Raw genomic sequence first — 141859 nt, 5'->3', positions numbered from 1 at the left:
TTTTGTGCTAGTCACAAATAACACAGAAGGTAAGCATTGATATGATTTACCCTGTTGTGTGTTTTATTAAGAGTTGGAGTAAAACATAGTTATTAGCAACTTCCACCATCTTTTGTAATACATTTGCATTTTAACAGGGCAGGGTACTTGGAAAGTCAGGGGTGAGCTCTGTAGAAGTAACACTTTGGCATTGCTGTTTCACACAAGCAAATGAGGACTGACAACCACTAAGTGCAATCCAGGCTTTCTGAAGAAAAATATAGGCCATGGTAAACACAAAAATACATTCCAGCCTGCAGGGCCTAATCAAAAAATAAACCTCTTGAGAGGCAAAATCATTGTGCACCACCACAGTACGGTTGCCATCAGCTCTCCTGGCAGTGCTGGAGCCGCTGGATCAGTTTTGATCTCCTGATTTACCTCCGTGTGTCTCGAATCAGGCTGCATTTTTCCTAGGTGCTTTCAGGGAAACCTGATCTGCCCTATAATCTTGCTTAGCTCCTGGGCATTAGAGTATCAGCACTGTGCATAATTCAAGCAGGGTTATGCAGCTCTCTTCTAACATACAGGGACAAGGGGACAGATTACAGTAATTTCTCCTGATTGGCAAATGAAAGGCAAGGGAGATGCAGTTTTGTTAAATTGCTCCCAAGGCAGTCGGTAGCTGCTGTAGGGAGCAGTCCTGTTTTCCCTTCCTTCGTGCTTCATGTTCCTACTCTTTTGTTTTTCAGAGTTAGAGAAGGTATGACTGCACAATTGGGCCAGCCAGCAAAATTCCCCAGAGTTGCGTAATTCAGAGATTTTTGTCCTCCCTAAGGAATAGGGCTGGTGGCAGGTAAAATCTTCCATTTAATTTAATACAAAAAGCTTTTTCCCTGCATCTCAGTATAAGAAGCAAATGTGGACATGTTTCTTGGTTAAGCAGAATATTTATTAGCAAATTGTATGAGTATGAGTTTAAATATATTCAAATAAATAACTCCTGCAATATATTAAAATATATTTAAATATAGATTAAATATCTTTCTTGTTCTAGGAGTTGAATGTTGATTATATTTATATCGCAAATTACATTTGTCATGTAATGACATGGAGTGCTGGCCTGGATGCTTACAAGCTCTTCAGAAGGGATAGGCAAGGTAGGAGAGGTGGAGGGGTGGCTCTATATGTTAGAGACTCTCTTGACTCTGTAGAACTTAAAGTCAGTAATGATAAGGTTGAGTGCCTGTGGATCAGAATCGTTTGTCTTCCCAGTCTGAAATCTCTACTAGAGAGCTTCTTGAAAGTAGTTCAGTTCCAACTAATCTTTCAAAGCACATCTGCACATTTCTATTCCCAGCTGCAGAGACTGGATAAAATAAAGGTTGAATAGCATTGAAAACCTGTAAAACTGGATCTCACAAATCACACTAAGATTTTTTTTTTTTTTACTGTGCACTTTCTTTTGCCTTCAAGTATCTAGGGGCTTAGCTGTGATTTGAAAGCCTTTAGCATTTTTTCAAGTGCTAGTTAAGAAATTGTATGGAAGCTATTGAATTTTCTTAGTTGTTTGCCACAGCACCTGTAATTTATCATGATTATTCTTCAGTATCAATTAACAATCCATGCAAAATTGCTATATGTGTTCAAGAATGGATTTAGAACTGCTGCAAAGCCTTATTCATAACTTTGTGTTAACACTCTTGGTAATGTGGCAGTCATTTTTTAGTACATAACCCTTATCTTTGTTTTATTCATGATAATAATGATGTCTGAGCAAATGTCAGATGGAAGAGATCTCTTAAAGTCAGATTCCAGATTTAATGTTTACCCTGCAATCTCCAGCATAGTTAAAGCAAACAATTTCTGTAGTGTTTGAAATTGCAAATGTTAAAGTTACTCAGCTTCAGTTTTGTCATCTGTAACACACTGTGATGCACAAACCATAACTGCAGGCAACACTTAACTGGTTTTATTTAGCTTGGACTTTATCATAAATACTAATTCATTGAAGTGGAAACTGAGGTAATATATCTTGAATTCTATTTACCTTTCTGTCTGGTGCAAGACATGCCTTTATTTAGCAATGTACTCTTTTCCCCTCCCTACATCCCCTGAAATTAGACTCTTGCCGTAATTGTTCCAAGGAAAAGTTTTGTAAATAATACAGGCCCTTAAAGCTGAATTGAGAGCTCTACTGGTAAGGCAGATGGAGTCAAGAATGTAAAAACACAAGCTGGGAAGCTGTACTGGCCTGTCTCTCTTCTAGTCTCATAGTCAAGAAACTCAGAATAAGACAGCTGAGACCGTAAAATGTGTGATTGTAATTCATAACTTCCACCTAGACCATCCTGATCTGTCTGCTTCTACAGCTTGGCCACAACGTTGTAGATAGGATTTGCCATTTTCTGGAATACTGCACCACCTTCCATTTTTTGGAATGCTTAGCTGCACATCCCTGGAGGAGTGCTTCACCATGCCATCATGAACATGGGCTGAGCTGGGGATGTTCAACCAGGACGAGAAGCTGGGGAGACCTTATAGCACCTTCCAGTACCTAAGGGGGCTACAGGAGAGCTGGAGGGGGACTTTTAACAACGATATGTAATGACAGGACAAGGAGTAATGGCTTCACACTGAAAGAGGGAAGCTTTAGACAATATTAGGAAGAAATTCTTTACTGTGAGGGTGGTGAGACACTGGCACAGGTTGCTCAGAGAAGTTGTGGGTTCCCCATCCCTGGAAGTGTTCAAGGCCAGGTTGGATGGGGCTTTGAGCAACCTGGGATAGTGGAAGGTGTCCCTGCCCATGGCAGAGGGCTGGAACTAGTTGATCTTTAAGGTCCCTTCCAACATAAGCCATTCTAGGACTCTTCATTCACTAGCTGAAAAATAATAATATAAAATAGTTGTTGGGCTTGAGGAAAGGCAACAGATGAAACAGAATGTGTTCCTTCTGCTGGGTTTTATTTCAACCTGAGATGCTACTCCAGATGGTAAGGAAGAACATCCTGGCACAGCCTGACTTCCGTGGCATAGCTGGCAGCATCAGGCTCTTCGCAGAAAGACATGCACTCCCTTCTTGGAGTCAGGAGGATTTGGCACTTCGTGTGATTCTGCATTAAAAGGGGAATTCCACTGTACCAACTTGCAGGTTCTCCATAGTGCACAGGTAAGAACTTAGCATGATTTTGTATCTCCCTTTGTAAAGGCTCTGCTATATTAATGAGGGTTAAAAAAAGTGCATTTCATCCAGTAGAACTCCTTAAAGGAAAAACAAACCTCTCATGAAAAGATTTCTAACTGAATTCGAGGCAAATACTTCAGGGAGTAGCATATTAAAAAAGTGTTATATCAAAGAGCACCTACTTAGATAGGTGAAGACACTTGTGTCAGCTTTTGTATCACACACCATGTAGAAGCTACATACAGTGAGTGTTTCTAAGATCAAGAGTAAACACTCTTTAGCTCTTAAAAGCATCTGATGATCTGGGGGACTGTGCTTTTGACTTCTATACTTTGTCTTTAAATCAAGATGCACTAATTTGTGCTCCTTATCACATAATGCCATGACTTTTACAGCAGTCAGCAGGGATGAGTCTGTGTTTCTGTACAGCAGCTGAAGAAAATGTCAAGTACAAAGACACGCACTGCTCTCCTGATACAAATTAGCTTATCACGTAAATGGGGAAATAGAGAACTCTGACCCTATTATAGCAGAATGTAAGATAGTGGATTAACACTCCAGACTTCTAATTAATCACAGTGTGTCTCATCCTCCTGATTGCAGCTGAGTAGGCCATTCTTCTACGTTAAATCCACAGCTGTCCAGTATTAACATTTATCTGTCAGTACAGCCCCTTGTGCAGCTATTGGCAAAGGTGACAATGTTGCAATCCTGCATGGTTGAAAAATAGGTTTCAGAAATATTCAGAAACATCCTTACATGTGAACTATACCTTTATTGTGTGAATACTTAAAAAAATCCCCATAAATCTTAAATTCTAAGAAGTGAATAACACTCTGCTCTGCTTATGCTATTTTCTCATGCAGGTACAAGTACAGAGCAGTACTGATCATGGTTCCTCTATAACATGCACAAAGTGTTTTATACAAACTACAATATCATCAAAGGTTTACAGGTTTAGTAAAATGGGAATTCCAAAATGTGTTGCATACATACCAAACTTATTTAAGATCACACAGATTAATCTGATTCCACTTCTGAGGTAAACTTGTATATCACTGAACTGCTACAACAAGAAGAGCCATATTTAACTACTTATTTTTATTCCAACTTTCAGACCACGTTTTAAGAGGAATTCTGCAAATGAATTGAAGCCATTGAGTAAACAGACACTGTGCTGACCCCAGAAAATATATCTGTAATAGGATCTCTCTGCTAAGTTTTAAGGTATGTGAAACCAAACTAAACTTTTCTCACCATCAAAAGCCAAACTAAGAATTTCTCTCCACAAAAAGACACGGTATGTTATTTTCAAAAAGAACTATCTTAAGGCAATGTGCCACTACTACAGGCTGCACACAAACCACAGCTATCCTCCCCGACCTGTTTTTTTTCTAAAATCTGACAGAAATCTCAGTGGTGGAACAGAAGGTGTGTACTAGTACATATTCAGACAAAAGGACGAGATAGAAATTTAATCTAAAATCTACAGACTCTAAACAAACTCTGTATAATACGCTTTTATTATTCATAACAGGAATTCCCTTTTTCATTTCACACTACAGAGAAACAGCAACAGACTGATTCTTCAGTTATCTGTAAAACTGTGGAAAAATAAAAAAACTGAAAGCTAACTGAATTTATTACATAGCATTACTGGACTTTCAATCCCCAGGTACATCAGTAGGGATGGTAGCGAGGTCCTGGGTTGTAGGAGTTGTAGCCGTATTGTCCGTAGTGGGATGAGCCGTATTGTCCTTGTCTGTGCTGCTGGTAGTTATTACCCCAACCTCTTTCTGGCCTCTGATTAGACCTGTAGTCACCTTGCCAGTTGTATCTGTCCCCTCTGAAATATCTGCCATCTTGAAACCTGCAATGAAAAGAAATATCAAGTTTTGACATAAATTATGAAGTTTGCATAAGGACCACTTTATGGCCACAGTGTAGATGTAAGAGTTCATGAGTTCAAAGAGCCACAGAGTTTTCTAAGAACATTTCCTTAAACAATCACCTTTTTCTAATTACCTTCTTTTAAACAGAATCTGATTCTGTGTTTAACTTAATTACAAGCTTCTAAGGTGAGAAAAAGTTAAAATGTTGTCCTCCTTTTCTTCAGATAAGGCACAAATCCTATTTAGATATTTAGCTAAAAAGTCTTCCCAATTGTTAGATGGACTGAATTTAACTACTTTATATTAAAGGCTGGTGTTAATATTACCACATGTACTATATGCTGTAATTGTTGTTTTTCAGTCACTCAAATGTCAGATGTAAATGTCCAAAATTCCATAAAAAGCTGTGATTACATCCTGAATAAATAATTCAAAGTATTTTGCTTTGGCAGGTAACATTGCACTTGCTAGACAGATTAGATGATTGATTTTAGTCGTTTTTACTAGATAAAAGAACCACAGGCTAATCTTACAAAGTACAGCAAATATTTAGGTTACAAATTAAATGTTTATCTGTTGCTAGCTGTCCAGAATTCACACTATTAGCTTGTTCCTTTGCACATTTTACTTCCAGTTATCATCCAACAGAAGATAGGCTGCTTAGTTTTGCAGAACTCCCATCTTTCTCCTCTGGAAAAATGTTCCTGGCTGAGCAGTAACAAACCCCAGGGCAGTGGGTTCAGTGGTTCCAGTTCATTCTTTACTGAAAATCAAATTATTTAGTACTTTAATACACAATGCAAAAATTTTGTCTATCAATACACAGAAAATATAAAACCTCAACACTTTTCAGAGAAGATTATTTCTCTTAAGCATAGCTGCCTGTGAAGTAACAAGATACTTCTATTAACAGGACAAATTCCTAGATTTCTTCTGAAATAAATAATCATTTAACTATATACTCGTGAAACTACCAAGATTTTAAAAAAAAAAATCAGTACCGATCTCTGTTTCTCTGGTTGCCACCAGATCTGTTTCTCCATTCTTCAACTATAGGAGGGGGATCTGCAGGGCGTTTCAGGTATTCTTGGTATTCTTTATCTTCTGATGTGAATCGATGAGCAAACATCGTTTCATAATTCGGGGGCATGTCAGCCAAGGAAGTCATTCTGAAAACTTTAAACATGAACACAACAGAAGTGGCTTTAGCAATGTATGATGACTCTCATTGTAATAGCTACCAAAATCCACTTAATGAAAACAAAGGACAGTGAAAAGTTACACTCAGATTAACACAGCTTTTGGGCAGACACCAGATATGATTAATAGAAAAAAGTACTTCTTCAGAACACATTCCACAACCACTCCTAATCCACTTTTGACAGGAAAAACATTACTATGATCAGCTTGAAAAGTTTGCTAAGGTAAGGTATCATGGAAAGCCTACAAACACACATAGAAGATAAGCAAAATAATTAGGTTTGCAATAATTTATGTGTTAATAATTTGATTCTGGGAAAGGACAGCACGTAAGAGGATGCAAAATTACCTCATAATATGCCTCTCTAATGCAATTTGTGTTTAAGGCCTTAGTTTCCTTATTTTTATATATGTGCATTTGCTCTTCGGACATTGGTGCTATCTGGTACTGGCCATCAGAAGAAATCTGGGCTTAATGGCAGACACAGCGTGAGCTCTACGCTCACTGTTTTAACGACCCCAGGTAACTTAGAGTATTTAAAGCCTTTGCCTGTAGACTTCCTGATTAATCTCTTCTGCTGTTTCCCAAAGATTTGCTGGCAGGACCACTATTCACTTTGCAAACTGGAAGGAAAGGAAGGAAGGATGAAACTCTTTTCTCCTAGACCCCGGGAGGTAAAATATATACCCTCACTGATCAAGCCCAGTTTTGGGCTTCTTTCCACTGTACCCATGAGCAGCTCCAGTATAAGGTAAGTGGGGGGTTTACAGGGAATCAGCACCGCACTCCTGCGGCCCGAACTGCCCTCTCGCCAGGACAGGGCAGGGGCTGCTGCCTCCAGACCCATCCGCAGCCCCCCCTCCACCAGTGACGCAGCGCACACCTCTCTGCAGCAGGTGTAGGAGTTGTTCCTGCAGGATGCCCAGTGACTTCATCCTCTCTTCTGCCATGAGCTAACCTCGTTAGTTTTTATTACAAGTCATCTCCGAGGAATTTCGCTCCTCGAGTCTATCCCGGCTCGGGGTGCGGGGGTAGCGCTGCCCTGGGGACCCACCGCTGCAGCTTCTCGCGAGCAGCGGGCGCTGCTCCCCGCACGGTTCGTGCTGTTAAACATCACACCCACCCCTGGGGGCCGGTAACGGGGACACCCGTCACCTTCCTCCCCCTCGGGCCAAGCACCGCGCAAGGGAGCGGACTGGCTCCCTCAGGGGGGCTCCCGCCGGAGCCCCTTCCCCTCACGGCGGGCCGGGCAGAGCTGAGGGGGGCAGCGGGTGCCGGATGCCGCCCCCTCCTTCCCTCGTCCCCCACGGCCGCCCCCGCCATCGCCCCTCACCGCCTCAGCCGCCGGAGCCGCGCCGAGATCCCGCCTCTTCCGGGCCGGGCCCCGCCGCTTCCCCCCCGGCCGGGCCGGGCGGTGCCACGGGGGTGGGACGGGCGAGTCCGCTAAGTCAGGGTTTGATACAAAGCGCGTTGGCGTCAATAGTGTTGAGGTTTGTGCGGCACTTTCCTTCGCTGCCACGCGACACTTGAAATCACAAAATTAACTAGTTTGGAAAAGACCTCTGAGATCATCGAGTCCAACCTTTGACCCAACACCACCTTGTCTACTAGACCATGGCACTAAGTGCCACATCCAGTCTCTTCTTAAACACCTCCGGGGACGGCGGCTCCACCACCTCCCTGGGCAGCCCATTCCACATTCCAATGCCCGATCACTCTCTGTAAAGAACTTCTTCCTGACGTCCGACCTAAACCTTCCCTGGTGTAGCTTAACACTGTGCCCTCTTGTCCTACTGCTGGTTGCCAGGGAGAAATGCCCGACCCCCACGTGGCTACAGCCTCCTTTCAGGGAGTTGTAGAGAGTGATGAAGTCTCCCCGAGCCTCCTTTTCTCCAGGCTGAACAGCCCCAGCTCCCTCAGCCCCTCCTCATAGGACTTGTGCTCCAGACCTTTCACCAGCCTTGTTGCCCTTCTTTGGACACTCTCCAGCACCTGAATGTTTGGATTTTAACCGAAAGGTGTGACTGAAAAGGGTGAAGTGAGCACGGTGCCTGCAGCTGTAAGCCTGTGGCTGTCAATAATGGTATTTAAGTGTGTTTCTGGTATAAAAAAACACCTTAGGGATGTGTTGACTGCTTCGAGGGGAAAGAAAGATGACGTGAAGCCTTTTGGCAGCTAAATAATTCTGCATAAACCAAAATAATTCTGTGTTGGCACTGCTTCAGCAACACATTTACGTTCCCACCTGGTGCTGTAGATAGTGGTCATTCCTGTCACCTTTAGTACAGGTGATGTGTGAGCCTCAAAACTTGGTTGCTAAGCAAGGCCCTGTGCGGGTGAATGGCAAGATGTGAGGAATCACAGAATATGCCGAGTTGGAAGGGACCCACAAAGATCATCAAGTCCAACTCAGCCCTGCATGAGACCATTCCCAAGAGTCACCATGTGCCTGAGAGCATAGTCCAAACACTTCTTGAACTCTGTCAGGGTTGGCACTGTGACCACTTCCAACCACCCTCTGGGTGAAGAACCTCTTTCTAATATCCAACCTAAACCTCTCCCTGACACAACTTCAGGACATTCCTTCGGGTCCTGTCACTGGTCACAACAGGGAAGAGATCAGTATCTGCCCCTCTTCTCCTCCTGCGGAAGTTGTAACTGGAATGAGGTCTCCCCTTAGTCTTCTCTTCTCCAGCTGAACAGACCAAGTGCCCTCAGCTGCTCCTCATCTGGCTTCCCCTCAAAGCCCTTCACCATCTTCGTTGTCCTCCTTTGGACATTCTCTAATGGCTTAATATATTGCAGTGCCCAAAACTGCCCCAATATTCCAGGTGGAGAGCAGAGTGGGACAATCCTCTCCCTTGCCCAGCTGGCGATGCTTTGCCTGATGCTCCCCTGGACAGAGTTGGCCCTCCTGGCTCCCAGGCCACTTCTGACTCATATTCAACTTGCCATCAACCAAGCTGTGCCTCCCCCTGTACTGCTGCCACCCGGGCTGTTACTGCTCATCTGTGAAGTGCCACGGTGGTTAAGAACAGCTCGCAGCCTAAAGGATCTGTGATATTGGGGTGCCGTGTGACTCCCCCCTCGGAACGACTGGTGGCATCAAGACCTTCCTGTAGCAGAAATGGTGTCAATGTCCCTGTCAATGTTTGCCTTTTTTCCACAGCGCTGATGTCTTCGCAGTGCTGGCTAATTTCCACAACACTTAAGCCAATGATTTTTAAATGGTCTCTTGTGCTGTGTATGAGAAATGGATTTTTTATAGGACCCTTTCAGAAAGCAATGGTTTTTTACAAGCTCTGCTAGAGACTCTATCGCTTGCAGGCACTAGCAAAGCATAGAAACTGATAATCAAGTAGATCACTTGAAACAAAATACCCCAGCAACAGCAATAAAGGCATCCAATTCTCCAAAAATATTAGACCAGAATGAGTGCCCTTTGTTTGATATAAACAGCAATAATTACAATCTGCTCTCCTGTGTGACCTACAGCAGGAGTGTATTGTCACTTGCAGAATAGAAATGATGACCTCAATCCAAACAGCCTAATGCAAATATCTTAGCCTAGATAGCTAGTTCTAAGCCAAACCAATTGTCATAGAGGCTGAAAAATATTATATTTTAGCTTAAGTTTTCCCTGTATAATCCTTGTTCTACCAACTGCCCTTTGAAATGGGCAGAATTAAGTAGGATTTTATTTCTTCTCCAGACATGTTTCATTTTGATCACTGGATATTGTAGTTTTGGGTGTGTCTACTGAGGATTTCATGCATAAAATTAATGAGATGATCCTTAATAAAAGGAGACACTTTTTTGTTTTTGAGGCTCTAGTCTGCTGTTTCATGGGTGACATTTTTCATTAAAAGACCAAACTTAATATTAAACTTTTAATTACAGACTCAAGTCATCCATACAGTTAATCATGTGCATAATCTAAGCATATATATAAGTTCTGTTGAAGGCACAGGCCCGCTGTAATGCTGTGAGCAGTGTATTTCACAAATTGCAGTTTTGCTGAGGTGCTCTCATCAGCATATTCTGCATAGAAAAACACTTGCAGGGAATGGCTAAATCAGAATGGCACATAATTATCTAAATAATATACATATACATGATGCTTGTGCTTTGTTTCTTTTTTCATTATGTGTCTTTATGCTTTATATGGGTTGTAACATCAAGAAGGAGATCATGATTCAATATCCTAAGCTTTCTCGCAGATGTTGTACCAAAATTCAAACTGCATTAAAAAAACCAAAGTGACAGATGATTTTTTAGGGAATAAAGACACTCAAAAATTAATATTGTCACGGAGTAGAACTTTCAACACCCCATAAATGCATCGCATAGCACATACCTACAGAGTAAGTGCCCAAATACTTGAAAGGTCGAGCTCCAAGTGCTGTCAAGACTGAGAACTTGATAATCCACTCTTGCAATCTTTCCGCTCACTTCAAGGCTCTCTGGGTAATTAATGTGTTGTTTTTGTATGAAAACGATCTTGTAATCAGCATCTCTGAAGTCTACTGTAGTGTAATAAAGCCTCAAAGGGTTTGCTTTTTTTTTCTGTGGATTTCATTATGTTAAATAACGTGCTGTTAGATGAAGTCTTATCTTCTGAATTTTAAACTAAGAGTTGTTCCTCTTAGCCTATCAGAAATTAATGTATTTTTGTAGAAAAGATCTTCCTGACTGAACAAAGCAATATGTGCTAAAACTAGCAAAGTCTTGCTTGCCTTGAAACAATGGAAAATACCAGTTCTTTTTATAACTGTTTAGCCTTGATAACTCATGCTGTTCTGTCACAGGACTTTGTATTTGATGTTTTACATGAATTCCCAGCTTCTGGACTCATGTGTTTTCATTATACTCAACTTTCATTTGAAAATTAATTTCTAGCCCTTGTTATTACAGACACTTATTGGGAAAAGAAGTAAGTCTGCTCTACAGGATAACCAGCCTGTGCCAAGAAGCAAAAGGAAAATATTATTCAAGTTGTATTTGTTTAAAATCTTTTATCTTTTGCAATTTTCTGTTTCTTTAAGACTAGGTTCATTGCTCTATCTCAGTAGAGCTTGACAGCTGTGACATTTTTAATGAAAAGTCAGCATGTGTCTATCTCAGTAGCAGGAGAAAAGGAGAACTACTTTTTTTTTTTGTGCATTTCTATATCTTTAAACAGGAGGAATCCTTTTTCTTCAGTGTTAATATCTACCTTGAGAAATCAACTAAGGAACTAACATCACTTGTAATTTGGGCCTGTCTGATTGAGGGAATATTTGTCTATAAACGAATAAGCAGAGAAACCTCCATAGATGGTTATGGATGCTCCTGGGGATTTTTAGTAATAAAGTAATATATCAGAAAATATTTTAGTGAAAATTTGTCTTCAAAACTCTGATTTTTTTTTTCTTAGCTTGCTGAAACTGCTCAGTGCTTTCCTGTCAGCCAATTTTCCTCTCCCCCCATTCTTTTCTCAGTGTCTCAGTTACAGTGTAACCGAAAGCCCGGTTTGTTTGTACAATGAAACCTGAATTCCCCAGATAATTTATTCTCGGAAATGGTGATGTCTGGCACAGCTAGGGAGAACAAGACTTTTTGTTCTGGTTGCAGCAGGTACAAAGGGCATGCGTGGCAGCCTTGTTATTGATTCCACATAAAGGGAAGCTGTGTTTCCGTGGGCACGAGAGGCTGTTGTAAGACCACCAGGGGCCATCTGAGCAACTAATGACCGCCAAGTATTTGCTCGATCATTCATTGCACTGAGAGATAGGTAAGCAGAGATCCTTTTCAGCCAACCTGCAGAAATATTAGGGGTTGTGCTCTTTCTCTAGGACCTCCTGTGCTCAGAAGATCAGTTCTCATCATGGGATTTTATTCCTTTGGCTGGAAAGGATTATTGCCTGGATGAAGCTCACTTAAATAACTAGAAAGACGGAGATACAACAGCTGCTATTGACAAATGCCTCTGAAGCCCGTGCAGCTATTCTGTCAGATCTCTGCTTTGCCTTTGCTGTTTTATTGTACAATATCGCTGAGCTTCAGAGTGTCTTTCACACACCTCCATATGGTATTGTAAAGGGAAGTCCATAAAGGAACAGACTGCGCCGTTTCTAACAACTTCACTAAACTCAATGCAAGAAATGTTTCCTTCCCATAACAATGACCTTTAAATGTTAACCAGCTAAAAAAATAACATTGTCCTTTTTTAAAAAGGGGAAAATGCAATTCCTGGTGCTTGATTGTATTACAAAATAACCATTTTTGTGCTGTGGGGCCCAATTCCTTTGCATTAAACTTACAACAGTGTAATGTGTGATTTGAAGGAATTTATTCCTAATTTATACCAGTATGAAAGAAGGCTTTTAATTTCCCCAAGAGCTATTTCTGTTGTCAGTCTTTTAAAACTCATAGTCACATTAAATTATATTTCTAGCGTTTTGTTCTTAAAACCAGTGCATAGGTGGTGTTATCTGACTGCCATTTATACGTATCTATATACATATGTGCAAATTAAAAATCACTACATTCCAGCTGCCTTCTTTTATTTTCACCTTTTAAACTGACTAAGCCAGCTGTGCCCTTTGGGGTCTATAAGAATGAATCATTTTTATTATTTTTGCTCTCTTAGACAGTAATTACAGGGTAGTGTGTTGTCTCTAGTTTTTAATATTATGGTGCCATTTTAATCCATGGTGCAACACCATTAACTTCAGCAGAGTTACACTAGCAATGAATTTGTCCCCAGGAGGCTTTTCCAAATGTTCAGTTCTTTCTTCGTGATTACCCAGAGGAATGGAGAAGAAGGAGGCAAGACAGAGGACCCTTTGATATGAGGTATGTAGTTCAAAGTGAAGTCTTATTTCTGCTGTTCATGGTGCTCCATATGTTCCTCATTTGGGGTGGAGGTGGGTTAGACCCCCCGAGGCACACACGCTGGGGCTGAAGGGCAGGCAGAAGTTTTTACATAGCACATCTGGTGCACAGTTTATGTTCTTTCCCAGACATAGGTACCATACAAGTGGGAGAAAAGAAAAGAAAAGAAAAGAGAAAAAAAGTGGGAGGAATATTCAGACACTTAAATCGTACTTCTGTGGAACTGCTTGAAAGTCAGAAAATGGAGTAGCCAAACGCCAAGATATCAAACCCATCATAATCATCAGGCTGTCTAAACTCCAACTCAGATGCTTTTTAGATGTCAAGTAATCCTGCAAGTGGAGATGTATGAATCAGTGCTATCACGGATTGCCTATTGTTAAGATAGTTGCAAAATATAAAGAAAGTACTTGCAGAAGTTTCTAGCACTAGATTTTATTCATACTCAATTTTCTTTTACAGTTTAATTTTAGTTTGGGCTCATTTCTCATATTCAGATCCAGTCTAAAGCATTCAAGTCTCCTGCAGTGTGGAAACACCAACTTGTAAATTAAATACAAATTAGTAGCACCCAGCTGAGTTTGGAAGGGGAGTTAAGAGAATTTCCTCTTTGCTGTCAGGGAGCAGAGCAGGACAGGAGCCAACAGGTCGGTTGGGGCCCATCCCAGGCCCCCAAGCAGGGCTGCCCACAGTCCGCAGCTGGCAGAGCTCAGAGGAGCAGACAAGTTCATGGGGACTAGACAAGTCCAAGGCAAGTCAGAAATTGAGGTCAGCCCGTGGGTCACTGCCCAGATGAACAGGGTGCGTGGCCAGGCATGAGACAGCTGGGTCTGCAGCGCCGGGCAGGGACCGGGGGCCTCCATGGCTGGGGCAGGGGGGCCAGGGCTGGTCGTGGCAATTAAGGGCTGTCAGTGCATTCATGACATGCACATCTGGTAACAATTGCTGTTGTGTTTAAATCAGAAAGTCAGACCCTTGCAAAACCCAGGATCTAGTGGGAGGAAGTGGTTATGCCTTTCAGCAAAGTCTAGCGTTTCTCCTGGGTTGGGCAGCTGATGCAGTTTGCCCGTTTCAATCCAACTGGTTGCCTCAGATACAGAGTCAAAATTCAACCTCTATAGAGGATACCTAAGTCTCCCGTTTTACTCCCAGAGTCTCCCTTTCCTGAATGGTGACATTCTCTGGGCACTGGAGGCTCCTGGGTTCTCTCTGAGGCCCAGGTTTTAAACATGCCCTTGGTGTCAGCCCCACAGGTAGATGTGCCCTGAGGTCCTGCTCATGCCCATCCTCCTGAGTCTGTGTGCGGTATGTGAGCACGTGTTCAGGTTCTGCTAAAGACAGTGAAACAAAACAGCTCTTCAGTGTTTTGTTCCTTCTTAAGGCTGAGGTCAGTGGAACTGGCTTAGGTAATGCTCTCTCCATTAGATACTAAACATGGCTCTCCCCAAATGGATTTAGCAAGAAGCTATTAGCACAGGAGTTTATCTCCCTTCTTTCCCTTCTCTTTGCATGTAAAGGAGAGTTCCTGAATGTTTTCTGCAGTTTTTCTTAAGGGCCATTAGAGACAGCAAAGGCTGAACTATAGGCCAACTTTTTACTAATTCAGATTTGGAGTGTCTTTTTAATGTGAAGCAACTTTTTTTAAAAGTTGTAGACCAGAATTTTCCAGAGCTGCCAATCTGCAATGAGACCACACTGTGCTACAATGAAATAAGTTGTAAGTGAATTAGCTGAGCTGCAGAGAAGCCTGCAGGATTTTGCAAAGCTGGACTGAGCAGTCTGCTCCCTGTTCTGACATTGGCTTGCCACTGCCGTGCACTCCTCTGTGCATCCCTGTGTTGTGCCTTGCTCTACACAAAACCTGGAAACTCTGTGGACAGGGACTATCTTTTCATTTTATGTCTGTGCTGTGCTGAGGCTGGGTTCTAGTATGGGGGTCTAGGTCACCACTGCTCTGAGTAGTAATAACTCTCCCTCCTGTTACTAAATTAGGACTTGAGATCATTCTTTCCAGCAGATAAGGGTTCCTAATCTTTCAGGAGATTATGTTGTGGCTGCCACCCCTCTGCATCCCCTCCTGCCCTCCCAGGGACCTCTGCCTCGGATGTCGAGGCACACTGTCCTTGCCTGCCTCAGTGTTGCTGTAATTCCTTCTCCATCTTTGCCCTGGACTCCTGCAGCAGTTTCCTTTCCTGGAACCTTTCCACAGTGCCACTGGAACCGTGGCCCTGCTCACCCTCCCAAGTTCAGGTCTCTCTTTGCCACTTCTTGAGTTGTGGCTGCTTCTTCCCCCTCCCCACACCATCTGCAGAGCTGTGCTATAGGGGAAACCAGCTGCTTAGCATGACAGTAGTCAGCTGAACTTTCTGGTGCTGGTTGGGAACCAGTGCAGAAGAACATGCTGACTACTCAATAGTCTAAACTCAAAAAATACAGAGATATTATTAAAGAAAATTCAAAGTTCAATGGAGAGTCATTAAAAGCAAGCTCAGAAAATCTCACATATAAATGAAAACCACATGGTAATTTTTGGTGATACATTGAATATGATTGTTTCTTATTGTGCTATGGCTGCTCATCTTAAAAATAATACACAGTTATTTTCTTGGTCTTAAATGGTGGTGTGGGGATATCACAAACTTCCCAAATAAAAACTTTAATTAAAAAGCAAGTGTTAATCTCCAAGCAGTAGCAACTGCAGCATATTGCAAGATAAGACTTCACCAACCTGAAAAACTAAGCAAGATTCTAATTAAATCAGGGTAAAAAAATGATGAACTAGATATATGCTTTATTTAAGGATGGCAGTTATATAAGATATCAAAGATCTCGCTGTTGCTATCTGATGGGAAATGTTGCTGCCAGATCTCAGAGACGATTTCCAGGGAGAGAAATCCTTGTTCCACGGGTTCCAAGTACTGTTGTGATTTTTCCTTCTGTGGTGTCAGGGCTTTGCAGTGGCTCTCCCTTTGACTCGGAAGTCCTGTTGGTCCTCTTGAAAGCTGCAGATGATCCAGTAATAAAGCAATGTGACCTCATGGTCTGAGGAACCACCGTACTGCGAGTGCTGCCATGTCTCCAGCCAGGAACCAATGCAAAGTCCTGACTATTTATGGTTATTAAAGGTCCCAGAGCACCTTTTGAAAATTAAGACTCTTAATCCCTGTATGAGGGCCAAAATCTATTTTCAGTGATGGCACTCTGGCTATCAGCATTTCCTGTATTGTTCCAGATGGAGATAGTGTTGGCCATTGCATCCTGTTCCAAGCTGCATGCTGGGCTCCTCTCTGGTTTGGAACAGCTGATATTTTCCAGAAACACCATGCTGCACTGATGTGTGAAGGGATCTCTATGTATCCCCCCTTGTCTCACAGGAATGGAATGAGGATTAATCAATTATGACTGAATCATGATTCCAGTGAAGTCGAAAGAAGGAGTTTTTTTCCATTGGCATCATGGGGCCAGGGCTGGCTTCTGTGTGGATATTATTGTTTTGAGATACCTGCATGTAAAAACAACGGAAAATACAAAGCATTAGCTTGTTGAAGGTCTCTGTGTTGTGAGATACTTCTTTAGCTGGAGAGGAAAACGCATTTTAATGGCTGTTTCCTCAAGAGTTTACTTATTTGTCACAACAAGCGTTATTGCGCTGGAGGAAATTCCGGTTCACTGAGTGTGGCTTTAAGCATGTGGTGCTGCTTGGCTGGCATTTGTGGCTTTACATATCCTATGCATTCAAAACATGCTTTGTTATGCTTCCAGGGCTGGCTCCTGCTCTTTTCCCAGAACAGCTTATGCTGAGGAATTGTATCTCAAAAGCCATGTTCTTAAAGCCAGCAACAGTTCAGCTTTGACTACTGGAAGAAAGTTAAATACTGAGTAACAATAGCTGCAGGTTATTCTGTTTGACCAAATATTAATTATTCTGGGCAAACAAACAGAAGCTAAAAAAGAGCAACTCTGGCTAGATTTCTAAGAGACTGCAATATATTTCTTGCTTAGATCTTCTGTCACATGCCACTTATGATGTCACATTTAAAATTGTAAATCAATGTACAAGTTGGACAAATGATATCACTGAAAAACATTTTTGCAGGGTCGCCTAACTTCTCCCATGCAAACATAATAATAGTACATATCTCGTGCAAATATAGGAAAGAGTGGTCATGAACTATTTTGGGAAGAGGTACTCACCAGATGGACACAGAGAGAATATTTAGTCAGCCACAGAGGAGCAGAAGAACAGCAATAAATATTATTAAAGGTGGTATAGATGAAGATTAGCCTATTCCTGCAGGAAAACTATCAAATTAAACTTAGAAAAATGTTGGTATCCTCACAGTATAAATCATGTACACTTCTGCAAAGGAACAATAAATGAAAATTAGAGGATATGTGTCATCCATACTTTATAGTGTTGACTTCATTATCTCAAGTATGTAGAAAAGGTTTTGTATATTAACATTTCTCTGTTGGCTAAAGATTAAATTAAAACAAAACACAGCTCAAAGCTTTTCTGGAAGTTGTAAATGTTCTGGTCCTCTTTCCACTGAGTCCCACGGTGTTAAACTGAATTGTGTAACTGAGTGCTTGGTGTCATCTCCCATGGCAGTGCACAGGGATCCCTGCCCTGGCTCCAAAGCCCAAACTGAGCTTTGGATGAAAAACTTATTATAATATTATGCATGGCTGCTGCTGCCTGCCATCCTTTCAGTGCTTCTTCTAAATTCAGGTAAGGACTCTGGATCTAGAGAACTGTCCTCCAGGTGCTGCAAACATGTCCTTAAAATGTTGGGTTGTTTTTTTCAATATTTGCATTGACTAAAAGTTTTGTGCTGATTTTTCAAATAATGTGGATTTTATACACCCCCTAAGGACTATGAAAATTCCCCAGAAAAGTGGAATCTGTGTTTACCATTAGGTATAAGCACTTTATAGCTTCTGTTAACTATAATTATGCAAGATTGAATTTAAAAGTGTTAACAATAAATACTTTCTGAGAAGTAAAATATGGAGCTGAAAGAGAAAGAAAAAAGATTATGTTTATTCAACTGATTAGTAGTAGTTTTGTATTTTGTTATCCAAGTATTGTTGCAGAACAAAGCTATATTGGGTAGAATTAGGAATGCAGAAGGTCTCTTTGTGCTGCTTTTATCCAGAGAAGACATGCAGCCCATCTTGCCACCCCCTAGATTCCTTCAAAATGCATTTTCTCATCAAAGTATTCCTGGGATCTTTGTTTGTGGCTGCTGTATTCTTGTTGCTCTTTTGTCAAATACTTAGACATAAGGACTGGTATAAGTCAAGGTCTTTAACTTTGTTTGAAAGTGATATAAATTTAGGCCAGTAGGGTTGGGGTTTTTTTGACTGGGGTTTTTTTTGGTGATTTTTTTGTTATGTTTTCTTTTCTAATGCATTTTGGAAGCATGAAAATATTAGCCTACTTCTTAAATACATCTTAATTGCTTTCCATAAGACAGCGAAAGGCGCAAGGTGGAAAACTCAACACTTTTTTCTGAGAATAGTGCAAAATACAGCTTTTGTGGTGACAAACAGTTTCCTTCACAAATCAAAGTTATCCCTGTCTGTGAAAAAACCCCATAGCTGGTGTCCTGGACCCTTCCAACTTCCTATCTCTGAGCCAGGTCTTACTTGTAGGAACTCAAAGTAATTTCTACAATTGCAGGAGAGAAATCTTTTGCTTTGTTGCCACTCATGTCCTTCCAAGCTTTAGTGAGAAGTTTGAGGTGCTCACCACTATACCTCAACCATCAGGTTTCGTAAATAGGTTTGAAATCCCACATGGCTTCATTCCCACTTGGCACTCTGTTGGTACTGCTCAGTCCTCTGAGAATTCATCCAGGCGAAAGATCCAGATGCCTCAGCCCACAGGGAAATACATAAGCCTTTATCTAGGCTTCGGGCATTCATGTAAAGGAATCAGACCTCAGGTGTACTCAGGGAAATGTCCTTCCTTTTCCAGCAGGGCAAGCAAGAAGCTGATTAAGGGGCAAAGTCCGCTGATGGGTAAACTCTGAAAAAGCACAAAGAATGAAGTATTTTGCACCAGCCTGAGGGATGAATTCCTGCAAGCAGCCAAGGCAAGCACTTCTGGAGAACTAAAATGCTCTGAAAATGTCTGGCCCCAGCCTTTCCACCTCCCTCCCGTTTTACATGGGAATCGTGGTTTTTTGGGAGAGAGAGGTTGTGGACACAGTGGGGAGTGACCCTTCAGGGAGGGAGCTGGGGATAGAGACCTGCCTCCTGGGAGAAGGCCAGAGGGGAAGCAGGGTGACTTGGAGGAGGACAAGCTGAAAAAAGAAAAAAATCCCACATTTCTCACTACAGTCTCTAGGAACATCCCACATTGCCTTCTCATTTCCTCCCCTGGCTCCTGCTGATCTGCCCTCCAGAGCAGATGCAATGAGCCTGGGGGTGTCTTTTCCATCTCCTCCCTTCCCTCTCCCCCCAGCAGCACGACCCCCTTGCCCAGCTCTCCAACCCTCACCAGACATTGTTCACGTGCCGCAGAGCCCGACACGGTCAGCGCAGCACAGTGGGCTCATTAAAAAGGCAGCATTTAAAATGCCAGTTGCTTGGAAATGAAATCCAACTTCGGTATTATTTTCGAGCTCAGATTTTTGAATCCAGAATTCCATGTGACGGAAGAGGTGGGTATTTAAACAGATGTCTGCAATTTCTTTAAAAAATAGAGATTGAGTTACAGATGGTAGAAAGGGCCTGAGAATTAAAATCTCTTGAGCTACAAGCAAATTTACATGTGAGAAAAATGTTTTGCTGGAATGTATGGTCATACAATTCTGCATGTTTGAAAATCAAGCTTTTTTTCACCAAAAATGTGAATATCTTTTCCCTTCCTTATTATCTGTTTCCCTGCTAGTAGCCTTGGCTGTCACCACCATTGTGACAGCCAAGTTGCAATATGAGGGTCCTGTTTCTAACAGACAAGACATACACTTCTCTCCCTCTCCTTTCTCTTGTACAATTTGGCCTGCCAGGACCAACAATTTTGATCTGAATTAGTTTAAAAGAAAACCAATCTACCCTATCTACATAATTTGTGCCTGATTGCTGTAACTTCCATTTTATAAATCCCAAATAAATGGAATTTTGTGATACAAGCCTGGAAGGAAACCAGAGTCGTCATCTGTACTTGCGGATGAAATGGAATGGTTTTTTCTTCTTTTGGGACTTAAAATGAAAATCACCAAAATAAACTTCGAGTGAAAAAGCCAATAACTTCTGAAGTGCCATATGAAATGCAAAGCACTGCATATTGGAAGGGAAAAATGAGCACATTTGGTACATTTTTGAGGAGCAATTCAGGATCCAGCTCATCAGCTGGGAGACCTGTGCATGCCTGTGCTTTATGAAGAACTTCACTCATGCATATGTGCTCCAAAAAAAAGCAGTATTTGTGTGCATATGAAACAAGTACATAGACTTAAATACAAGCTGTAAAAGACTTACATGCAGTGCTCCTCACCTACTCTGCAGTCCCAGTCTGTCCACTGCCAAACCAGTTCAAATTGACATGATCTCAGAGCAGAGCAGCAAGACCCACTACCTAGAGAAGAAAGGTGTCAGGTGACCACAATCAAAGTGGAGTGGACATAATCAAAGTGTCTACATCAATGAAAACATTAAGAGGGACAATTTGGATTATCTGTTTGTCTTACCTTGAAAGTACACAGAAATAGGTCTGTTAAGGGAACAAGGTCTGCTCCAAGTGTGGGACAACAATCCCACAAATGTTCAGGGTCAGTGTGCGCTCCTGTGTCCCAGGCTAGGTTTCCAGTAGACCAAAGTACAAAGGGTGCCTGGAGGATCTATCCCAAATTGTGTATTAATGCTGACAGATGTTCCCTGACTACACCAGTACTATTAGAAACTCATCAGCTCTTACAATTTTGTAGCCTTCAACGCTGTGCTGGGTGCTCACATTCAGGGCTGCAGTCCTGTGGTGGCTGTAGGGCATTGTTCTGGTTTTGCTGACTTTCTTCACGTGTCTATGTCTTCTCTCTCTAAAATCTTATTTAATAGTATTTTTGGTTAGCTGTATTTGTCTTCATTGAGACAACAGCATATACCACAGTGTGACAAGACAGTTCTTTGCATTTACAGAAACGTCTGCTTTGAACTGGTACTTGAACATTTCACAGGACAACTCTTTAAAAGTAAGGTAGGAACTGTGTGTGCACCTTCTACGACTCCACTGAGACAGATGCTTCCTGGCACTAAGCAATTATACATATAAGAATAAACTGAAAGAATAATAAGAGAACATTCAACCTACTATTTTAAAGTTGATTGACAAAATGCTTTTAAATTAGTTTCTCCCTTTTTTCCTTTAAAAGATACAGAAAGTAGTCCTATTATTTTGGCTTATTTCTGAAGGAGGCTGGAAAGAAAAACTTTTTTTCCCTAGAAATTATATGACTTGCTGGAGGACTTGTTGAAAGTCTCAGATATTTATTATGAACTCTGACATTTTAAGTGTTGTTTTTTTTAAGCAAATAAATCTTTTGTGCTAATTGTTTATTAGGTTAAGTTAGTTTTAACAACAAATATTGGAAATCAGAGCATTTTGAACAGTCTGATTTTAAATCCTTTCTTTTCTCAGTTGCTCATCTTTAAAATTTTATATCCAGTGATATTATAATTACATTAGTTCTCCATTTGTCAGGAGATTTTGAAAACTAATTTTCTGTTTCAAATGTAAAAATCAAGAGTTTCCCAAAGCTTTTTTTGGGTAAACTCCTGGATAATATTTAAAGCTAGAAAATGGTTGGTTATTTGTCAAAGGGGGAAAAAAGGGAAATGGCACAGTTCTGTTGGAGTAAAAAAATGCAGATTTCACCAATCTACATGGAAAAAGGAGAAAATCACAGTATTGAATATTTCATTTAATACTATCTGCCATGGGAAATAGGGAGAAGACTATCTTGAAGTATAATAGTTGAAAAAAAACTAAACAGCAGGTTTTCTGAAATAAAATTATATCTAAAATAAAATAGAGTGGCAGAAGACAACAATAGTGAAAGCCAAACAAAAGGAGAGAACAGAAACACTGAGAGAGAGGAAAAGCCCAGTGAGCTCTTTGCTTTTCAGAATGCAGGCTGGGTACACACTCCCGATTGTTAGATCAGCTTTCTGAAGAGAATATTCGCCCTATATCTAGGAATCAAAAAATTATAACTTTAGGAGGCCAGTGGGAATAGGAGAAATTTCTCATCTAAAGAAGTTACATCCATTTACAGAGTGTGAATATTTTTATTGCTCAGCTTGAATCCTACCAAGGGATCCTATGCCTTCAGTATTTTGAGTCTTCCTAAGTGTGCCACAGTAATAAAAGCACACTTGTGAATACTAAATGAGGACCGAATTACCATCATGTACACATCCTGCATCTGAGCCAAATCGGAAATGAAATATCATGTCACATATGAAAGCATAGGAACTGATTAATTCTGATAGCATATTTATAGTTCTCATTTACAGAGGACTGAAAATACTTTAAACAACTGGAATGCTAAATTATACAACAATAATGTAAATCAATGGGAACTATACACAAATTAGGACTCTGATGGTGGAGAGGTTAAAGATGGAATTGTCTGTAGAGCAATTGCTTCATTTGATATTAATAATATTAAATGGTTTACGTGAGATCTGGGCCTTACTCAAACCCATGGCTCTTTTACCATTGACTTAAATTGAGGGCAGGACTTCATCCTCTTTTTGGCAGAGAAAAGAGGACAACAGTGGTATGCCACACTTTGGAAAGAGCAATATCTCGTCCATTTGGAAGAATAGATGGAATTTCAGGTGAAGGGAGTGCACTTACAGAAACCCAAATATGAGGAGAAAACTGGGTTAACTTGCTGTCTGCCAGACCAAATGTCTCAGGGTACTTGAGAAATGGGACCATAATTGTATCTCTTCCAGAAGATGGTTGTAGAAAGAGCATAAATGAAATGGGAAGGCCTTAGGAATAATGTACAAAATTTTGCATCATGTGAATTTCACAGCCAATTACGCTTCCATAAGCTTAAGCTTTATTTTTATAATTGGGGATGAAAACACACTCTTGAATACAAGATTGGAAAAGATTAAAAAATTAGAAAATGCTAAGGCATTTTCATCTTAACATGACACATATAATAAGTGTGTTATCCCATTTTGATCCAATTCCATTAGATACTTGTAAGTCACATGCAGCACTGCTTCATAAAACACAGCTTTTGGATACTCACCAAAATGAGCTAATTAATCAGAGAGGACCAAGACAATTCCTCTCTGATGAATGGAGTGTGTAATTTAACAAAATGAGGTAAATGGTGTAAAAACAGTGAGATAAAATGCCCAAATTCATGGTGAGAGTTTTTTCCACAAGATTACTAGTCTGCTATTTTTTCCCTTCAGAGAATACTACCCTGCACTGTTTCTCCTAGAAGAGAGGAATGGTCACATCAAAGCCATATTCAAGGATGCAGGCCATCATGAACACAGAAGGATTGTCACTTTTTCTGTGACTATCCCTGAGGAAAAGGAACCTCACCTTCAGATGGCAGAACAGGACATGGGAAGTCTTTTGACATCAGTGATTAGGTAAGGAGTTAAGTGTCCTTCAACATCCAAAGTAACTATCTGACCGTGGTAAAGAGAGCAGGTATGCTGGAGAGGTGTCATCCCACAGCCTTTTGAAAATGTCTGTGTAATTCACCTTGCTCTTTTTTTCCTCATGACATAAGACTTTTTTTGAGTGTATGGGATTGAAGTTCCATTTTGGTGTTCCAGACTTTGGGAAATAGTTGTCTGTCAGAGTGGGAGACAGTTTCATTGTCCCTAGTAGGAAGGTTTTTTGTTGCTGGCTAAGTTTTCCATTGAGGCTTCCCATGAGGTCCCCAGGTAATACTGAGGACAATCCAAGTTATTGCATACAAAGTTAAAGCAAGTGAACATAAAGTCTTTCCCACAATTTCTATGCTTTCTTGGAAAGAAAGGATAAATCTATGTGAGATTTGAAAAAATAGATGAAAATAATCATTCTTGACGGCAGGGTATTAATTATAACTTTGTGTGGGTGAAGTTAAAATTCTCTCTTATGTGTGAATTGGGCATCTTTTCTCCACGAAAGAATAAGTGTGTCTGTGTAGCATGGTCCCACAAACACCCAAACGAGCAGGTCCATGGCTCTGCTATGGATTTGTGTCCTGTGATTGCCGGTCAGATGTCAGTGTCACCCTCGTAGCTGGGCAGCCATTACACAGCTCTTCCACACTAGTGCAATTTTTCCTTCCATGGACAGGAATCATCCCTCTCTTTATTTTCGTGAAACCTACATGGTTTTGTGACCGTATCTGGCACAGATTTGGGGCGGGGCTGCGGAGGGCCAAAGGAGAGTCAGTCGTCCCGATGGGATTCACCCTTCTGGGCAGAGCAGCAGGGTGCTGGTGGGGTGCGAGACCCAGACCCGGACTGTGGGTCTGGGTCTGCCAAGGCCAGCGCCCAAATGGGGCTGACACGGTCCCGTGGCTTTCAGGCTCCGCACTCACGGCCCCCATGCCCCGCATCGCCCTGGGAACACGGACTCGGAGCGTGAAACAGCCCGGGGAGGGCGTGACAGAGCTAAAGAATCGCCTGCCCGTGTTTCAACGGGCATCCCTCGGCGTGGCATCCCCTCGGGTCGGAGGGACATCCCCGGGACCCGCGCCGTGCCCGGGCCGCGGGGCGGAGGCCGCCTGCGGGGCGCTCCCGGTGCGGGACAGCCCGACCCGCACAGCCGGTCCCGGGCGTGGGGTGACCCCTCTGGCCGCTGGGGCTCCACGGCTGCGGGCGGGGCCGACCGGGGACACCCCCACAACTTCACCCGAAGTTTTCTGGCTGCCCCGTCCCCCTCCGTCAGGTCGCGGCCCCTCCAGCGCCGGCACCGGCGGGACGAGACAGCACAACCTCCTCCCGCGGCTCCTCGCTGCCCGCCGGGGCACAGCCCCGCACCGCCGGGGCGGGGGGCGGAGGGGCCCCGGGGCGCGCCCACCGCCCATCCCCGCCCCGCCGCGCTCCGCCCGCCGCCCCCGCGCTGTGCCTGGCAGGGCGGCGGTGCCGCGGGAGCCGCTCGGTGCCGCCGCCGCCCGGGAGGGAGGTTATGTAAGGGGGGAGGGAGGGAGGCGGCGGCAGGAGGAGGAGGAGGAGGAGCAGGACGGCTCGCTGCCGCCGTGCAGCCGCAGCCAGCCGGGGCCGGGGCGGCCGCATGTGCGAAGTGGGGACGCGGCCGCATGTGCGAAGTGGGGACGCGGCCGCCGCTGGCCGCCGAGCGCGGGGAGCCGCCCGGGGGTGCCGCCGCCGCCGCCGAGAGGTGCCGAGACATGGGGTGAGTCCGCCGGGCCCCGGCCACGCGTGGGCACCGCGTCCCGCCCCGGCCCCGCCGCAGGTGCGCTCGGCGGCCGCGGAGCGTGGGAGAGCCCCGGGAGCGCTCCCCAGAACCGGCGTTTTATAACGTAATTAATCATTGACGCCCGCCCGGGAGCGGGCTCCTGCCCGAGCCGCCGGCGGAGGGAGAGCACCGCCGGCACGTTACCGGCGGCGAAATCCCCGCTGGAGTGAGCGGGGAGGAGCTCGGGATGTCGCGGAACGGGGAGCTGGTCCCGGGGTCCGGGGGGTCCGGTCCATCGCCAGGCAGCTGCGGGATGTGTAGCGAGTTCGTTGTCAGATGCTTCACTCGCGCTGGTTCAGCGAGAGCTCTGGCTGCTGGAGGCACGCGATAAACTTGCCTGAATTGTGCCAGTTGTTCCCTAATTTGCGTAAATATTTCCCCCCTTGTTTATTTTTTTTTTACGTGCCAGAAGTCTCTGATCACATGTGGTGGCCTCTTGGAGAATTCAGCTTGATCTTTCCAGAAATGAGTCCGGCATTTTTCTTATCCTCTAACTTGTATGGGGGGACAAAAGCTAAATGCTGGCATTAGGGCAGATTGTGAACTAAATATCTGGAAACAGAGGTTGAGGTTGTGCTTTTGACTTGAACTATATATAGGTTTGAGATTCTCTCGACCAATATGTCTTGGAGGTTTCCAAACCCACACATTTCATTTACTTTCTTTTTATCCTATTATGTTTTCTCACACCTTTTCCTTGCCTCTTCTCACCCCCCTGTGGCAAGGAATCGTTCTCCAGTTTCTGAGCTTACTCCTGCTACTTCCAACTATCCAAATTCCCACTATAAATGTGTTTATTTTTGTCGAAGGATATAATTCGAGACTATATGGATAAATAATGAATTAAAATGTCATGCACGTGTCTGAATTTGATACCCAGGAATACTGAATAGAAGTACAGGGGCAGAAGGAGAAATAGGATCTAAGAGCATCTCCCTGTGTTTCACTTAAGGATTACTAGGGACTCATCTTCTTAATTATGTAGAGTTTCACTGGAAAATAAAATAGAAACTGTCCTTGGGGTTGGAGAAAGATGCATCAAAACCTGTGTGGAGAAGCGCTGCCCCACTTAGTCCAGGATGGTCAGAAACAGCCATCCATGGGAAACTTGCCCCTGTCACTCTATCTGGGTGTCTCTCAATGCAAATATTTTTGTTGTTGTCATTTTTAACCGTTTCCATACTGGTAGATCAGTTTAGCTGTGGCTTGGAGAGAATTGAGTGAAAGATTGCAGTGGTCCCCCATCCCCTTCTGTCAGGCAGTTGTAGCTCTGGGCTCAGTGTGGTCCTGCTCTGCCTCTAGAGCTGTTCAGGCTGCAAAGGACTTGAAGACTTTTAAGAGCTCTGGTTGTGCTCCTGTCTGTGCTGCTCCATGTTGGGTCATGCAGACTTGTACAGGGAGCAGGCACGTCCACCAGCCTGGTTCAATACCCTGATTTAATGTGTTTCACTTAAAGTAAGTTATTTCAGTCTTACCCTGGTGCTTGTGAGATCAAGCTCCCAGCATCATTCATTCCCTGGGTTTCAGCGTGGGTTGTACACACTCATACACTCTGTACAGAGTGCAGACGAGGTGTTTTTTGAATATACATTTTTTTCAGCGTCTCATGTCGTTGTCTTGCCATTCACCTTTCTGATACTGAGAACTTGGAAGTGTGTTTGTTTTAGCATTACTGCAGCTGTGGCTTAGCACACTTGACACAGGAGCAACCCCCCAGTTTTCCTTCCAGTTCCATCTTTGCTGGTAAATCCTTCACCTCTGCATGCTCTAGCTTTTCCTTCTGTGAAATGGGCACCTCTATACTCACCTGTCTTTGTGAAGCAGGTTGTGGTCAGAGCTCAGTCTTCCTTACTTGAAAGAATTATATTTTGGCCCAGGAGTTCCAGTGGGATTTGCTTCCTGGGCACATTTTGGTGTCATGTGTGGGGCATTTTCTCATAGAAATTGTGACAGCAACTTGATTCTTAGCTCTTAAAATAGTTACAATAACTTGATTCTTAGCTCTTAAAATATTTTTTCTTTTACTTTCCTCTTTTTTTTTTCCTAGGGGTGACCATCGCTAATGATTCATTTAAATGCTGCCTATGGATTTGGCAGTGACTGATGGTGCTATGAAACTTGATATAGCTACTTGAGCTCAGCAAAGCAAAGCTATTTAAATTGCTTATTAGCTGTGAGCTGAGCTATTTAAACTGTTGGTTTAGTTCGACTTACTAGGCAGCAAGCTAGTTTCAAGTTTTACAAAAGTAATTTACATGTTAAAAATACCCCTAATGCCTGTAATACAGGGGATATGAAAACAATGTTGTAAAAAAGTGTCCAGGAAAAAAAAATCTGTTTCAGTGCCCATTAAAGTCAATGTAAAGGTTCCTGCTGACTGAAAACCATTGTATATTGGTCAAGCCACTGTTAAGGGTCTCACTGGACAAATGTTTACTTTAAAGGGAACAAATATTTTCCTAAATCACCACTTTCTTCTACCCAGCATATCTGATAGCTGCTGTTACCTCAATAGTCTCAGAGCTTAAACTTTCGCTATTTGAAAACCACAATGTAACACATTTCCAGCTGTAGAAATCTTTGTCTGAAAATACCACCTGCCTTGTCTCTTGGTGTTGCAAGCCAAAGGCTATCACAGTCAAGAAAGTGGCTCTGATGTTAGTGAGCTGTACCTACTCATCTAATAGTTTGACCTCAATTTAAGCAGTCTAAGCTAAGTATACAGTTATAGAGATGCTTGAGGTTTAGGTCTTAGCTGATTTAAGGAGGTATTGGGTAGCACTTCATCTGTGTTTAAATTCTTTCATTATTTTCATTTCTTTAGTAACTTTGTATTTCCTTATCTGTCCATTACAAAATATTTCTTGTTATGAGGTGTGTGACAAGTATCCACTTTAGATTAGACCTGTAAATCACTTCACTTGTGCTGAAGCTGTTATTTATATTATCTGTTGGATTAAAACTCAAATCAATGTAAATACCCTCTAGCAATAAAATTGAATTTTAGATATGTTTTATAAATCATATAAAACTGAAAATGAGGCCTCTGACTGTTAGAAATTATTGCAGAAAGCTGTACAACCATGTGGAAGTGTGTGCTATACAGGTGATGAACTAGCTCACAGCACACATTTCTTTTGGCTGACATGAGATGGCTTCTCTCTGCTGCTTCCTCGTGGACTAATGTGATAAATTTGTCCCCTCCAGCTGGGATCAGTCCATACCTCTCCCAGGTGGGCTTTGAGCCCACTAGCAGGAAGGTGGGAAAAGATGGGTTTCCAAGCCTAGATCAAGCAACTAAGTAACCTCATCTTAGGGTGACTGGACTCTTGAACAAAACTCTGTTCTCCATGTAATATATTCATGGAAAGGTGCAATTGGGGGCTATATTAATGAGGACATGTTTAATGTTTTTATTATGCAGTGAAATTTAAGAGATAAGGAAAGTCTGCCTTGCACTCTCCCCTTTTGCTGTCAGCAGTAGTAATGTCCATTGGCCAATACGTGGCTTTATTTGGGGAGTAAAAGGCATGATAAGTGAGGGTGAGGGAAGAAGAAAATGAAGGAAGCAGAGGATGTGATGAGGCTCATGTTATAGGAAGATGTTAATTTTGAAGGGTGTTCACTTTCCTGGTACCAGCAGTACTTTAGAAACCATGGTGATAAGCTTTGCCTGAGAAGCTCCGTGGCAGGGAATAGTGTGTTGTAGAGGAAATTCTCCTTGGCTTTCATCCAGCTCCTGCTGAAACCCATGGGAGTCTTGCACCAGCTCCCTTCAAAGTTTGGCCAACCCATCTGTCTGTGAGGAAAGGGGGCATCCTGTGGGACCCTGGGAGTGGCACCTGCCCCTCACTGCAGTCCGGGGTCCCTCAAAGCAGGGCTGGGATGAGCATACGCCCAAACACAACTGAGTTGGTACTGTGAGCTCAGGGACTCTTTTTTTGAGATTTTAAGGTCAGCAGCTTCAGTTCAGTTCCTAGCATAGCTTGGAGGGGCAGATTATATCAGACATCATCCAACTGGTGATGGTGTTGGTGTTGTTCAAGGAAAGGGACTGAGATCTGATAGATGCTGAAGCTGTTTTTTGAAGCAGCTGGCTGGGGGTGCTTGATTCTTCACATCCTTGGCTCCTTATGTAGGTATTCCCATTTTACAGAGTAAATATAAACAACTGCTGTTCTGATTTGGAGGTTTTGGCATCTCTGTGTACAGATACAGATGTCTGTACAAAATCCAGTGGAAAAGTCAGGTCCAGAGAACTCTAGTTCTGGAGCAGTATGTTTGGTTCACTGAAATGCAGGGGAAAGCTCCATTGACCTCAACAGTATGTAGTCCCTTATTTAGGTTGTTTATGTGTATTTAAATAAGGTGAGAGAGGCAGGGAGCTTGGTGGAGTGGGTAGAGGAAAAAAAGACCAAATAGCTAGATCCTTATGATTTGTGTGTGCTTAGGGTTTTGGTGTGGTTGCATTCAAGTGAGTGAACAAACCTCTAGTAGAGTTTCATCCAAGTGACATTGTCTCCTCTCACAATTATGTGAGGAGTTCATAGCAGTGCAGACAGATGCATGTAACTGAATTTAGGCAAAAATCTGTGTGAATAAAACATGGTATTGGGAGAAATTAAGAAACAAGCTAATAAAAGAGTAGCAGAAAGAAATGATGGAGGGATGACTGACATGAAAGTAGATTATACTGGCAGTAGATTATAAAAATGTTGTGGGGTCTGCTAGAGATAAGTTTAGCAAATGACAATAGGAAAAATTTGCCAGTACCACAACTAGTTTGAGTCCTGTGCTGCAAATTTCTCCGACATTTGCTCATATACAGTATGCTGTAGAAAGAGTGAACACAAAGAAAACTCAGTGCTAAGAGTCATCATACTCAAGTTCCTTTCAGCTGCTAACTTAATTACCACTGTTAATTTGATTATCACTTGAGAAAAAATTTATAAATAAAATATTCTCCACAAAGTTGAGATGTCCCTCAAGCCCTACTTTCTATTTGAAAAGAGAATGGTGAGTAGGTCTCCTGATAACAAGGGCATCATATGAAATGTTAAAAAGAATTATTTGATGTTCAGTTCCTTTAAACTGAAAGTTTTTTAACTGATCCAAGATCTGACAAAGTGTCTTAAACTGTTCTTTCAAACATATTCCCAACGTGACTGAAACAGGCAGAGAAGGGCAGTCAGTTTGCCGAGAACCCAAGAGCAAGGGCATCAGCCTGGTTTTGCATCTAGATTTCCTGCAGTGCTGTGTATTCATTTTATTCATTCATTTGGCTCTATTATTGCAGTGCCTAAGATAAATAGCCTCACCATGAACATACACTTAAGGACACACAAGGATTTTGAATCAGCTGTTGGTTTTCCTGTTGACTTTGTGATAGGGTGTGTGCAGAGTGGGAAGGTCCTCACTCCTGAAGGCTGCTACATGTTCAAATCTGTCAGCTTTCACCTTGAATGCTGTCTATTGCCTTTGTGCACTTTGTGCACCACAAATACAGCATGTGACTTGTTTATACTGTGATTTGGCCGTAGCTCTTTAGGATGTTAATGTGCTCAGGGAACCTATTTCAACTATGTTTCTCTGATAATTCAGCAGCACATTGTAAATAGCTGACGATCCTGTTATTAAACCTCAGAATGTGACAAGGGCACTGCCTTCAAACGAAGACAAGAAGTGTGTTTAAGCTTGAGCATTAAAGAAGCACTTTTAATGGCAAGAGCAATTAGGCAGGGAACAGACAATTAGTGTTGGGGAAGGTTGCTGCTGCGCCACAGCCACACATCACCCAGCACAGGTTAGGGACGGTGTGAGTAGGGATTGTGTAATACATACTCATGCAAAATGTGCAAGATGAGATTGGCTGATGCAGTTGATCTCTGATTATATTTTTGGTGACACATCCTAGCTGCTCTCTGCCTGTTTGCAAAAGAAATCTGCCCGCTGCTGCCGGCTTGGATGCTCTGTGCTTAGCTCATGTGTGACACGAGTAGCTGGCTGCTTACTCCTCATTGACGTAGCAACTATTAGAGGCTATTGGATCCTCTTGCATCACTCTGAATTGCTTCGTAATGGGAATTTTGCCACTGGGGTCAGGATTAAAATGAAGATAATATTTTAAATAATTGATGGTCGAGGCGTTTTAGGATTTGTTTTTAAAAAAATGGATGTTGCTGGCTGACATCAGCAAGCGGGACAGCCTGCTTAGTGACTCATAGGGGAGCAGGAGGCTCTGCTGTGTAGGTGTTCTAGGATTTGTGGGCTTCATGTTGAAGGCTGGCAAGACTGGGAGCTTTAGCTGCAAAACAACAGTGGCTTTATCGTGGAGAAAGAGCGAGCAGATTTGAGACAGGGGAAAGAGGGAAAAGGGGGCCTAGTGATAGAGATGTGAGCAGTAGTGTGTGCTGGTTACTGTGCAAAGCCTGTTCCCTTCCGTGGCATTGCATCCTCCTTTCCTGCCTCCTCCACGCACTGATCTGATTTTATTTATTTGACGTGGCTTATCAAAATGCAAGATTGTAAGAATTCCTGAAGGGACAAACTGTTTCCTTTCCATCTGGAAGTTTCACTGCAGCCTACAGGATTTAGAAGCTTGAACCCTGCTGCAATTCAAAAAGAAATTTTCTGTAGAAGTTGCACTTTTCTGCCTACGCATCAAGAAGCCAGGGAGAGCCCTCCAGAGCTGCCAGTGTTGTTCCCTGTTAGCATTTTCATCATCATCATCATCATCATCATAATAATAATAATAATAATAATAATAATCCTGCAACTGCATTCTTATCAGGCAACGTTTAGTACCTCAGTGCAGCAAGATAGCAAAGGCCTCTGTGGAATATGTTTAAAAATATGTAACCAACTTGTACTGAGTTGCTTCTGCTTGTACTGAAGATCCCTCCTTGTGGACTGGGAAATGGTGCTGTACATGTACTTACTGAATAAATACTTGTTGTTTGCCTCTGCTTAACACTTTGCAGTAGATTCTCCTCAGATATGGAACTACTGTATTTTTTTGGGCAGGGGGTGGAAATACAAAATTTTAATTTTGCATGGCGTTGAAGGGAAATGTTAATTTTATATGTGGAGGTGTGACCATCTTTTTTTCAGTATTCATTACTTACTGTTTCACTCCTGGAAGAAGTGCAGGTAGTGTAGCCAGAGCTGGGGAGTATTGAGCAACAATTTTGCTTTTGAAAACGTGGTACTTCAAGATGCATAGTCTCCCCTCATATTAATTGCATTGCAGTGACTGACTCAAGTTCTCCGCTGTTGGTGAGTTGCTCTGTAGTCTGTAACAGCAACACTTTGTTGCCATTGTTTCATTCCCTGCTTTTATCAGGCTTTTGTATTCCAGCTTCCCACTATGAATCTGTTGCACACATCTAAAATGTCTCCCTGCAGTTGTTTAAGTGGGAACATGTGATCTGTTTTGTGGTGTCGAAAATTGTCAATAAGAGCATTTGAAAAAAGCTGGAGAAGTTCTTTGAAATGAGAAGTGCAAAATGTCCCCAGCCAGCTCTCAGGTCTGTGCTGGGGTGCTGAGCTGCTTGGAGGGTGCGTGGGAAATGTGGGGAGAGTCTGACACCTTATTAGCATTTATTTTGGAAATGGTGATGTGTAAAGAAGAGGCAGGATATCTGTTCTGGTGGGTAGTTCAGACAGCGGGACAAACTGTCTGGCAGCAATGTAGTTGTCCCCATGTTGCCCACAGCCCCAAGTCCTACAAATCACATAGATAAAATTTTTGTATGAATTGCAGATGTAAAACTTGGTCCATGCCTCAAAGTGGGACATTTGGCTTGCAGAGAGGTGATGACAATTGCCCTTGGAGGGTCCTACCTTTTGGGATAGAGCAGTTTCTGGCATGCAGGATGATCTGATGCCAATCCTGAAGGGGATGTCGTCAGTCCCTATTAACTTACGTTCTCCCAGAGCTGTCGTTTTGGATTATTCTACTGTGTCTCCATAAGCACACTTCCACTATGTCCTGACTTGGAAGTGGGATTTCTCAACTTGAGAGCCACAAGCAGGTCAATTTAATCTCATTCCACCTTTATGCAAAGGAGGAGGTCTAGCCACTTTACCCTCTCTCTTAAACACCTATTTAGTATATGTGCACTTTCCTTTTTTCACAAAGTGGGTAAACCCCCACAAATCTGATTTTTTTTTTTGGTCTTAATATTACTTATGATGAGTTTGTACCTGGTGTGACCTGTACATAGGTGTACCTATGCACTGCCCCTCCAGGTAAAGCCCTTACTTCTTACACCCTCATGAAGTCCAATCCCCTGATAGCCCCGAAACTGAAATACTCCTTCCTGACCTGCCAGGAGGTTTCTACCTAGACAGGACAGTGCCACAGTGCTCGTGGGCACAATGCACATCAAGGGCCCAAGTGCTGCCCTTGGGTATTCAAGAAGGAGATAAAAGTATCTTTGGACTCTGTTCATGTACATATAAAATTCAGTGATTGTCATAGTAATCCTCTCTCCTCCAGCTGGGATAGGGAGAAATTTATTCTTTTTTGAAATAATAAAGGAGATTCAGTTGCCTAAAACTTAACAGCACACAGATGAACGAGAGCTCTCTCTTTTCATGATTATTTTTTTTGACAGCTGTTTGTTGCTTATGTAGTCCAGTACAGGAGATAGCTAATTTGAAGTTGCCTGTTGTTTATAGTGGTTATAAACTTGTATTTAAAGTATCTTCTAAAAATGCTCATTCATAAAAATCAGTCAAATTTGGTTTATGATCCTTTTCAAGAAGAAAAGAAACTGGCTTGACTGAGAACAGGGATCTGTCACTTCACTACACCCACCCAAATTCAAGGGAGTTGAATTAAAAGCTTGAGTCTCTAATCTCAGTTACAATGAAACACAAAAGCTGTGGAGCAAGGACCAGATCCCACGCTCCAGAGAGGGAGTTGTTGGTTTGGGAGTTATTTGGGGTAGACAGGGAGGCTGCTCATCTCCTCCCAGGCAGATCCAGAAGTGTGTATGTGTCCCTGCTTCCTTGGGGAACTTATCTTTCCCCTCTGGGTCTCTTTCACCTTCCTCTGTGCTTTGGAGCGGGGAAAGGGCTGTTTGTGCACAATGTGAAATTCCACTTTGTCTTTTGAGAGATCCGAAGGACAAATAGTGTCTTTAAAGTTTCTGTGTGATCCTCAAAGACATTCCCCAGACAGAAAGTTCTGAGCATCTGTTTTTTGAGACCTTCAAAATTGCATATTATGGAAGATGCATCAGCTTTCAAGGACGTAGTCATGTGCAGTCTGATACTCCCAGCAATCTCTTTTGCCCTGTTTAGACTTTTCTGGGGAGAAAGGCTGTGGTTTTTTGCAGGGGGCTGTAGGGACAACTTCCTTCATCACCTCAACTGAAGCCTGAGGTAAACACCTCTCCTGTGGTTGTGGTTACCTGCTTTTCCCTCTACAGGGAAGGTCTGATCTGAATTTTTCAGCCTCAAAGTAATTATCCTGCATATGTATTGTTCAGATCTTCGCAAGAACTTTTCTCCATTGAGTTAGAAATTAGCATTTCAAATTCTATGGGGGAGAAGTTGCCAAAGTTTTTTATATTTTAAGCTTAGAATTTGGAATGGAATCAAAATATCTAATCCGCTTTGCATTCCCTGCTTGGTTTTTCCTCCCTGCCTTATGAATTGGCATCCTTGTCCTTAGAAGGGAGGGCAATATTGTGCAACTCTGTACAGCTTCTCTTGTTAAATATCAAGGTAATGTTGCCCTGATTTGCAACACTCTTTCCAATAACTGTTAAATTAGCACAAGTGAATGAGGTTGTACTGGAAAGAGATTGTGCTCGTCAACTGCTATACAGGATGACCTCTGAATTATTGGCCAGAAGAGAAAATAGACACACAACTGCTGGGAACGATTTGGGATGGTTCAGTGCTGTCTGTTATTCCATAAAAGAACAGCTGATTTCCATGAGTTTAACAGGTTGGTCCAAACTTTGCACCTTGCAGTTAAGTTACTTTTCCTCCCTTTCTTTTCTTTTTCCGTCTCCTTTTGGCACTTCTCCTTCCCCTGCGGTGACGTTGGAGCTGCCACTGCTGCCTGGGGGGAGGACAGCCTGGCTGGTGCCCAGGGTGGCAGCAGCTCCAAGCCTGGGTCAAAGCATTGGCTTGGAGGCTCATGGAAAAACACGGGGCAAGTCTGGGTTGTCTAGGGAGAAGTGGGCCACCAAAATGCTCTTTTGCTGCCTTTCAGGGGTGGTAAAGCTTCCTAAAAGAAAACTGTGTTTAGGGAGTCCTGTAATAGAGACCTTACAAATCAAATCGATTTAATTCTTAGGGTGCTAAAGTGTGAATGTGCGAAAAGCATAGTAAGAATTTCTCACCAGTTGGCACCTTATCCTCAGTGGCTGAGTGAGTACTCGATCCATTCTGCATACCAACACCAGGCACTAATTTTAGATCACAGGGACTATGAAGAGTGCAATTTCTGTCTCTTGACTTGCTGTATTTTACATATGGCAAGTAGGGGAAACTGGTGCCGTGAACTTTCTCCTCCATCAAGGGAGGTGGCTGTTTCCACTACCAAGAACTTACCTGCCATGAGCGTGCAAGCAAAACAAATTACTGCAGAATATAAAACATTATTTTTAATCCTATTTTAAAACAAATAAATGTTCAGAATTTTGTTCTGAAAATGAAACAAAAAAGTAATTTAAATTGTGTAATGTAGGTTGTTATTCTAGCATAAACATCTCTCTAGAATTTGAGCTCATTTTGCTCACATTTGTTTGGTATAAATAAGCAGTAACTGAGATCAGAAGCAGATCATGTCTCCTGCATGTATTGTCCCATTGTTAGAAGGGTGAATTCACTGCTGCATATAAATACCATAAAGGTATAAAACCTACATATAAAACCATAAAAAGTTCAAAACCCCGCAGCAAAAGTATCAGTAAAGGATGCAGCCATAAGCATTTTGTGTTGTCTTTGGGATGTGTCAGCGTGATGTGCTTTAGTTGCACTTGGTAAACACGTTGAGCTACCAGCTTTGTGCTGAAGGAGCACTGCAGAACTTAGCAATGGCTCACATAGTTGTCAGTGAGCGGGGTGAGCCTCTTGTCACCATCCATCTGGTTTGATTTGTTTTACAGGATTGCTGGGGTGTAGTTCTGTCCCCTCCCAGCTAATTCCTCTTTTGTGAGCAGACATGGGGATAACTAAATGTATATAGTGCATGTATAGTCATAGAATGGTTTGAGTTGGAAGGGACTTTGAAGATCATCTAGTTTCAACTTTGTCATGGGCAGGAACACCTTTCACTAGACCAGGTTGCTCAAAGCCCCATCCAACCTGGCCTTGAACACTTCCAGGGATGGGGCAGCCACAATCTCTCTAGGTAACCTGTTCACTGCCTCATCACCATCACAGGAAATAATTTCTTCCTATTATCTAATCTAAAGTTGCCCTCTTTCAGCATTTAGTCATTACTCCTTGTTCTGTCACTAGATGTCCATGTAAAAAGTTGCTCTGCAGCTCTCTTGTAGTCTTGTTAGGTACTGGAAGGCAGAAAATCCCAACTCTTTCAGCCTGTCTCCATATGAGAGGTGCTCCAGCCCACTGATTATCTTCGTGGCCTCCTCTGGACTCATTCCAACAGCTCCACATCCTGCCTATGTTGGGGCCCCAGACCAGGATGCAATACTCCAGGTGGGATCTCACGAGAGCAGAGTAGAGGGGGAGAGAATCAATTCCCTTGACCTGTTGGTCACACTTCTTGGGATGCAGCCCAGGATACGACTGGCTTTTTGGGCTGCAGGTGCATGTTGCTCAGTCAGTCCTAGTCCAGAGACCCTGTGTTCAGTTCCTCCAGTGTATTTGTGGTTTCTTTTCAACCAGAGAGAAGAAAAAGAATGAGAAAAAAATACCAGGAAAAGAAAGCGTTTGTATCAGTGCTGCCAGCTGACAGGGCAGCCGGCGTATCAAGCAGCAGATAGTGGCAACTAAATAAGGGCAAGGCTGAAGAGCTAAAATGAGTCCCGCAGTGCCCTGGCGCTCACACAGGCTCTGAGCTCCAGCTGAGGACCCAGCACACAGCCAGTTTCATCAATAACTGCGATACCCGCAGGCCCTGGAGCCTGCGTGGAACGGGAATCCTGGGAGAGAGCCCAGCCCCAGCGTGCCAGCCCATCCAAGCCCATTGTTTTTATCCCAGTTCACGGAAAAATTATTTCAGATCATCTCATCATTTCAAACATTTTGTTAAGTGTTAATATACTTTCAGCTCAGTGGAAATAATCACCATATGGCTGTAAGATTTGCCATCTGTCCAGAGATGCTGGAATACAATTAGTCCATGTAGTCCATTTATCAATCTATAAGTGACAATATTCACAGTCCTGGCAACTTCGGCTGCTGACAGAATCAGCACTTGCATAGGGCCTACCTGTCTGCCCTTATTACATCAATATATAAATGAGATGGAAAAAATCCCATCATTCAGCTGTGCCCTTCACCCTTGACACAAAGAAAAAAGTCTATATTGGTGTAAATGAGACTGAGGAAATGGTATGCCTTAATTTTTGTAGCACTAATTGGATTTCTTTATGTCTAACAGACCTTAATTTGATAAGGAAAAGACAGATTTACTTGCAGTTGTTCAATCAAGAGATACCAGCAGGACAGAGTGTGTCACAGGGGAAAAAAATACTATGTCCTCTCCTGTTGTATTCATTTCCAAGGTACAAAAAGCTAAATATTACAAACACAAGGAATGTCATCATTTGCATCATACAGGTAAGAATTTATTTTCAAGGTTTCTTGTTTGACTTTTTCTGAAGTTGGCTTTTCAGAAGAATGAATGATTTTTTTTTTTATGAAAAGGCCAAGGCCTTTTTGTTTTAAAGCTCCTAATGATCTGACAGTATACAGTTCTGACTTTTGACTACTCCTGCCAATCTCGCCCCGCAGGCATCCTAACATGGCCCCTCAGAACTGCCATATCCTTGAAACTGGAGTTAGATTTGGAATATCCAGAAAATAACTTGAACTCTTTATTGGGTTTTACTTATTACCCAAACTCATCTTGCATAATAAGTTTATAATAGGAATGTGTGTTATGTCTTGTTTATTCTACAAATTTTCAGCCAGCCCACACTAGTTTTTGAGATTCTACTGACAGGAGAACGTAACTTTTTTGCATACTTGCATTATAACACATAGTTATGGAACCTGCATAGCATAAAAAGTGGTGATACTTGAAATTAAATCCTTCCATAGCCCACACCTCATATAACCTGTACCTCATGTAACACACAAAGTTGGAGGCATTGATGTGCAGAAATCAGAAGTGCCAAGGGAGCAGGACTGCAGGGATCAGAAATAGTTGGCTATTGAGGTTCAGGAACTTCTGGGATAAGTTTCTCCCAATATTACCTGCAAATATGCACAGTTTGCAGTGTTAGCAAGCTGTAGGGGTTTGGGTTTGTGGGTTTTGTGGCAAGGGAAGTGGTGTTTGTTTTGTAGATACTGTGTTTCTCATGAATAACCTGTTGGTTATGCTTTTCAAATTAGTAGTTTTTCTCTCTGAAACTCAGGAGATTATCACAGTATCATTGCTTTTGCGCTGGGGCTGCTGACAGCTTTTTATACCAACAAATAATGTACATATCTGAGATCTGTACTGTAAATCTGATGGCAACAGATGGTGTTATATTTTTAAAGATCAAAGTGAATAATGTTAGCTTCTAAATGTTTGAAATTTCCTTTGTGGTTTTAACTGGAAGCAGAAGAAATGTGTCATTCCGTTATTTTACTGGCTGCTGGGAGATACATGAGTTTCAAGAACCGTTTCCCCCAGTTCCAGAGAGAGGTGCTGCCTGCATGTTAGCAGCAACCAACACACTCCGGTTGTTCATACTATTAGTCTATTAAAATCACCAGAAAATTGAAACCTGCTTCTTTTCAGATGGTCTAATTTAAACTGCATTGAGTGGGGAGTGAGGCTGGCTGTAGCCATGCCTCTGTGCCCAGCACCTTGCCCTTGCCTGACTGCAGCTGTGGGGTTCCTGGCTGTGAGCACAAGGGCTGTGCTTGCACTGAACCTCTCTTTGCTGTTTTTAATACACTATCTTTGGTGCTCTTGACTACCTTTGGTGATTTTTGTCTTCTAGATGACTTGCTCTGGTAGCATCAAATCAATTTAAACATGGCAGTGCTGTTGCTGTTGCCAGCCCGGTGCTGTTCTCAGCACAGGCAAGTTGATACACGCACTGAAAACCCCACGTGGGCATTGGATTGCATCTTTCTAATCTCTTACAGAGCAAATTGCTTATCCTTTAATTACTTTTAATTTTACATCCTTAAGTTTCATTAAAGACACGCAGCCTTGTATTAAGCCATCTGTTTGCACCCCTCTTCTTGAAGACTAACGAAGCACTCAGCCCTGAGTGTGTTATTAGCCCAGGTGCTCTGGCAGCAGCTCTGGGGGCAGCATGTCCCAGCACAGGGCACTTGCCCTGCCCTGCCTGTGCTCCAGCATGTGCTGGTGGCCATCAGGACCAGCAAAGCCCTATCGTTCGCTTCTGACGTTATGGCTGGTAGAATTCCTTATTTGATCCTTCAGGCAGTAGATCAAAAAGAGTTATACAACTTGTTCTTTAAACTGAACTGATTGGCTTTTTTTTTTTTCCCTAGTGTAAGTGGAAGAAAAGCCTCAGGGGAGAGCATTTGAATAGGGCATGGGAAAGCATATCGATAATTACATGCATGGATTAGTGCACAAAAGTACTCCCCTCCAAGGATCTGCTTAGTGCTGTGGCGTTTGAAATAATGGAGTCTTTAATCATATTATTTTGGAATAGTGAGGCTTTGATTATGCCACTGATTGAAATCAAGTTTTCAGATTGCTTTGTGCAAAGATAACCTCATCAGCCATGCAAATTCCTATAGCACGGGGGCTGGGGGAGAAAAAGTCCCAAACGTAAAGATGCTGCCCTGGTGGCGTCAGTGGATTTTACATGGACAAACACATTGTGTTTTACTTCAACCTTCTGTTTGCAGATACCTGTGCTTTGGTCATATATCCTTTGACATTTAGTCTCTTCGTTTTGTAAATAAACACCAAATAGCATGTACAGCCTCAAAGTACCCCAAGCCTTCTGCCATGTAGAAGTGCGAAGAGTTAAAAGTAGTAATAAAAGACTCCACTAGCATGTTAAAGGAATTTTCTGCTGATTTACAAATGCACTTCCTTTGAAAGTGTGTTTGCATTATTTCTCTCCAATGCCAACTGTAGATGTGTCTGATGTCTGACAGGGGGTGAGGAAGCCCAGGAGTGACTGGGGCTGCTGGCACTTCATTTCCCTGGCAAGGCCAGTGCTGGGGAGTCCTGGGCAGTGCTGGTGGGATGGGTGAGGGCTCTCAGGAGTACTGCCTCTTTTTGTATTCTCCTTGAGGAGCTTGATGCAGTTCAGGTCTGTACAGTGGCTTCTTATTTCTCCTTTGTAAAACAAACCAGGCAGCCCCCATGGTGTTTCATCTGTGCAGGAGAAGACTGATTGTGGCACAGGGCTGAAGAGCTGTGGTTTTGTCCATTTTCTGTTGGGCTTCTCTGACAGCAGTGGAGGCTGATGTGTGCCTTGTGGGGGTGAGCTGAGTGTTTCCTGCACATGGGGAACCCCTGGGCTGGTTCAGCCCTGTACATCCCACCACAATGAGCTTCTGTGGGGTGCCTCCTGCTCCAGCCACCTTTGTGTTGTAACAGAGCTCACTGAAAGCTTTCCAGAGCAGCCCTGAACATGTAAAATACAAGACCAGTGTGTGCTGGTGCTTCATCCTTCCCAGTGCCGGCTACATGGGGTAGATTTTGGTCTGTGTGTGCGGGTCTGTGATCCAGAGCTGGGGATCAGTGACATCCCCTTGTGCCCTGAGGTGGGGACTACAGACAAAGCACCGGGGAAGAATGTGCTCCTGTTCCTACAGACCTGTGCTCTCCACTCCAGGATTTACACTTTCAATTTACAATGGCATTTCTCACTGAAATATTACAACGCAAACATTGTGCCACATAGGAGGCTGTGCTAAAAGCATTAACTCCACTGAAGCTGGAGTGAACCCAGAGGAGGTGATTTTTAACCAAGCAAGAAAAATAGGATGACTCTGGAGGGCTGTTCATGTGCTGATCCAGACTCTTTTGTCACAAGGGTAGGAGAGGTGCTGGGTGTAAACAGAGTACAAGTATTTTTTCCAAAATACAGAGTTTGAATTTATGCCTATGCAAAGAGGAGACAGTGTAAACGTTACTGAGGGTGCAGATTTATGGATCCTTTTTCAATGCCTTCTCATGAAAAATCTCGAAATGGTCAGAGTTACATGACCAGTTTCATACCCATGTGTCTCAACTTCTTTTTTTTCCAATAAATAACCTTACCTATGGAGGATTAGTTCAGGGTCTTCTCAGTTCCTGTCACTTGTGTATAATTGTTTATTCACAGTGTCTTGAAAGGTTAATAGACCTCTGGAGATAGCCCCAAAATAAAGTGTGAGCTTTCTCACTGCCTGAGTTAAGCCTTTTAATTTGTGTATTGACTTCAGAAAGGCGTAATGGTATTGTGAGACCTCACAGATGTTACAATGATTTTCATGCTGAGAGCTTTTGTCCTCAAGATTTATTCTTTTGGATTTACTTAGCTGCAATTCAAAAATTAGTTTAATTAATGTCTGTGCTTTTAACAGACAATTCCTCTTTAGCTAGCTAGTTGTATTCTGATTTTTTTCTGTCTAAGTAACTGGCACTATTATGTTTCCTACAAATGCAAGAAGCACTTTTGCTCATTATATTCTGTTGAAATAATAATGCCTATAAGAAGGGAGCTAAAAAGATGGATTTTTATCGTGAATTTCATATATTTCTGCAGGTGAGTTGATATCAAATCTAGTATCAAGTGGGCACCAGAGAATCATGACTGGATATTTGAACGAGCTGCATGACCTTGCCCTTGATTAACACTGCTGCCAGATTCAGCACTTCAACCTCATCGTGAGGAGAGTGGTCTGCCTACAAAATAGGCATTTCAGCAGCTGAAAGACTGGAAAGAAGGACTTGGAGTAAATTCTATTTTAAAACTAGCTGTTTTTCTTCCTTATTTTCTCTCTTTTTAGGGGCAGTGTAATTTCTGTCCTAGTAGTCTGGGTTTTCCAGAAGTCATTCCCTGTACCTTCTGTGCACCCCCAATTCCACCCTGTGGCAGGGAATGCCACCTGGGAGGACAGGGCTTGGCTGGCAAGTACCAACCAAGGCACTTTCAGGAGTGCCTGCATGTTTTTTTTTACAGAGAGAATAAAGAAGAGCAAAACCTGGGAGCAGCTGTCCCCTGCTAGCCCAGTCCATCTCTCTGGCCAGTTTTCCCATCCCTGTGTACAACTGATAGCAAAGCCTCCCTCTTTTCTCTTCCCTGTATTGCTCAGGGTTGTGTCTCCATTCTTACAAGTAATTTTTGCCATGGAAATACCTGTGTGAGGAGGAAGGACTGTTTGCACTGCAGGACCAACAGGAGCTGGAGGCAGCTGGTTTACAGGGCTGGCATCCCATCCCACCCTCATCCACAGTGTGGAAGACCAGCTCTTAAAACCACTGATAGTTCCTCTCTGCTCTGTCAGACTGTTAATTCTTATAATCCTCTCTTTTGTTCAGTGGTGAATATTCAGCTGTTGATTTAGCCTTTTAAATTCAGGTAGTCAAAAACTTCCCTGGGTAGATGGGGTATAAAACTGCCCTGCAATGATAATGATAGCTAAGCTACAGAGAGGAAATGAGGTGATTTAATTTTATTTCCAGGCTTGCTAGTGTCTCTGTTATCCTGAGATGCCATCTCGCTCTCCCTGGCTGTTTCTTCAGGTGCAAAATGGAGCCATTACCCACCTGCTCACCTCGTGCTGAGTTTTGCACCCTTGCAAGTTGAAACAGGCTCTTCTTTGCTTCTGCCGGTTGTGTGGGCTGGCAGCCGGCACCAGAACCTGCCTGTGGCAGCTGACGAGATCTGAGTGACCTGGATTAATTAGCATATGGCAATTTGGGAAGGGAGCAAATTGCCTGCTTTTGTAATGCCAGTTTGCTGCTATCGCATCCAAAAAATGTGCAGGTTTAGCGTTCGCCTCTCCCCAGCTCCGCCTGTGCTGAGTGGGCCCAACCTGCTGTCCTGGTGCCTGCCCCCAGCCATGATCTGGGCAGTGATGGACATTGAGGTGACAGTATCTCAGGGATTGGGCTGAGACAGCTGAATTTGCTGTGTTGTGCTGAGTGTAAGGGGGATGCACTTGTCTTGACTGGAGTGTGTGCAGAGAGGTGAGAAGAGATCCTCTGACTTTGTCCTCGGTCATCATTAAGAAGCTAATTTTTGTGGTGTTCTTTTTTCTAAAAAGATTTTATCCAAGATGGCCCAAGTGTCCAATATGTAGAGGTAACAGGCTGGAGGATAATGGACTCTCATTTTTGCTTGGAGCAAACATTAGTGTTGTGCATAAACTGCAAGCGCTGTGCTGATTGCGGTATTGCGGTGCGTGACACCATGAACTGCAACTTCTGCCCGCAGCAGTTATGCCTTCATCAGAGGAATACTTTTACTTGGATTTTGGAGTTTTGGGGAAAGGGGTTGGTTGTCTTTTGAAGTTTGAGATGTGTGTGTATGAACTAGTGAGGAAAGTTATGGGTAGATGAAACAGTATTTTCACAGGTAATTCTTAGGCATCATAACTTGCCTGGGCTTTCATTGAGCTGAGTATTCCAAATAGGAGAAAAATCTCCATCTGTGAGATGCAGCAGTAAAACCTAGAAAGGCAAGGCAGCAGCAGCCTGGCAGGGCAGCTGTGCACCCTGAGGGACCCTGGGGACCCCCAGTGCTGGCACTGCTGTGGCTGAAGGGGGACATTCAGTGACTTCTGGGTTCTTGGAGGAGTGATTGGAGAGCTTGCTGCTTTCAAGGGGCGGGATAGTTACTCAGTTTTGTTTGGGACCAAAGGCATGAGTTTGCCTCTCTCATATGTATTAGCCTTTGAAGCTGTGCATGCCTTTTGGAGAAGTCAGAGGCATTGGTAATGCTGGGTGGCTTTGGGAGCTGGTATCGTGCTGTCCCACTGCCACACAGGAGTTGAGGGCAGCTAGTGTGACAGCCATGCCTGGGCAGGGGTGGTTTGGGAAGAGCACTCTTCTTTTTAGCAACATTGCTTATTTTTGGATGATCACAAATAAATACAAATGGCATTCCAAACTACGAGAAGTGAAGATGTACACAGAGGATTTATTCTTTTTATTGCACTGTCAGGCAGTAGTAGTGATATTCAATCCAAATAACTATTAACAACAAGTTTATCATGTTGTGTTTAGCAAATAGATTTTTTTTGTATCACGACCAGTGATAGGGGATATGTCACAAAGGAGGATTTTGCATTTGTATCTACTCTTTCTTGAAAGATCCTCATTATCTAATACTTGTTACAGCAAATCACTGCAGATTGCTGGAGCTGTCAGGTAGCATAAAGCTCAGTGTGTGCACAGTGCTGGTCTGTAGCAGGAAGCACCACGTTCGAAAATCTCTACACTGATGGGCTGTTTGCAGGCATGGGCATCCTCCACCAAATGGCAGATATATGAGGATGTGTGCTTTCAAAAAATAGTTTTATTTCAATTGATAAATTAGACAGCAAATGCAAGGCTGTCTACTATTAGTGTTGGGAGAGCACAAAAAATCCTGTCCTGTGAACTAGGAATCCTCATGGCAGAAATTTTAAGTGATCCGCTAATGAAATTTTTGGCAAAATGTGCAAATAGTGATTTTGCCTCTGGTGGAGTACCAGAGCTCCTATCACAACTATATTTGATGTTCCAGATCCTACAAAAATCAAAGGAGCTGCTTTGTTCTGTTTATTGTGCAGTCAGCGCATCCACCCGATGTGCACTGGACACACTTTGCGCATTTAAAAGTGTTTGAGTGCTGATCCCGCGGGCACCCACGTGAGTCACTGTGTTGTATTTACTACCAGAAAGGGTTGCTCCAGTACAGAAGTGTTCACATCACCAGTGCCTAGTTCGGAGCTGGAGCTGGTTCCACGTGGCCCCGCGCGTGGCTGGGTCCACGGTCCTGGCTCTCCCAGATGCCGGCTGTCTGCCCAGCCAGGGCTCTCCATGCTGCAGCTCCACCAGCCACCAGCATCCCACAGCCCTTAGGGTGCTGGCTGCCAGTCAGCAGAGGCTCTTTACAGCTGAAGTGATTTAAATCACTGGTTGTGCTCATGATTCAAGCGATAAACAAGGAAATTCAAATTAAATAATTTGAACTTTTCCTAGGCGAGAGCTCATTCCCGTTGATTAGGAAGAGTAATGTAGAACACATGGCTTGCAGCTAGTCACACACTTGTAAAATTTGGCGTGGTTATGTATTAACCAGAAAGTGATACTGTATCTCTCACAGCTGTGCAGCAGTTAGTTAGCTTGAGAGTCTCGGTTTTCACTTTTTAAATTCTTCAGAAAAGGTTAATGACATTGATGGAGAATGGTTGTTTTTTGCTTGAGATTTGTCTCATATGACACAAGGACAGAAATTAAAGGTCGACTAAAATGTGTAAAACCATGACTTGAAAATTGAGATTATATTTATAAAACATGCTTGCCATATTTAATAATAAAAAGCATTTTCTGTCTTAAATTACATTACTAAACAAAGAACTATTAGGTGTAATTTTCTACTTTTCGTTTTCTACTTTTCAAGCAGCTTTACTCTAAACAGTGGATGTTACTGTCTAATTGATTTTTAAACAGTTGGGGTTTTTTTAAAGAGTATTTAATCAATCATTAACAACTTTGGTTAAAATTAATGAGATTTTAAACATTCATAAATTCTCTTTGCCTTCTGATGTGCGGGTCCACAGCCCAGCTGGCAGTGCTGCTGCTCCCTGCCTCCCCGGGCAAACTGGCAGCCTCATGGAACGACCAGCTCACGGGGCTCAAACCACGCAGCATGTGCTGTAGGAGCTTCGAGTTAGCATTGCTGCTGTTTTATCATAAAACTTGATAAATCCCTGATAAAATGAAAATGAAAGGAACCCTGGGAAACAAAGTTGTTACTCTACTAGTAAAGTGCTTTCTTGAATGTCAAAAGCTGCGAGTTACACAGAATAATCCGTCTCAATTTGGAGCTCTGTAGGACCCTGATAAAGTGTTTTAAAAGTATCTAATTCAGCGTTTCATTTGAAAATTGAGTGCCACAGTTTTATAGTTTCCTGCGTGTGTCTCAGTGGTCAAAGGAGTTTGGGATGCAGTGAAGGAGGATGTTTCCCCCCGTGTTAAAAGCTGTACCACTGGAGTTTGTCGATGCTGTTGCCTTTCCCAACCCTCTGTGGTGTGTTGGAAGGTGTGGTGGCACCGGCTCCCGGTGCTGGCTCGTGGGCCCTGGCAATGGGTTTGGGCTCCTTGGAGTAAGAGCTGAGCATAGACCTGCAGCAGGGCAGACACAGCCACAGAAATGCATCTTCTTAATTATTATGAGGCAACGCTGGGAAATCCAGGAGGCTCTGTCCTGGGGGTGCTTCCTCTTCTCCAGGGGGTCAAAAATCAGTCCTGGGGCTTTGCTGCCTTGTAGAGCCACCTATGGCAGAAAGGTCAGAGGCAGGTGGAGCATCAAACTGGCCCTTCCAAATCTGAGTCTCAACAGAAGGTCAACAGCTCGGTTACCTCAAATGAGTTAAAATGCTTAAGTTTACACATTGTATTTTCCTATTTTTAATAATTTATCAACTAGCAACTATCACTGTGAGTGTTACAGCTGCTGTTTGCACACGGGAAGACAAAATGCGGGGGGGGGGTTTCGTTGTTGTTTAATAATCATAAGATTTAGAAACGTATGTTTTGCCTTTACTTCTTAATAAAAGCCCCACGTAAAAGGATAGTTGACTATCTCAAGCCTTGAGCTTAATTATCCATTAATTTATCCACTTGGATACATGTATACAGCTCCCGTTGACAGCAGTGGCTGCTTCAAGACTCCTGAAGAAATGGAGATAGATGGTTGTGGGTTTTTTTCCTTCATTCTACTTTTATTATCTCCAGATTTAATTTATATGCTTACTGCTCCTGCAGCAAAGAGGTCAGGCATAGTTTTAACAGTGTTTTCTGGTATCGTTAAGATGACATAACAGAGTTAAAGTTGTTCGTGGAGTAGGTTTGCGTGGAGGAAACTTTGGAAAGTTTAAACTGTGATATTTAGGTCATATTACTGTAGCAAAACCAATTTTTAGTAGAATCAACTAAAAATACAGAACTGAGTAAAAGGCAAAATAAATTCAAAATTATCCTTCACTCGGGGAAAGTACATATTTTTAAGATTAAGCAGCTTGCGAGAAACTTCCCCTCCCTGCATTCATTATTGCAGACAAACTCCATGACCTTCGTGGGTGTTACAGTGCTAATCCAGTGTAATGGATGTTGGAAATACTTTTAAATGGAGACCTGCCCTTTCTTTCCTCCCAGCTGAGGATGGCGTCTATATTAGCCTGTGAAATGAGAGCTGGGTTCAGTGAGTTACTGATAAGGAAGAACTGAAGCAAATGCTACTCTTTGACAGCTGTAACATGACAGTCCCATTCTAATTTCAGTGTATTTCAAGTAAGTATTTTACATGGTTCAGCACAACTGTCCATCCAGAAATGGAAAAATGTAGAACTCTGCATAAGTCTTGCAAGGAGAACACCACTGTTTCATTTTCTCCCTCCTGAGGCCTTGCTGGGATTTACTAGTTCACTCCATCACTCCACTGAGCTAATTCTACTCTTAAATCACTTTATCTGTTTGATATTTGCAAATTTTCTCCCCTCAATTTTAATTTAACTGCAATGATTAAGATCACGTGTGAGGGTTTATATGGTTCCTACATATGATACCCAAAGTTGTTGTGTTCAAAAAATGCATAAGTGGCTATACAAGGAGCTGAAGATTATAGAAATCTTAATAAAAACATAGTTCCAAAACTATGGGACTGAGAATAATAGAAGATAATTATTTCTATGAGCAAGAAAGAGTAACATATGAGAACAAGAGATCTTTCTGGCCTTTTGCCTACCTCTTTTCATTTGCTTTGTGCAAAATTCATCCTGGCAGCCTTTTCAGTTTCCATGTGGTCAACATGCTAGGTGGTAACTCTTGTAGTACAATAGTTTTTGAATCCTGTCATAATTCTGTCAAGTGTACCTATTCATGATGTGATATTTTGTATGGGATAAGAATATACTGAGCAGTACACTTAATACAGAACATTATATACTGCAGCTTTTAGGAACCAAAAACATAAAAATGTATATAAAAGCGCAGCAGAGCTTGATTTGCAGTTCACTTCTACTGCTAAACTTGGATTAAAGGTCTAGTTGGAAGTGAATTTAGTTTTATGGCATTTAAGTAAGTCTTAATTCTGATCTTTAGCCTGGATGCCTTTTTGTGTATCACATTTGTTTCTTTTGGTCCTTTGCCTTCTCTGCTTTATGTGTGATTTGCATTGTCACGTGTTGATGGTAAAACAAAACCTCTCCACTGTGTGCACAGTTTTCTTGATGAGAAAAACATCCAAGGAGAGCTGGTGCTTAGGAACGGGGTGTCAGGAGTGGTACATCATCCACTGAGAGCTGAACTAAAAGGCAATATATATATCAGCTCTGGGGTTTGGTTGTGTTTCTTTTTTCCCTCGCTTCCCAGGATGATTGACTGGTTTGCATCTGATGAAATTTTCATGCACGTCCGCAGAGCAGTGGGATCCTGAGGAGAGAGATTAATATTTCAGTAATTGTACCACGCCTGTAGGTCACTGGGGTCCTTGGTGCATCCACAGAGGAGCCCTGGCTGTAGGTAGCAGTTAACAGGAATGTTGGTAGGAGGAAATCCAGCTGTGGGGGGCTTGTTGCTTCTGGCAAAATATGTGGATGGGAAAAGAAAGAATGCATGTGAATGTCCTTTCCTGCAAATAAGTGTTTTGAGGAAGAGGTGGGTACTGAGTTAGTATAATGCAGGGAGGAAAAAGCTGATTGTTTCTCAGGCTATGGCAGTAACTTTAGGGTGCTGAATGTCACTTAGTGATGCCAGGGAGAGGTACCCAAGGCTGGATCATGGCTTGGCAGAGTCACTGCTCTGTCTTTTCATTTGGGGGATTGCCAGGCACTCTCTGCCTTGTGCTTTCAACATGCCTGGTCAAGGCTGGGCTTCTGGAACATTTCATCTTCCGCAGACTCATGCATCCATTTCTCCTGTCCCTCCCTATTCCAGAGAACAGCCCATCTTCACCACCAGAGCCCATGTCTTCCAAATTGACCCCAGCACGAAGAAGAACTGGGTTCCTGCAAGCAAGCAGGCTGTAACTGTTTCCTACTTCTATGACAGCACGAGAAACAGCTATCGGATTATCAGTGTGGATGGAGCCAAGGTAGGAGGCTGGTGGTACCCCGGCATGTTTGCTGTGTGGAGCGGGGCGTGACTGTCAGCCCTGGCTGGAGACAGACATAGAGGGGCTGCATTAAACACTTAAGTTCATAAATACTCGTTTTTTTGTGTAATCCATTATGGAGACTTGCAGTGATAATTGGAAAAACACAGGGCACCTGAAAAGTGATTTTGCCCAACTTAAATGATTTTGTCTCTGACTAATTTGGGTTCATGATCGTAATGAGCCAAGAGCCTTAAGTGTCCAAATTGAGCCTGATACAGTATCTAAAACAGCCACCTATATTGGGTAGATAAGGCTGAGGCCTTTTTGGTAAAAAAAATTTTCTTTTTAAAGGGAATGAGGAGACAGATATATGCAGACTAGAGCTTTTAATGTAAATGCCAACTGCATATTCATTTTTGCCTGGCTGAACTATTCACAGGTTAGTACTTAATTTTCTTTAGCTTTTGCACTGGAGTTCATCAGCCTTAGGTGACAAGTTTGACATGAAGGCTCTGCCCCCACATTTTTTCTTATTTTGTTTTGCGTTGCCAGAGAGTGTGCTGAAGTATTTCCTGTAAGAATCCCGGTCAGTTGGGTTGAATAGGTTGCTCAGACAACTGTTTGTACTACATACTAGATTTATCCCTCTGATTAGGCCCTCCAAGGTCACTTGATGAGTGACCACTTTGCCCTAGCAGACCCCAGTCAGAGGTATAAGTGAAAACATTTTAGTCATGTACAAAAATCATTGGTCATTTCTGTCAAAGCACAAACCACAGGGCAACAAGATGAGTTCACAGCCTGTTTATCTGCATTCCTGTTTGGATGAGGATGTTAAAATATCACTGTTCTGGGAGATAGAGATCACAGAAATCATCCCTTAATAAAGCTTTTCTATTTGTCATGCCTATTTCACATACTTGTTTTTCCAAACATCTCCTGTGCTATATTTGGTTATATATTGGCTTATAAATCAGCCGTACTGCCTGCTTAAATTGATGGTAATGTCTCATTGACACCGGTACAGCATTAATACATCCCATCATTATGCTGTTTGTGCTGGTGTGCTCATTCCCAGAAATGCCAACTCTCTGCCCCGGTTTGCAGCAGGCACACACAGCCCCTGCAACTTGCTGGGGAAAGCTGAGCCCCCCCCCAAATTTGCTTATACCCGTGGATGCCTCTGCTTGGCAGAAGCTGGTGCTGGTGGTAGTGGGCTGGTGTCTTTACAAACCCAGGCGAGTGTGACTTCCAAGCCAAAAGTGCTGTACTCGCAGCAGTGGGTTGCCTGATTTGTGGCTGTGCATGCACGCATTAAAAGCAATTAATGAAAACAAAGTAATTACTGTATGTGGCAGGCGAAGCTGCAGGGCAGTGTATGCCCACAGCCAGAGCTCCTACCCAGGGCTGTGACTGGAAAGTGTGTGCTGAGAATCAGGTGGGCATCTGGGCTTTGCTTTGTAATCTGTCCAAAAGTCATTCAGAAGGAACAGCCCCACCTCCCCACCCCCATTCTGGTATGTCCCAGAAGAAAGTGAGCGTTCCATGGTTTGAATTCTCCCGTGGGGCTTCCCAAGCAGGAATCAATTGCTGGCCACATAAATTATTCCTCTTGTATTGAATCTTTGCTGACTAAGGAACAGGTTGAGAGGAGATGCTGCCTTCATACTCACCTCTGGAGAGTCCCGTGACCCTGCATGTCCATTTTAAGAGTGCTAATTTGGGAAAAAATTGGTGACTATGCCCAAATGAGTTAAAAGTTGCATTTTTCCCCTCAACCAATTATTGTTTAGTGTTTTGACCTACTTTTCCAGGCAAAAATGAAACTGGGTAAAATTGTGAGGAAGAATATAGACAGCTTCAGATGATGGTGTCCTGCTTTCTGTACATTTCAGTTATTAGAATGAAGTTTTCTGTGTGTTGGCAAATACCAGATGGATTAGCATCACAGCATCACTGCGGGCAGGAGTTATCTCTGTCTTAAGGACAAAAAAGCTGAAGCTCAAGTAAATGAAGGGACTTGGCCCTAGGAGGAAGGTGGTGACAAAGGACATGTGTCTCTTGAAACTCTCCATCCTTGTCTGAACTGCAAAGGGGCTGTTCTAACAGTTTATTTGAGACAAACATATGCAATGCACATTGGCTTGCAGAGAAATCTCAGTTAAATCCAACTTGTATGCAGCTGTTGGATTAATTTGGTAGGTTTTTTTACCTTACATTGACATTATATAGTAACAATAAAAATGTTTTAAGGTGATCAAGACCACAGGGCACTTCACTTAAATATTGCTCATTACCTGGTTGCATAAGCTTTCTTTTACTTGTAGCATTCACCGTGTCGCTCTGGGCAGCGTGTTGAGTTGCAGAGGAGCACAGGGCTGCTGGACCCTGTTAGTGCTGCTGTCGTGCCAAGCACAGGGCAGGCTGTGTAATGTCACCCTGATGAGTATTTCCTCCTGCTGCAGCACTGACCTGATGGACTGTGATTCTGGCAGAAGTGGCTTCCTCAGGCAGCTTCTGCTGTCCTCAAAGGTCCAGAGCCTCTGCAGTCCCCTGTCCTTCAGCCCCATCCTCTTGCCTATTTCCTTCTTGCCCCTCATCCCCACACACCTGGGGTGCAGGAGGATGGGGAGGGGTGCTGCAGGGCAGAGGGGAGCAGCAGGATTTTGCAATGGACTTAAAGAGGGGGATTAAGGGAACTGCTGAGTCCATGTGTTTAAGGGTATAAATATTGGGAGCTCATTTTATGAGCCTGGCTGGCAGAAGGGCAGAGGAGCTGCTTGGCTCTGCTGCCCGGCACAATACAACACTGCCTTCACATCCTTACCTCTTTGCCAAGTGGTGGGGAAGGACAGGAGGGCCTGGCTGGTACACGTGGAGGTGGTGAGGATGGACATTGCAGCAGAGAAAAATGGGATAGAAAGAGAGGGGGGTAAAGATAGGAAGCAGAGCGAAGTCAGGACAGCTTAACTCTTACCTTGCAGAGGGATGTGCAAGAGTCTTATGCTGAAAACCAGGAGTCACATATGGAGGGCAGCCAGGAGAGGGTGTACATCTTCAGGTGCAAGGTTTCTTCCAAATCCTCTCAGCCCAATTACAAAAAAACCCCACTGAAATGCCTGGGGAATCAAGCAGCACTGCATAGTGGAGATCCTAGATTCAAAACAGTTTGTACCACTTTAATTCCTCGTGTTTGCAAAGCTAGAAGAGAACAGCTATTATAATTCCTGTGTCTTTGACAGAAAAACAGGTGCTGTGGAGAGTATCTTACACTTTATAGCAAAAGATTTCACAGGTACTATAAAAGAATGCGCTGAATGATCTTAACCAAGATACCATGACCAAACAAGGGAATAGATTAGTATATCTTTTAATTACATAGTAATTTACTTGTATGTTGTCAAGAAAGTAATTTCATCATGATGTTTTAAGAGGTTTCTAGCCAGAGGCTAACTGTGGCATAATGAATGGTGGAGGAAATGATACAGTAAAATGCAAGGGCATACACTGATTCAGAGTTAATGATGCAGCCAAAAGACTTCACCGTGTGAAAGTGTTCAGTGTTGTGGGCAAAAGTCAACCCTGTTGAAAAATGACAAAATACATTGATGGTGCAGGGAGAATGTGAACTTGTAAGTGCCCAACTGCTGTGCAGTGTGTGGGGAAAGCCACACACAAGGCTCCTCATTAAAAGTGACCTACATTGATCTGTCTTTTTGAGGTGAAAAGAAGATTTGAAAAGGTATGAAAAAGAAGGTATGAAAAGGTATGAAGGTATGAAAATTATGCAGACCAATAGCCTCTATCATCTTCAGGAATAATGCATGGTAGTTCCCACATTGGTGGGTTTATTTATTTTTTATAAACTGGAAATATGTGTTATCTAAACAGTATAGAGAAGGGGGAAAGGAATTTCAGATGGAAATATAATCCCTCATAAACAATCTTCTGCCCTCATTTTCAAATGTTCATATGTTGTATTTCTACAGAACTTGTGATTGCAACGTCGTTTTTCTCTTTTGAGAAATGAGTTGTTAACAAGGAACATAAAGCTATCTTAAAAATAAATAGCCAGCAATAAAGCGTATGGTGAGACATACTGAGTTGGCAGCAGTGAAGTGACGCAGCAAGAGTCATCTCAGATGCCAGTCCTAAGTTGTCTCTGAGAGATGCTTAAACAGATGACTAGAAAAAATGAAAATCAGGGTTTAAAAGATGACTAGATTGCAAGAGTAATTGTGGTAAATACATGATACAGGAATAAAGACTGTGTTTCAGGGAAAAAAACCTAGCTGTCTGACACTTATTCCCAGTTACTAGATCATTTAAGAATTTATTACCTGACAATTACCTTGAATATTGGAGAGCAGCAACTAAGTTGGGCATAAGTGTGTGGAAGTACTGAAGAGAGAACCAGAAAAATTGCTGTGCTGGGAAAGCAAAATCAGTGGGTCTATTTCTGAAGTAAATTGCAATTACTGAGAACAAGAATATGGGCCAAATTTTGCCAATCAGTATTCACATAATTCTCCCCAAAGCAAACACAGGGCATTTTAGGGTGTGATGAAGCTGTTTGATTTAATGGTATATATGCAGCAGACAGTGTGATTTCCAGAGCACAATGAAGCTGCCAGGGACAGAGCCCCAGCAGCCTGTGGCAGCAGATATTTAGTGAGGTAAGAAGGGGTGATATGTAAGTCTGCTAATATTTGATGTATTTCTGGCTTTGTCAGTTCCTGTACTGGTCCTAATTGCTACCTAATTGAATAGCTGCCCACCTCTTTCTGACCACGCTTTCTGTGTTGTCACGACTGGAGGCACAGAGAGGAAATTCAGAATCCTTCCAGTGATGTGTTCAGACACTCAAAACAGATCATTTTCTTTGCCCACGGAAAAGGAATTATTTTAAGGCATAGTTGTTAAAAATATCCTAGAGTATTTTGCCAAAAGGTGACTCTTAGATTTGAGAATTTTTTCTTTCACAGGAAAACAATTGCAGGGTATGGTAGCACAGATGAAATTCCTTCATCTTGTTAGTTCTTTTTGTTCTTTTTTTTTTATTTCATTGACGTAAATTCAGCCACTAAACCAATAGCAACTCTTTCTCAGGAAAAGCCTACTAGGTAATTTACATATTACAAAATTTTTGGCACTGAATTATAAAAGGTTTCTGGCAGCATGTACCTCACCAGGGGTCTGCGTTGGTGTGGCAACATTTAACTGCCTCCAGGACCTCATGGATCTGATTTGTGATAACATGTAGCAGAAACAATCAAAACATCACCTTCTCACCTGGCATTCAGAGTTATCAGTATGTGTTCATCTGACCCTATACCCGATGAATTACGTGATGTAGGGTGCTCTATTTTTAAATGCCTACATTTTTTTAAATGCCTAAGTTTTTTAACTACCTAATTTTTCAGGTTTAATAGTTCTGTAGTGAAACTACAGAGGATGTTTTACAGCCTTGGGTAGCCAAAGATAAAGGGACATAAAAGTACATGAAAAGTGACCTTACAAAGTGGTGTGTTGCCTTTTCTTTAATGTGTATAGAAAAATCCTGAATTAAATGCTGTGATTTGGAAAGGTGTGGGTGAACGTATTTGTGTGTTTTCTCAAAGGAATGGAGATTCTTTGATTTCTAGTTTTGCCTGCCCTAGTTTTATATTTATGGCCATTGCTTGTCACATTGCTGTGTGCTGTATCCCAGAAGAGTGTGGTGCTGCTGGGGTCCCAGCCAGCTGCCCTATGCCTGCTGAAATGCCAAGAGGCCCCACTTCTTGCCCTGAAGATTATTTTGCTGACAGCAGCATTGGCAGGACTATGATTTCCAGAGAGTCCCTGCTAGTAAAATCTGATTAAATTAGCAGAAAATACTTTTTGTTCCATTTTCTCAAAGCTTTTTTTTCACCACCGGGCAACTGAGATGGGTATTTCTTTTTCTCCAAAACTTCTTCTGCCTCACAGTTTCTTCCAGGCTGTGTGGGAAATCTCTTCTGGTGGTCCCAGAAAGTGTGCCAACCATAAAACCTGGATGGGGAGAAGTATGAGCTCAATATAATTTATGTGTCTGACACGGAGAACCAACACGAAAGGGACCTTTCATCTAAGGGCAGCATGTGACACTTTGATGACCTTTCATCCAAAGGCAGCATGTGGCACTGTGCCCAGGAGACACATCCAGCTTGAGGGTGACACTGCATTAGGATAAACCAGTGCACAGGTGTCCAGGCTTTGACCTCTGGAGGTCTGATTTCGCTGATGCAGTATTTCTGCCTTCTTGTCCACACCTGTCCACTAAAGAAACCTTCATATGTCATAAGAAAAGATTTCCAGTACTGGTCTGACTGATTACTGTAATACAGAAATATGAGCATGTTTGACGGCCTTTATCTTCTCTTTACCATAGTATGTAAGTATTTAATGAACTATTGGAGCTAATTTCAACATGACTGTTAGCACTGGAGATGACACTGGAGTCAACAAATGGAGCTAATTAACACCCCATATAAAAAGAACATCTTTTGAAATACAAAAAATGGTTTAAAATACTATTTTAATGCATAATCCTGTCTTCCAGTGTGCACAGTGCGTGTGCATGTTACAAGAAACATCTCATTGCTTTTTTGCTAGGGAGATGACTATTGAGTAAAAACATTAGTTGTGGTTTTGTGATTTTATATATACATTATGTAATAATAGAATTGTAAAATGTCCTGAGATAGAAAGGACCCACAAGGATCATCGATTCCAACTCCTGCCTCTGCACAGGGCTACCTCAAATAGTTAATATAATATATAAGAATAGAATAGAATAGTACTTCACTGTTGAGACAGAGCAGTGATAATAAATACCAGTGTGTATATACTGTTAATCCATACTAGAGCCTTTACAATAATTTGGTGCCATTTAATCACTCTCATCAGATGAGTTTTGGACTTTTCCTGGTTCATATTTTCCAGCCTGTGCTGGAGGATGATGCTCATCTGCTGGAGACACGTTCTAGTACAAATAGTGCTAAACCAAAGGATTTTATAAAAGATGCCTGAAAAGTCTCAAGCTGCTTTTTGGGGGTTCCTTTTGGGCTTGTTGTTGCTGTAACTAGTGAAACTAGATCAGACTGCTCTCTGAGAGGCAGCTGCTCCTTCGTTTGGTATGATGAGCAGATTGAGATCAGAACATCTGTCCTGGCCTGAGTCACAGCCCACCAGCCTAACCTAAGCTGGAACTGGTCTCTCACTGAGACAGTGAAGCAACTTGCAGCAAATAATTAATATTTTTAATGGCTGTTTTCTGATTTAATTTAAAGGTGTCAGTGTTGTGGTGATGCAACTTCCAGATTTTTTAGCATCAGTGATTCAGGGAGAACCCTCAATTCAAGGAAGAATTGCCCTCAATGGTGGTGCTGGTGGCTCCTGGGCAGAGGCTGCTGCTCCGGGGCAGGCTGGGGTGCAGGTTGTGGTGGAGGTGTAAGGCATGGGGTGATAGGTTGGGCACTCAAAGGTGTGGGAAGTGCCTGAAATGTTATTCTCCAAGGGGGTCCTGTGCAGACATAAATCATTCAGCCTATGGAATATCAGAGAGAAATGTCAGTGTTGGGGTTAGGGAAAGCTGGTTTCTCTCTAGACCTTAAAATAACTTGAGAACATTTTCTTTGGAATTTGGTGGTGAAGAAATACAGCATAAAGGAGAAGCAGAGCTGTCAGCCAAGGATGAGACTCCCCACTTGCATCATCCTTTATTTGCTCAAGGTCATATCAAGTATTCAGAAATTCAGGCTGAGGGGAGGTGCAGGATTTAATAACTGGGAGGGTAGTACATTGCCTGGAGTTGTGTCTGCAGGAGATTGTCAACAGTTGCTAAGACAGGTTTAGATGGGTTGAGCTGGTAACATTGGGTGCACTTGTGTGAACAGGTCTTTTGAGTGTTCAGAGGATGAAAAAAAATGGTTAGGGCTTATCTGCAACGGGAATTTCAGAACTGCTGTATTGGCTCAGCAGGTACAGATGACCTGGCAATGGAAGGAAAAATTAAAAATGTTTGCACAAACAAGATGTAGGGCTCCAGGTGGAAAAAAGAGCTTGTCAAAAGCTGAGAAAGGGAGCAAAGTAAATGCCAGGAAATGTGGTGGGTCCCTTGAGATTGAATCAGCCAGAAATCATGATCACCTGCTGAGGATGTGTTTTGGTTTAGAAAAAATTAAAAGTCTAGAGCTGTAGAACTCGCTTAAATGTTTCTATATTAATCTCTTTCCAAGTTATTAACTTCGAAATGTGAAAAATCCTCTGTTCATTGCCTGGATTATTTCTGGAAATAAATCCTTCAGAAGCTGGTTAGTAAGCTTAGGAGAAAAGATAACAAAGTGCTGTCAACAGCTGTATCCTTGATAGAAGAGCAGAAGCACATCTGCCCCTGTCTGTTCCTATCTGGCTCATTTTTCTGCTTGTATATGTGTTGTGTGTGTGTCACTGGCTCCAGAAAGATCACACACAACCGAATCCAGGAGATTGCATAAACCTTTTCAGAAATGAAATTTCTTACTCATTAAAAAGCAAAAATAAAAGTCTAGGGTAAGGATTTCTTGCTGTACCACTCACCAGCAAGTAGGGAAACTTTGGTCTGGGGAGATTTTTTTCTTTTTAAAACCTCTCTGTAAAATTTCTCAGAAAAGCTCTGTCAGAGTGTTTCAGTAAGTAACTGCCCCACACAGAGAGGTTTCTGATCACCAGACATGAGTATGATGTGGCATCTGAACATTCCAGAGAGGTTAATGAAACCACGTGATGTTATTGAAAAGAAACCTGGACACCCTGTCATCTCCTAAAAATAACATACCTGTCCTTCTTGGCCATTACTCCTGCCAAAGGACAATTTTTCTGGATTTTGGAGAGGAAGTAAGCTATCCTATTGCTAACCACTCCCGAGGTGTGGAGGTTGCTGAAGAGTAGAGGAGTCTGTAATGATGCTGTGTGGTTGTGCCATTCCTGACCTCTGCAGAGGGACCTTCAGGCTTTACTGAAGCTCTTGCCACACAGCTTGAAGGATGCAGAAAATGATCAGTGCTTATATTATTCACTTAGGGATATGGTTGTACTCTACACAAAGACTATATTCTTTTATTAAATCTCCCAAAGCATGAATGTGATATGACTTTGGGAAGTTTTATAATTCTATCTAATTATAGATAAAGCAACCTTCTTCCTCACCCCAATTTTAATCACTAGGAAAAAATAAAGAGTCTATACTGCATCCTTCTCTCTTTCTGTGATAAGTTAGGAATCTTAGTTCTCGTGTAAGAATAATCCACAAGCATCTTGGTTTATATATTTTTTAAATGGTTGCATGAAATTCCTGGATAACAATTTGTTCTAGAGTGTTTGAAAAGCCTTGCTGTAGATTTTCTTCATGAAACAGCTGCTGGTGCTTTGAATCATGTGGGTGGGTGGATGTGTGTGCTGTGCCTAAAAGGAAAAAAAAATTCTAGTCAGATGTCAAAGCAAAAATAGGAAATTTTAGAGATTTAGACTGGGTGGAGGAGGTGGGAAGCCAACTGTACAGAGATGTTAATTACCTTGGGAAAAAAAAGAGAGCAATGGAGTAGGTGTAGAGGTGTAGCAGGAGATTTACTTAATACAATTCGCATAATCGTGAACCCACTTTCGTTGCATTTAGACAGGTTGTCAGAGAGGGCTTTAGAACAGAAATATTTTACCAGAGGAAAAACAATTATTAGTCTTTTTATTGGAGGGGAGGGCTATTTTTACATCTCTTTTCATGAAGGAGGACAAGAATTGTATGAGTTTTGTTTGATTTGTTGGCTTTTGGGGTTAAAAATGAACCTAATTTTTCATTGAATTATTCTGGGAATGCAAGGTGATGCAGGATAAAAAAAGCATTATTTCCAACAGTGGAAATGGCCCTTTTCCCCATAAAACAAGAAGCAACAGCATGTGAGAGACTTTACCCATAAAAGGAGAGCCTCCTCTCTGCAGAGGGAACTCAGGTTGGGAAGTAAATGTTGAGGGCTGCAGCGAGTCCTCTGTGGCTTGCAAGACATCCCTTCCACTCCCACCTCCTGCAGAAATACAGGATGCAGTTTTGGAAGGTTTTGGACTCCATTGATGGGTGAAACAGCTCCTGTCCTGGTTAACTGTGTAGAACAGAAACTTTTGAAAAGCAGCAGCTGGCCAGGCATCCTGGCACTGAAGGGATCAAATGGGCAACCCGAGCAAGAGCCTGGTAGTGGATGTCCTGCCAGCTGCTGCCTACCCTGTGCTCACCCCCCTTGTCATGCACAAACGATGGAACAGAGCAGGAGGAACAGCAAAATGGAGAATCCCAATGCTCTTCTTAATGTACATTTACAGGGCTCCCAGTCTAAATATTCCATACCCCCAGCATGTCCCAGGAAAAGCACCATGTACACGTCAGGTGCAGCACATAAAGCAAAGCTGGAACATCGCTGCTTTCAGTTTTCCCAGGCTTTTTTTTTTTCTTTTCAAATGGCCTTCTATAAAGACTTGTCAGCAAGGGTAGAGAGACAGATTTGATCACATCTGCTGCTGGCCCTGATTTGTAAAACAACTATAATTAACCCTCCTGCATTACAGGTTCAGTTTTGGCCAAAGGCTGTTCTTTCTTTCATCCCCAAGTTCTTACACTGCTGTGAGGATGTCTTTGTACTTCTCCTGCTTTACTCTGTTTGGTGGCCTCTGCAAGGGACTTTCTTTTTTCCCTTTAATACCACTGTCTTGATTAACAATGTGTGTGTGTGTGTGTGTGTGTGTATGTGTGTTCTGGCCTTCTAGGACTAGAAATGAGATGAGCAGTTTATCACCAGTGACATACTGGTGAAAAGATGTTAGAAGCAGAAGTAGGAAGGATGGTAGATAGTGCAGAGGACAATACAGATCATGGAAATGTAGGTGGGCTAATACCACCAAAGGGTTGCTGAACATTTGGGATAAAGGGAGAATTTCTCTGTAAATCCATCCCTGTCTCCTCATCTTCACATCCGGTGTCACAAGCCCTTCTGATTCATGCCAACTTGATGAGCTGGAAGAACCTGCTGAGCCTGTGATAGCTGTGGCCAGAGGATTAGCAGCTTCTTTCCTTCTTCAATTCTGTTTTTAGACTGGGATACATCTTTACTGAAGATTAGCAGCCTGGTGGGTTGAGGAAATTAAATTTCACAGGGGCTGGGAACTGGAAGCACATATTCAGAGGTGTGGAAATGAAATGGGAAGATTTTAATATAGTCTTAAGGAGTAGATCCTATGGCCTGGAGTCTGGGGGCTTTTCTGGAGGTGAGTACTCTTCGGAGTAACAGGTGATGTAAATTGAAAGGGGAAATTGCAGAATAATTCCTGATCTGGCACTCTTGCCCCAGGATAAGAGGCCCGTTTCTCAATTAATTTAACACAGTTCCAAAATATATTGCCCAATACATTTATTAGCTTCATAGCTGTTATTTCAGTCTTTTCCTAGGTAGAGAAGCTGGTGCCAGGGCTGGCTGACTTGGCTCATCATCCCCTTTGGTGAGTGTCCTGGCCAATTCCTGCCGGTGTGTTGGTTCTCCTCCTCCTCCTCGGGGCTGTGCCAGTGGCTCTGCCAAATGCCCTCTGCGATCTCTGCTCTCCTCCCCTTGGAGCTGAGCTTGCTCTCATCCCTGCTTTTCCCTCTTGTGAACCTGGCAAGCTGAGCCTGATGAGATCAGGGCGTGCACTGAGAGCCAAGCTGGCAAACCCCACGTGCTGCTCCAGCTCTGCTCCCTCTATACTCCAGCTGCTGACACACACCTTATATTAATGAGACAGTGCCTTGGGAATATGTGTTTTTAGGACCCACAGCAGCTTTTCCCCTTCAGTGCACTGTTGTGGTATGGGGAGTGTGGGAGTGGAGCCCTTTAAATACTCGAAGCACCCCCTAAAAGAAAGAGCAGCTGTATATATGGGCACTGCTCATACATTACAAGCAGCATGAGCTGCCAATACGTTTTTCTCCTTCTACGCACTCGGGTCGTCTTGTGACCTCTCCCTGTTTGATTTATTTGGCAGTTTCTCTCCGTGGGAAGGCAGCGGGATGGGTGTGTTACAGCCCATGAATGTTCTGCTCTATGCCAGCTTATTTGCATTCACCTTTATCTGATGAATATACCCAATGTGTTCCTAAATGTCTGGAGTCACTTGTGGGAGCGCTACCTTGTGCTGGAAACGTTCTATTGTTTCATCTTCAGATAAAAATTTAGATCTCTCAGGTTCATTTTTTTCCCAAAGGAAATGAAATTAGTATGAGATTTTATTTGGCTTATGCAGGTGTAGCAGGAATGTTTGCCATCTGATAAGTTTGGATGTAGTGAGTGCAAAGGCAGGTATTTTTTTTTTAACCACATGTAGACAACTCAGTATGATGAATGAGTTTATTATTTTGTAAGGTGCTTATTATATTATGCTCCTCTTTGTCTTTAGGGAGAACTCTTTAACCACTTCAGGGATCGATTGCATTTGATTAGAGAGTAGTATGTCTTCTGAATCCATTATTCTGGATGAAAGTCCATAAGTTTATTCTGTTTTATGATGCAGCTGGAATTACACTGTGTGTGTATTATACAAATGAGGACCAAAGGCAGAGCTTTTTCATAAGAGCTCATTTGAATTGATGAGTGGCCTTTTCTTATACGATTATATCACTGGATTGCAGGTAGGGATGGAAGAGACCCTGTGGGCTCTTCCTATCTGCAGCAAAATAGTGCCCTTTTCCTTCTCTCCTTCTTCCTTTGAAATTTGAAAATTCTGGCTCATACCTTCACAAAAAAAGAAAGTTTTCCCAGTTTATTTGGCCTTTCCTGTTGTGGTGGCCACAAATGCTTCCCCTGCCTTCTGCCCCAACTGAGACTGCCTGCCCAGGAGATGGAGGAGTGGTGGGGATCACTGTCCTTCTGGTCTCAGGTAGCCGAGGGTGAGCCAGCATAGGGAGGGGGATAGGCTGGATTACCTGGCAGGAACATTTGCAAGCCTCATTTTTCATTGTTCTTTTAAATCATAGCACCCTTTCTTTCTCCTAAACACAACCAACACGATTTTCCCCTGGCCAGTGTAGTGTCTGTGCTCAGAAATAATGACCAGATCTATGGGGAGGTGAATGTACAGGCAGATGGGGTGAGGATGGGGAGGAAGACAGGGTGAATGAGCATGATGTACTCACAGCATCCATCTCCTCTGAACTGCTTCTATGAGCTCTGATTTAATCTCCTGAGCTTCTACTTAGGTTTTCACTTCTCTGTAGGAATGCAGTGTTTCTGAAGTGCCTGATTGACAGAGGAGGATTTAAGGGGAAAAAAAAGGTAGAGCCAGCTTCCAAGCAGTTTCACTAATTGCAGCTTATTATAAATTTAACAGATGAACTGTCAGTTTCTTGAAGGTGTGTGCTCACCACAAGCTTTCCTTGGATTCTGCACTGGCTACAGAAAAAAATTAAATTGTAAGGTGCTCAGCTAATGTAGCGTATTTCATTGCTCAGTAAGGTGTTCCTTGGTTTACAGTTTGCTGGCTTCATTATTCCTTTTACCACATCTGATAATACTGAACTGTGGTCTAAAAGATAACTTTGGTGTGGGTTTTTTTTCTGTTTGTATTTACTCAATGATCATTGTGGGAGGTATGGAAGACTTTCATTCTTCTCAAGGTCAGCTACCAGTGAGTGAAGCTTTTGCCTTTCAAACAGGTCATTTTATTATTTTTCTTTTCCACAGATGTCTACTTTGATAGGCACAGCAGGACTGAAATAATACTTTTTATGACTTGAAATTTCTGGGTATTTCATAACTTCTAAATTAAATTGTGTAACTTCTAAATTAAATTCTGTAACTTGAGAAGCTAAACGTTTCTAAGTGGTTCATCTGCCCGATGTAAGATTTTTTTTTTAAAAGAAATATACATATAGGACTTTCTTTAAAGTTTTTGAAAAGCATCCTGATTTTTCTGGGTTGGTGGTAGCTTTTCCTCCTGCTCTTGTGACTCTCTGTATCATGCAGTCCTGGTATCATCATAGTCCCTTTGCACTGTCAAACCCTTACCATAAAATCTTTGATTTGCTTTTAATTTACATCTCTGAAATCACACTTATATTTTATGTTGGCTGTTTCTGTTGTGTAACTTAGCTGCAGGAGAGCACCTCTGGGCAGCTTTGCTTATACCTCTGCCTGTCAATTGGCCATTCAAAAAGATGTTTTGAATCTGGAAACAGATCATAGAATCACAGAAGGGTTTGTTTTGGAGGGGACCTCAAAGACCACCCAGTTCCAACTCCCCTGTCATGGACAGGGCCACTTTCCACTAGACCAGGTTGCTCAAAGCCCCGTCCAACGTTGAACACTTCCAGGGTATCCGCAACTTCTCTGGGCAACCTGACGTTTGTACACTGTGTGTTGGCCAGTGCTGGTTGCAGAACCTCCTCTCCCCCTTTCTTGCTCTGCTTTTTCCCATGCAAAGGACATTTTCAGGGGTACCAGCCACCTGGCCTTCCTCTGCTTTCATCCTTCTGGTGAAACTCTGATTGGTAGGGGATGGTAGAAAATCGTGCGTTTATTTGAAAGTGATGATGTAACAAGAGGGAAATAAGTTGAGCTGTTTCTAGGAAAGCAAATGAAAGCATCAGCACAGAGGTCTGAAGTCATGGAGGGGATGGAGTCAAATAAGGATCTTCCTCTGGTAGCTTTAATTCACACTTTTTGCTAAATGTAAATGAAAGCTTAGGAAAAAGTCTGCTTGGAATACATAGTAAATGATGTTGCCAGGATACTTCCTGATCATGTTAATTAAACTGTCCCACAGATTGGGCTTAATTACTGCATAATTTGCATATTGGAAATGATGGTACACATTACTAAAGAAAGTTCTTATTCTGTTAGCAGAAAGAACATTGTACATGAATTAATTTCCAGGGGAAGGAGTCTCTAGACTCATATAATGATGTATCTTGAAAATAAAGTTAAGGTTTCCTGGTAATGAACTGACATATATCTCATTCCTTTTTGCAAGATTACATTTTATACCTGTTCCACTAAGTTCCTTGGAGACCTCGTCCACCAGCCTTCATCTTTTTGGCTATTTCTTTAATTACAAGGACTACTGTTGCTTTCAAGGTTGCTGCTGCTGAAGCAGATATTAGTTAGCATGTGTGAAAGGGCAAAATATTTGTTCTGAGCCCAAATTTGATATTGTGTGTGCATTGCTGGTGATGCACTTCACCCCCTTCCCAAGTTAAACTCACTATTAAGATATCAGCTTCTCCTTGTCTTGTTTTTCTGTTGGTTTGTTTGTTTGTTTTTAACTTCTGACATGTCTCTGGCATCCTACTTGTGAAGGCCTGAGAAAAAATGGAGAAATGTAGAAATACCTCTCTGCCCTTCAGATCTGAGGTCAGATGTTGCTGGTGGATGCCCTAATGGAGGGCTTGGGCATCTCAGGTGCCTGGTGGGGTGGAGTGGGAGTAGCTGTGTGCCTTCCTAATGCTGCAAAAAGAGGATTTTGCATCTGCATTTCTGCCAGGGTAATTTTACAGCTCTTGACACTGCTGTTGCTTTGAGTTCAGTGATGTTCCTGCAGCCTCTTTAACTGCAGGACCATGATAGTGCTTTGAAAAAAAAGACAAAACATCAGAATTTCTGCATGAACTAAGACAAGATAAAAACTGTTTTGTTTCAGGGAAAAAATCTTCTGAACACAGCAATTTCCCAATTTAGACTGCTAATTGCTTTGGATGATATTGTTGCTAGGATATATATTCTGATGTGACTTCTACTTTTTAATTCTTTTTTGCTCTGTTTTTGAACAGGTGATCATAAACAGCACAATCACACCCAACATGACCTTCACTAAAACGTCGCAGAAGTTCGGGCAGTGGGCAGACAGCAGAGCCAACACTGTGTTTGGGCTGGGCTTTCCCTCAGAGCAGCAGCTGACAAAGGTACCAGGGCTCACTGAACTTCTGCAAAGCCTGTCTCATTTCTTGTTAGTGAAGAGTTGCCTAAACCCATCTGCTGACCCGGGTGATTCTGCAAGTCCTCTTCAGCAGAGCAAGTCGCTCATCTGCTATATTTACCCATTGTCTGTGGGTGGCAGTGGGTGGTGGCAGTGGCAGGGGATGAGTAGCCGGGGAGGGCTCATGCCAGGCTTGCTGACAAAGCTGCCTCTGCATTAATACAAAACCCCTGGCCATGAGTTTGGTATTAATGAAACACTTCCCTGGACCGGGGACTGGCCACAACAGCAGGCTTGTAAAGTCTAGAGCTGCCTCTTGCTATGAATAGCCAGCAGTTTAAAATACATCCTCTGTCAGTGGATTAGTGGTCTTGACAAGTGCTTATGAGGCAGCTGAGATGATTGTTTGTTCATCTAGTTAAAAGCCCTACTTATCTAACACACAGTTGACACCTGAAGCGTGGCTACTTGGCACTGGGCTTTGTAAGGTAACTCAACATGGTGTCTGTCCTTGGGCATGGCACACAGTCTCTCATGTTGCTGTCCTTTCCTAAAAAAAGGATCATGAGAACAAGATATTTCTTTTGTGTCCAAATCAACAAAGGCAGAACATTGCAATAGAATGACTTTACCATGAAGTGAATTGTTATAGGAATTTATTTTAGTTAGTCTGTCTTACTGAGTTTTTCCAATTTCTAGAGAATTGCGTTTTTTTGCAAGTATTTCTTAAAGGAAAGCATATTTTACTTTTCATGTTAAATTATTTTTGTACTTGGGATGTCCACAAAGGTGCCATGACAATAACCTGCTCTTCTGGAATGCTAAGGCCACCCCATCAATCACATGCAAAGCTTGTTTAAAATGAGGTGCTGGTGATGGTTACGTTTTACGAAGCTTACCCAGGTGTAGAGGACTGCTCATTTCACTTGTGCATATTCCCCACTCCTGGGACAAAGAGATGTTCATTGTAGTTAATAAGTAGTGTGGGAATATGGGAGGATTACAGTGGACCTAGGGGAATAGTTTGCTTTGAGTAACAGATAAGCATGATCCAGTGCAACCTTTGGACACTGAATGAAGGGATTAGCACCACTGGATAGTAATTTTTAATCCTGGATTACTGGAGTTACACGTCTGCAACATGACACATGACCACAGTACCTGAGTGCAGGCTGGGGCTAAACCTGCACCATGCACTGTGGGGCTGGTGATGCTGAGTCTGGATCAGGAGAAGAGAGGTGTATAATACAATAAGGCACAGGGTACATTTGGAGGTACTTGTACCCTAATCAGAGAGGTTTTGCCATATTCTCCAGAACTGTTAAAACACATACTTAGAAGTAATGTATTGCTGGTATCAGAAAGCAGCTCTTCAGTGTCCTTGTGTCCAGAGTAGAGCCAATCTGAAAAACATGTTGTATGGGCACAAGGAACCTCAGCACCAGTTGTGTTTCTCTCCAGATCATTTTGCACATCTGTTTGCACTGCATGATCTGCTGAAGAGCCCACTGCCCATAATATAGCCTTCTACTTGCATGAAAAGCTTTCCAAATCAGCAGAAAGACTTCTTCTGGTCAGAATATTGAGAAGGAGCTTAAGGGGAGAACTTCTGAAAATATCTTGAGACGATCTCTAAAAAAAAAAAAAACCAAGCCAAAACAAACCCCAAAACAACAGAAAACCCAAAACTCTGACAGTTACCTAAGTGGAAAGAGTAAGAAAACCTGATTTATTACTACCATGGAAAGCAATGGGATAAAGGTACTCCTTATCATCCATGCTTCCTGTTTAATTATTGAACCATTAGTAAGAAAGATCAGAGCTGGTGGCAAGATTACAGATGTATAACTGTACTGGGAATAGTAAAATCAAGTTTCATTTTATGTTAATATCGTTATACTCTTATAAAAGATATAAATTAAAGCTTGCCTGTTTTACGGGAAATAATTGAAGTGCTTAGTCAGGAATTGGAAGGACACACTAAAACTCCACTAAACCAGAGATCAATAGCCCTGGCTTAAAATAAATATAAATAAATAAAGCTAAAAAATGTCTGCTGAAAACAATGAATAATAATGAGACAGGAGAAGAGATTAGCACGCCTAAAAATGCCTGCATTTTTAAGTATATTGCTTGGCCTAATAAAAGATAATGCCTCATTCTAATGCCTTGCTTCTCTTGAGATACTTAAAGTATTAATCCATACCTATAGGGAAAAGCAGTTCAAATTAAACATGAGCCATTAATGAAAACTGCATTCCGTGACCCAGTAACCTAATTACCATTCACATTGATTGGGAGAATCCAGGGGCTTAAAGCTGGTGCCCTATTCAGGGTCCTTTTTCCCTCTTGCAGGATTTACAGACCCTCCTTTTCCCCCTTCCTACCCTGTGCCTCAGAAGGGTCTCAAGACATTATTCAAACATTGCTACAGCCAAACCGAAACAGGAATCAAAAGAAATTAATGGGGTGTCTGGGTGTGAAAAGGCAGGGCGGGTGCTCTAAAGGTAGTGCTGTATTTTGCACCTGAAGCAGTTAAGGAAGTCGTTCAGGCTGCTTTCTGAGACATGCTGTCTGAGGAGCTGCAGTCAGTCAAGGTCATAGGGACGAAGATTTACACGGGTGAGAAACCCAGCAAACCCAGACTTTGCACATCATAAAACCACTGCATCCAGCACCTGGGAAGCACTGGACTTTATTTATATGCACACATGCACATTATGTGTGTGGGGGTCACTGTGTTGCAGGGAAGCAAGTTCAAGGCAGAGCCTGCCCCTGCCTCCAGCACACAGTGCAGCCCCTGCTCCAGCGTCAGAGCTGGCAACACACTGGCTGGCATAGAGCACATTACTGGCCACTTCTGGGGTAAATAGTCTTGTTCTCTGTCAATATGCCCCTACTGAGGGCTTATCTAGAGAAAACCACAGGAGAAGCACGTGTGCGTTGTGGGTCATGGCACAGCAGTTCTCCCCAACGAGGACGTCACCTCACCCAGCCTTCCAAAAACCGAGAGGGAGATGAAATATTTATGAGCCAGCTTTGGGTGGGAGCAGCTGTTTCATCCAGCACTGGCACAATTTGTCAGTAGGAGACATAAAATATAATGCCAGACCAGGACCCTAAAATTTATGCATACAAGATGATGCTTTTTAATGTATAAAATGCTAAGAAGGTCTTTTTGAATATATATATATTTCACCTTGTGACAAGCTGGCTACAGATTTGAACATCCTTTAAATAATGGGTGCAATGCACAGTAGCATCCTTAAGTCCCCATTAATTTTCACTGGCCAAGCTTCCTAATCAAGCACTGCTCATGGGCTGCAGCCACTTGACTAAAAGGCTTTGCAAGTGTTGGTAACAGCACATCTTTTCCATATTGCAGCTTAGTCTCAGCTTCCTGGGGCATGGGAAGACGTGCCCTATAATCCATGACAGACTATTGGAGAGGTGTTCAGTTGCTGTTTCTCCTACTCCAGTCTTATTTTTTGCTAATTTTGGGGACCTTTGTCTGACCAACGGCAAGCGTGGAGGAAAGTAAAGATGGAAGGAGAAGGAGCATCATGAATTTTTTGGTTGATTTCGTGTGTTTATACTTTCATTGCCCTTTGCAACCATGCTTACCAAGCTTTCATTTACTGAACAGAAGATTCTTTAACCTTTTAACCAGGAATTTCACATTTAAAAAGTACTCCCTTTTGTTGCAATGGTTTGACAGCTCAAAGTCTACTTAGATCTTGGAGGTGGAATGTGATTTTGCAGTACCAATTATTTGTCAATTATTTATGTTTGGGACAGAAGAAATCAGTTACTAGAGAAAAAGCAGCTCTCTGGTTTCTGACAGTGATTAGGCCCTGTGGCTGTGCTGACACTCTCCAACAGCCTCGGGATCTGGGAGGCTCCAGAAATGCCTGCTGTGCTCCTGTAAAAATTAGAGTTGGTAGTGCTGCACAAGTGTGGGCTGTCACTGCTGCCCTGCTGCACTCAGGAGAGTGATCAAGTGAAAGGCTTTAATTTCATAACAAACCAAGTGATCCTCTGTAGCTTTCAAAAATAGACTTTTGTAAAAGCGAGCAGGTATTAATTAGCTAAGAAACTGCAGCAAAACTCTTTATGGACTGACTGTTTCCGAGTGTGAGGGGTAACCAAAACCCAGAGTCGGTCTTTCACCTCCGTTTCTGTTACAACCATCTTTATATCTGTAACAACAATAAGAAGGAAGGGTAATATTTTGACACTTAAAACCAAAGATCTGTTTGTAAGATAGTGAAAAAAATCAGTTATTTGTACTTGTTTCTAAAAGCAAATGTGTTAAATACTTCTGTTGGTGTTTCAGACATGACGGAACTCTATTATTCAATGAGATCATTATTGGTTTAGTATTGAAGATTAACAATTTTTTATTATGGAAGTGTAGAAAAAATGCCCTTCTCAACTCACATAATTTTTCACAGCAGTCTCCTGTGTGCTTTATGAAGATAGCTGCAAAAATAAAATTTGATAGATCGCTCCCAATTCTTTTTGTCATTTCACATTTCATATCGTCCGTGAAGAACCCTCATAAGTTTTTCATACATAAGATGAAAAGATTTATTGTAAAAGAGAGAGAGAGATTTATTATAAAAGACAGACTCAAACCAGCCTAATACTATTTTGAAGAAACCCAAATATAGAACTTACTATTGATATAATATTTTAGAAATAATCAGCTGGTTATAGCTGTTTTGTCACAGCAGGAGATACATTTTGTGTAAAGCTGGAGTTAAATCACTTAAGGCACAAATGTGCTTGTTCCTAACGATCTGTAAAGTGCTACAAAGGTAATCAAGTCGTTTGTGTGTGCAGCGACTGCACATGCCATCAGATGGCAACTGCTGCCATCCAAGAGCACACGAGAGCTTTGCATATGCAATGTCAGCTGTTGTAAAGAAAACAGCTGGATTCCAGAGCTCCATCTTCATTCATAGGCATCCTCATAGATCGTAGAGTACACCCAAAATTTCACTCAGCTTTTACAGTGTGCTTGTCCATGGGATTTAACACTGATGTGTGTGTGTGTGTGTTTTGGAAATTACCATTTTTTGTATTATACAAAACATTGGTGCCTCCACATATAAATCCATATTTCTTTTAGACCCAATGGAGATTTGTTTTGTCAGTCTTTACAGTCCCAATATTTTACTGACAGAGAGCATGCTAAATATCTGCCATAAATCTAGAAGTTAGAAGATAAGATTAGTAAGTGGGTAATGATTCTTGCTATTCCTCAACTATAAAATTTGATGTATTTTTTCATGCTTTTATGTATAGTTTTTTCATAAGTATTCTGAACTATCCGAGGATATAATGGCAATCTTTTCATTCACAAACTGTGCAATAAAATACATCTATTTATATTTTTACTTTTAATATGTCCTACCTTTCTAGCATTTCAGGTTTCTCAAAACACAGGCAAGCGAGACCAAGCTGCTTTAGCTGAAAAACAAAGTTACCCATCCTTATACTGGATACATCTTAATTTAAAAAATAAATTATGTATTACACCTTTTTTTTCCATCTTTGTAATCCTCCTTTTAAAACTTTAAACACTGTTTAGGGTGTTTGAAGCCCTGCAGCCCTGACTGGCTGTGGTGATAATTGTATTTCAAAAGTGCCAGGCTGGCTTTGGAGCAGATGTCCTACAACAACTTGCAGAGGTTGGGATTTGTCCTTTGCCATCTTTATCTTTCCTTCCCCTCACCTTCCCCCTCTTACAGGAAGCATTCAAGCCTTTCTCTGAAGTCTTCTACATTTATTTTTGCCAGTAATAAGAAAATTAGACCAGAGCTTTTCTGGTCTAATTTTCATAGGACTCTATCATGCATTCAGATCTACCTTCTTCTCATTTTTCCTGTGTCTTGATAATCCCTTGCTTGCATTCTGCAGATGAGCTTATTTGCATTCTTTAATTTAATTGACTCGCTCTTAGGAATAGAAGACATTGATAATATTTTTATCCAAACATATGTCTTTTGTACTTTCATCTTTAATAGACCATCAACACCAAGTGAAACAGAAGAGGGGCAGGAAATAAACCAGGAGACACTAAAAGCTCCTTTTCCTCTATGGGTTTTAATGTGGTCAACCAGAGGTACAGAGATATCCCTCTTTTAGAAACATCCCCATTCCTTTTGAAAGAACCTCCCTGCCAAAGAATTAAGATGTTTTTTAATGCCAAAAAATTTAAATTAATAAAATTAGTTGTTCACTTTTGGAGATCTGTGAACCATATAGAGATAGTAATCTCAGTGATTTAATAGATAAATCAAGTTAATATCTTTCATGCTTTTTCCAGTTTGCAGAGAAGTTCCAAGAAGTAAAAGAGGCTGCCAAACTAGCAAGAGACAGATCTCAAGAAAAAATTGAGACCTCAAGCAATCATTCCCAGGTTTGTAATTTAGCTTTAATGCCTATACACATACAGGATAAATAATTTAAAGTTACATTTCCTAATGAACTGTGCCAGCTTCTGGCAGCCAGCTTAAAGTGTATGAAATGGAGATTGCTGAAGGTAATTGTCAGATGCTGGACACTAGCATTGTCAGAGGAATATTTTTCATCCTTCTATGCCCTTTGCTTTCATTTACCTCTAATTTTTTTCAGCAGTTCTTGAACTGTTATAACTTTTTTAATAACAGGGGAAGCTATGCATCCTTTGATTTGTAATGTTACACATAGTTTGAGAGTTTGAGTCATTGGAGAGCAAGTCAGTGTAGCACTTCAGCAGATAGTAAATGAGATTCATCGAGATCCTTCTTTTTGTCATCTGTCTAATCCGCTTTTGTAGGTGTTTGATTTGCTAGTGGAGAGCCTGACTTTGTGGCCACAGTGTTTCCCTGTGTAGGTGTGGCTGATGGGAAGCTGTGGGAACAGATGCAGTGCTTTAGTGAGTGGCTGGAAGAAGCTTGTGTTGTATATCTGTACAATACACTTTTCTAGGCAGCACACCTTTTATCACCAAGTGCCTCTGTGTCCAGGGAGGTCTGGGTTTCTTACAAACTGAAGGAATTGAGTGTTGTCCCAGTCTCTCTGTGTGGTTTACTGTATTTTCATGTGCATTTCATTAGCTAAGAGTGAACTCTGCTCAGCAGACATTCTTGGCCTGGGCCAGTGTTTGGAGGAAAACTAGACAAATTTTGATCAGAGAGGAATTCAGATTCATGATCAGAAAAAAACTGCTGAATGCGTTTAATCTTGAAACTACTCTCTTTTTTGGGGTCCACAAATATCGATCTGAGCAGCTGATTTTGTATACTTCTTTTATAGAGACTTTGGTCATGATCTTTGTAGTTCACTTTGTTCTCTGTTGATGATCAGCCACAAGCACTGTGTGAATAGTATGTTTGAAGGAGCAGTATTTGTTTGTTTGTTTGTTTGTCAATTTGGGCTTTGCATGCTTCCAGGTGCACTGATTTGTTTCAATATCTTAAAAAAACCCAAACAACCTTTAGAAAACACAAGCCTTATCAGGGAAAAAAAAACTTTAAAAAATTTTTGAACACTTTAAACTTCCATTTGTGTATCATTCTAATTTTTTCATTCTTTTTAAACAGACCAGCTTTGCAGCCAAGATGAAAAGGGTATGTGTGTGTTACCACTGTTCTGCCAGGAGAGCCGAGGTCTCAGCCAAGTGGTGTGGGATCAAGATTGCAAAGAAATTGGTGTTGTGGTCTTGCAGGAGATGCAGGAGACACCCAGTGTTCGTTTGTGTGTTGTGCTGCAGGAGTCTGGACGTGAAACACCCTCCTCCACTCGAGCTTCTAGTGTGAATGGCACAGATGATGAGAAGGCATCACATGGTGGCCCTGCTGAGGCACATCTCAAGTCTGAGAATGATAAATTAAAAATTGCTCTAGCCCAAAGGTGAAGTTCCTTTAAACCTAAATTGCATTGGAATAATGTGCTGTAATTATCTGATGGCTAGTGATGTTAACAGAAATTATTCAAATGTAATTGCATTAATTTAAAATGGTGCAGCAGAATGGATGAATGAGCAGATTTTAGCAAGTTCCTCCTGGTATCCAGTTGAGAGATATTTACCATTTCATGTATTCCTGATCCAGTTTGTGAAGAAATAAGCTCTCTTTTATTCTGCTGATGCCAACTATTATAACCATCTTTGTTCATAAAGTTTTAGAACTACAGAAATAACATTAAAGCCATAAGGGAGCAATTGCTGCTGATAACATGTGAAGGCAATCTTTCTTCCTCTTTGAGTTTGCTACACTTACTTTGATGAAAATAGATATGGATATTTAAAATTATAAAAGGGAATGAACTCAACCATAAAAAGTTGAAGTGAGAAATATATTTTCATCAAGCTGCCTGGAAGTCTTAGGGGGATGTTTCTGAACTGGACAGAACCCCTTGAAGTCACATTTTTTGCTATTTGCTTTGATAAATAATTTGAAAATGCTGAGAAGAGTAATTTGCAGCTGTAGTGAAAATACAGGCATCGCAATATGCAAAGTTAGACATTAAAATAGAATAATTCTCTACTGGGATCTCGCCTTGTCTGCCTCTTGCATGTGAATGTATCTGTGAATGGAAAGGAAATCTAATAGAATCAAGCTACTCTTAAAAAGGTATTTAAAAAATAAAGCAGCATCATAAGCAGCGTTACCCTGTGAGCAATTCCAAGGTTGCATATATTATATTTGAAGTACATCATCTCTCTTTATTGACATTTTAATAACGTAAACTATTTCAAACCATAATGTTTGCTTGTTCCTGCTGCTGAAGACACCTCTGCAGGCAAGCAGCACCTAGCACAGAGGGAGTGTCAAAGCCTTCCTCCCATTCACCCTCTAATCTTGTGCTCTGTGCTGCAGCTCGAAGCTTTGGGGAATGAGTAGTTTAATTCTGCAGCATTATGTAACACTTTTATAGTTAAGACTCAGCATTAAAAAAAAAATTCAAATATAGATCATGTCAATGCCCTAAAATCCTCCAGTCTGAATTACTGTACCATCTGCAGATGTGCAGAGTGGCTTTATTGCAGGGGTGCCAGGTGCCCAGCCTGTGCTGCAGCAGAGGCAAGGTGAGGCACAGCCACACAGCTCAGGAGGTGACAGGGACCATGTACTGCACTGGGCTGAGACCCCTGTGTGCAAATGGTGGGGATCCCAGCTGGACCCTGCAGCCTCCTCTGACAGCGGGGCTTTTCTTCCAGACACACAGGTCACTGCTGCTGGAGTTGGTAGATCCCTTTGTTTTGGCAGTGAAATTAAGGCTTATGTTCTTCCTTAGGCATGCAGAGTCTAAAAGCAATTACATATATCTGAGTGTTCTTCATCTTATTGCAACAAATTAATGGCCAACACACCATGGTGGGTGAGTTTGCAGACAAGGTAAAGAATAACAATTCACAGGATTAGAAGTTGAAACCGCCTCATGGCATCCTGTTTTTCTCAGTTCAACCAATGTGAAGAAGTGGGAGACGGAGCTGCAGACGCTGCGGGAGAGCAACGCCCGGCTGTCCACAGCACTGCAGGAGTCTGCAGCCAGCATCGAGCACTGGAAGAAGCAGTTCTCAGCCTGCAAGGAGGAGAACGACCAGCTGAGGAGCAAGGTAGCAGAGCATACCCACAGGAGAGCCATCCTCTCCTGTTAGCTGCTCCTGCCATTGCTTTCTCTTGAATTTCTGCAGCTTTGTCGTTGTGTGTGTTAGGAGGTGGATTTTGTCTTTGAAAGAGAGTTGGAGTTAAGGCAGCTGCTTCCCTCTGTGTGCAGCAGGCAGGGAGGTTCAAAAGACTGTGCTGCTCCATCACGTGAAGCTCGCTGCCTCAAGAGACTTAGCATCAGCAGGCATTGCTGGATGGGATCATAAACCAGAAAGGTTTTTAAAGTGGGGTTACAATTGTATATTCCTTTCTAAGCTCACTGAAATACTGCTAGATATGAATGAGCAGAAGGCATGGTTATGACCTCGTTTCTCAGAGGAAACCAAGCTGGGAACCACTCAGTATTAGAAGCCAATCCCTACAACATACAGAGGAACGAGGATTTGAGTTATTTCCTCAGCACTGTGGGCTGTGAGTTGGGTCCTCCAGCACTAACACCTGGCACATCCAGAAACCTGCCAAGAGGCACTGTCAAAAGCCTTTTGCCCTTCATTATTGAGGACATTTCTCAGTAGTGTTAAGATGAAGGGTTAGCAATGGTTACAACAGAGAACAACTCAGAGGTTTAAATTTGTGAAGTCTCAGTTTAGAGTAGTCATTGGTACCATCCCTCAGATAATACTGCATTTTCTGCAACACCTCCACATGGGGCTGGCACCAGCCTGGGCACAGGAGAGCCTGGATTCCATGAGCACTGCTTGAAGGGATAATTTCACTTTATTCATCCTAAATGTCTTAGAAAAGCTGCATCCTTTTCCTTTTTGCTTAGGTGGATCACTGGGACATTTGAATTAGAGATCAGATTGTATCAGTCTGATGAGGATATTTTTTGTTTAGTGTTTGCTTTCAAAGAAGGAAGAAATTTCATGTCTTTTTGTGTGTCAGTAGCTGCAAGTAGTATTTCAGTGTTGGAGGTGGTTTGGGTTGTCTGCTGGCACTGAAAATCCATGTGGAGCAATCTTTTTCCTGAGGCAGACACTCAGCTGTCTATTCACATGTGTTCTATGTGTGCACAGTGGTAATGCAGAGATCAAACCAGAGCCATATTAACTGATGGTATATTAACAAATTAGTATTAGCTGTTACAAGAAAATGGCATAATTTGTACTGTAGTTATTTACTTTCCTATACTGTTGCAGACAAAAGTTGTTCTCATTAAAATTAACTGATGAAACATGGTACATACCAGTAGCTGTACTAGATATGAAGACATTATTAAAACACTGCCTTGCTACAGCTGCAAAGTCATCATGCCAGTGACTAGCCAGACTGCAGCAGTGCTGTCTGTATAATGTGCCATCTTTTTCTATAGAGGGAGGTTTTCTGAGCTTTTCCCCAGGTAGGTTCCTTGCTCAACACTCACACTGCACCACTGCAGCACCCTGGGAAGTTCCTTCTCCTTTATTAAATAGGTCAGAGTTTTTGCATATTGCTCTACCTTCAAATGAGTGAAGTTATAATCCCAAAGCAACACGAAGCTGAGAATTAAAGTACATACTTTAATGAGCTGGCCCATTGGCCTGTGGGAAGTGCATCTCCTGGGAGCTGAGTCCAGAGCTGGCAGGAGGAGGCATGGAGAGAGCAAAGCACCTCCCTGGGCGAGAGAACAAAGTGGCTCACGTTGCTCTGAACTGGTTCTTCCCCTGCAGTTTTGATGTTCTGTCCCTCGTACACCAGCTGGAATAATAAGCAACCCCCAAGGAGGCAAAGCTGGGAGTGATGGAGATATTTCTTCTCCTTGTTGTGTTAAGAAAACCCATCCCTTGTAGTCTTGTGTTGGTTTCATAGAAAAGTGCAGATTTTATCCCCAGCTCCACTTATTTTAGGAGCTCAGTGTTTTGTGCATTCCTGAGTACTCATACGAGAGACTGTGACAGAGAATAAATACAGACCCAGGGCTTCCTAGTGGATGTGTAAATTTGCTCTTTTTAAGGAAAGAAGTGATAATTTGGTGAATCAAATGCTGTGATTTAGGAAACAGATCCAATGCCCATTTCATCACGCCCCCAGTTTTTTAGAAAATTGAAAAATTTCACCTAATGTCTGATATTTCTTAAAGATTGAAGAACTGGAGGAACAGTGCAATGAAATAAATAAAGAGAAGGAAAGAAATGCTCAACTGAGTAGACGTCTCCAAGAACTGGAAACAGAACTTCAGGACAAAGAGCTGGTGAGTGTCCCGAACACTGAAATGGCATTTTCATGTTTGAGTGGGTCTGTCTGCTTCTCTCTTGGGGTGTAGATTTATGGAGTGGCTCACCTACAACCAGAAGTAGCCTGGTGTTTCTAGGTTGCCTGCTTCTGGGTTTTCCATGTACAGCTCCTTAGCAACAGTTTGATAGAGTTCCTCTGTCTCAGTTTCACGATGTGTTATGTGCTGTGATGGCACAGTTTAATTTGTCAGGGGTTAACAAACATGATACTTTTATGTATACAACACTATTCCCAATAGGAGAGCCAGAGTGGTGAAACTTGTTGCCCAGTGCCAGACAGATGTATGCTGAGAACAGATTCATTTGTCAGTCCCCATGCCCAAAATTCCTGTAGACATTAGGACCATCATTAAAAAGACATCATTTACAAAATAACTTGGCATTTGTGTAACAAGTCCTGTTTCTTTTTCTGGATGGCTCATAGTCTTCAGCTTTGCTGTTTTATGGTCTCCCTCTGATCTCAGGACTAATGCCAAGAGTGAGAAATTCAGATTCATCTGGAGTACCCCAGTTTGTAGTTTTTGACATACAGGATGTTAATTTTTCTAAGGAGGATTATGATGATGGCTTGAAACCCCTGAGTAGTGGGGAAAAAAATGGGATCCTCTTTTTTTTCCCATTTTTACAGTGGCCAAGTGCTCTGTGCTGGCTGAAGAGAAAAAGCTGTCAGCAGCTCAGTCAAGTTTGCCATGTGCCATTACAGCATCTCTGCTGGTTCTCTTAAAAGCAGTGCTCTTAAGGGGTTTTACGGTGGCACAAGGAAATAGTTTAGGGAGATGGATTTTGATGCACTGTTATAAATGTAATGTTTTTGAGCCCTATATTTCAAAGGAAAATGTCATTCTTTCTTCCCAGCCTTTCTGTGGCAATAGCATGTATCATAACCCTTATTCTCTGCTAGTGTTTTCCTCAAGATTCACGTTTTTACAGTGCCAAATGAGCTAGAAAATAGATTGACTTGTAAATATTACATGCCTGTCTTGCATTTACACTGACAATATGCTAACTTGTTTTAAAAATTCATGCTTACATTAGCAGGTTCTCGATTAGCTCTAAACTAACCATAAGTAATAACCTTTTATGGTCTGGAATTCAAACCCACATGAAATCTGCTCATGAGCATTGCTGTGTAAGAGAAGCTGTTGATATCCTCTTCATGTAGGAAATGAGGAAAGAGAAACGTAAAGACATGGAAATCAGGACAGACACATCTAGTGAAATATTTATTTATGTGTATATCTATGTCATATGCTATATGCCACATACCATATATGGTGTGTATATAAATGTACATACACTTTGTTATACTATATATGGTAAGTATACAGTATAGTACTTATATATATAGTAAATGTATATATCGTATTAATATATTTATATTTTGAGATGTGAGCTCTAAGCCATTATGCAGATACAGATATATATGCACAGGAGCTCGTATCTCAAAACAAAGGGTGAGTTACCCTTTCTTTCCCCTATATCAGCAGCTGGGACATTGTCTGAATATAGTTACTCTTACGTTAGTTAAATTCTTCAGTGCAGTTCACAAAAAACCTGGAGTAAAAAATGTGCTGTCTCCAATACTGAACCCTGTGGAACACCACTTGTCACTGGACTCCACCTGGACATGAAGCTGTTGCCTGCAACTCTTTGAGTGTGGCCATCCAGCTGATTCCTTATCCACCAAGTGATTCATCCATCAAATCCATGTCTCTCTGATGTAGAGACAAGGATGTTGTGTGGGACACTGTCAAGTGCTTTACACAAGTCCAGGTAGTCCAGGGATATACCCCTGCTTACTCTTGAGACCATCACCTACATGGGCAGTTTCTGGAGAAGGATCTTGCACTTTTTCAAGTCGGAGTTTCTCTTGGAGTTGCAAATATGTTTTTCAGATTCCTCTAACAATCTTTCTGCAAAAATGTACAGCCTTTCTTTGAGTCTTTCCCTACTACCCACATTGGTGGTGTTCATTTGTGGTATTCATGTAGTCAGGTTGTCTTAATTTCCAACAGAGACATGGACTCCTATCAAGTCATGTTGCTCTTTTCGTTAACTCCTTTCAGCTAATCTGCTGTATTTAGGTAATGATGCCAGAACCAAATACAGATTTTTGAGGAGGGGGGTGGTTCTCAGAGCTGTACCATGGAGGAGAGCCCATTACAGCTGTGCTCTGTGTGATGCCTCTATATATGCAGCTGATATTGCCATTGGCCTTTCTATTTGCTGTCATATATGACTGAAAATGTACATGTGATTTGCTCTTTGCTACCATCTATAAATTGCTTATAGCATTACAGTCCTTCAGATTTCTCTGTTATTTAATATATCTTTTATAGGTATGTGGTTTAGGTTAAGGTTAAGATTTCATTAATATAATTCATGGCATTCATGCTAGAGATTGGATTGCATTGTCTGTTTTAGAAATGCAAAGTATAAAATTCAGTGAAAAAATGTATCCAAGTAGAAAATTAGCAATTTTGGAATGCAGACAAGTTATTTTGGTTATTTTCCATCCAAATACTGTGCAGAATACAATAAAATATGCAAAGCCATTTCATCATCTCAAATTTCCATTATGTTTTAAATTGAAGCTTGCACTAATATTATTTTTTTCTTTTATGTTTTCAAAGGAACTGGAAGAGCTCCGAAAGCAGGGTGAAATTATACCAGAGCTAATGTCAGAATGTGAATCTGTATCTGAACAATTACAGGTACAGTTTAGCAGTAAAATTAATTTTTAAAAAGTTGGTACATTTACTTTCTTTCTCACAGCTATATGCGTTTCTCTGTTCAGACTTCAGTGTTTGAAGGCAAAAGGCCTCCAGTTTGTAAGAGCAAAAAAATGCTAATTACATGCAAAATATACCATGCCCTTCCCAGCATAGGAGTAATTAAATAGCTCCGTTTCTTTGCCTTACTGTTTGCAGAAATTGGTTTGCCTGGGATCATGTTGCATATATCTCCTGCAGATTCCAGGCTGTCCTGTATCCTGTATTTTCTGCTGCTCTGGGCTCGTGGAGCTGCACCACAGCCTCGTGTGTTGAGCAGCAATCCAAGACCTGGGGCTAATTGCTGCAGTGGCACCAGGGAAGGCTTTTGGGAAAGAAACAGACGAGCATAGCTGCACACCATCAGGGATAAAAGTTCACCTGAGGATGCATTTATGTGCTGTGTCATCCTTTTCCAGCAGCGTTTGGCTGTGCACATGTGGCTCCTCTGCTGGGAGGTGCTTGCTTGGAGCCAAGCTCACGGGGTGTGGGAGCCCTGCCCCAGCCAGCAGCTGGACTTTGGGCATCACTTCCTCAAGTCAGGGATTGTTTAAATGCAATGAATTAATACATGAAAGGAGAATAAATATTAGCAGTCTCATCAATGAAGTGAAATCCAATCGATAAATCCCATCACTCTGATAACCTAAATGACCTAAAATATTTTAGAAGGTTGCTGAGGAATGCAGATGCTGGAAATGGCTAAAATATGAATTTTGTTTGGTTCAGGATGGTAAAAGATGTGGTCTGTGGCTTTTGTGAGAATAAGCATGAGCTTACATGCATGAAATAGAGAAGAATACGCAGAAGAGTGTAAGAGAGGGGAAAATAGTTGAACAAAGTGCAGCAAAGGAAGGGTTACCTGGCTACCCCATTCCTTGCCTGAGTGCTCACACAAAGTGGAACTTTACCAATAAATCCAAAAGTGCTGAATAAAGCAACTTTATTCCTCAGACAGTATTTTCTAAGCTTGTTTTTCAAGGTTAAACCACCCCAGATAATTCTGTATGTAATTGATGGCACAGTGTCTAATTCTGCAACTGTAGCAATGACAGAAATGTATGCACAGGGCATGATTTAAATCCAGCTGAATTTGAAGATATCAACCAAATGACAAAGTTTGATGCAAAGCATCTTTTCCAGTTAATCTGTGTCCTTTCCTGTATGGGCTTTCTTTCCTTTTAATCGGACTAGCACATGTCTGTTGCTTTCGAAGGTGCTTGTGTTAATCAGTTTGCAGAAGTTGAAGCAAACTTGCACAGCCCAGCTGCCATTTGTTGCTTTAAAGTATGAAATGCTGTTCATCCTTCATCTCCATGATTCCTTTTATTGTTCTTTTGTCTTTAAGGCTGCTGAGAAAAAGAACAAAGATCTTGAAGAGAAAGTCAGAACTCTAAGGACAGAAGTTGAAGAGAGTAAACATAGGCAGACCAACCTTAAAACTGAATTAAAGAATTTTTTAGATGTACTAGACGGGAAGATAGATGAATTACATGATTTCCGACAAGGACTGTCTAAACTTGGGGTTGACAATTAGATGGCAATAGATCTTTTTTGTAATCTAGGGTCTGGATGTTTGATGTTTTGTTGATCCCAAACATGTGTTTTACGAAATATAACTAGAATGTTCCACTTGTTTGCATTGGTTTTGTACATAGAGGCTGAAAATTTGCTGTGGGGTTTTTTTTGGTGGGTTTCTTGTTTTGTTTGTTTATTTACCAAACCAATCGTGCTGCTCACTGAATTCTGTTGAGATTAGAAACTTTCTATATTGCTGCTCTGGCTTTGTGGGGTTGGGAACAGGTAGAGGGTTCTGTCTCAGGAATCTGGAACTAGATCTACCTTAAAATGAATATGCAGTTAGTTGTTGCAGGGAAATTTATATCTTTCTTAAGGGCTGTTGCAACCATAGAAACAGAAAACAAGTCTTTTTCCTGTCCGGACTATCAGCACTCTTAGCAACAAAGACTTTTATTCCTTGGAGGAGTAGAGAGATTATCTGGAGCTCCTGCAGTTTGTAAAATGTGCCTGTGGTGAGCTGCAGTCAAGTGAATCACTTCACACAGATACCAGGATCTTTAGGGACCACGTCAATCAGGCCTGATTCACCAAAAAAAAGAAAAACAAACAAAGTGCAGTGGATTTCAGATAACCTCTGACAGAGGTTACATTTGCTTGCCTGGACCCATACAGCACAAAGTCAATGATGTAGAAATGAGTTTCAGCTCTTGAAGTCATGAGTCTTACCCAGTTGGTGAGGACAGCTTCTCTTGCTTAGCAGCATCACCTCTCTTTAGCCTTCAGTTTTGAACCCATACAGTCCCTTCATTATGTGCATCTCTGAAAAATGCCCACCTGAGTTTGGGGACCAGATATTTATTTTTAAAAGTGATATGTTGCTGGTTTGTACATGACTCATGCCCCTCTGTGCAACTTGATCACTGTTGATTAACTTCTGCAGCAGTGAAGAAGGAGACAATGCATAAAAGCATTATAAGGTTACTTGAAGGTGCTGCTCAGAAGCAGGTTTCTGCCCACAAGTCTGACAGGGTCATGACCACATGAAATGAAAATCCTTTCCTATGATTTCTGCATTCTTTGGCAGTAGGGTGAGAATTAGTCACCAAGTTATACTGTACAAAAAACCCCCCACCCCAACCTGAGATGCAGAACTGCTGTTATTCTTGAACTGGTTATTCAGCAGCTCTAAGGGTGTTTTGAGAAATGCAAGGTCATACCCTGGCCTCCAGTGAGAAAGAAGTTTGCTTAATTACAGATAGGAATATAAAATGGGCCAGAGAGGAGAACCCAGCCCAAGTTTTGCTCTTTCCCTAGGACTTCCTTCAGCTTCTTTCTCTTCTTTTTTCACAACCTGGTTTGAGAGTGTTTACATGGGATCTGAATTAATTCAGGGAAGTACTTTTGTTTGTGTGACATTATTACTTGCTTCTTGATTAAGCACCATGTTAGTGCTTTCCAGCAGTGACTGATGTAAAATGGCCATGTTTTTTTTGAATGTAGGGGCTTTTTTCTATTACTAAAATGACCTTTGAAAGAACGGTAGGTTATAGATGAAACAGGCATTGAATACTTTTTTGCACCTGAATATATAATCCCCATCGTGGGGATAGGGTCTGTCTGCAATTGTCCCTTGAATTTTCTTTTCATCTGTTACATTATCTTCACTGCCTGTTTTTCAGACTAGACTCTGAGTATTTTTGCTTTTACTCCTTTTAAACAATGGATGTGAAGCTGGGACTCTTTATAACCATTATGACCATTTAAGTCTCTTTAAAACAAAATTGCTGTAGGCTGTTGATATTTAAAAATAAAAATAAAGATCAGGTACATAACATGTAGGCGTGTGAAAATTAGACTTTGCCAGTGTGGAAGATTCAATAGTTGCATAATGTGGGGGTTAGATCAGACTTCTCAAAATGAAAATGACATCAGAAACTCTGTATGGTTCTGCACAAGTAGTCTCTGTTTTTAGTCTCCTTATTTGATAGAAAGTCGGATATACACCATTATTTATCAGGCAGCTCATCCTGCTTCTCCTCTTCTCCCATGCTGATTTTGGTCCCTGCATCAGCTGGGAATCACAGCATAACACAACTAAGAGCTGCAAGAAGTACTGGCAGTCAGGGCCCTACTCCTCACAGTGGTTCATTGCTTTTGTATGATGGACTCCACTCTATCTTCTTTTTCCTGTTGAGTAATCTTAGGGATTCCCTCTTTGTTTTAATATAACCTATGTTTTTAACATGTTAGATTCCGGGTAAAATTATGCAAAAGATTCTGTGAACAAATTATTTTATTGGGGTTAATTCAGATCTTTTTTCCCACTTTAGTCAGGTCTATCTCAGATCCAGTTCATTAGGAATGTATTAAGCCACTCTTAGATTGCAAGAGAAGTGTTTCCATGGGATTGCATTGATTTAACAGATGGAGTTTAATGCTGGCACATTAAGCCAGTGCATAGCTCTGACACAGGCAGTTATTTCTGGGTGCTTTGTGCCCACCAGAGGAATGATGGGGGTGTTCTTAGAGAAATCCCTGCCCTGTCTGTTCTAGTCTTGTCCCAAATGTATGTATTTGCTCGTTATCTTCTATTGCTCTGATGTTGAGTTGTTAGGGATGCCTGTACACAGCTCTATACTTTGGGAAACTCCATCCTTCAAGAATCCAAGGTCTTGCTATAATTGCCTTCTTTCTTTTTCCTTCCCAGCAGCAGCAAGTTGAAAGCTTCTATGTATAATCACTTAAAAACTTCCCCAAACTCCATCTCTTTTAGCCTTTCTCTCTCTTTCATTGTATTTTTCCTCTTCAAAAGCCAAAAGTGTACTAGGAAGAGGCAGTGCATGCTCTCAGGAATGTTTGGGTACCAGCTGCAGCTGCCCTCTCTGACCTGGCCCCATTCCTGCCCCAGGACTGGCATCCCATGCTCCTGCTGAGCAGGGACCATCAGTGTCACACACTGATTATTCCTCGACGCTCTGTGATGGCCCAGCAATAACCCATGAGGCTCAAATCATGAGCCTCACACTGCTCCTCAGAGACTTGTCCACGCATTGAAATGCCTCTTCCCTCCAGGTGGGAGCACCAGGGCAGCCAGCCTTCCCCACCAAAATGCAGGCACCATCCTATGGATGCATTTAATCCACCCTTTGTGCATGGTTGGAACTCAGCCTGTCCCCGTGAGCACCCTGAGTTCAGTTGGCAGACACCTGCTGAGGGATGGCCCCAAATGCTGCTGGGACAAAGAAATGGTCATCCCTGTCCCAGAGAGGGTCTGCAAACTTTGATTTTGTTATACAGTGCTGGACAAATCCTGATTTCCAAATGCCATCAGCAGTGTGTTGGTCAGTGCTCCAATTCCATCCAGCCTGAGTGGAGGTGTCTTTATACGAGGCTGGATCTCACCTTGGGCCACCCTGAGTTCCCTTTCTGGGCACAGATTTCTCCCTTTAAGTGGTTGATGGCAGGATCTCTCCTACCTCACTTACACAGTCTTTTTTTAACAAAGATCTTGTGCTTGGCACTTCTTGTGCTGAGTTCTGTCGGCTGCACCACCACAGATCCTGCCACGCTGCCCATCCCTCCTGTCTGGCCTTCATGGCATCAACAAGCTGGGGGCTTTAGGAAGAAAAATCTGTGCTGGCCTCTTGTGACACCAGGGCAGAGAGTGTCTTACTGTCCTCTGGGCTGCGTCGCTTCTTTTAGCTGGTGTTAGAGCTGCTGAATAATGGTGGGGTTTGAATGTTTTTTGGTGGCCAAAATGAGAAATAAACAGGGCTACTTCATATTAGCACAAAACCAAAAAATATTCAGTGAAATAAAAATACATGAAGAGAATTGTTTTCAATTGTTTCATATCTAATGTTCCATTGGATATGTTACATCACATTTTGGAAAATTACCTTAGTCTCATATTAGGAACAAATTATTTCAAAATGGAAAACTGAAACATTGTTTCACACCTCAAAATAAAGTAGGTTAACCTTTTTCTTTTTTACTATTTGGCTGAATCTTTATTTGCCAATTTTGACTCAACTTCACAAGTAGTTTTGTTTGGTCTAAAAGTGTATTTTCAGCAAAAGTAGTACTTCGCAGTGTTCTGTCTACATCTAATTGGTGTCTCCTTTGCTAAGTGAGCTCACTGGAAGAAAACTGCCTTTCCTGTAAGGAATTCCATGCCACCTCTCCCTTTCTGTATCCTAGTATTCAAAAGATGCACCTTTTAAAAACAGTTTTATGCTGGGTGCATCTGTACCCAGAAAACAAATGTTCTTTAGACAATGTCTTTTTTCTGGACAAACACCTGATTTTATTTTTATCTGAACGATTTAGGGAGAACATTTTTTTAAAGCTGCCCAGTAAATTAGGGTGAGTGGGAAGGGTTTCTGCTGTTCTGCCTGTTGTCACTGCCATTGCTTTCCAAGGGTACCAGCCAAAGCATTTGTGGTGCTGAGGCAGGTGCTCACCTACCTGTGTTTGCTGGGTGGCTTGTTGGGCACGGGGAGCCTAAATTGTCCTTAGGCTTCTGCACTCTTCTCTGTGCTGTTCAATTTTTTTCCCAAGTGTTTATTTTCTCCCTTATTAATTTTTTGCCACCTTTGGTGGCTTCTTAAGTAACAGAAGGAAAATTCTCTGTTACTGCCACCACCTTGCAGTGGTGGGAGTTTCTCAGCTACAAGACCACGCTCTTCCTTAGGCTCTTCCAAAGCATTATCTCTGCAAAACCCATCAGTGGCTTGTAAAGAATATAGTGTTGTCTTCCTGAGCCTATGGATTAACAAAAATAAAACTGCTATAAGGGTGAAACACCTCACTCAGCTTAGTGTGTGACCAATGCTGAACCTGAAGGGAAGGGGTGTAAGGAGGGGTCAGCAGCAGCAGCTAATTTCGATGGTTGTTTCAGCAGAGGCTTTGGTGAAAGGTGCTCTGCCCACAAGCTGTGGATGGGCCAAAGGTCTATGGCCACACTGATCCATCAGCTCACCCACCTTTGTTCAGGCACTTCTGGACTTGTCAAGCCTGTAATTATCAAAAAGTCCTCAGCATATCACACGGGTGGTGATGTGAGGGATGGAAGGCGAATGTCCTCACACACAGAGCTGAGCAGTGTGAGAGTGTTGCAGCACTGGTTATGATCACCCAGTTGCAGTCAAAAATAGGAAAAGCTGTTGCTGTCCTACAGGGCCTCAGCAGTACCAGGGACCTTGCATAAGGGCAGGTTCAGCTTTTGGCGGGGGCTGAAAGGCAGCAAGGACTCCATGGCTGGGCTGCCAGGGTCTGGTTGTGGACACAATTTAACAATGGTAAGACATAGAGCTACCCTAAAGCAACTTTTCTTTCCATAGATCATGTTCAACAAGCACCTGTGCATCAGGCAAAGCAATATGTAGCCACAGGATGTTTAATCCAGACACACCACCAGTGGGAGAGCCCCATCTGGCTCACGCAGCCTGGCCAGGGATGCTGTGCCTGGAGTCCTGTGGCCTGAGAGCTGGACAGTGTTTTAGGCTCGCTATTAGAATGTAAACTTGACAGTTACATGAAGTTTGCACGTCTTAAATACCACTCTCTGTGGTAAATAATAAGGTACCTGAAGTGAAATAGAGTGAGGAGGTGAATGATAAATATGACAAAGGTGCTTCCCAAATGAGGGCTCTCCTGCAGGCTGTGGGCAGAGCTGGTCCTGGCCAGGAGGGCTTTGCTTGTGTCCCTGGAGGATTTTGGATGTCCAACCTGTTTGATTTTCTACTGTGTATTGTCTTAGCTCTTCTTTTTTTTCTTTTTTTCTTTTTTTTTAAACCGGTAGCATGAACATACAGTCTTCAGATGAAGGTGCCTATACCTCCAAAAATTTTATATGCACATTTTAAAATTTAGTTCATTTAGTTAACTAATATTAATGGTACACACACAAAAGGCACTTGAGAAAAATCTGTCTGCTGGTGTATTTTTGTTTGGGTTTGGTTTGTTTGTTTTTTTTTTTAACACTGGTCAGCAATAATTATTTTAGCCATATACTAAAGCTAAAAGAACGGATATGTAAGATTTGTGAAATAAGTTTCTAAGTTTGCAGTGTGCTGATTAACTTTGATATGTGATGAGGGAGCTATGCTCAATAAAAGAGTATTTTGCAGCATTTAGATGTTTTCATTTAATTGCCTAATAGTGATCATGAACATAATATTCTATAAAGCTCATCATGAATGGCAAACAAAGCACATCGTTTTTAATATGATATATCCCTTGTAGTTGAAAGTTCTGAGAGTGTTTTAGTGTGGTCTGCTATACCAAAATATTTAGATTATTATGAGATTTTAGTACTAAAGATAAACATACACCCTGTTTTTACTGTTTCAAGTAAAGTTTAGTGAATGACTGACAATTTGTTGGTACACAACTGTGGGAAAACACTGCAGTGCTCTAAATGTATCTTTTTATTTGGGTTTATTATATTTAGTATATGGTTTAATGAAAACTGAAGTGTTTACTACAGTTGGATCATTGTAAAAGCATCTCTTACCTCATCATTTTGTCTGCTGTAAAAAAGTACTTTCCTCTTTTTTTTTCTTTTTTCAAATTGACCATAGACAGTCAATGTTAACATTTAGACTCCTAGTAGCAGTAAATGCTGGGTTTTATATCTCTAAAAGGAAAACTTGATTTTTTTCTTTATGAACTTATTATATAACTTTGTGATTTTTATCTGATTTTATTGTAACATAAAGTTGTTTTATGTAAAAATATATAGTTTAAGTAAAATCTCTTGTCTCACTGTCTTCATTGACTTCAGAAAACCAACATCCTTGTGGCTGCAAGTCTGAACTCCAGGGAATGCTGTCCTTTGATAAGAAGAATGTGATTTTGATCTATACATACGATATCGAGCCTTGGTAATCTTAAAAACTCTTTTTTTAGGAGGTGGAGCTTTAAAATGTTTGTCTTGTTTCATTTTATTCTGTTAGTCCACTGAGAGGGAGGTTGAGGATTAGGGTGATACTTACATACCTAAACTGAAAAAGTAGAATCTATAAATATTTGGCCATGAAATTTTGGATTTACTGCATGCTGAGAGAGGCCTTTAGTTAGGAGGCAGCTTTTTGGCATCCTGTTTGGGGCATGCTCAGGACTGAAAACACTCTTGTGATTCCTGGTGGCAGCTGGAGCTGGTATTTTCTCTGAAGAAACTACCTAGGACTCAGAAGTAACCCTCTGCATTGAAATGAGGGATGTTTTGACACCAATTTCCTGCATCAGCATATAGCAGTTAATAAGAGCCTCTCAGATGAGACTGTTTCCAAAAGTCCCTGCTGGTGTCCAGTGACACAGTCCACACTCAACAGCACATTCCTGGTAGGGAAAAACACTGAAGTCCATCTACAGACAGTGCACAGTGATGCTCTCAGCACTGTCGTATTTGTTGTACGGAAGCAAGGTTTGCACCAGACCAGGCTTTCTCAGAGGGAATAAGGAGGTTTGAAGACTTAAATGGCTGTGGCTCATTGTGCCTTTGTTACTCTGGGCTACAAGGCTGCAAATGTCAACTTTGGGGTGAGCAAGAAACTCGTCTGCCCCTGACCTTTTGTCAGAGCTTTTCTACCTGGAGCCATCAATAGCTCTGACAAGCAGTTCAGCAAATTCTGGCAGTCCCTGAATAACCAGCAGCTACAAAACCAGCTAACATGTATTGTAGTAAAATGCAAATAACAGTCTCTAATTCTTGGCAAACACCCCCCCCATTTATCTATTTGGATTTGCATAATTATAAATGTTAGTATAACACCTGTGTGTGCATCTCATCACCTACAGTTATCAGGAGTGAGCACCATTCTGTTCCTAGGAAGGAACAGAACTATTCCTGCTGGTGCCACAGCACACATTTCCATTCATCCACATGAGCACCCTGCCGTGCATGGGGCAGATCCTCCTGCCTCCTGGAGGTGCCTGTTCGGTACAGGCACACCTGGCATTTCTGTAGGCTATTTGTCTCATTAGGTCCTGGATGCATTTTTAGCATCAAGGAAGTCTCTGGTTTCTGTGAAAGGCTGTTCCTTGCCAGTTGTTTGTAATGCAGGTGACCAGTGGTTCCAAAAGAAACAGCCTGGTCTGGGAGCCGTGGTGAGCGATGCTGCCAGCAGGGATATCTGCTGCTGCTGTCTGTGATCCCTCAATTTTCACATTTGACTGGATCCTATCAGAGAGCTCATGAGCCTCCTCAATGGATGTGCCCTTCTGCAGTTACCCATTAAAAAGCATTTTAACCTGGCTCTGAGCTGTGATGTGCCACCTCGGGATGTCTGACAAAAACATGAGGTGAATTTCAAATCAAATGTTTGACTCCTAAGTAGATGAGCGACTTAATAATACGTACTCCTTTTAGCTACCTTGAGTTCCTTCAATAGTGTAGAAAAATCTAGGCCATAACTTAGTTCCTTTTGGAGGAAAAAACCCACCATGGCACCCCAGGGGTGGCCTGTATAAAGACAGTATAGTGGATGAGATCCCTGAGCAGGAACAGGCTTGCTCTCTCTGTAACACATGCAACATGTAGCTGGTGACAAGGCTGAACTTACATAAAATACAACATTATTCTGTCCCACACACTTTTAATGTTCGGTGCTTTTCATCTAAAGGCATGTCTGCACCAACAAGAGAAGAAAGGAAGATGTGTTAATTATATATTATTAACTGTCTCCCCACTTCCTAGAAGACTTGAGCATTTGTTCACAAATCCACTGCATACATTTTCTTTCATTTCTTTTTTTGCTCCTGAAAAAGTAGCCAAAATCTTGTAAAGCATTTTAATTATTTACAACATTAAATATCCTTTACATAATCAGCGCTGCTAACCAGAGCAGAACAGCAGCATCAGCGAGCCTAATACATAACAGGCTAACCTTCTCCTGAGAATGACTGAAATGTTAATGTTAGATACAAAAATGGGGCAGTGGCAGCTGAAGAAGCAAAGCCAGGTGATGACTGGAGCTCAGCCTCTGACCTGCAGCAGTGGTGCAGCCCTGCTTCGGTCACCGAGCCCACTGGAGCAAAGTCCAACCATCCTTCAAAAGCAGAAAAAAACACCCTGCCAGGTGCACTGCCAGGTTTGATTTCAGCGAGCAACGCTAAAAATGGCCCTCCAAAGGCTCGTGAAGCAGCTCTGGGAGGGCTGTGCCAGCGCCCTGGGACAGGGCTTTCCACTTTATCATTAACAGGCGTCAGGACAGCGCTGCCACGGAGCTGTCTCAGGCTGGGCAGATCTGAGACGTGGTGAATTTTAAAAGCATAGCTAACCTTTGCAAGGCAAACATTCTGATCTTATTGCAAGAATGCATTGCTGGGAACATGTAACAGATCACTGCAGCCAAGTAGTACTTAATTCTGACCCCTGCCTTTGAATATTTCAAACACAGATCTCCATGCTACGAAATTCCCTTTGGGTTTTAACAATTTTCTTGAATATTGAATATATTTCAATAACTTTTCAAAACTGTTAGATCTTCTCAGAAGCACTGCCTGAAATTAAATGATCTCTAGATGGTAAACTGGGCGTTAAAAATCAGAGTTATTTGTGTGCCAAATGGGGTCCAGCTCCTGGTTTTGAGGCTGTACCCCAATTGTACAGGCATGGTAGACACATCTTACTGAACCAATCCTGCTCTAGCAGAGCTTTTGGGACCTGCTGTTCTTCACCATATAATGGACCTCTTCATAAATACGTACCCTCCTGTGTTTGTGTCCAGCAGTGGTTGTTATCCAGGATCCCAGAGCTAAATCCTATGCAGCTTTCCAGGGCTGTACTTGCACACATGGCTGGATGCTGCAGTCAGAGTGAGGGCTTAAATACCCTGAACAACATTTCTTGACAACGGTTTGCATTTAATTAATCAAGTTTATGAGCAGATACATCTATTGGCACGTGAAGCAGGTTGATTTCAGTATTTTTGTTTTCCTTTCATGTCCTCTCCATTCATTAGTACTGGCAGTCTATGAAAAACAAATCTGTGGCTGCTGTAATCAAGAGAGATTGAGCTCTTGCTTTTCTCCTGACTTTTCATCATTGAATATGATTTGTTGCATATGCCCTGGATTGCACTTAATGTATGCTGGCTGGAGGGAATTCAGACATTCGGGGAATTATAAATAACACCAGCACTGAACCTTTTTGCATTATCATGTCACATTGAAACGTATCAGTTTTCAAAGCTATTTACTTTTAGGCTTTTGCTATTTATTTTGTTGCTACCATTAGCCATGGCTTTCATTTTTCTCTGGATGCAGGTTTGTGCTGTTCATTAGCCTGAAGATGAATGTCACAAAACAGGATGCTGGAGTTCCCTGAAGAACAAAGAACCCAGGAAAGAAGCAAAGTATTTATGCCTTTCAAATCCTGCTTATCTATAGCAGTGTTGGGTGCATTTATAAAGATAATCCCTGACTCTGAAACCTGAGAAATTGCAGTGATTCACTCTCTCCTTAATGCTGTGGAGGTCCTGTGGTCACCAGCACAGTCGTTTCAGTGGGAGGAGAATGGCTTTAGGTCAAGAATGAGAGATACAGGGATGTTTAAAAATAAGAAGGGGAAGGGGCTATGCTGCAGCCCAGCTCTTCTACATCAGGGTGTGTAGCATCTGATAGGCTTTTTGATTCAGATAAGAGATGACCAGAGCCCAGTGTCCCTCCCTAAGATGAGATGCAACATGCCTTGGCAATCCACAGCTTCAGCTGCCCTACTTTGTGTCTCCTAACTGGGTACTGGAAATAGCAGGTGAAACCTCCAACTTGCAAAGGTTTTTGAACAAACTCTGGGCAATTTTCTTTAGCTATGATTGTTGTAATGGATTTGATTTTTTTATACTTTCTGGATCAACCAACATTGCTGGTCATACTTAGTTCCTCTTTGGAAAAGAAATTTAATGGATGGGCTATTACTGATTTACAACTCCTTGTTTCTGCTTGTGTGATAAATACATATAAAAGCCAACACCAGCACTGATGGCAGTGTATGAACAGGAACTGAGAAGCACAGTGTTGCAGCAAATGAATTGGAACTCCCTTTGTCGTTCAGACTGGCACATTTTGTGCAAATTCTGGAGCAGTGCTGGCATGGCTCATCCCAAGGCGTTCTTTGGGTCACACCAGGTGACTGCAATGGAGCCCAGCGGGCTCAGCAGAGTGGTGTCAAGGGAAAACAATGCTTGTCTCTAGTTGCCTTCTTCGCCTCTCGTCCAGATGTCTCCTTGCCTAATTTAAAGCTAATTACAGTTTTACAGATGACTGCAGCCCTGCTTGACTTCTGTTCACATTACCATGGGGAATACTGCTGCTGTTCCTGGAGTCATCCCACAGGGATGGATGCTGGTCCACAGAGCCAACCCCATTTCTGACACCAGGTATGGCCCGGGGAGCCCCTGCCCTTGAGGGAGCAGGCAGCTGCCTCATGTGTGGGCAGAGGCACCAGTGCTCACTGGTGAGCAATGCCAGGAGGGAAGAGAGGGGTCACAGGCACAGCACAGGCCATGTCTCCTCTTTGTGCAGCCCTTTTCCCTGCAGCAGATACTTCACGGAGCATTCACACATGTGACGTGCTCCTTTTGGCAGAGCAGACAGGATGCATTGCTGCCTCCTCACCCTGTGTGCCTGCTCACTCCTGCACACTTCTCAGGACTTCTATTCCAAGCTAGCAGGGCTGCCAGCTCGGGAGGGAAGGGATGGCGCAGAGCTCGCCGTGTAGGCTGGGGACGTGTAGGCGCTTGATCCTGTTTTGCTGTCACCTCTGCTTCGCAGGAAGAGACTGTGGGAAGGGCAGTGACTCGCTGATGAATAAATGATTCGAGTGTGTCTCCAGGAGTGGGACAGATTCATTTTGTCACCCCCAGTGTCTGCAGTGCCCACTGCCATGGTGCCAAGACATGCAGATACCACGCTGCTGGCATCGGAGCTGGCTGCCTTTCAACTTCTTCTGGGTGAGAAGAGGATAGAAAGCGGGGGCAGAGCAGAGACTGCTGCTGGTTCTCAGAGAAATACCCTTGGGTTCTGCAAAGACACCCGTGGGATGGTGTTTAGACTATTGCCTTGGGATAGAAGGGAGGTGCAAATGTCTTCGGATGCTAAAAGTGATGAACCAATGCTCAACTGGGGGGAAACCCAGTCTCCCAGCAGGACACTGAGTTTCTCCCCCAAGCTGCAGCCTGGCCAGCCTTTCCCCAGACTGCTGGCCCTTTGGGTGCTGGCAGGGCAGAGCTGGACGCTGCTGTGGGTTGGGGACCAATGTGGCCCCTTTCTGCCAGAAGGCCCTTGCTCAGGGCTGGCCCTGACCCACAGCCACAGGACCATGATTTACCTGCAGGCAGCTGCCTGGGGAGGCTGCTGTCCCCCCTCTCCTCAGCAATTTAATGGGGATTTGGGGCAGGATAGGGATCTAGTGGAAAATGAGCAACTGTAGTTTTGCTAAATATGTTTTCTGAGCAGTTTGTGGCTCACTCTTACTGCAAAAGCAAAGGCTTGCTAGAGACGGCTTGTTTTACAAAGCATTTTCACAAGTAGCTGAGCTGTTAATGTCACTGTTACCTGAGCAAATTTAATTGTGCTGTTTCTTGCTCTCAGTTTAGCATGACGTGCTGAGAATGAAAATCACATACCTTTTTGCCAGGAAAAAACTGCCATGTTCTGGAGCAGTTTTGAATGTTTCCTCCAGGGATACGTTCACATATTGTTCTGAGCTGCTTTTGCTGCCAAGGTTTGCTGTGGCATTTATTAAATAATGCCTTCAATACCATTCCTCTTTTATCATCACCATGGGTTTAGTTGAAACAATGTGTCCCTCTTGCCTACCAATCACATTATTATGGCGGGTAGTGTGCAGATGTGCTCTTGGATGCAAACAGGAGCTTTTGGAATTAAATCCATGCTTTTCAAATAAAGGCATGCACAGACTTAGGTCTCATTTTCTCCAAAGGATGCACACTTTTATCTACCAACTTCTTTGTGGAGGAGGACTGAAAAAAGAAGCACTTTCCAGCTTTTTGTAAGTCCTAATGAATGCATTCATACTGATCCTCTTTGTCTCTCTTGCTCCTGGTGTCCATGTGCATCTTTTTATTTATAGGGATAAAAGAAAGGAGTAGAAGTGATCAAAGGATGGATCATGGGTGCTGCCCTGCAAACCTTCGTGGCCACCACTTCAAGCCCATATATTCAAGTGTATTCCAAGGTCCCCCGTAGTCCCACAGGTGCACAAGTGATGTGATGTACTTGCTCAAGACCCTATAAGATCATTCTGGATCACTTCAGACTTAATTATTCAATTCAGTATCATTTTGCAGAAAAGAAAAAAGTCAGTATCCAACATGTGAGTCAGCCCTGTGCACTGAGCTTGGGGGGTTAGCTATGGACATAAATCCCTAAAAGCAGCATGTTGACAGAAATGCTGACAAATCCATAGCTACACTGGCATTACCAGCTATGGCCACAGTGCTCAGTGCTTCAGTACCACAGCCATGACTCCTCTTTTGCTGTGATCAAAAGCATTGGGGTTTCAAAGTGAAATTCTTTTAGTCAGACCAAGTAGTCTTTGAATATATTAACTTTAAACCTCCCTAAAAATATTGGCAGCCGCTGTCTGGACTGCCCACGTCATAGTTAGAGAGATCACAAGCCACAGTGATACTGATTTATAGAAATTGATTTCTTTATCTCATTACCGGGATTTCCAGCAAATTTGTGCATTATTAACTCTTTAAAGACAGACAACTGTATTTTTTTCAGTTTAAACAAATAAATTTCTGCAGCTGGACAGTCAGGGCAGACTATAACCACTGAGGGATTCACTTATTAGCCCATGATAAGTTATTTTAAGAAGGGTATTTAATGTCAAAAAGGTGTCCCAGCATTTTTGCAGGTTAATATTAATCTAAACTGATAGAGCTGGTCATCACAGAACCAACCTACAACTTCAGTTTCTCTTATTTCATCCATCAGCCCTTGTACTTTGCTGACTGTGCATGGCACCAGCAGCTGCACCAAACCTGCCGGATCATGCTGGTGTGGGAAGGCATCTGCTGAAGCCTGAGCTCAAATCCAGATTAAATCCTCTTGACCCTTGCAGGTGGCCTTTCTTGAGTGCCCCATCAACCTGGGGTAAATCAGCCTCAGGCCACCGGGGCCATTTCCTACCCACTCTTCCTTCCCCAGCCCAGTGCTGGTGGCACAGGACAAGTCACGGTCATGGAGAGCCAGAAGAAAAATCTGATGGTGGTTCAGAAAGGTTTTTTTCGAGCCTTTTTACATTTGGGCATCTCTCAGAAAACAAGCTGTGGCTTCCCCTGCAGAGCAAACAGCCTCAAGGCAGCAGACACTGAGCTCAGCTGGCCAGGGGCTGCAAACCTCCCTGCCGCAGCGCCTCAGCAACACCAGCAGAGCCTCGGGGTGTTTATCTAACCTGCTCCTAAAGATTTCCAGTGACAGAAACTCCAACACCTTTCCAGGCAACCTGTCCCTGCACCTGTCTGCTCTCATTGTTTGTTAGAAAGGTTTTCCTATCATTACCCTGAACTCTTTCTGCTATAATTTAAGCCCCTTATCTCCCTGCGAACACACAGAACAAATTACTCGCCTCCTCTTTGCAGCAGCCTCTCACGTATTTGAAAACTGCTCTCTCTCCTTCTCCTCTTTAGGTTAATGCCAGTGCTTCCAGTGTTTACCCTGGTCATGCTTCTGATGTCCAGGAGTGTTGGTGCTCCAGTAGCTACTCTGCTGAGTAGCATCCATTAAATTTTGCTGGTGAACCAGGTGGTGAGGACACTTGATAGAGGTGCAATTTTCCACACCAACCAGAAAACTGCAGCAGCACATTTTCCAGAGCAGGTTTGTTGCCTGTCTAGCAAATGAAGTGGGCTTCAGAAAACAGGTGGGTTCAGTGGTTTCTGAGTGGCTTTTCAAGGGTATTTTTCAGCCTGGGAGGTAGAGAGATCTGTTGAACACCTGAGATCAGCCCCAGCTGAGCTTCAGTTACAAAAGAAACCCCTAAGCAGGGGAAATCACTGTCCAGTGACACTGAGCCTCAGATGGCCTCTCATGATTAAAATTGCTGCTGTTAAACCCCCAAAAGCTGTAAGATTTGTTGGAGAAATTGCAACTCACTCTCTGCATACTTTAAACTGCTGCATTTAATGTCCTAGCACTGTAGTTAAGAATTCAACAATAGAATTAAACCACTAAAGTGCTCTGTGCTGCCATTTGGCAGGAGGTACCAGCCACAGGAAGGCAACCGAGCCTCTGCGCCCTTTTCTCAGCTTTAAATAACTGCCTTGCTGAAGGGCACGGCCTGGGAAAGGGCAGCTCTCAGCCCCAGCACCAGCCCCCTCTGCCCTCCCACTGGCCAAGACCCCTTCTGCCCAGGGTATCCTTGGGGAAGAGATCTCTGCTCTCGAAGGACCAGATTTTGTCCTCAGTTCCAGTCCATGGGAAATGCTCAGCATTTGGAGTGCTGAAGTCTGAAGGTGCGGTAAATTCTCCCCTGCTCCCCCATGCCCACCCTGGCTCAGGGAGAGCCGGTGTGGGGGCACTGCCCATTGTGCCCAGCTCCCCTCTGCAGACCTCACTCAGAAAAGATGAGTAAGAACTGATCTGTGCTGCTGCTGCTGCTGCTCTTGTCTTTGTTTGGTTTGATTGCAGTGGACAAAAAAAAAAGTTTGTTTTTTTTCTGACATCCAAGCAGCAGTAGGTGCTTAAATGGTAAAAAATGAACCCCCAGCTGCTGCTTCTCGAAAACTGTTGCATACGTATTTACTGTGCTGATTAAACAGATCTGCTGCTCTGTATTAAACAGGGAATTAAAGCACTGTATTTGCAATTTTGTTACCAAATTACAATTAATAGAGAAAATAAGAGCATTTACATATAACATTAGTGAGAGTGCAGTTCCTATCAAAAACTAGAGTACCATGGTATAAGTAACGCTTACTTCATAGCAGTATTCTAAAATGACAGCACACTGAATCCACTTCCTCTGTCAAGATATATTTTTATTAAGGGTCAGTATAAACTTCAAAAAAAAACTTGAATCATTTTTGTCACTATCTACCCAAAATAGCAACAGTCTCTACATTGAATGTAGCTGAATTTTTAAATAGTCAGCTTCCAGGCACAACACAAATACCTGCCATTTATAAGGCCATCAGGTAATTTAAATTCATGAGAGTAGCTATAAACACATATTGATGTTTTCAGCAGAGAAATGCAACTCTGCATTATAGGACTAGATCCTGGAAAATATTGTCTACAATAATTTGGCTCTTTCTTTCATTGTAAATGTAGAAGTATGAAAAACAGCATCTAAAAGTTGTCTATACTTAATCTTTTGGCTAAAAAGTAAACTTTTCAGTAATTACTGCAGTAGTGCTTATTTCAAACATGATACTAATTTTCCCAATAAGCATTATCAAGCACATTTATAAGTGCACACTTTCTAACATAATGATAAATGGAGCATCCATGTAGTTATTTGAGAGTGAGCAGCACTAGAAAAGCAAACTGTTAAAGAATTTTCTGGACAATGGAGGTAGGAGTGAAAGGTTCCAGATTATGCTAAGTTTTCTGGTCTGCCTCTGTCACCACAGATTTGGCTCTACTTTTATCTGACAAAAGAGATTTTCAGTTATTTTTTCACTCCTTAAACTTTGTTGTGATAGCATTACCTACTGTGTAGTAATGATCTAAACAGTGTATGTTTCAATCCAGCATTTTAACTGTCTTCAGATGTGGTGAAAGCATGACATGGTTGAGCCAAAAATACCTATTAATGCAAGTATAATTTGCAGTATGATTTCTTATGCAAAAATAAGAATTTGTAGCTCCTATATAGAAAATCAACAGGATTATTTTACTTTACAAGACATTTTGGACTATCACACACACACACAATCACACTTCTTTCATTTTGAAAGGGACAGTCTTCCACAATGTGCAAAATTAGGCAGACAGTTCCAGCCAGTAAGTCTGTTATTCTGAACTGGTTAGCTGTCCCATTCTCCATTATTCCGATCATTGTCCTCCTCTTCTTCAGAATCAGCAGACACTTTCTTAATTCTCTGCATGGCTGCTTTAATGCTTCTCTCTAGGTCATTAGGGGATCCTTTACTGACATCTTTTTCAGTATCTCGATTCACTTTCCTTAGTTTCACTCCTTGCCTTATGGCAGAGAGGATGTTGTTTTTCACAGAAGCATAGGGGTTTGGCTGTTCCACCTTGCGAAGATGAACTTCACTGCGTTTTAGAGAAGCCAAAACTTCATCCATGGAACCTGCAACAGATGAATCTATTGTTACCAGAAGAAAGAACAAGACAACCACACTTAGAGGTATAAAGCCCTACCCAAGTGCTCAGGGCTCTCCCTTTAATCTGTACTAAAGACAGGAAAAAGAATGGTCTCTTCTGGAACAGACTCTTTCAAGCTTCTGCAACAGCAGGCTCTGGAACTGCTTTTGAAAAGGAGTAAAGCTTTTATATCTTGAATTGAGAATCCAACACTTCTTCAACACTTTACAAACTGGTCCTCTAAGGAAGATATACACAAAGGATGATGCTCTTTTTCATTACAACTTTGTGGGCTTTCAAAAAAATTTCACTGAACCAAAAAATCTCCTGCATTCTCTGTTATAAACAATCTTCCATCCCTCCTAGCTTGCTCAGAAGCCTGCTGAGACCATCAATTGCATTTTTGCTCAGCCAAGAGAAAAATAAAAGGATTTGAGTAGAAGAGCTTGAAAGTGCACCACTGAAATCAGTGGGAGTCAGCTCAGGCCCTACGCAGGCAGGTCTTTTCTGTACGGACTTAAAAAACAATTCCCATTTTACAACATGATTTAAATCTCAGGTGTATGTTTCTGAACTTCAGACCATGAAGGGCACCATACTGAGAGAGCTTCCACTGGCCCTCCTGATACACACTAATTTGTGTTTTACTCCTTCTGTTGGATTCTTTGCTGCTTGCTGCAGACTGTCAGACAGGGAGGCCGTGTCCCTGGACAGCACTTGACTCCTACAGCAATAGGTCCAGACCATCTGTGCCTCACAGTCAGAAGTATTTTTGCCATGCGCAGTGCACACAAGGTTGTGTGATTAACATCAAGCACTTGAAATGTAATATTTTGCTAAATCCTGTGGTACCTTCAGAGACTAAAAAGGATCAAGCAAAGATCCACCAGGTCCTCTTACAAAGCCTACAAGAAAGCCTTAAGTCTATTAATGAAATGGGCTGCCTGGTAAAATACTAGTCAGGCTAATAAATCATAAAAAAAGCCTCTCCTGGCTCTTCATGTACAAAGACAAGAGTAGTCCATAACAAAACCAAACATGTTTACGAAGCTGTTTCAGTAAGTTCCTGTGGCACTGATTTAGCAATTACTATTACAGCTATTAACATGATGATTTTCTTCAAGAAACAGGTGTAAACAACCAATCAGATCTCTCCAGTAAACAAAAAATAATTTTTCTTATTCAAAAATAATGAAAATACATCAGTGTTAGGCTGTGAATGGCAGCAATATTAGCTACCAGCAAGGCTGTTCCAACAGCAATCAGACTACTCTGGTGTACAACTCCTGCTGCTAATTAAAGCTTCTTAAGAGTATCTGTGGTAGAGTTATCCCATCCATGGACATCCCAGACCAAAGTCTGCATTGGAGGCACAGTTGCTTGTACGTCCCCACACTTTGGAAGAACTGAAAATGCTGAACTTTCCTCGATATTTCTGCCTGTGGTTTGCCTCTTAACTGAGAGGATACAAAGGCTGCTTGGATGTATTGTGAAGAGTCTGAAAGGAAAAGGAATGTACCACGTTTAAACATATTCTTCATTCTAGCATAACCTCCACTGTGAAAAACGACAGAAAAAATTGCTGCCTTCCAACTTAGATCAATCTCCCTGACACAGTCAAAATATCCGCTCGCTTTAGAGATAAAAATAAGCCTGTTAGCAGGATGTAACCGGTGCAGCCTTGGGAGGCCGCCGAGCTCTATTCTCATTCAAACTACTGTTTCAATTGCCGAGTTCAGCCTTCAATTACACCTGCATGATCTTGCTAACAAAGCAAAGGTGTAACAGAGCAGAATTTCTCCCCTAGGAATGTATGCCAAAACTATTCACCTGCCTTTCAAATCCTGGTTGAATCCTACACGAATTCTTTTACGAAACCTTTATTTAGAAACCAAGCAAATTGTAAGTGGACACGGGCTGTGCACACCTTAGAAATGCAAGCAGCCCAACTACTAGATCTGTAGTACATGAATCAGAAACACTAAATTGCAGCCTTAGTACAACTACAAATTTACCCAGTGGTCTTCACACTGGACAGGTGATTAATCCTCAATCAAAATACCATGTTCAGTCAAAGTTCCAAAATTGTGGCACGAACAAACCCAGCAATAAAAATTGCTTCTCAGCAAACAAAAAGAATAAACCTCCTTTCCTTGGAATTTCTTCTGACACCTTCCTACCTATTGTAGTTGTGGGATTTTCAGTCTCATGAGAAATGCAGGTCCTGAATTAAGATCTCTACAGAACTATTAGTGCTGCGATTAAGCATGGTTTAAATCAATTTCTAAGGCCATACTTAATAAATACGCAGAGATTCAAGTTCAACTGTACTAAAAGATTGACCTGTCCCCTTTGACAGCACTTCACAAAAAATGCCAAGTCACACACTCCAAGTCCGAAAATCAGGACCCTGTAAAGTGAAATCATTGTTACTCATTTAACATCCTGAATTATGGTCAGTGTTATTGTATGTGGTTTCTTAGACCAAGCCTTCCCAGAGCTTCATTCTCTCGATCAAAACTACATACTATTCCTGTCCAGAACCAGAGGGAGGGGGAACACAAAAATATAGGAAGTGAAAAAAGCACCAGCTGATGTGAGTCTGCTTACCTATGCAATTATTTATAGATGTCCTGGGTGAGTCATCCTGTTTGTACAGTGCAGGGCTTTCTGAGGGGCTATGGGAGCTGAGGGGAAGTGGTGTATCCTCTGTTGCTGGTGGTGTCTTTAACTGGAGAGGTAAGGGGGGAGGTGGGGGAGGAGGGGGCAAGAGAGAAGGGGGCAAGGGAGGAGGGGGTGGAGGAGGAGGTGGTGGTGGTGAGGATGGAGAGACCAACAGTTCCTTGCTGTGCTTTTGTTGCTCTGTGTCACCATCAGCAAGCTCTGTGTCACCATCAGTAAGCTCTGTGTCACCATCGCTCACAAAAATCTGGACAGGGATATCTGCTGGGGTGTCCTGACACAAAGCTTTTGATTCTTTGGCTTCAATCAGCAGTATGCTCTGTGGCTGCTCTGGAGCTGCCCTTGCTCGTGGTGAGGGTGCAGGGGACAGTACTGCTGGGGATGAAGGTGGAGGGGACAGGACTACAGACTGCTGGGTGATGTTTCGTGGCAACTTGGGACTGAGAGGCTGGGGACGAGATGTTTTCAGAACAACATGAGCTGGACACTTCTGAAAAACAAATCAGAAGGCAGGAGGTCATTGGACTGGCCAAAACATCAATCTCAAAGAGGTAAAAAGTCAGAGAGTACAGACCTGTCCCACTCACTGATTCAAGCAGAAAATTCAACCCTGAATAAATTGAAATGAATATCAAAGTATTTCTTTCAAAGCCATTTTCTCACCTGTATTCTTTGCAACAGGTTCCACACCTGGAAATTATATTCTTAGTGGATTTAATCCTCTTGACTCATAACACATAATCTTATTTTAGGCTATCCAAAACGTTGTCTCTGATTTGGACTGTGCTCACACGTGAGCTATGACTACTTTCTGATGTTGTGTTTTCACACCATTTAGGACTACTGGAGTTCACAGTACTTGCCTCCCTGAATGCTTTCAGCCTCTCCAGTGTTTTCTGACGTTCCTGGCTTATCCAAGCCTTTTTCTTTTTCTCCTCCTCTTTTTGCTTGTCTCTCTTCTGCATTAAAACACAAATAAGTGAGCCTTAGTCTGTGAAAACAAGCAGCTGGGAAATTCTTCAAGGCTGCAATTCAGTACTCACTATCTGTATGCTGTGATGCTGCTGGAAGCGTTTTTTGCTCTCTTCTGCCTGTTGCAGTCTCTGCCGGTGGCTTGCTTCACACTGATCCTGGAAGAAGAGCAAAATTCAGGCAACTCTCAGTCAGTTCACATTTAGTGTGCACCATCTGTGCCATTAACTCCTGTGCACAGGCCACTAAACAGCAATCATGGTTGCTATTTAGCAGTGCCAAGAAAGATGGCTAAGCTCAACTAGTGTCAGATGTGAGACCCTGATGGTGAAGTCTGTGGGAGTCCTTCATGGCTAAAGCCAATGGGACCTTTTGTTTTCCTAATTAGTCATATTTTTAATTCATGCTGCAGAGAAAATATACCCAGACCTGAATCGACCACTCTGTCTTACACTTTTGTTAAAAAAAATAAGAGAAGAAATGGGAAAAAAAAAGAAGAAACAAGCTCTGAAGAAATGTCACCCAAGTACCAGCTGGAGAGAAGGGATGCAAAGACATGAGGAAGAAGGCAAGAAGGAAGCTAGCAGGGCATTACAAAAATACAAGGCTTCTTTCCCCCTGTCTCTTATTTGCCATAGGTCCCAAGTAAAAAAGCCAGGGAAACAAAGGTATGGGAAAGCACAATGAATGCCTAGCAGGGGTACTTTCTGTTAGTAAGAAGTGCCACAGAAAAGCTGCAGGCTTCAATATTTTCTCTGGGAGTCGCTATTTGTCTCTGTACAGAGGGGGATTATCCACATGGCTGGACAAGCATTTGCAAATCATTTGGCATTTGGCTTTAGTGTTATATAACCCATAGACAGCAATTAAGGAAATGAAAACAGAAGCAAAAGAAGTGTTTGCCAAGGAAGCAGTTGCAAGCAAGAGACAATGATGGCTCACAAAACATTTCCAATGTCATTCCCATTTTGTCCAGGCTAGTGAGGGGTAAAAGGTCAGACAGACTGGGACTTAATTTCTGCTCTCTGCTCCAGCAGGACTGCAGGTGTAAGGTAAGCTCAGCCTACTGGGAAGGTTCATGAGAGTCAATTTGTATCTTCCTAGTTCTGCTCTGAATAGGAAACAAAGGAAAAACTGCCCTTTGCACAGAACTGAGAGGCTGGAGAGAGAATTTCCGCAGTTAAGTTTTCCCCTTCCCCCTGTTCAGAGGTAAAAGCATCAGCGTGTGGGCTGTTCTCCCACTGCAGCTTCCTTCACAGAAGGCCAGGCTTCCTCCTGTACTGCAGATATTTTGAAAAGGCTGCTAGGGCAAAGCTCCAGCTGGCCTCAACAGGGCTCTGGTAAGGCTTAGCTGATGGGGGAACACCTGGGTCTCCCAGGTAAGTTTGTGTTCTAAGCCACATGCACTTGCACCACACCGCGGAGTAGAAAGCTGGCTTAGAATCACACTGCCCCTCTTTCTGTTTGGGGACCTTGGCACTGAGTTTGAATCATCTTGTACGTTCCACCCAAAGCTTCCCTAATTGTTTCCTGTCCATCCCTCATGAGTCAAGATATCAGCTAAAGAAAATGCACATCTCCAGGACTGCATTTACTTTTTTGTTCCTGAGGTAGGCTCTCCTCGCACAGACAGTCCCACGCTTTGTCTCCAACTGCTTAGTCTTCTGCCTCAGCATCGTCATTTCTGACAAGTTAGCGTAATGTTGTCCCATTGTCTGTTCAATGACCTTGAGCTCCTCAGGATTTTCACATGTATCATAGTAAACAACTTCATCCTGTTTCTCTAAAAAGGCATTTGGCATTTTTTAAAAAACCAAAAATTGCCACAGTTATTTAAACATTTAAAGAGCTAATGACATTTCAAAAGCCATTGAAGGCAGTGAGTTAGTTATGAGGAAGTGTAATGCTCCAGAGCCGAGCTTGGTCCTTCACAGTCTTATGCAAACATGTCATGTTACTCACAGGGGTGCTTTGCAGGATCAAGTTTATGCTGTTAGCATTTGTTATTTAGCTTCCTCTTTCAAATGTCTCTCTGTGTTTTAACTCCTACCTTCACCAAATGGAGTTTTCCTGGAAAACCGAGGACTGTTCTGATCAACGCCAGGTGTCTTATTTTACTATTTACCACATTTTAATTATGCAACAAGCAGCAGCAATGTTTACTTCACAGTGCACATGGTAACAGAATTCAAATAAGAACAAGACTGGTGCCTAATTTCCTCATAAATACGTCATGACAAGACACTTTAACTGGAATATAGCAGTATTCCTGTACCATTCTAGCCAAACCACCTCTTTTTGTCATTATAGGATGCATTTTGTAATTTGTACACATTATATTAGAATAGATTATGATGAATTACAGGACCTATTTCAGCAGGTTCACAATAACCACCTTCTACGCATAGATCTTGTAACTATGAGAGCAGTTAAGCACTGTCAATATAAGTTATTCCACATGCTAAACCAGTGCATGCACATGTCACAGCTGCTGGCAAGATGAGCAAGCACTGTGGTGTTTTTTTAAACTTGTGTCATCAAATTAGTGTCTAATTAGTTAGAGGACAAAATATCAGATGGTGCCATGGTGCCATGAATGTTTTCCAAAGATGCTTTCTACTACTGAGACCCAAGCAGTGATATCCTTTTTTTAAAAGTGAAAACAGAGCAGGCTATATTGCTCCTGTGTTCTGAATATGTGCTTAAATAATTGTTTATTCTCACCTTTTATCTGCCTCTTTATAGTGTCCAACTGTACAATAAGCAGCATCTCTTCATGTTTCAATACTTCAAGCTGTACATTATATAACTCCAGCTGTGTTTCATAATACTGTATTTCCAGCTCCTCCACTACACTTAAGTTCTCTTCTTGTTCACCAAGACTCTCCATCTGTATAGCCCCAAACAAAAAATAAAATAACTAAATATGCACACATGAAACATGCCTGGATGCACAAGTACCTGTAAAGAGCCTGGCCTAACTGGCAGCTGCTTAGATGCTTTGGTGTGGAAACAACAGAGCATTAGAAATGGCCTGGAGCAGAAATTCAGAGCAGCAGAGAGCCTTATTAACCTAAAGTGTAAGTTTATCTCCAGTCTACCAGGAAAGACTTCACTAAAAACCACACAAATTATACTACTCCCGAAAACAATTACATATGGTGCAGTACATTACTCTTGGAAAATAAATATCAGGTACTCCTAGTGGCAGTTAGAGGGTAAATCAAGAAGATCAGAAGATTAATATTAAATATTTTCATTTTTCAGTGTCCTCTGAAAATAATATCTGGGTTTATCTCCCTAAAACTAACAATTTCAAAGGTTAATATCACAAATGCTAACATGACACTTGAACTGTAAAAGCATGTATCTTAACCTTTGCTAAGTGTCCTAAAAAATGCAGGAGCAATCAATTAAAAAGACCCTGAAGACATGCATTTTTCCACAACTTAAAACCATGCTGAAAACCAAAACTGTTTCATAGACAAAGACTTCGAAAGTCTACTCCCATGACCACTTTAGTAGGTTTTGATGAGCCCTTCACAAAAAAGTGACAGAAAAGGAGGTTTTGCAAGGTCTTACGAGTTTCTGAATGCCAGTTCTCTTCTGTTTCAGGCACAACTCTCTTGCCCTCAGATGCTGAAGGGTTTCTTTTGCTAACATACATTTCAGGTTTTCTAGTCGTGGCAAAGCTGATGCCCAGGTGGTTTTACCAAATCTTTCCTCATCTTGTTCCATCTGTTTGTGCATTGCTGTGGATTAAAACATTGCAGTGAGACATGAGAAATGCAGTGTACTAATAGCCCTTGTGTGTTTCTGCAGTACTAAAAATGCTGATCCTATTAAACAATTTTGGAAGCTTCTTTAGAAATTACAGGATTAAAAGGTTGAATTTGTGATCTTATATTTGTAAGTAAAATACTTCATTGTACCATGGAAACACGCCTTAACAGTTGCACGGAAACCTACTCAGCTCACATGCTGAAATCCTTGAGGCTTGCATATTAAGTGTTAAAACTTCCATGGGTTTTGTGCAGAGCTTTGCAGCCATGGGTCTCAGGCTTTGATAATATTTATATGCAAGACAAATGTAAGTTGTAAACCAAATTAGTTGAAAGATATAAATCTTAAGTGAATAAAAGGCTTCTTTCTTAAGCTGGACACTCATCCTAACCTCAGGTTCTGCAGATTCATAAGAGGAGCTCTCAGTCCCCTAAGTCAAGTATTTACACAACCTTTTGTGTAAATTATTTTGATTACCTGCCAGAGCCTTTACAGTTTCTTTGAAGTAGTTCACAGTGATATCCTGAATGGAGCACACAGCACTCTCAGCTCGCTTAGTCCATTCTTCAGCATCTTTCTGCAAAGCTGCCACTCTTCTAGGCCCCAGCTTATCATACTGCAAAGACTTCTGCAAGGACACAAAATTCCCAGTTACCACCTGGTTTCCACAGAGGTGCAGCTGCACAATAATATACTTGGAGACATTCCAAGCAAGGCAGAGCAGGGTGGGAAACATGAGCTTCCCCTCACCTGTCACAACGTGAATCACTGTTCGTGCCTATGTATTGCCTTGTTTCTCATTCTCTAGGCTAACTCAGAACCTTTGTTTCCCAATTCTGACCCCACATTTATTTCTTAAAATATTTTTTAAACTATTATCTTAAAAATCACATCCACCATGAGTGTTTTTAGTGGTTACTAAAAGTAACTCAAACCCACTCTTCTATGTGCAATGTTCCCTTCTATTTCTCCCCATGTGTTGACAGCACATTGCACTGTCAGGTTCTCCAGTTTGGCAGTTCTTTTACACAGGAACAGGGATACAAAAAAGAAACATAAGAGAGTATTGTCAAGTCCACAAAATGTACATGGGTGGAAGACTAGTATTCAAATACTTTTTTAAAACAATTACGTTTCAAATGAGCCTAAATATCCCTTAGAGGTTTTTTTTAATACAGAACAAATTTTGTTTCATTTGTTCCAATTTTCACTTTAATTTTCAGAACAGGACACTGGATATTTCACCGTTACAGATTTAGACCTTCAGTATCCAAGCACCTTAGTCTAAACTTAAAACTGCTCTTTTTGAGAACATCAACAGCTCATTTTAATTTGAACACACTATTTAAGGAAAAATCAAAACGGTAAATGGCTGCCATTTCCAGGGGCATCATAACTTTCAGCATGTGCTTCCAGTTTAAGATGCACATAAAACTAAATGAACGCACTGACAACTGACGTGTTCTTAATCTGTACTTGTAGCAGGTTGTAGCAGCAATAGAAAACTTTGAGTGGGAAGGTCTCCTCTGTCTTCTGGTCTACCAGCTCAACTGAATTAACCAGGTGCATCAGCATTGTTGAAGGAGGACATTATCAAAATCATAAACTAATCCCACTGAAGGTGGCACAAAAAAGGCTACTTAGATCTCTGTAAATTCAGCCTCCCAGAGAGTAAACCCCAGGAAGGTGGAGCTTGGGAATATTTTCCTTTTAACTGGGACACTAGTGGGAAGACAGCTGCAGTTTTAGTCAAGCCACTACCAGGGACTCAGAAATCCTCTGAGAGCAGCTCAATCCTAACTGAATTTCTCAGTCATGTTTGATGGCTTGGCAGGGGCAAAAAAAAGTAGGTACAGACCAAAGTAAGGAATGTTACGTGATTTGAGTTTAAACTGCTCCAAGAGCAGCTGGTGCCCTCCTATACAGGTTGGCCTTTCACTCTGTAAAGGCAGACTTACCAGGATTTCCAGTTTGTACAGTGTCGCCAGCTCTCGCATATCTCTGAAGGGCTGCAGTAAATACTGGTAGAATTGTGTTGCCATGGTGACCAAATCCTGATAAGCTTCATCTTCTTTTTCATAAACCTTCATCAAAGCCACCATTGTGTCAGCACTTTTATGCTGCTGCAGAACCTAGTGGAATGAAAGGTAAATCAGACACAGCTGCTTTGCATTCGTGTGTGCTGGATGCTGAGGGGCTACTGGGGGAACGACCTGTAGTTCCACAGCCAAGACTTCCCACTGCCAGGCATTCTGCAGCCACCCCAGCTGAAAATATCTTTGGCACCACACTGTTAAAGGCATTAATTGCTGCATATTGCATTAGGAGACTGCAAGGAACATCATGTCTAGGGCTTCCACCACAGAAATTCTAATAACTGTGTGCAGATGACTTTGTTGCTGCTTTTTATAAACATAACCAGGAATCTTGGGAAGTCGGTGTACTGGAAGCACAAGCAAGGCATTCTTAAACTAGCTCTTGCATTGCTTCCACAATTACTAAATGCCTGCTAAGGAATTTCTGGATCCAGAATTTCTGACCTCAGGCACAGAAAAATCATATTGACATTTAAAAATAAGAATTCAAAAATATATTTCTACACCAGATAACCCTGCAGGTAACAGAGTTGGGGACTTCCCTTTAATTGCATTTGTTTACTGGCACCAATCAAAGCTTCAAAGATTTTTTCTTTGACAGCAGCTGGCAGAGACCATGGCATGCTCCACATGCCAGGATAGAGTGTGCTGGCCGAGAGAACACAGCGAGTACCACTGAGAAACACAGACCTTCCTGGAAGGACAGTGTGTGCTCTACAGCTCCAGGAAGAGGGAAGGGGATGGGAGGGAGGGGTGTGCTACAACAACGAGGAAAAGCATTAAAAAACTAAGCATGATTGTGTTGCAACTGAAAACCACTGAAATTAAACCATCACCTCTGCTCTTGCCAGCTGAGTCTGGGTTAAGACAGCAGGAGCAGAATTCCCATGCGTGGATGCATTTCCTCAGGGCAAATCTGTGGAAGTCAGCTCAAGGGCATTTCCCAGCCATCCTGCCTGCAGGCCTGGCACAGGCAAGACAGGGGAACAAGAGAATCTGAACTGCAGTGTTACTGAAAATCCCAGATGTTTAGCAGCCCCTTAGGGCTCCCCAGGAGCTTGTGGTAGCTCAGACACAGTCCAAGCGCCCACCTGCAGCAATTCCAGAGTCTGCTTTTGCCCCACTACTAAGGCCAAATACAAACTCAACAGCTCACTTTCTGGTTCCCATACTAAAAGCAAGTAGTGAGGGTCATGCTGCTCCTGGAGAATGTTTAGAGTGAGTACAACAGAGGTGTTAATCGTGTTAATGACATTTTAAAGTCAACTCGTTAGACAATTATTCATTTACAAGGGTTTGGGCTTTTTTTGTTTGGGTGTTCTTTTTTTTTTGAAGGGGTGGTGCAGTGTGTCTATCATTTGGCCTCTTTTAAGGTAAAATCCTTGCTTTTACACAGTCTCACACTGTGTATGAAACTGGAATTTCATAGAATTCCAGTTCACCATCAGCCCATCTGACTTCTTTGGTTGTAACAGTAATGTTCTTGTGTTTTTTTCCTTGAACACACAACATAAGAAGTATTTACACCATAGTACTCTCCACCATCCTGTACCAGTATCTTTTATATTCTCCAAAATGAATTTCCTGGTCCAAAGGATGAAGAATTTGAGAAGGACATGGATACAAAGAGGGGAGAAGGATGCTCTGGTACCTAAGGCTGGGTTAGTGGCTATTTCTTGAATCTTGCATAAATTGGTCTAGAATGAAATATAATGAACTTATGTCCCTGTTAGGCCTGCAAATACAACACTACTCTATAGCATTTTTAGCCATATCTAAAACGTAGCTGGAAATAGTAAAATAACTGCCACCAAGTTGTACTTGACTCTCAAGCCCCAAACTGCTACACAGCTGTACATGTTTGTGCTGCTTGCAAAAGAGTGTGGTGGCTGGAATGTGTTTGTAGCTGGGCTGTGAACTGTTATAGTCAGTGACAGACACTGACTTTTGTATACAACACAGTACACGTTCATGTAAACTAAAGATGTCTTTTTAAAAACAGTGTCCTTCTGAAACAGGAATGTTGTTACAGCTGTTAAACACTGCAATAGGAAACAGAAGGCTAAAGTCAACTGTCTTAACTTTCCTTCAAAGCATGATCACTTTCATAAAATACCTTTCAGCTTACTTTGCCAGAAAACAGACTGGAAACAGGTACTGCAAGGAAACTGTAGCAGCAACACACTGGTGAGCTTGAACTTATCTGTAACTCTTGTTTTAACATTCTGCAACTGTGTTACCAGACACCATCCTTTGAATTTATGCTTAGAACAAGGGGAAAAAAAAAAATCCAGGAATACATCTATAACAAGAAGAAACTTAAGGTACTAAATGAAGAAAGGGCTAACATCATCATTTCATCAATCATTAGGGCAGAATTTGACAGTTTTAAAAAAATAACACAATTTCTCTGACTACAATACACTTATTTGGCATAGGACTAGGGCAAAGTTTAGTTTTAATAAATAAACCTGACTTAGAAAGTTAGCACATGATTGTACTCTCCTCTTCGGTTACTGTTCCACACATTGCACAACACTGCTGGATGTTTTTAGCAATGTGTTTTCGTAGGAGTGCTTACAGCTTAGGCAAATGCCCCAGTGTTCTTATATTGACTGCCCACCTGGAGCCGACTTATTCCCCACTTAATAAAGCTGCACTTACAAGACTGACGACACTTAGTACTTGAGAAAGTTGACTTGGTGGCTCCCAGGCAAATAAAAAAAGTGTTGTGTAAGCACAAATTTGGACACTGGACAACACTACGAGCAAGATGGTATCAGCGGCTCGGTCGCCCTTGCTCACATGAGTCTTGCAAAAGAGTTTGCTCTGAGCGACTGAAGCTGCCGCAGCATCGGCTGCCACGCTCACCGTGCACCTCCCAGGCGAGCGAGGGTGAGCTGCAGCACCAAACAGCAAACGTGCTCCTACAGCGTGGGGACCTGCAGGGAGCGCAGGGGGGCCCGGCAGCTCCCTCATCCCGCACCCCTGGTGGACAGCCCCGAGCCCCGGCCCCTCCGCCCCCCCCGGCCCCGGGGCCCGTACCCGCCGCAGGGCCTCCTTGGCCCGGGCCAGGTGACCGCGCAGGGCCCTCCCGCGCAGCTCCTGGAGGCTCTCGAAGTACTCATCGTCGCAGCGGCGGTCGGCGGCGAACAGCGCGTCCAGCACCACGCGGCCGCCGCAGAGCTCCAGGGCCCAGCCCAGGTACAGCTCCAGCGCCCGGCACAGCTCCTGCAGCTCGGCCTCGCCCGGCGCGGCGCCGCCGGGGAACAGCACGGCCCAGAGCCCGCCCGCGGCCGCGCCGGGCAGCGCGGGGGGCAGCGCGGGGAAGGCGGGTTCGAGGCGCGGGCACAGGGCCGACAGCTGCCGGTGGACGCCGCGCAGGGCCGGCGCCGAGAACAGCCCGGCCCAGCTCTGCGGGGCCTGCGCCGCCGCCTCCGCCCGGCCGTGGCAGGTCACGGCGAACGCGCCCTCCGCGCCGTTCCAGCCCACGAGGAAGCGAAGTCGCGGCGGCGGCTGGGGCTCGGCAAAGGCGGTGTCGCGCACGGCCACCCACCCCTCGAGGCTGTCAGGCTGCGGCTCCATCGCGACAGCGGCGACAGCGCCCGCACGGGCCCGGAGCGAAACAGAAACCGGCCGCGGGCGGGGCGGGGCCGCGCGCCGCGTCAGCGGCGGCTCGCGCGCCCATTGGCGGACGGGGCAGGGGGCGGGGCCGTGACGCCTGAGGGGCGGGGCCGGGGCGGCCTCCACAGCGGGAGTGGGAAATAGACGGGAAAAGGAGCGGGAGGGGCGGCTCCGGGAAAGGTCGTTCTTCGTGGAATCTTGGAATGGTTTGGGTTGGAAGGGGAGCTTGAAGATCGCCTCGTTCCAACCCCCATGCCGTGGGCAACCTTCAGCTAGATGAGGTCGCTCAGAGCCCCATCCAACCTGGCCTTGAACACCTCCAGGGATGGGGCATTCAATACTTCACTGGGCAACCTGTGCCAGTGCCTCACAACCTTCACCCTCAGTGAAGGAATCACTCAGTGAATCTCTTCCTAGTATCTGATCTAAGCCTACTCTCAATTTGAAGCCATTCCCCCTTGTCTTCTGTGATTCTGTTAGGACAAGAGGGCACAGTCTTAAGCTGTGCCAGGGGAGGTTTAGGTTAGACATTAGGAAGAAGTTCTTTAGAGAGAGTAATTGGAGATTGGAATGGGCTGCCCAGGGAGGTGGTAGAGTCACCATCCCTGGAGGTATTTAAGAAGAGACTGGATGTGGCACTTAGTGCCATGGTCTAGTTGACAAGGTGTTGCTGGTCATAGGTTGGACTCAGTGTAACTCAGAGGTCTTTTCCACCCTAATTGATTCTGTGATTCTTGTCCTGTCACTACATGGTCTTGTAAATAGTCTTGCCCTATTGTTCCTGTAAGTTCTTCCTTCAGGTACTGGAAGGGAAAATTTTTGTGAAATAAGCAGCTATTTCTGTGAGAAGCAGCAGGCAGGAAGCAAGGGACACACAGTCCTTTGGGAAGGAGCAGCATCCCCAGGTTTGTGCCACTACCTGAGGGAGAGCTCCGGCTGTGGGTGGTTCTCCTCCTGCCCAGGATTCCTGTGGTCTCTGAGAAACTCCATGAGTCCTTGTCGTGTCTGAAGGCAGGTGAAATCCAACGCTCCTTCCCCACAATGCCCTGTGCCCATTTGCCCTGACATCCAACTCAGCCCTGAGGTTGCCACACTTTGTATAAATACCACCCAAACACTGACTCAGGGGCTGCTGAGGAGAGCAGAGTGTTTATATGTTGCCTCTCCCTTATTCAGGCCCTGTGTGCAAGGCTGAATGCAATTCATGGTGCACAGAATGTTATGTTCCAGTTTTTGGCAGCGAAGCTGACACCTCTAATTTTTCAATAAATTAAGGCCTGCAAGATAGTATAGTGTAATACAAAGAAAAAATAAGTTCTCATTTGAAAAATTAATAAGATGTCAGACAGCATAAATGTTAACATTTCAGCAGAGGCTGCATCATTTATGTGAAAACATCTCTGCTCTGATCTTACAGATGATAGAGGCGCTGTTAGCGGTAATGAGATCGTGCCTACATGGGCAATTAACTTGTGATTCCTTATCAAACAGCAAACAATGGCACTACTAGGAATGTGAGACAATGACACCAAGTTTAATTGGAAAAGGAGGAAAAAGCAGAGCTGTGACAAGATTCAATATATGTTTCCCCTTGTGCTGTCTCCTGAGCCCAAGACATATATAATGCAATGTTCTCAAACGTGCTTAAAAACCTCCTGCCAGCAAGGCTGGCTTGGTAGCGTGTTCACAAGCAACAGACTGTGTGTGGGTTTGAGCAGATACACGAAGCTCAAGTGCTACAGCAATCAATAATCAGTGCTAATACACAGCCTGGTTTTTATCATATGGACCTCTACTCAGTGTAGACTGGAGGGATATGTTCCCATGAAAACCCACTGACCACTTTCTTCACTATAATTAGCTTTCCAGAGGTCTGGCATACACATAGGGTGGAAATATATGTGTACGTATAACAACCATATGCAGCAGTATGATTTCTGTTTTTTTCCTAAATTCTGAATTTTAATATTTCTTTCTAATATATGATCATGATTCCAACTCAATCCCATAGTAAAGCTTCTGCTAATTTAATAGAGAGTACTTTGCCAGTAAGTGTTTGCAGAGAACAGAACAGACACTTCCATGTAGTTGTGCAGCAATGCTGTAAGCATGTGTCCAGCCACGTGAGTTAGTTTGTGCTGGATGCAGGTTCTGTGTATCCCACACCTGATAGTCTGCCTAACACCCCAGCCTTGGAAATCACACCCAGAGGCAATGACTGCACTCTGCAGGGTTTATTAATACCACCTCCGAAAGTGAGAGGGTGCTCTGGCTTTAGTAAGGGCTCTCTATAACCATTCTAAGTACTTCAGATCCAGGAATCAACCTTCAGAGCCTTTTCTTGGTGTATGACATTCATCCTGGTGACACTCAAGTAGCACACTGCTGAAGGACAGCCGGGGCACATCTATATTTGTGCCATTGCTCATTGTTGGCATGTCCCTATCGGAGCAAAGAGGCAGGCTAGGGTTACTGCAATGCATCTTCCAACTGCACTCATAGGAAAGTGGCAAGGAATTGCTTTCGTGTGAATTAATTTTTACTAGGGGAAATAGAAGTGAACTTTGATGCCATCTGAGCTATCAGAAGAATTTATGACGTCTTAAGATAGAAGGCAAGTTTTTAGGTAGTAACATTCTTTGTTATATATTTACAATAATTGACGGTCATGGACTTAAATATGCTTCGTGTAATTGTATCTGTGCCTGTAAACTGAGCAAACACTGAGCAATCATCTGAAAATCTTATTTAGGCAGCAGGGTTCCAGACAAACTTAATTATGCTCATTTTCTTTTATTTTATTTCATTTTGGTAGGAAAAACACATGTTAATTCACTTTTCTAATTAGTAGTAGCTTCTAAAGCAAGTCTTACTGTTATAATTATGGTGGGAAAAGTCTTTGCGGGAGCCAGACAACTTTTTCTGGTATGTGTCAAGACCTTTTCTCTGTTTAACATGTTAGAATTTGCATGATTTATTTTATTGCCTTTAGCATAAATGGTATTTCTGCCTAACTTCTGTGTTTTTGTCTATAGTGGGATATTGCTATAGCTGTAGACTCCACACCTGTGTCTGCAGTGCCAGAATATAAATGGTGAACTTCTATGTGGGTTTTCTTACAGATCTGTAAGGCTGGACTGAGTCAGGAATATAAAAACAGAGAGTGCAAAGTTTCTCAGTATTTTTCACTAGTTCAAGAAGTTGTTTTCTAGTAAGTGTTGATAGTAAGTTTCTGACTGTGTTGACTTTGTTAGCTAAGTAATCCTCAGGAAAATTAGTAAAATATTGATGAAATAAATTTGAGGTAATAGCAACTACTCAAAACTACAAAGACCATAAAAAGTAGTTTGAAAGCAAACTTGTGTGAAAGCTTATCCAAAAGCTCTGATGACACTGATGTCTGTCTGATCTTTTGACTTTTTTTTTTCCCGAAAAAAAGTGGTTTAAAGTTTTCATATGCTTCACTTATCTAGGACTAGATGTAACTACAGGTTCATTAATATTCAGCTGAAATCTTTCCACTCTTCTGCTTGTGGTAGTAAACTGCTAAAAAACTGATCTGAGTAGTTTTGTAGCCATGATTTCATTCATGCTGGCGAGCAGTGGAAAGCTGTGGGAAGGTTTCAGCTCTGATAGAGCTGACTCCGTACTGGCATTATTTCATTGCTGTTGTTAATACAGGCTGGTTGGAAAGAGTGGGCTTGGAGAGTCAGCATTAAAATTGCCTTTGCACCTTTAATGTTGTCCCACGTGCATCTGGGATATGCTTTATCATACAGCTTTGTATGTCGCCTCCACATGCTCTTTTCACACATCCCTCATTGCACAGAATGGACAAAATGTGCAAGGTCCACGTCAGAGCAGACATCTCTCAACTCACAGGTCAATGACCTGCCTTGCTCCCTAGTTATTATGTGCTTTATAATGGAGATCATCATTGATCTTTTTTCTGAGCTTCTTTTATGTTAAAATATATATTTTTCACAGCACCTGAGAACTGTGAACTAAACAGGATTTTTCAAGGTATTTTCTAGTGTGTTATGTGGCATCACTGGTCACAAGAGGGGACGATCTACATTATGCCTGACTGACAGTTCAGAAAACACTCTTGACAGCAGCTGAAGGGTGAGCAGACTTCAAACCAGGCCATTTCCAATTGCACAGAACAGCACTAATTGTGCCTGAAGCACAGCTGTAGCATTGAGCTCAGGACAGGGCTGGTCCATAGTTTAGAAATCAGGCATGAGGGTAACAGATGAGCCACTCAGAAAACAGGATGCACACCAGAGACAGCTCTTTGCTGTGCTTTGCACAGAGGTGAGAAAAAAACAAGCCTCCCATGGCTTCCCTTCAGAAGCTTCACTCGGGAGGTGAAGCTACTGGCTGTGGTCTTTCCCATGCCTACCTCCAGGACCTGGGCAGTCCTCAGCCAAATCTATTCCATCTACATATTTTTAAGCAAGAAAAACTCATGCTTTATATCTAAGTATGTAGCTAAAGATCTTTCTTATCTTTTACAAGATTGAGACTCGACATCTCAAAAGCCTTGCTGAGGATACCAATGTCATCCAGATCTGGCAGCACAAGAAAATATGAAACTAGTAGCCAGTCACATGGCCATTCGGCTTCCCCACCAGTCCCAGAGTCTGGTGAGACTGAGTCTGAAGGTTTGATATTTTATCACATGGATCTTTATGGATCAAAGGAGAGGTTTGATATCTTTCCTGAAGAGCTGTCTGGCCGAGAAGACAGATCTCTGGGGGATACAAGAAGAGAATCTGTATTGAGTAGTGAAAAAGCTCAGTGCTCACAAGAAATTGGCTATGACATGGAAAAGGAGGTTGCAGAGCTGGCTAAGATGTATGGACTTGATGAGGATAGAGAAAAAGAGCTTGAGCTTCTTGGAGGACGTGCGGAGATGGAGAGCAGATGGCCACCTGCTCGCACAAAAAAAGCAGGATCACAAGGCTCCACATATAACACATCAAAAAGCAGCACTTCAGTGAAAGATCAAAGTCAAAGCACAAAGCAACAAGGACTTCCTTGTCAGGCTTCTCAAGATGAAGATCAGAGCAAAGCCAGAGCAGGTGATGAGGTTGAGAGCAACATATGGTCCAGAGAGGGGCTTAGCAGTGGTGGCATGTCAGATGAGTGGAACAGTCAGGCTGTCAGTGAGGAGCAGGAGGAGGAGGAAGAGGAGGAAGTGGCGAATGTTTTTTGTTCTACCTGCAAGATACCAATCCGAGCTTTTGACAAACTATTTGGTGAGCACAAGGATCATGAGGTGACTCAACTGCCCAATGCCTTGGAAAGTGAAAAGGTGAGAGTAATACAGGTGTACTGGGGTGCCTCTAAACCAGTGTTCAGACATAATAAGAATCACACTGGCTGTTTTGTAGGAAGAGATTCATAAAAACATGTGCAAGCTAGAAGAACAGATTGCTCAGATGGAAAATGTTGCCAGTCATTTGGAGGAAATCTTCCTCACTGTAGAGGTAAGGCATTTTTTCTTGGGCTAACTTTATGGTACTGGTGTTAAACAATTTTGACAGTCATATTGACACTCATAGTGTTCAGTTGTTGATGAAGTGAGTAATTATAGTAACAGAGCACAGAGTTATCTTGGGGTTTGCCTAGATTGAAGTACTCAGGAAAACTAATCCTAATGAATTCTTATGTGGACTAATAAAACCATATTTAGCATTTGCACAGAAATTTGCATTCAGAAATAAAGTGCCCCCCCCCAGGTTATCTTAGTTTCAAATGGCCAAAGACCTGTGATCTAACTAGTCCATCCTGAGTGCACCCCTTATGTTCCCTCGGTTTCATTCACAGAAGTGTCAGATACAGGCAAACCCCTGGACCAGCTGCATCAAGCTGATGACTTCAAGGGTTGTGCTCCTGCTTGGCTGCTGTCAGCTTGGCCCCAGGGGAAGGGGGTCAGCTGGCAGCAAGTCAAACTGAAGCAATGACTCAAGGCACCTATGGTCTCTTTTCTGCTCCATGTGGCACAGGAGGACATTGGTGCCCGAGCAGTGGGTGGCTGCTGGCAATAAAGCCTTGCCTGCTCCTTAAATCTTCCTTCCTAATGCTTTCTCCAGCAGTGAGCATCAGCATTAGCTGCTCAGCTCCCCCAGCACAAATCCATGGATCCCACTGGGTTGCCATGGTTTCTCTCATGGAAGGATGTGCTTGTTGGTGGAAACGCTCGTGAGATTATGGCTAGGATATAACCTAGTTGTGCTCCCTGGGCTTAGGTTGCCTTGCATCTTACTTTTTTTTATAACTTCTGTTGCTCTTATGTCTGGAACAAAATCCAACATTCTTTTGTGCCTCAGTGGAGTGAAGGATCAGAATGCATTCCCCTAAAATGCAAATTAGTCAAATTCCATCTTCTGTGTACTGGCACTGTGTCCTGGCTTTGTGAATTAAATCATGACGTTGCCTCCCTGGTAAGGAGAATTTTAAGCAGACTTGGAGTTTTCTCTGGATGACCTATGGATCAGGCTTGATGCCAAGGTACAAACCCCCAAATGCCTTGCAGGAAAATTTTGGGAGGCAGGAGCAGAACTTTGAGGCGCATTACAACGATGCAGTACAAGTGCTTGCTCAGAAGTACGAAGAACAGCTGGAAGCACTGGGGGAAGAGAAGAGGCAGAAGCTGGAAGCTCTCTATGAGCAGCTGGTCAGTTCTGGGAAACTTCTTGACACCTGCAAGGAACTGACAGACAAAACCCATGAACTTTTCCTGGAAAATGACAAAGCTGAATTTATGAAGGTAAAGAGCTTTAAGTGTTAAGGCCCATTATAAGTGCTTTTTGCTGCTTGCAAGTAGTCCCCAGCCGGGAAGTCCCAAGTGGCTTTATTCTGTAGAGCATTTGTGGTGCTCAGTCCATGTTGCTGTCAGTGCTCCAGGTTCTTGCCATGGCGGCATCAACTTAGTAGGGCAACACGACTGGGGCAAAATGCAGAAGCAGAAGTTTGTAATTTGGATGCTCATTGATTTGTGAGTCACACTGGGGTTCAGAGGGAAGATATCTCCCTAGAATGCTTATCTTAGGAAACTCTGGAAGCACTTAGTGTTCATTGCCTCTTGCAGGCTCAGCTCTCTTGCTCTATTCTGGGCTCACAGCAGGCAGGCTGATGCAATCACTTTGGAGAATGTTTCTTTTTCTTCCTCATTTTTTTGGAAAGTTCAGCTGAACAGGAGACTCCAAACTAAATACATCAGGAGCTCCTGCAAAGTGATGGATGCATCTCTCTCTTGAGATGGTGTCAAGAAGTTATTTTGCTTTGGCAGGTAGAAAAATAATTGGGGAAAAAAAGAGAATTTTCACTGCTGATGAGTGATTGCTCTAACCTGAGCTGTCTTGTGACTCAGGTGGATGGGAGCATTTCTGTAGCACAGCCACAGTAACTTATGAACAAACTAATCTTCTAAACACCTCCAGTCTGCTCCAGTGGATCAGTTCGCTGTGGCACTCCAACCTGCTGAGTTCTTCACATGAGCTGACTTTTCCCATTCCTTTGAATCCCTGGAATAACCTTACTTTCTCCTTAGCTTGTAAACAGTTTTACATCACCCCTAAGAACCATTATTCACCAAGAAGTGAATACCTGTTGGTCACGAGCTCTCAGCTGCTTAGGTTTCTCCAGGGACTGTACATCTGTCTTCCAGCTACATGCACTGCTCGTATTCCCTCTGGTGCAGATAATTTCACTCAGTTCTTTTCCCCAGCTGTTTTTGAGTTTTGTTTGTGAAGAATCTGTTGGCACTTCAGACAACTTAGGAAGGAATCAGCCTAGAGTCTAGTTGGGAGACACTGGTCGCTGCCTGATATTGCACTTTATTCTACTGTAAATTGAGCCAAGATCTGTCCTTTTGAATGGACAGTTAGACATGACTTCGTTCTCAGATCTGGGTGGTAGCCAATTATGTCACTCCAAAGGCTGCATTTGGGGCAATTTATGTAAGACAGGTCAACAGCATGATGTAGTCTGACTCTGGACTTTTCCATCTTTAACACTCTCTCTCTCTTTTTCTACAGGCAGCAGTAACCATGGTTGACAGGTAGTATCACAGTCTGCGATTTTGTATCACCTTTTTTCCTGTTAAATGGACTGGTTATTGGAGGCACTTGCATGTTCTGGACTTTTTTCAGGCACACAAATGTTGTCTAGGCCACTAGAGCTATTGAAATATTTAGTATTTTTGTTTTAAACTGCATCAGGAAAAGTTGCTCTAAGAAGTATAACAGTCAAAACTAGTTTATATCCAATTTCAGGAAACCCAAAAGGAGAGTTAGAGCCTCTGTTAAATCACTGTTTTCATCTTAGTCATAAGGAACTAATTTCACTGACTGAGAAACAGGATTGCTAAAGATCTTGAAAGAAATGCTCTGGATACAAATGGGACTAAAACTGAGCTCCCTAAATAGATTAGTAACAGGCTTATTCATGCATCAATATAGCAGGGTAGAAAGTCAAGCTGTGGGAACTCAAAACAAATACTGAAAGATCTTGGAGCAGTTGGAAGAAGTCTTAAGGCACATTAAACCAATTGCAAAACACTCACTTCTTTTAATTGACTGTAATTGTTAATGAAAACACAGAGAAAAGATACCCCTTTTTTTCAAATTTACGTCACCTAGAGCCATAAGGTCCTGAATTAGTAGGTGTTGTAAATTCAAAATAATGAAAATTATGGAGCTACTAGATTACCTTGCACAGAGAAGTTGGGGAAATCTCACTCCCCTGCTCAGTGGGAGTGCAGTGTGCAGCAGCCAGCTCACTCATGAGGGGGCACACAAAGGAGGTCCCTCGGTCCCATCAGCATCCAGCTCTGTTTGGCATCTTGGAGCACTGGTCCAATGTATCTCCAAGCAACGGGCATGGGGGCCTGAGCTTTGTACAACTATGAAAACAAAATTTTAATGAAATACATGTTAATTTGCAGTGTGTTGTTCTTTTTCTCTTACAAATAGGTATTTCCAACACTTAATTTCCAATTAGAAATATATTTTTTTCTCCTGCAACTACAGGTTGGAAGAATTCTTAAAGCAAGAAGTGAATTTAGAGCTTTCAACACTGCCAGACTTTGAAGAGCGGGCCATAGATTTCTCTGAAGTTGAACAACTAATGAACTCCATTAATGCTATTCCAGGTACTCTTCCTATCTGATCATTATTTCAGACCTATTTACATTTAATTAAGGATATGTTTTAAACAGAAATCCATTACTTCTTTTAAAGGAGAACAGCAAAGGCAGGATTAGCTTCTCCCTAGTTTTCATTCTAGGGTTTGTTTTTTTGTTTGTTTGCATCTATATATAGAGACACTGGCAGATATTTTTGGATATTATTTTTTTCATTTGTTTTCAGTATAAAATTACCAGAACTGCTAAGTTTGGCCTTCTCTGCTTTTGCTGGATGATTTCCTAGAAGACTGACAAAGATTATCCCCTTCTATTGAGGGGTCAGGCATGCTCAGTTGGTGATAATGTGTCTTACCACGTAGTTGCTTGAAAGAAAGAGAGGAACATCAGACTGCTTTAAATAACCTGCACAGCTTCTCTTGATAACCAGGTTTCAGTGCCTTGTTCCTCTGCTATTTAGCAAATTTTTTTTCTATTAACAGGAAACAGAGCAAAACACGGTTTTAATTTAAGTTCTAATAACTGAAAAAAAAATTAAAATCTTTTCTGGGGCATCACAAATGGTCAGAAAGAGCAGTTTTTATGCACAAATACAGTGTTTTCTTTAAAGTAAAACAGCATTTGTTACTTGTTTGCTTGTGCTGCTGACGCCCTGTTGTACAGCTCTTCCCCCATCCCCTCCGGAGGCTCCAAGCCCCGGAGGGTCACAGCAGTGGAGGCTTGGCAGATGTTGCTCACTGGTGAATCCCAGCCCCCAGAGCAGGGGAGGTCGAGTTTACAGAGAAGGGGTAGGCTGAGGCTTATTTATTTTGTTGTTTTCATTTTGATTTGGAGCAAGACTAGTTCTCACACACCAGTGACCTGATTATTATCTGCAACTGTTTACGGAATCAGCTCCTGACTTTTGTCCATGTGGGAGGAATATGACCCCATTCAGTGCCAAGGCTTTGTGCAAACACCTTTGTGAGAGGAGAGGGACAACATATTGTGCTTATACATTCAAAAACTGACCTGTTTTCCCCTCTGCAGCTCCTTGTGCCCCTGTGATCAATCCCCAGGCTCCAAATGCAGCAACTGGCACCTCACTGAAAGTTTGCTGGAGCCTCTTCTCAGATGACACTGTGGAGGGATATCAACTGTGCTATAAACCAGTGAGCAACGAGAGGCACAGTGATGAGCAGGCAGGTAAGGAGGCCTGGACCCAAGGGGGCAAAACCAGCTGGTTCCAAAGTACTTCTGGACTTAATGTGCCAACCAGTGCACTTTCTGTGCCCTCTCTTTGTCACCAAAACTGTCATATCTGCCACCACATTTCCTTCTGGCTTTGTCCCTCTTCCCCTGCCAGGTCTGCCATGCTGCTGGCTGCAGCAGGACCCATCACAGGAGCAAAGACAGGACGGGGCAGCAGCAGGGATAGCAGGAATGGGAAGGGGACAATGGATGGAGTCAGGTTTCAACAGTAGCATTTCCTTTCCTGGAGGGTGGGCACTGAACTGAGCACACACGTGCTGCATCCAGCGCAAAGCACAGTATTTTTAGAGACCAAATCATCATATTATCGGCACACCCACTGAAATCCCCTTAGTGATTTTACAGTTTATCTCAGTGCTAATAATAGGCTGTAACTCCCTATGATGCACATGCACAAAAAAAATAAGAACCACAGAACCATCCTAAAATGTCCCACTCTTGTGACAAAGCTGCTTTTGCTAATAAGATTCTTGCAGAACCTGCAAAAGTGGAAGCCAGTAGAGGTACTGCTGGTTAGTTCAGAAAGAAAAGCATAACCTATGCAAATTTTCTAAGATGAGGAATGAGAAATGGGTAATAAAATAGCTTCAGCTCTTGTCCCTCCGCTAGGATGAGCTGAGCAGTATCCCTGCAGTAGGAACATGCAGGGTCTTTTTAGAAAAAAAAATTAGTGACAGGTGGGTGATCTTTCTTTCTGGATTTTGGGTTCTGAGTGATGTAGCTTCTTCAGAAGCTGATGTGTTATCTGATTTATGCCTCTTTAGAGGAAGGTGTGCTGAAACTGCCTGACAGCTAATCAAAGGGTGTGGAACACAAGGAGCTCTCTTGAACTCAGCACACTAAACAACATGCCTCAAGTCCACTATTTGAGGCAGCTTTGGGGAAGAGTGGGTAACTGTGTAAAAAAGCACTGTAAATGCTTTGTTGTTTTCGTTTCAGAGCATACCCTGAAAGTCAAAGAAACATACTGCACCATTACTAATCTGTTGCCGAATACACAGTATGAATTTTGGGCTAGTGCTTTCAATGCTTCTGGTATCAGTCCACCAAGTGAAAGAGCAGTTTATGTGACAGGTAAAAATATTTTATTCATATGACCATGGGACCTTCTTAGTGAAATTCAGTCATCTCTGAATTTTATGCCAGTAATGCTTTTTGGGCACTTTGTTTCTTCTGATGTAAGCCTACTGACTGCATGGGAATTCCCTGCGTTTACTTGGACACCTATCAGGCCAGTTGTCCCTGTTTTAGAGTTGAAGAAAGAGAAGCAGAAAGACAAAATAATTTATTTAAATGCAAGGATGTAGGCCACCTGCCAATAAGGCTCAAGTCTCCCAGTTCTGCCAGATGGATGTCAGCTCTCCTTTTATTGGCCTATCGGTATTTTGTAGATTCACATTGCTATGCTGTTCTTTGTAACAGCAGTTCATTCAAACACATTGTGTGAAATCCTGACATCAGATCGAGCAAACCAGAGTAAGACCTTCAAGTACTGGTTCCAGATGTGTTTGACATCTTAGAGAAGAGACGCATCTTTATGACAAAGATAAAACTATTGACAGAAAGAAAACTGTTGTGTAATTATTCTCTATGTTACTTCTCTATGTAATTCTCTTGGGACCTTTATAGTCCAAATAAAGTATTTAAATGCTATTGTTAATTGCCCTGCCTGCTCTTTATTGTCCATTGGGAAGCAGGTTTCTTTAACCATATAGTATTAGTAAACAACTTTGTTCTATTTTTTTAAGTCTTCAAAGCACGTTTGTTGCAAACATCTTCAAGCAACAACTTAGAATTGTTCTTTTGCCTACCTTTTAGCTCCTTCACCACCTATCATAAAGACTAAAAAGATCCGAAGCTGTGAAAATGCAGCACTGGTGTGCTGGGAATCTGGAGACATTAACCCTGTCGATTCCTACATGGTTGAATTGTACAAGCTGACAGATGAAGAAAACGACGATATTATTACTGAGTGAGTTACTGGTTTTTTGAGTCCCATGACCCTTTTGTGAATTTACCTTTATAAACATTCCTCTTAGTAAAATTAATTGTATAAATGTTAATAAAGAATTACTATACGGGAATGAACATTGGTATGGGAATAGAGCAGAAGCACCTGCACCTGGCACAGACTTGCAGGTCTCTTGGCCCTGCCACTGTACAAGATAGAGTGTTGATGGGTTACAAAAGAACCTGATCATATAATTTCTTCTTTGTTGTTCAGAAAAATAATCTCAAGGGCCTACCTTTGTTTTCTACCCTATAATTTTCCATGGATTTATTTTCTGTAGATCTATTGTTGGGATTCCTAACTGCGAAGTCCTAATTCACCTCCAACCAACACAAAGGTATCACATCTGTGTTAGAGCCCAAAACCTAGGTGGCTCCAGTGAAAGAAGTGAACCTGTCCTGATACACACCACAGGTACTGTACAGCTCAGAACAACTCCAGCAGCTTATTGTTGCATCTATTATCTCAACAGAAAGATTCCTGCTGGTTTCAATAGCCTCTGGATCAGGTTTTAATCTCTTACCTCTAATTACACACCTGGTAACCTTTGAGGAATAAAAAAGCAACTTTTTGTAACAATAAGTGCATTGCTTTAGGTCTGTAATTTAAAAAATATCTCTGTCCAGTACATTTGATACTTGAAAGTTACTAATTTCTAAACATTTTAAAAGACAGTATCAACCCAATGTCCCCAGATATTGCCAGCTTGCCAAGTACTGACACACCAATGAGGAAAGTTGTAGTGTGATTTTACGTTACTTCAGAGATTTCCTTGTAATGATGCTACTGTTGGAAAGTATGGCTGAGACAGCACTTTCCAGAGTCATTTGGGTACGCAAAATCTTCCTCTGTATTCATTAGAATGTCTCCAGCTTGGCTGGGGAAGCTCCAAGGGGTGGTTCTTTTTATTTATCAGGAAAAAGGCAGTCCAGCTTTCAGCTGGAAGCTTTGCTTTTGGCAACTGACACAGCATTAACAGCTGCTCCCAGTGCCACACTGGGCAAGGATTAACCTACCCCCAAAGGGAAGTTGGAAGCCCTTTCCCCTCCCAAACATCTAATTAAAGCTCATTTTGATGACTTGGAGGCACACACCTGTTTTCACCTTCATCAATGCTGAAATGACTCTGCAACTTCACTAGTTTGTCTCAAACCTCCCACATCACTCAGATGTATTCACACCTTGCTCTTACCTTCTCTGAGAGATTTGCAAATTGCATTTATTCAGCAAGCTGACCACACAGCCATTAACTGAAAGGTTATGTTTCACTAAAACCTACACATCAGTGACACCACAGAAAAGAAATCCTCATCCTCAAATCCCTAGAGAGGAAGACTGTCATTATGTTACCATCATTTGTGTGTATTTCAACTGCTTAAATATTTGAAATTGCCCATTCTGTTTGCACAGCATGTGTTTGTTTTCAGCAGCACATGCCTGTAATTGCCCTGCAATTGTTTGTATTGTATTTGCATTGAAGTAACTTGCAGTTTGATTATAATGATTTCATTTGGGATTAGCATGGGGAGATTTATCTTCTCTGAGTCTACATTATGCAAACAGCTGATGCAAATTGATCTGTCAACTGCAAGAACTCACCTCCAACATCGTGAATGACCTTTGGTCCTTTCTGGGGTGGATACACAAGCACCAACTACACAGCAGCTGTGACGGACGGGGCTGCTCATCCCAGTGCAGTGTCAGACCGGTTTTGGGAAGTCTCCGCAGGGGGAAAGGCAGAAGCACTTTTACCCTGGGCTGGGCTTACCTCTCTGAGGGCTGATCTGACAAGGGATCCCTTATCTTCAAACTTTGCCCTGCATTTATGTGGAAGAGTGAAGCCATGGAGAGGCCTTTAAGCCCCCTTTCTCCTTTCAATGATTAAAACCAGATCACTTCAGCTCTGAGGAAAATCACTTGAAACCGAACAGTCCATGGCATCTTTGAATAGCCACTTCCTGTGCAATGCCTGCTGCTTTGAGCCCTGGTAGGGTTCAAAACCAGGTTAAGCCCCTTGCTTTTCACAAGGCTCAAACTAAACATTGTTAAGATGTAAAACACCAATTATTAGAAAAACTTCAAATAGACAATCTTGTCCTCTCAGTGTCAGCCACAGATTCCTTCCAGCGCACTGGTAAATCTTTTTTGCGGATCCAGAAAAACATTTCACCACACCCTTGCTGCAAATCCTAATGCTATAAGAAGTTTCTGGAGTTATCCTCAGGCATTTTCTCTTGCAGGCACCTGCTTCTATCTTAATGAGGACACAGCCCATCCTTTACTGGCAATCCTAGATGATGGATTTACAATTTCATGCGATGAACTGGAAAACCCAGAGTGTGATCTGCCCGTCTATGATAACAGTTTTACAAGGTATACTGAAGCACTTCAGTTTGGGTTTTTTAACAGATGCCAGGAAATGCCTAATGGGGCTTTCAGCAGCTCTCATTAATTTTGTGAGCTGAAATCTCTCTCTCTAGCTGCTCTTTGGAACTTAAGCACCACTTGGAAGTTAATGCAAATTCTTAAAGAGGATTACAGATGCAATAGCCACAATTACATACAAATCTGCTTACAAGTTTGCCACATTGAGCTAAATTTTTTAAGTGCCCCCAAAAAAATGCTAAGGAAAGGAGAGGGATCTGAAAACTTAACTCTTGCTGAAAGACATAACTGATACTATTTGGACTGACAGATTTTACTTTCAAAAAAGAATTAGGCCCTTTGCCATTGAACTGAGAGATTAAGCTTGCCAAAAGGCATGCTACCAGTCAAAACCACAGAAACAGCACATAACTAGGACAGGCATCCGCAGACACAGGATAATAGAAGTCCACAACTTAGTTCCTCCATGGAAATGCAATGTTACTAGAGAGCTCAGTAGAAAAGAGTCAGGAAAACGATCATTCTCTTCATTAAAGTCATCATGATAAGCTTAAATGGGATTTCATCTCACTTCCACAGAGTGCTTTTATGTTTCATGGAAACAGCCAGAGCTGGCACTTATGTCATTCTAAGGCTGAGGTTTTGGTACCACTGTGAACTTTCAGAAGTCTCTTTCATGCTAAGATACAGCTCTCATTACTATGGTCATTTTTGTTCACAGATTTTTACCCATCCATTTTGCATCATTCCTTTTCCTTCTCAAGCTGTAGCAGCACAGTCTCTACAAGTCCTGATTTCAGCAGCCTTTAAGCTATTCCCAAGACATCTATGTGCACTTGCAGTGAACTGTACACTTGCCTTTAAGCAACTGCTGCTGCAGTGGCAGAGCAATGCTATCGTGCTGCATGTGCCCATCCTTACACACCAGGCCCTCTAAATGCTGAATGCAGCTCTTTTTCAGCATTACCTAGAGGCAGGAGAGTTGTGTGTGCCAGCAACATCCTTTGACTTTGTAACTTAAAACTTTAGACCCTACAACAGTAACATATTGGTTGTGTGTGTTTCAAACTTGCTGTCCCCTGTGATGACAACAGCTAACACACCATGTACTTTTCCAGAAAAAAGCTGAGGTGTAGTCTTACAGGATTCATGTTGTCCTCTTAAGTCAAGTTAGGGTGTTTCGGAAGCTTTTACCACGGGTTATTTTGCCCAACATCCTGGCTTCAGAACTTGTGCTTTTGCAGACTTGCATCTTCCAAGCACCCATTTCCTTTGACTCCAAGACTGTACGAGTAAATCAATCTGAAGGGTCTCTCTGTGGTACATTGTCTTTGTCTTTCCTACACATCTTTTAAAAGAGTTATCTTCTACATGGTTCCTATCATACATGCTAGGAGCCACAGTCCACTGTTAAAAACTTTTCCTGGCCCAGGTACCCAGTTCTCCTACCTCATTCAATTCTTCCTGATCTCTTCAAATACAATGTAGGAAGGTCTCCTCCTCCCCAGTTGCTCCAGAATTTCATGCTGTTACAGTGCTCAGTTCCTAAATGGTGAGTGACATTTAAAGCCCTGGGCTGTTTGGGAAGAAAATACAAGATATGTAGACTTTCTCCCCTGCTATACTGAGGTTTGCCATAACACTCTCTTTTCTAGCAAGTAATAGCTTTCCTAGAAGACCCAGTCATTACAGGATGCTGTTCTGAAAGTGCCCAGGGCACTCATTTATATAAAGCTACCCACAGGTAAAAACAAGTGCCACAAAGGAACCTGCAGGTTGTGTGTCAGTTCCTCAGCATGGGGAATTTGCTGTAGTAAAAAATCCACACTGCACTGCCAAGGAGACAGCAAAAGTGGCTCTTGTTTATTGATCTGTAATGTTCAGGTGTATACATACCTGAACACTATAAAGAGCACTAGAGAGACCCTGCTAAAGCACATAATCCTGTCTGTCTCCCACAGGTGTATTGCGATCCTGGGCAGTCTGATCCCATTTCCAGGAAAGCATTACTGGGAGGTAGAAGTTGAGGAAGATACAGAGTACAGAACTGGCGTGGCTTTTGAGAACACTCCGAGACATGGTCACCTAGGGGCAAACAACTCATCCTGGTGCATGAGGCATATCATCACACCATCAAGGTAAGGCTGTGGAGGCTGCAGGTCTCCTACAGGAACACCTCCCACATGTACATCTGCAGGCAGAACAGGAGAGATTTCATATCAGCCCAGATCAAACACTTAACGAGGGGCCTCTGACATTCGATCAGTGGCACTGTGAACTGTTCTTGGCAGGATTCTGGAACTTTAAGTAAATCCTCCTGCATAATGACATTCTCACATTGAAACAGGCAGTCTCAGGAAAAAATCTGAATAAAACTGGAGTTTCAGAATTTAGCTGTAAAGGTTACCAAAATGCCAGTGGGAAGACAGAGATAACCCAAGTTACCCAGAAACTGTGTATCTCGCTAAACCCAGTTGTACCCAACTGGTTTTGATGTAGGTCATACCTGCCTGCAGAAATGCCAGCTCCCCTCATGCCTCAGTTGCACTGCCGGACACTATTACACTAGCATCATTGCCTTTGACTCTCTTGAGTGATCTGGGCACCCTATGAAGCATCCAGGAGCAAGAAAACAGTCCCATCCCCAGGCACGCCCAAGCATTGCCTACTGCCTGCCTGGATGGCTCAGTGTTCAGCCAGCCAGAGGTGCCAGTGTGCTGCTGGGTCCCCCTGAATAGGGAGATGGGACAGCACCCTGCACTCAGCAAATGGCAAGGATTGAATAGCAGGGGCCCAAATCTGCCTGTCCTCTGCCTGCCGGTACAGGGAACCTTTAGATGCATTCAGTTGGCTGGAGCCCTCACTCCTCCCCAGCACCCGCCTGCTCTGGGCTGCCCAGCAGGGCAGCAGCTGCACAGCCAGTCCTCAGCAGTGCCAGCATCTGCCTTCCACACAGCAGGAAATGCTGCTTCTAATGAGGAAAGCCAAACCCACCACAGCAAATGAAACACTGCAGGCAGGCTAATTGGATTTCCTTGCTACTTTGAGCGAAGAGGTACTTGAGGTTTGTTGTCATTCTTCTGGAGCAATAAGCACGGACTCCAGAGAAAAGGAAGCTGGGCCATTGCTCAGCTTGTACCCACTTCTGCAGGGAAATTGTCTCAGGTTTGAGCAATGTGGGTGGAAGAGGTGGGTAGTGAATGAGGTGGCCCTTAGAAAATGCCAGATAACTCATTCAGCTGAATAAATCTTCTCATTTCTGCTCAGAAAGGCACATCTCCTATATCTTTTTGTTTGCTAGAGCTAGAGAGAGCTGTTTGAGTAACTGTTAGGGGACCTCAGCATCACTTAGTGACTACATGGGGAGGGTTACCCTCATGACAAAGCTGTTTATGTGCAGAGCACCTTCCTGGCCTCCAATAATCCACAGTACAGAAATCACAATCACTCTGTAGTAAATGAACATGAAGACTGAAATTTCCCCATGAACACAGGCTGAGCAGGGAGGTCCTGTAGGAAAAGCAGCCAAAAACATAATTTAGAGAGTGGGTTTTGACAAACGATGTCCAACAGCCTGGAGGATGCTTGGCCATGCTGTGCATCAGGCAGCCTCTGCCCCAGGGACTACAGTCCCTTGCTGCTGCTGTGAAGGTGGGCGTGAGCAGTTCTGTAACACTGGCAGGAAAGAGGGCTCAGCACCACAGGCCCTCAGGGAGCAAGTGGGCAGCATGGAAGCGCCTGGAAGGGCAGGACTGAGTCACCTCACCACCCCCTCCATGGCAGGGCCCACAGCTTCCCAGGGGCAAGTCTTAGGAGATGATAATGGTCTTTCTGGGGCAAACCCAACTGGCCTAAAAGAGCACAGCTCCTTCATGGAGAAAGGGACAAATTCAAGCTAAACCTAGGGGCAAGAGCGCACCCTTCGATTTATGGGACACCCACGCTGTCCTCTGAGGCATGGAAAAAGCCCAGAAAGTTCCATCTTATGCTCTGACCTTGTCCATTCACAGCCAGACTGGGATCTGAAACAAGCTTAGGCAGGTCCAAGAGCTGCAGCATACAGCTGTGTGGAAGCACAGGGACACTCCCTTGGCAAACACAGCCACTGCTCAGCAGCGTGGATGGGACTGGGCAGTAACCACAGGGCATGCAGGAGGGACAGGACTGTGAATTGGGAAGTATACCCTGGAACACATGTGTGCTTCCCTTTGAGAGCAGCCAGGGTGCCCTCAGGTCTTTTGTGTTTCTTGCCTACAGGCACAAGTATGAGTTCCTGCACAGCGGGATGACACCAGACATCAGAATTACTATTCCCCCTACACGGATTGGCATCCTGCTGGACTACGAGAACTGCAGACTGTCATTTTTCAATGCAGATATTGCCCAGCACCTTTACACATTCAACTCACGCTTCCAGCATTTTGTCCACCCCTGCTTTGCTTTGGAAACACCTGGTATCTTACGGATACGTACTGGAATTACAACGCCTCCATGGACTGCCCTCCCATAACCTGTGTTTTGCAGCTACCACACCTACATCTGCCCTAAGCAATGCCCTCTTTTAGCATCAATTGCTCCATCACACTCCCTGTAAACCAGCTGTTTCCCAAGAAGAGCAAAGCAACCCTGACCCAGATCAACTGCCAGGCCTGAGCCCTTACGAGTTACATCCTCTTAGGAAGGATCTTAGCAGAAAGCCACTATGGTCACAAGATCCATCAGCATCCTAGAATTCTCCACTTAGAAATAGAGACCATCCTTCTCAGAGGTGACACTGTCATCATGCAGCAGTGGCAGCTGGATCATTTGGGTGATCACTTAGGTGACCCCAATACCCACCTGATGCCCAGGGAACTTCCCAGTTCCAGAGCAATCATTAATTCTACTCCTGAGGCTGCTGAAGAGCCAAACAGTCAAAGAAAAACAAAAACAGCAAAAGGCATGAACAGTGTACAGCTGCTAGAGCTGAAAACACTCCAACCATGAAGCTGATCTCACAATCAAGTTTTCTTGTTGCTACATGAAGTCTGTGACACGAGATAATCAAATACGCCTCCCCTGTGTGTGAACTGTTAGCGCCTACATACCCAGTGAGGCTTTCTGAAATACCCAAGCATGCACTACAGTCTCAAATATAAGACACTTTTACAGAATGCCCACGTTTCTCATTCACTCATCCAGGGAAAAACCAAAAAAAACAGATAGGCTTTTTGCAGTGCTCCATTACCCTTAAAGAGAAACCAAAAGCATCATTTTTAGCTGTTTCTTTTTAGCTATGCTCATCTCCACTTGGGTGTAACCTCCCTCCACCCTCACAGATCTGTTCCCCCCCTGAGCACTGAGGAATTCTCACCCCAGTGCTGTGCCCTTGAAGCTTTGGGTATCCATGGGGCTGGAAGGACTCTGGCCCAGCACTCAGTTGAGATGTCCTTGTTTAGGCTTCATTTCCAGACACCAGATGATCAAGACAGCTCTAAACAGCCTCATCCGTCTATGTGAAAACTACCTGAGCTCAATCAAGAGTCATTAACAGAGAAGCTTTTCCACAGATTTATTGCATGTTCATTACAAAATTCACTGATTCAAGTTTCCATTCTAGGGGATAGCCAGGAACAGGCAGGGGCCTCTTCAATATACAGGGTCTCTACAAATAAATGCCGCTGGCAAAACTAAGAGATTTGACATAGAACTGTGTATCAAAAGCTTGTCTGTTCTTTCTCAAATAGCTTCAGGCCTTCAGAAACCATAAAAACAGGACTAGAATACCTCACTATAGCAGTGATTACGACCATCTGCTCTTGGATTTCTATTTATTTTGCAAGCCTCAAAAGATGGGTTTAGCAACACTGAGTTATGCAAGTTCAGTTTCATTTCTTAGCCTACCCAGAATTCAGCCATTTCCAGGCAGAAAGGGTTGTTTTGGTCACCCTGTGAGACCCCCTCTAAGTGGGCCAGAGACTTTCAGTTACTATGTCTGGCAGTGAGCAAAGGAACTTGTGTTCACCAGAAACAGGTGACTCAGCCAGCAACCACTGCCAGTGCAGAGGGCAGGAGGTGGCCATGCACCCCAGTGATCCTGGCACAGCTATACCAGAGAAAGCAGCTCCTGTGCTGGGGAATGAAGTGGAGAGAAAGCACCATTCTTTGCTTAAAAATGTACACCTTGATTCTGTGTCCAAATTCCACCCACTGGAACATGTTTTACCTGTATCTGCCAAAAATTGAGAGCCCCACTCTTCAAGTGGATACCTGAAAGAGTGTAAGACGCAGCTATCCGAGTAGAGGTGTGAGGATGTCTGACCCTCCCAATAAAGCCTTTAAGACACAAAGACTGCCAGTGAACCCAGCATTCTGCTCTCCACAACCAGCTTTCACCTAAAGTGTTTAAACCATAGCTGTATCCTGGCACCAGGATTAGTCTTTCACCTAAAACCCAATCCAACATACTGTTCAACTGGTGAAATGAACTGGGAATCCCCAGGATTTCCCAACCCTCTGGCAGGACTGTGCAAGGACACCCTTGAAATGGGACTCTACAAGTACCAAACAGCTCTGTTATGTTCCCAGCTCGATGAATCTGTTGGAGAACGCAGGCCTGATGGCTGACTAGCCTGCTCAGCAGAATGACTCCAGTGGTCACTACCAGGCATGGTACAGGACAGCTAAGGCAGCAACAGAACTATCTGAAAAAAAGAACAAATAAGCAATAATTGGCTACTAGGTTAAAAACAGTAAGGGAAATGAATTTGCATGTTTCTGTTTAATAAATGCTTCTCCTTCCTCAGGAATCCCTTAAATATTTATGCAGCAAAGGAAACTTGGACAACTTGAATTTTTTCAAACCAGCTGTTGCTGTGAACAACCTCTATATAAATCCTTTATAGAGAGACCACCACTTCCACTACAGTTGATCACACCAGCACGACAGCCAAGTTGGAAATTCACATCAACCCCATCTCTCTGTGTAAGAAGAGCAGGACATCTCTAAGCCTGTGAGTGAAGGCCAAACCCTGCACAGAGCTGGAAGTTGTATTTGACAGTGAAAGGCGAGTTTCCTACTGAAGCCAAAGGGCATTACCAGGTCCACCACGGAGCCCTGGAGCAGGTTAACACCAAGTGTGTCTGGAATCCTGGCTATATCACTCAACTTGGAGAGCTGTGTTGAGCTGTCAATCTGAGAGCTATTTCTCTACATTGAAAGGTATCTCAGATGAGGCAAAATCAGTTATCTCTGGCCTGTCTACAGAATTCTGGCTGAACTAGATCATACAGAAGGGCAACAGTCAGTTAAAAATGAGTTGTCCTTGTCTCTGACGTTATGTGCTGCAAGATACATTTTTCATGGTTATTTTCGTAATATTTTTCTTCCTGGTCCTTGTTACTATGTGCACTTACTGGCAGAGAGCAAAATTCATCCTCTGAGAAGGACATGAGCTCATGCCTAAAGCTCTGGTATTGGCCAGCTGAACCCCACAGGCTGCCCTGATGTGCAGAAGTGATCCATGCATCCCTGCAGAGCTTGAAACGGCAGAGACTGCTAAAGGCCAGAACACCCCCAACCATGCCTCACCCAGCAGCTAACTGGGGACTTTGCCAGGGCTGCCCAAACCCCTTCAGAGTGGGCCAAAAGAACCACTTTTTCCAATTCCCTTCTATTCCCTGTGATTTCAAATACCTGTACATGTTGTTGCCACTGGAGGGCATCACGTGAAGCCCTTTCGCAAGGCTGCACCAGTTCTCAGAGTTTACACCAACCATCTAAGGCTGAAGACAGAGTTTTCAAACTGGTTACCGTAATCCTTAGGCATGTCCAGTGTCCCTCCTCACCCAGTGCTGGAGCTGGGAACAAAGGGACCCATGGGCCTATGAGCAAAAACACACGAGACAACTTCAAAAGCAAAAATACAAGAGAAAACACAACAGTCCTGAAATATGGTTTAGTGTGTTTGATTCAAACCAAAGACCCCCACCATTTTCTACAGAAACACATGACTTTTAACTTGATCTCTCTCACTGCTATTAAAACTCTGTAGGTAGATGAAGTAGGCCCTGACTTTATCTCACAGGCAGGCCTTGTTCTTCCACCATTTAATTTAGGAGGATAGTATCAGTGGAGTCAATATAATGCCACTGGCTCCACTTTCTTAGTCCTCCAGACGAATCCCCATAAAAAACTCTGGGAAAGTCTCAGGAGTTGACTGCACCCTCCTAAAGGAGACTGCAGAGCCTAACCATTCAGCTAGGAGGACAATTCCCTGTTCCTGTCCTCAAACTCTGCTGAATCTTTTCACCTCTGTTTCCCAACAGGAACTGACATTACTCATTAGCAGTGCACAGCAAATCTGCCAGGGACCATGCAAAGGTGAGGCCCTGCTTCCTGTTCAGCTCAGCACCTGGACTCCACTGCACAGTCCTGGGCCAGCCAACACACAATGCTGCCTTTTTGTTGAATTTTCTCTTCACTGAGTTTATGCTGGTGTGCTCAGTTGCCAGTATACACTGGGACTCAGCTGTCCAGGCCCAGCTTACTTTTAAGCTTTACTTGCTCTGATACAAGCAATATTGAGACCCAAACTGCTTGTAAAATGGCTGCAAGGGGCTGCACGCTCTGCCAAAAGGGTGCTCATCCCACAGCTGGCGCCGAATAAAAGTGGGTTTCTGCGGAGGAAAACCTGCGGCTTAAAAAGCCCCAGAAAAGCAGAGGCAGCCAAAAGCAGGGTCTCGGTCTACATCACAAAACCAAAACCAGGGGCAGGATGGCCCACGCTGCCCCAGCTACTGCCCTGGCCATGTGCGGGCGGGCAGGGCTTACCTGCGTCCCGGGCACAGCGCTGAGGGCGGGAGCGCCCCTTCACCGGCCCCGGCCCGGCGGGGGCCGCGGGGGCTTCCACGCGGGATGAACATCAAGGCGGCCGGTCCTGTGAGGGGACACAAGGGTTACAGGGACAGCCGCGGGCAGGAGGCCGAGAGCGGGCAGGCCGGGCCTCGGCGGCATCACCGCAGAGGGCCCCGCTCGGGCCGCACGGAGACGGGGCCCAGGCGGCTCCCGGGGCAGGCCCCGCTCCCCGGTGCGGCCCGCGCTCCCTGCGTCGCGGGGCCTTTCCGTGCCCTAAGAGTGAGCGCGGGCAGGAGGCCGTGCCCGAGCTCCGCCGGCCGCCCTCGGGCACCCGAACCCGCCGCGGGCAGGCAGAGGAGGCGCTGCGCCGGAGCAGGGCCGGATTTCCCTCCCCGCCAGGAGCTCCCGCCGCCTCACCTCGCGCCGCCGCCATTTCCGCGCTGGGGCCGCCCCGCGCCTCTCCCGCCCGGCCGGCGGGGCGGGGGCTCGGGCCGCGGGCGGGGCCGGCGCTGCCCCCGCTGGGACAATCGCGCTCTGACACGGGGTGGGCGCTGCTTTCCATCTTGCTGTCGGGCCGTGCTGGGAGCCCTCGCGTTTTACCCGGGTTGGGAGCTCTGTGCTGGCCCTGCTGCCGCCCAGCCCGGCGAGAACTGGCTGGCCGAGCCGAGCCCACCACGCTCGGCGCCCACCCGGGCCCTACCTGCTGGACCGTGGAGCGAGCGGCTCCTCTGGCGATGGCTCCATCCATAACTCACTTGTGGCTTCCAGCCAGCCCTGTCCCAAATGCCACCATCCTGCACAGCACCTGCCGAGATTGAACCTCTCCATTCCTTCCCGTAACATGTTCTCGATCCTGCAGGTTGAAGCCCTGCTGATGGGCAAGCGGTTCCCTTCCCCCGGGCCCTACTTCAGGCACAGCCCTGGCATGGCTGAGGAAGCACCAGCCCTCGGCTGCCGCAGGGGGCAGGACAAAGCTCCTGAGGTTTCTCATTGTTGGGATAAGTGTTCCACAGCTCCCAAACCCACCTGTGTGGGCACCTTCCATCCAGGCTGGGCTGGGCCAAAATACCTCTCTTTGTAGGTATTTTGCAGTCAGTTGGATACACTCAAGTTTTCTCTCAATATCTAACCAAATTCCTTATGTTCCATCTACGGTGTTGCAAAGTGCATTGTCAGGTGATGCCTGGGGTCACCCCAGCACCTTCTGCCCTGTGCTCCTGTGCTCACCTGAAAGCTGCAGCCTGGCTGCTGGAGTAAACTTTGTTACTTTGCCTGTGCAGTCAAAGTCATATATATTTCATGGTCTGTGTAATAAAATGCTTGATGAAATAAACATTGAATAGACTTGGCTCATCTGAGTCCATAAAGCTTTCTTGTAGCAAGAGTCACTAGCAGCCCTGTTTGCTTTCCCTCCTTTGGTGTGGCTTTTCCCGCTTTCAGGATAGCACCTGGTGCTTTTAGCATAGGTCTGGGCTTTGGGAGAGCCTCAGTATCCTCAGATAAATCGCTCCACGTCTTACAGGTTGGCCCATGACCAGCCAGCCCAGCCCACAGCCATATGTGCATGTTCAGCCCTTTCAGTCGCAGTGCATAGTGAGGAGTACTCAGCTGGTCATGAACCTGCAGCTCACTCTCTCCTCTGGGCCAGCTACAATCCTGGGTTTCACTGCACTCCGAATTCCTCAGGGCCTCCCAGGACAGCTGACAGCAGGAAAAACAGTCATGGGAGGGAAAGCTGGGAAGGGGATGGTTGCTAAGGGTCAATGCAGAGGCAGCCATTGGAGGCTGCTGGGCTTCTTCCATAACTTTTTATTCTTCAAAAGGCAAAGAAGTAGCCAGAGATAAAGAGCAATAGCTGTAAACCATCTCTCCAGTGTCCATATTTAGCCTCAGCAAAAGAAAAACAAATTGTTCATCAGACTCCTCTTCTAAGCAAAGTAAACACTTTGCCTCCTGCCCTTGCAATGGCTTATCAAAGAGCAGTATCTCTTCAAAGCATCTTTCAAACCTGGGCTAACTACTGTGTGTGCTATTATTAACTGGAGGCAATTTGGGAAGGGGAGATAGGGGGCTTTGATTACTCTGACATGAAAGCTTTAAAGAAGAAAAAGAAGTCATAATATCGACCTGTGATGCCATGGCATACAGACAAAAGCCCAGCTGTCATTTTTGCCTGCAGAGCCTCACCAGGACTTCATTGGCCCTGACTTCGGGGAAGCTCAAGCCTGATCTATGAACTGTGTTTATCTCCCTCAGGTCCCACAGAGCATGGCCTTTCCTCCTCTCCAACACCCCACAAAGACAGGGAGAAAAACTCACAAATTGCTCCTCATACATGGAAGCACGTAGTCTACAGTGATGATTTATTAAACCTAAAATTTCTGAGCATGCCCAAAGAGATGACTCGTATTGACATACAGGAAAGGACACTTAAGGAGTTCGACTCTCCTCGCAGCCTATGAGGAAATAAAAGAAACCTTTGTTTCTGGTGGAGAATTTCAAATTCATTGTTACGACCTGTTCTCTTGTTTTGAGTTCCTTTGTCCATGCACTAACTCAAGAGCTAATATCTGGCTCTTAAAAGAGTTAAATAATCAAAAGTTCAAAGAATAGACAGACAAAACTAAAAATACCGTGGTGTTTCATGTACAGACTATAACAACGTGACCATGTATTTGCAACCAGTCTTAGGAAAGACTTCCTTCAGAAAGCAAAAATCTAAGAGGTGGATCCATGGGTAAAAAATAAAAAAGTAGCACCCAAGAGGCAGATTATCAACAGAACTAAGAAGTAAGTATAAGTTCGCCAAAATCAATGCATTGGGAAGGACTTTTACTTGTAAGTCCCAAGGTGGGGCTACTGGTGGGCAGAGGGGAGGGGAAAACCCCCCCAAACCCTCTTTTTTCAGACCACCTTCTAGAAACACTACTGACTCTTGTTACAACAAAAGCAACACAAATACCACTTTGCTAATACATACTGAGCCAGACTTAAACATGTCACTGATATTTATTTAACAAATATTGTTAGGTATGTATTCTGCTATGGTTCAAAGAACACTTGTTTATTTAAAACAGCTTATTTTAAAACAAGGTTTTTTGTTTTCTTTTTTTTTTTTTTTTTGTTCCTGGCATGATAGAGCAGCTAAAACTTTCTGTTTTCTGACCTTGGCTTGTAAGAGACCTATCATAACAGGAACAGTACATTGGCACTGAGTCTGCCAACACAGCTTTTCAGGGGCTGGGAGAGGCTGATCGCTTTTACGGCTAGGTTGTAAGATGAGGAGCATTTCACTCTGCTCTCACGATGTCCTGAAAAACGTCTATTCATGCAATTGAAGTCTTTCTCCCTCATTATCCCCAAAAGCCATGCCTGATGTTGTGCTTGCCTTTCCCAGCCCAGTCTCAGTGGGATGGCTGGGCATCTTGCCTGTTCCTTAGCACTCCCATTCACGCTGTATCGCTGCACTCCGTCTTACTTACCGTAAGCAGTGTCTGAAAGAGCCGGCACCACCCGCCAGGGGACAGGCGAAGGGACACTCTCTGATGGCATCCGGCACTACCGCGACTCCCACCCGGGTCAGGACACAGTGGGGACAGAGGATGGAGCTCTGACCAGTATCTCTGAAAAGCAGCAGTGACAAACCCTTATGAAAGCACCTGTTTTCTCCATTTCTCTTCCCACTTTTTGACAGTCAGATGCTTCCACCCAGAGCCCTCTGCGGCAGCCTGGCAGCCCCCAGGACTATGCCAGGGTTTGCCATGGGGTGGATGCCAACAAGTCACTGTGCTTCCCTGCAGCTTCTTTCACCCACCTATGAAAGGGCTCTATGGAGCTGCTTATAAAGCTCTTGGGGATCTGTAAAGGAATAATTTCATTTTCTGTAAAGAAAAATATAACAAAGAAAGTAACTTTTTTTTTTAGGCAAAAAGAGACAGTTCTTGCTGGAGGTGCAAAGCAATATTCCTCACACATTTCACACTGCAAATACCAAGGGAATCTCATTAAACGTATTCCATTTCATCTTTAGGCTGAAGACAAGAGCCATACCTCCTCCCCAGGAACTGGGGAACTACAAGATCACCAGGATGACATCATTCTTGGTTATAAAACATGCTGCATGCTGAACTTGGCACTTAGCATGCTCAGGTTGAGCTAAGAGCTAATGTAATCAACTCTATGGAAGGATTTACATCAAATACCACTTTGGAATATTAAATACAGACAGGAGCAACTTCTCACTTGAATAATTACACACTGGCTAAATTTATTCTTTTGTTTCAAAGCCAGGCAATCACCTTTCCCACTTCCTCTCTAAAATTGTGTGCATTGCTGTGCTATTTCACTCAAGAGAGACATGTGATAAAAGGATGAAGTAACCTCTGTTAATTACCATGGACTGAATAAGATCAGTTTTAGCTCTAGCAATGACTATTGCCACTCGAGGGGGGGAGCAAGCAAACCGAGAAAAGAAAGATTCAAATTTCAACAAGTGGCCACAGCTGCTTGTGTTTTCTAACACAGTCTCAAAGGCAGAGGTGCCTGCGAACACTCCTGAACTTCACTTTGTATGTGGGAGTACAGCACAAAAGACCTTGCACACATATCCCACTGCCCCAGTAACAATGCAGTGCTCACAAGCTGTTTCAGCTAACTATGTATTCTCCTTCTGCTTGTGGATACCAGTGTAAGGCTTTCAGCCATTATAGGGTATTTTTCCAGGCTCATTTTAACTTGAATCAGAAAAAAATATATTTTCTTGTGGTAAAAGTTGCTGTAAGCAGCAAGAATCAGTTTGAAAGGCAGAGTTTAGTCCCAGTGTTATGGCTGTGTGTTTGAGGGACATGCTCAGCTAGTGGAAGTTAAGGGAAGGACTCCTAGCAAATGGAATCAGAAGCAAAATAGAAGCTGAGAAGCTGAGAAGGGAAAAAGTGGAACATCAGAAGACCAGAAGATTGTTTCCTGGCCTAACACTTACTGTTAAACCACAGGCAGGGCTTAAAGGTCCAGGACTTCAAAGGTGTTTAGAAGCCTCAAAGCCATTTTTCTTAGTGATTCTGGGCCTTCTGGCCTTTCCTAACTCAGTTGCCTTTCTTGTTAAAGAGGATTCTAGTGCATGGCTTTGCAGGGCTTGAAAAGCTGAGTCCACTGAGGTTTGAGTGGGAAGTGTGGGAGGAGATTCTTAAAGATGTTAAAGAAGGGGAAAAAAGGAAAACATGAGACACTTTTGCCTGGTAACATTCAAAGCAGGCACAGAGAGAAAGCATTTGGTGGAGTTAAACCACAGAAGTCCTTTGCCCATAAAGCCATAGCTCCAGCAGAATAAAAAATCACTGAAGCACCTGGACATCCCCTTGGTTCTGAACAAGCAGTACAGGGACAGGGCAGCAATTTAAAAGCTCATTTTCTGCATCCAAACATGTCAGAATGAAATGCACTCCATCCTGCTATCATTTAACGAGCACCCCTGGGACCACTGTACCTTGGAGGCATGATGTCACACACCAGCAGAGAGATTATTTGTTTTGAAGCTTGTGAATAGCTCTGAGACTTCATTTCAAAGCACTCACAGAGTCATGACTCAA

The 141859-nt window shown here is 43.0% G+C and overlaps 4 protein-coding genes, 1 long non-coding RNA gene and 1 other non-coding gene across 20 annotated transcripts; 2 read left to right on the top strand and 4 right to left on the bottom strand.

Moving 5' to 3' along the window:
* Positions 1–3920: 3920 nt before the first annotated feature.
* Positions 3921–7687, bottom strand: RAMAC (RNA guanine-7 methyltransferase activating subunit). Of its 9 annotated transcripts, none has more exons than XM_027688507.1 (5): positions 7592–7654; positions 7313–7314; positions 6764–6881; positions 6059–6233; positions 3921–5035 (listed from the first exon to the last, which is right to left on the bottom strand). In XM_027688507.1, the coding sequence occupies exons 4-5, from the start codon at positions 6223–6225 to the stop codon at positions 4846–4848; spliced, it is 357 nt and encodes a 118-aa protein (XP_027544308.1). In that variant the 5' UTR covers positions 6226–6233; positions 6764–6881; positions 7313–7314; positions 7592–7654; the 3' UTR covers positions 3921–4845. The 9 variants fall into 9 exon arrangements, with proteins under 9 accessions (XP_027544308.1, XP_027544313.1, XP_027544311.1 ...); XM_027688512.1 differs by having other exon boundaries at positions 6808–6881; positions 7592–7637; XM_027688510.1 differs by lacking the exon at positions 6764–6881 and having other exon boundaries at positions 7592–7687.
* Positions 7688–25322: 17635 nt separating this feature from the next.
* Positions 25323–82284, top strand: HOMER2 (homer scaffold protein 2). Of its 3 annotated transcripts, none has more exons than XM_027688372.1 (10): positions 25323–25528; positions 49866–50022; positions 65861–65992; positions 72341–72433; positions 73599–73625; positions 73769–73908; positions 75460–75616; positions 77728–77838; positions 80515–80595; positions 82001–82284. In XM_027688372.1, exons 1-10 carry the CDS (start codon positions 25434–25436, stop codon positions 82187–82189), a joined length of 1182 nt encoding a protein of 393 aa, XP_027544173.1. In that variant the 5' UTR covers positions 25323–25433; the 3' UTR covers positions 82190–82284. The 3 variants fall into 3 exon arrangements, with proteins under 3 accessions (XP_027544173.1, XP_027544172.1, XP_027544174.1); XM_027688371.1 differs by having other exon boundaries at positions 73724–73908; XM_027688373.1 differs by lacking the exon at positions 73599–73625.
* Positions 82285–98168: 15884 nt separating this feature from the next.
* WHAMM (WAS protein homolog associated with actin, golgi membranes and microtubules) lies at positions 98169–128987 on the bottom strand. Of its 2 annotated transcripts, XM_027688158.1 has the most exons (13): positions 128888–128987; positions 122803–122910; positions 122147–122263; positions 121359–121551; positions 108876–109049; positions 107395–107545; positions 106717–106886; positions 105859–106024; positions 104730–104917; positions 103206–103292; positions 103026–103121; positions 102091–102652; positions 98169–99466 (listed from the first exon to the last, which is right to left on the bottom strand). In XM_027688158.1, the coding sequence occupies exons 4-13, from the start codon at positions 121431–121433 to the stop codon at positions 99180–99182; spliced, it is 1956 nt and encodes a 651-aa protein (XP_027543959.1). In that variant the 5' UTR covers positions 121434–121551; positions 122147–122263; positions 122803–122910; positions 128888–128987; the 3' UTR covers positions 98169–99179. The 2 variants fall into 2 exon arrangements, with proteins under 2 accessions (XP_027543959.1, XP_027543958.1); XM_027688157.1 differs by lacking the exons at positions 121359–121551; positions 122147–122263; positions 122803–122910; positions 128888–128987 and adding an exon at positions 112059–112598.
* FSD2 (fibronectin type III and SPRY domain containing 2) lies at positions 115088–132591 on the top strand. Of its 3 annotated transcripts, none has more exons than XM_027688161.1 (13): positions 115088–115251; positions 117159–117957; positions 118037–118132; positions 119182–119415; positions 120686–120708; positions 121679–121800; positions 122821–122976; positions 123982–124116; positions 124861–125014; positions 125334–125467; positions 127294–127426; positions 129400–129576; positions 131696–132591. In XM_027688161.1, the coding sequence occupies exons 2-13, from the start codon at positions 117199–117201 to the stop codon at positions 131946–131948; spliced, it is 2376 nt and encodes a 791-aa protein (XP_027543962.1). In that variant the 5' UTR covers positions 115088–115251; positions 117159–117198; the 3' UTR covers positions 131949–132591. The 3 variants fall into 3 exon arrangements, with proteins under 3 accessions (XP_027543962.1, XP_027543961.1, XP_027543960.1); XM_027688160.1 differs by having other exon boundaries at positions 115088–115263; XM_027688159.1 differs by having other exon boundaries at positions 115088–115562.
* A 384-nt stretch (positions 132592–132975) lies between these two features.
* LOC113969883 lies at positions 132976–136368 on the bottom strand. Of its 2 annotated transcripts, XR_003534968.1 has the most exons (3): positions 136251–136368; positions 135114–135301; positions 132976–134121 (listed from the first exon to the last, which is right to left on the bottom strand). It is a non-coding gene; the product is annotated as an uncharacterized LOC113969883 (long non-coding RNA). The 2 variants fall into 2 exon arrangements; XR_003534967.1 differs by lacking the exon at positions 136251–136368 and having other exon boundaries at positions 135114–136209.
* On the bottom strand, positions 135464–135594 carry LOC113970188. Its single transcript, XR_003535068.1, has one exon.
* Positions 136369–141859: the final 5491 nt, after the last annotated feature.

The sequence above is a fragment of the Neopelma chrysocephalum genome, unplaced genomic scaffold (assembly GCF_003984885.1).
Source record: "Neopelma chrysocephalum unplaced genomic scaffold, ASM398488v2 Primary Assembly neopelma1_75, whole genome shotgun sequence".
In the NCBI taxonomy this organism is placed as follows: domain Eukaryota; kingdom Metazoa; phylum Chordata; class Aves; order Passeriformes; family Pipridae; genus Neopelma; species Neopelma chrysocephalum.
This window is presented reverse-complemented; position numbering and strand designations above follow the sequence as displayed.

Excerpts from the sequence above, each read along its gene's own strand:
- RAMAC (XM_027688506.1), bottom strand. The coding sequence starts at position 6,243 with ATGTTTAAAGTTTTCAGAATGACTTCCTTGGCTGACATGCCCCCGAAT. Across the intron at positions 5,036-6,058 it reads AACCAGAGAAACAGAGATCG|GTTTCAAGATGGCAGATATT; the intron begins GTACTGATTTTT and ends TTTTCATTGCAG.
- HOMER2 (XM_027688371.1), top strand. The coding sequence starts at position 25,434 with ATGTGCGAAGTGGGGACGCGGCCGCCGCTGGCCGCCGAGCGCGGGGAG. Across the intron at positions 50,023-65,860 it reads TCAGTGTGGATGGAGCCAAG|GTGATCATAAACAGCACAAT; the intron begins GTAGGAGGCTGG and ends GTTTTTGAACAG. Across the intron at positions 75,617-77,727 it reads ACGACCAGCTGAGGAGCAAG|ATTGAAGAACTGGAGGAACA; the intron begins GTAGCAGAGCAT and ends TATTTCTTAAAG.
- WHAMM (XM_027688157.1), bottom strand. The coding sequence starts at position 112,598 with ATGGAGCCGCAGCCTGACAGCCTCGAGGGGTGGGTGGCCGTGCGCGAC. Across the intron at positions 107,546-108,875 it reads TGTACAAACTGGAAATCCTG|AAGTCTTTGCAGTATGATAA; the intron begins GTAAGTCTGCCT and ends GTGTCCTTGCAG. Across the intron at positions 103,122-103,205 it reads AGCATCACAGCATACAGATA|AAGAGAGACAAGCAAAAAGA; the intron begins GTGAGTACTGAA and ends GTTTTAATGCAG.
- FSD2 (XM_027688161.1), top strand. The coding sequence starts at position 117,199 with ATGTCATCCAGATCTGGCAGCACAAGAAAATATGAAACTAGTAGCCAG. Across the intron at positions 121,801-122,820 it reads CTCCATTAATGCTATTCCAG|CTCCTTGTGCCCCTGTGATC; the intron begins GTACTCTTCCTA and ends TCCCCTCTGCAG. Across the intron at positions 129,577-131,695 it reads CATATCATCACACCATCAAG|GCACAAGTATGAGTTCCTGC; the intron begins GTAAGGCTGTGG and ends TCTTGCCTACAG.